The sequence below is a fragment of the Vipera berus genome (assembly GCF_964194415.1).
Source record: "Vipera berus genome assembly, chromosome: 1".
Taxonomy (NCBI): Eukaryota; Metazoa; Chordata; class Lepidosauria; order Squamata; family Viperidae; genus Vipera; species Vipera berus.
Window position 1 is genome coordinate 265,522,110 of NC_138202.1, and position 144,179 is coordinate 265,666,288.

General features: G+C 39.5%; 2 protein-coding genes across 2 annotated transcripts; one reads left to right on the forward strand and one right to left on the reverse strand.

Moving 5' to 3' along the window:
• Positions 1-338: 338 nt before the first annotated feature.
• Positions 339-53,675, forward strand: ENPP1 (ectonucleotide pyrophosphatase/phosphodiesterase 1). The gene is made up of 25 exons (XM_081312876.1): positions 339-618; positions 9,610-9,682; positions 10,694-10,810; positions 15,081-15,206; positions 16,635-16,695; positions 17,827-17,924; positions 20,583-20,662; positions 21,173-21,292; positions 26,382-26,491; positions 28,638-28,703; positions 29,907-29,979; positions 31,663-31,771; positions 32,840-32,971; positions 34,445-34,476; positions 35,931-36,058; positions 37,717-37,786; positions 39,839-39,926; positions 40,332-40,507; positions 41,171-41,207; positions 41,313-41,467; positions 42,794-42,929; positions 44,242-44,322; positions 45,304-45,436; positions 46,776-46,932; positions 53,014-53,675. The coding sequence occupies exons 1-25, from the start codon at positions 427-429 to the stop codon at positions 53,185-53,187; spliced, it is 2,724 nt and encodes a 907-aa protein (XP_081169002.1). The 5' UTR covers positions 339-426; the 3' UTR covers positions 53,188-53,675.
• Positions 53,676-71,134: 17,459 nt separating this feature from the next.
• Positions 71,135-75,677, reverse strand: CCN2 (cellular communication network factor 2). The gene is made up of 5 exons (XM_081312882.1): positions 75,368-75,677; positions 74,998-75,217; positions 73,924-74,181; positions 73,572-73,783; positions 71,135-72,510 (listed from the first exon to the last, which is right to left on the reverse strand). Exons 1-5 carry the CDS (start codon positions 75,416-75,418, stop codon positions 72,214-72,216), a joined length of 1,038 nt encoding a protein of 345 aa, XP_081169008.1. The 5' UTR covers positions 75,419-75,677; the 3' UTR covers positions 71,135-72,213.
• Positions 75,678-144,179: the final 68,502 nt, after the last annotated feature.

The window sequence follows — 144,179 nt, forward strand, 5'->3', positions numbered from 1 at the left end:
TGTAAATAAGGCGGCTGCTCTCCTGACTTTCCCTCCCCTCCTCTCCCTCTCTCTCTCTCTCTCTCTCTCTCTCTCTCCCTCTCCCTCCCCCTCCCCCTCCCTCTCCCTCTCTCTCTCTCTCTCTGAAACGCTGGACCCTCAACCCCGTGCGTAAACAACCCCAATCACCTTCCGGCTCTCTAATATTCCCACTCGGGCGCATGGGAACCCACCCTCGATCCCCCGAGAGCGCGCGCATGGGAACCCACCCTCGATCCCCCGAGAGCGCGGGCGGGGAGCGGGGGAGGCCGAACCAAGAGGGCAAACCAAAGCATCCGGAGTCTGAAGAGAGCCCAAAGCAGAAGAGGTGGGATCACAGCAGCTTATTAACCCGAGGCTGCAGCAGGCGCAGATCCAGTCCAATCGAGGCCAGGCGCGGCGAGGGCAATGGCGAGCGAAGGCGCTTCGAACGGCCAAGGGAAAAGCTTCCGCCCCGACGGGGCAGAGCCGCCGACTTCAGCCGCGGTGCCCATGCTGCCGGCTCTGGAGGTGTCGGAGGAGCCGGAGAAAGCGGCAACGGCGGCGGCGGCGGCGCTCAAAGGGAAAAACAAAGATCCCTCTTACAAAGTCCTCTCCCTGGTAAGGAGGCGCCGGCGCGCTTTCGGAGGGCAGCTCAGCCCCCCGAATGGAGGAATAGCGCTTGGACTCCAAAGGGGGGGGCGTCATAGCCGGGTTCCCAGCGACTCACTTCGCGGGGCGATTGTGAGGATGAGGCTTCTCTGAGGTCAGAGAAGGAAAGATGGGTGTTGTGTTGCAAAGGATGCAGACTTTGCTTAAGGACTTTTGCGCAGTTGGTTGGCAACAGAAAGCTACCCGGGCTTTGCAAGGAAAGGGCTGAAGCGCGTGGAGAAGGTCCAAATCTCTGGGTAGGATTGCCTGGTTCCCTGGACCGCTGTTGGGACTCAGTGGTAATCGCAGTAGTCTGGTTTGTGTAAGACAGCCCCCCCCCCTGTTGCTGTGTGCCTTGATACCTTCCCGTTTATAGGTAATTTAGTGCCAACAGATCTGGAAGATGCCAGGTTAAAGAAAGCTAAACTGTGGCGTGATTATAGACACCTCTACAGACTGCAAAGTTTTCTGTGCCATGGGCAAGTCATTTTCTATCCCTGCAGACAAATACCACAATTGTGATTGATAGAAGGCTTGATTTCATCAGAGGTGGTTTCAGTGCCTTGATTTCTTCCTAAAACATTTGTAACCATAAATAATATATAGAGTCAGGCTTCTAAACGTGTATGGCTGTGTTTCTTAAAGTGCAATTCTAGGAGTGTGGGCTATACTGTTGACTTGGAGATCCCTCAGATGTCTGTCAGGGATCCATGAAAAAAAAATATTTGCCAGCATATGTTGAATCCCATCAAACAATTGCGAGAATGCATCATTTTTAATTTTTCATATGGTAAAATATTGATAAATATAACCCATGCAAACAAAAACTGTTTGGGGGGGTTCATCCATAACTTTAAAAAGAAGGAAGAAAAAGGTTTAAGGAAGACTGATGCACAGAGTGCAATTCCTTCAGTATCAGCTTCTCCAGAAGAACTACACGGGTGACACAAAACAGTAAGGGATCTAGTTAGGGTGGGGTTTAAACTCAATGATTTGGTCTCTCAGGCACAAAGTATTATAGACCATCCTTAATCCTATCCTGAATAATGTCCAAGTGGTAGTATTGCTTGAACTATTTTAAACAGATCCCTTTTTGAGACAAGCAAATTAATCTTCCATGGAGCAGCCCCCTCCAATTAAATGCCCTCTGGAGCCAGAATTCCCAATGAGAATGGCCATTGGGGTGGGGCATCACTTGAAGAAGCCTACACTGTATACACTATGCCCTTTGGAATATTCTTTCTCCAAAAGGTGAGGTGGGCCCCCATTCTCTTGACTTTTCAAAAATATCTGAAGACTTGAATCAAAGAGGAGCATATGGCTCCTATGGGTCTTGTTAGTGCCCTGAAGGCCTTAGTGCCTCCTCTGCCTTTTAATTACCTTTTAAGGTTGAGTTTTTACTATTTTTGCCTCTATTTTAAATTTTTATGTTCAATTTTTAGCATTTTATTTGTACACCACCCAGAGTTCCTCTGTAAGGGAGAGGAGCAATTTCTAAAATACATAAAGAAGAAATACATGCTAGATATTGGGTCCAACAGGGTTATATTTTCCAGTGCCAATTAATATTATTTGCACTTTAATTGCTTTTCCGTACTTGCACTTACCAGTAGGTGTTTCATCTTTCTAATTCACATTTAATTGTGATTATCCTATTGTTGGTTTTATCAACCTCACTACTAGAAGAACATCTGCTTCTAGTACAAAGCTACTTTGCTTTGTACAGCTGCTTCTGACACAAAACTACTTTGTGTTAAGTAATACAGAGGAAGTAGGACAGATTCTGTCTATGTGCCCTTTAACTTCTTTGGTCTGAAGATGAGCTGTTTTGTGGATTTATCACCATCTACCTTTGGGATAAAATAATGTATAAATAACTGACTTAAGAAAATTAGTATGGCCTCATTCAGCAGATGTACTTGCTCCACATCTGTCTTCCTTATATTCACCCTTCTGCAGGACTTTCCTGACCCACCATCATGTTGTGGTTGAGCACTTTTAGTTTGTTATGCTACATACCTGTCTTCTTTGGAACATATGCAAGACCTGGAATCATGGAGGAAAATCCATTTCATTTATCCATTTAGACTTTTTTTTGAGCCAAAAATCCAGCCCAGCTGCAGTCAATATTGTTCTGGAGGACATTCTTTTAAGATCAACTTTCTGCTTAAAGAAAATTTGAGGGAAAGTGTTATCATTCCAGAATCAGGAGACTGGGGCCATAAATCATTTTAGCTCTCCTTAATCTCTTCAGTTTGCAAACAATTCAGAAGCTTTGACCCCAGTATTGTCTAAAAGGTTTAAACTGAATGGGGAGCAACTAGGGAGGTTATCTTTGTGATTTAAGATCTTGTCACAATAAGAAATCGGTTGCTGGCTATGTGCTATAATACTTCTGTGGCTGACTAATAAAAGTGGCTAATCTTCCAGAATGTAACTGCTTGGGGGGTCTTCAGAAGATTGGTTTGGAAAAAGAACTTACTGGTATCCAACAGAGATTTTGATTTCTTTCAAGTAGCGTTCTTCCCAGCTCAAATATCCTGTGTGCTTTTTCAGCTCTAAGCTTGGCAGAATTAAAAGCACACCCACAATTATACCGCAAAAGCAAGCCTAATGAATAGGACTGATACCTGTCAGAGAGAACAATACCCATATGGAAATTAAAAATAATAAGAAAAAAAAGTAAAAGAAGCTCTTTGCTTCCTCTCTTCCATCTGTGAGGGTCTTAATTTGTCATTAGAGTTGTTGCTGGTTTGGCTGTTTCTGTTCCACAAGTACTGTATTGTGATTTCATCCTGTCTGAGCCATTTCTATTAGGCCTCAGGGTTTGCAGCCAGTTCTTGGTAAAATTTCTCTATCTCAATTGGTTTCCTTCTATGTAGTAATGAACAGTTATGGTACATGATTCAATGACTGAGTTGGTCACTAATGTGTCTAAACCCAGGGCTAATTATATTCTCTGTGCAGTATGCCATAGAAATATTATGAAGTATTATGATCTCTATAAAGGCCCTGAATATGGCTATGCAAAGGAAAGAAACATATAAAACTAGTCTATTTTAAAATCTGTTTAAGAAGATGATGCCTTAGAAATAGGCAACTTGATTTATTCAATTAAATGCCTTACCAAGCGCAGCAGCAAGCATTAAAAACAGTTTGGGAAAAAAAAGAGAACATTTTTGTAACTTTAGCAGTACACTCTGCTTCTTAAGAAATTTCATCAATCATTCTAGATCCTCCGTATACATTTGTTATTTTTTCTCGGTTTGCCTTCCAGTCCCATGAACATATACCTAAAACTTTGAACACAGGGGAGTTTATATTGGAGTTTAGGCTTAGAGTGCCTAGATTTGTCTATGGTCTGGAAACCCAACAAAATCACATGTAAGTCTCCCAATTCCTCCCCCCCCCCCACACACACAGACACACTTTTCACTTTTGCAGTTGCATGACCTTTTTTTCTTGAGTTCATTCCCTAATGTCAGCATATCCTTTTGTACATTGACAGCAAGACCACTGGGAGTAATTTAAATTTACCTCAGGACAGAAGTTCTTTTACAGCTGAGTACCAGAGAAACTCAGGGCTCTTCTTTGTGGTACAGAATGCTCTCTTTAGAAGACTGGCTCATATAGGCCAATTTTGAGCCATGCGAAACTCTCTAATTAAGTGCATTTATTTTAAGTTATATGCACTTTTCTACTGAGCTCAGTAACCTTCATCTTGTCGTACATATACAGTTTGCATTCCCCATGTCATCTGGATGTATTTTTCCAAATTCCACTCTTGTTCAGTATAGATCATCCTTTACTTATGAGCATCACTGAGCCCAAAATTTCCATTGCCAAGAAGATAGTTGTTAAGTGACTTTTGCCTCATTTTGTGATTTTTCTTGCCACAGTCGTTAAGTGTATCACTGCAGTTGTTAAGCTAGTAACATGTTTCTTAAGTGAATCTGGCTTCTCTATTGACTTTGCTTGTCAGAAGGTCACAAAAAGTTACCACATGACTCCGAACACAACAACTGTCATAAATACATGCTAGTTGTATCATGATGCTGCAATGGTGCTAAGTGTGAAAACAGTCATATAAGTCACTTTTTGAGTGCCACTGTAACTTTGAATGGTCACTAAATAAATGTTTATAAGTCGAGAACCATTCTATATAGAAGATTATTCAAACATATATAGCACTTCATACAGTTTCCTGACAACTGGGAATGTAGGGGTAGTTGGTGGAAATCATCAATCTCTCATGAACACTTCAGTGAACACAATCATGTCTGAAACCCTGTACAGTGTTAGGCTTCCTTTAGGCTTCATCTGTCCAGCTACTTTGGTTCATGAAACAGGATTTTCTCCTGCACTTGCATGCTTCAAGTTAATTAAACAGTCTTCTAAGATATTTGGATGGTAGTGGAGGAGAAAGAAGAAATGTATTCCATTGACAGATGTTATTTCACCTTTGGATATAAAATATGGGGTAAAGCTAGCTGAAGGCATTCTTATATCATGCTAAGTTGTATTATGACTTAGCTATGAACAAGCACGTTCACACCCATTGATTCATCCTAAAGGTAAGTATGGCTTATAAACTATAGAATAAGCTATCCATGATATCTGTACATCTGAACCAAGCTTGTTGATATATATTTTTAATCCTGCGTGTATGGCATTTTTTAGAAATGAATAATAATTTGGGGAACACATAAAGCTGCAGAAGAAAAGCATAATGACACATAGTTCCAGACCAAAACAGCTTTGAATGAGGGCTGTTGATAAAACTGATATTTTTCCATTTTTGACTCTCATATTCTGCTTGATTTCTATTTTCCTTCACTGTTTTTTTTCTTCCACATTAGCTTGGAGGAAGAGAAAAAAAGGCTATGATGACACTCAGACAGATTACAAGACAGGCTGTAGAAACCACAGCCATTATTCTGAGGAAAATATGTTATATTGTACAATACTGTACAGGTGCTAACATTACGATACAATTTATCTTACCGGTATTTTCATCTAAAAATGCTTGCTTACTTTGCTGTTCAAAGGTTTTACTTCCCTGCTATCATGAAAAAGTTGTTTTCTTTAATTAACCATCAGGTAACAGGGCCCATAATTATCACAACATCACATTTATAGACTGCTGCTTCAACTACCTTCCACACAGGGGAAATCGTAAGGGGCCTAAATACTCATGTTTAGAATTTACCGGTAAAAGTTTGTTACAGTACAAACCCATACAAAAATACATTTAGCAGTAAAAATAGGGTTGTTTCATAGACAGAGTGTGAGAGAATTTATTTTGGTTTTTAAAAACAGCTTAATTGGTTGTCAATTTGATTCCTTCTGTGGTCTTTACTGCCTCAGCAGACAGGAGCACAGCTAAACTTCACTGATAGAAATGATAGTTCTGTGTTGTTTCTAAGAAAATATGGGATTTGAATATAACTTAAAGGCACAATTATCTTTTATATATGTTTTTTATTTTTAAATTTATGTATGTTACATACATTTAAAGTCTAATGCTCTAATATCAGCTGACACAACAGGGCACTAAACTGGGCTTTGCCATCAAGCCTGGGGCCCTGATAATATGGGTAAGCCTGTTTTGTATTGAGTTGATGAGTGTTCTCGGCTGCTGTTTTCTGCTTTTTTTTTTAGAAGGATGCTATTTCTTTTGTTTTTAATTTTGGTTATTTTTATTGTTTTTGCTCTGTTTTAATGGTTGGCTACCGGGAGTCATGTATATGAGATGGATAGGCTATAAATTAATTAAGTAAATCTGCATTTTATAATTCTTCTTTAAAGCAACTCCAGCACTTCCTGGCTAAATCTGAGCACAAAATACTTTTTGTGAAGGTTTGGATTAATGTCTTCTTTTATATACTTTTCCCAATGGGGCTTTTTCAACCACAGACATGTTGCAAGATAGTTTGCTGCACAAAGCAAAGGACTGGATGGGGCCTTTCACCATTCTCTGTATAAAACCCAGTGAAATTTGCAAATGATTCTTTCTTAAGTACTGATAATGATTTGTTATCTTCTATTACAATTAAGAGCAGAATGTTCCCCAGAACATCCCTGTTCTTAAGCACCTGCTGCTTGAAGCATAGCCTCAGTTTTCTTCCTGGCAGGGAAAGAAATATAGACAGACAGAGGATGGCAATGAGCTAAGAAAGAACGTCACTCAAAATTTTGGTCTGTCATAATTAATTAATACCACTTTTACCTGGAATAAAATTCCACAGTTTTCACTGAAATTGAATTTCAAGCGATTTTAGATCTGTAGGTAAGAGTTTCTTTTCCAGAAATCCTTCATCTTATCCAAATGTATTTATTTAATAAAAGATGCATTAGGATTTTTTTATTTTGCAAACATAACTAATTCATATTTGCTTATTGTAATGTAGGGTGTAGTCACAACTCAAAAGTCTTTGTGGAAAATCATGTATTCTGAAGTGGCAATGAAATCCGAATGAAATCTTGGAATGCTTAATATTTGTTTAGACTAGAATAAATCAATAGCACAAAGAGAGGTTTGCATCCATTCAGGTGCATCCAGGATCCTTCCATTGAACACTGTTTTATTTATAGTTGTATACAGAGTCTCAAACAGAAATATAAACCGTCTTTTTTTTAAATCCCATTTATATCCTGCCCTTCTCCGAAGACTCAGGGCGGCTTACAATCTAAAGCACAATGTGATTAGCAATAGCCTTCATTCTATGTATATACCTGCTTATTAGGGCTTTCGCCCCCCCCAAGCGACATTTTTGCCCCCAACAATCTGGGTCCTCATTTTACCTACCTGGGAAGGATGGAAGGCTGAGTCAACCTTGAGCCTGGTGGGATGCGAACCTGCACTAATTGCAGGCAGCTGGTGTTACTTAAGGAGGCATTAGCCCACTGCTCCACCAAGGCTCTTTGTCAGTAGTGTGCTGTTCTTTAGACTTATGGAGATATATGGAAACCAGGGGCCAACTATTTTCATTCAATTCTCCCTTTTCCATCTTTGAATACAGAGAAACTTCCACAATACTATATCCCTATTAAAAATAGTTAAATAGTAAACACTGTTTACAGGAAACATTACTGGTGCTTCTTTATTGTAAGCCTCTGTAGAGTTGGATTTTTGTAAGCGGCTGCTTCTCATGGCGTTTGTTTTAGAAATTTTAGAACATGGTAGTCCTCAACTTACAACCACTTATTTAATGTCCATTCAAAGTTACAACGGCACTGCAAAAAGTGACTTCTGACCATTTTTCACACTTATGACTATTGTTGCCTCCCTAGGGTCATGTGATCAAAATTCAGGCACTTGGCAACTGGCGTGTATTTACTATGGTGGCAGTGTCCTTGGGTCATGTGATCACCATTTATAACCTCCTCAGCTGGCTTCTGACAATCAACATCAATGTGGGAAGCCAGATTTGCTTAATGATCATGTGATTTACTTAACAACTGCAGTGGTTCACTTAACAACTGTGGCCAAAAAGGTCATAAAATGGGAGTAAACTCACTTAACAACTGCCTTGTTTAGCAACAGAAATTTTTGGGCTCAACTATGGTTGTAAGTCCCATATTAAATTGCATATTCCAGAAAACTGGTTACAATTTTTTTAAAAGTAGTCCTGCTCAATCTATTTGCCTTAGCCTTGTCTATTAATTAGATTTCCCCCCCTCTCTTTGGTATTTTGCCATATCATTTAACATTTGCCCTTTACTGGTCAATTTGCTGTAAACATGAGAATATTTTTGAAATGTTCTGAGGTTTGTGGTGCTATGAACTTGCCCCTTTGTGGTTTGCTGTTGAACATAAATCAGTGCAGTTCCACAGGAACAAGGTTTTTTCCACAAGATTTCCTGACTGGAGAAAAAAGATTCATTCTTTTCTTTTTTGATTGCAATGATTCCCTCCATAGTTTTCACTGGGGCAAACAATACATACCCATTTGTAATATGACACTGTCCACATGTGGAAGCCAGTATTTTTATTTTCTGCTCATGCTTTTTGGAAGATTTTATTTCTCTATTCATCACTCTTCCTCCATAGGAAAAAAAATCACCTCATTATTCAGTCAGATAAAGTAGTATTCCCCTTCAGTATTTGGCACTGTTCAGAATAATCTCTTTGTAGCCAATGACACAAAATCTGTTTCTTCTTTTAGTGGAAGGGCAAGCTTTGAATGATAGCTTTTAGAAATTATTATGGGGTAATACCGGATAATCTGTCTTCGTCAACATAAAACATGAAGAAAAAATGTCTTATTTGTAGGACAAGCAACTTGATCACGCTAACAACTTGATCACTCTTTTATTTGGAAAGGAAAGGTTAGAAACAGGATTTCAAAGTGCGAATATTTGGCTGACCTATGCCATTTGGAAGTATAATTGTATTCTCTAGGCTAGCCTTATGCATCACCATGCAACCTTCTAAATCAGTGTTCCTCAACCTTGTCCATTATGTGTGGCCTTCAACTCCCAGAATTCCAAAGCCAGCATGATGACTGCAGAATTCTGGGAGTTGAAGTCCACACATCTTACAAATGAAGAAGAGTTTTGAAAACAGTAGGATAAAAATGGTTATTAGAATATAGCTACTATAACCAATAACAAAATAATGGCTATTTTTTTTTTGTTTAGAATCTCTTACTGAATTACAGAAAGTAAAATAAAGTCAGAGGACTTTAAAACAAAAAGAAACAAAAATGTGAAATGTATTACTGTGCAAATTCTTTTTTGATAGACAGTCTCAAAGAACACCGTACTATGCTGCATGGGCACTATGATGTCATCTTTCCAGAGCTGTAGCAATAAACATTTGGTAAACTTATGTGTGTTACAGTGTCTTTACTTTTAAAAATGTTCTGTCTTTTTACCATTGCTTTACTGAGTTCTGATGAATATAATTAGTGTAGTAGTTTGGTTTTTTTTAAAAGAAAACTTACTTTTCTTTTCTAGGTACTATGCGTCATTGTGCTTACAATTATCTTAGGGTGTATATTTGGACTGAAGCCTAGCTGTACAAGAGATGGTAAGTAAGAAAATTGCTAATAGAAGAATCAATATATGAGTTTTAAAAATATCTCCACTTCCACAGAGAATACATTCATAGTATTCCATGCTGGTCCTCTGTACATATGAGTAACAGCTTATCAGCTGAACCAGATCCAGAATAAGGTCATATTACTTCTTGACACACCTATACAAAAATAAGAAGTTACATATGAAGATATTCCAGGCATAAACAAAGTAATTTAGGCTATCGTTTTTCTCACTGGGCTTCCTCTGGTTTAACCTAAATATGCCAATTGTCAAAGCTTTTCCATTAGGAACTCAGCACAATACAAATTATGAATGCTATTAGTAATATTTTTATCTGAACTACCATTAATTAATAAAAGCCTTCATTAATTAATCAAATGAGTTTCAGATCTCATGCAAATCACTGGTAAGTATGTTAGGATCACAACCGTCATTTTACAATTTTATGCATACTTCCTTGAAAGAAATCCTACAGCACCCAAGCAACGGGCATGGGATTATTTTGCAAATATGACTAAGTATACAGTCTTGAATGGGGCTAAGGAAGAGCTGTTGCTAAACCAGCATCAAAGTTTTCCATGGAAATGGTTTTCCCCTTGTTTTTTTAATCTGGCAAAACTTATTTTAGTTTAGCTTCTTCCTCCCACAGTTCAGAAGGAATGAGAAAATGAAGCTGTACTTAACCCAAGGCTTCATTTAATCCTTTTTGGAAGAATGGGCAAGTTTAGATCTAATAGGTCAACGTGGCCTCCATTTGTTGAAGTTGAAATTTAGACAATGTGCATGCCTCCAATGCTGCTTCCACATCTATATTCAAAGACAGATTCAGTAGCATTTATATTATTTTAGACCGAGAAGGTCTGTTTTTTTGGTCAGGGGTTAACAAAAAGGGAGTTACTAAAAGGGGGATGCACGTGGATGCCAAACCATGTCAGATCCACCCTGAAATACAATGTTGTGTTCAATTTGTAACATTAAGTAAATATTAAAAAAATTTCAGTGAAAACCTGCAAGGGTCGTTGCTATGAAAGAACATTTGGATCATGCCGCTGTGACAAGGAATGTATTGAACTTGGAAACTGCTGTTTAGATTTTCAGGAAGCTTGTACAGAACCTGGTAAGCATATTTTGTTTTATTTTATTGCATTTCATTTGATCGCAGCTCAGTTTTTCAAGGAGTTGTGCTTCTGGACTTCAATCACTAGTTCTATCTGTTTCAGTTGTGTATGTTTCATTTGTATATATTTCTATATGTTCCAATTGAAGAAATTCAGTCAGAACTGATTAATTGACTTGGAAATCCAGAATGGAAAGCCAAATTGAATTAATATTTTAAATCATATTTTGCATGATTTTTATATTCCTATTAGAGAGTATAATGGAAATAAGGGTTATAAGGGGAGAAATGGAGCTTTCTTACCAGTTTCTTTTCTGGTAAATTCAATATTTAATACTTAATTCCTGCAGCACTGTCTCATTTCTCATCTTTTCTCATCCTGTCATCTTTCCTGCTATCTTCTTCTGTTGGTTTCTTATGATTTATCAATTGCTGTTTATTATGATCTATGACCTGTTACTTGCTGTTTGTACAGTATGTACGCTGTGAGCTTATGCACCGGAGACAAATTCCTTGTGTGTCCAATCACACTTGGCCAATAAAGAATTCTATAATTCTATTCTATGATTCTACTTCATGACTGGCCTTACCCACCATGGCCATTATTTTCTGAAGGGGCCACTTCCACTCCACGGCAAACCATTTTGTGCCAGTGCCAGTGATATGCCCTCCAGATTCCAAATGCACTGATCAGTCCCAAATGATTCGAAAGTTCTGTTTTAGATGTTTAGAACCTAAGAGTTCCAGGTCTCTACTGATGTTTAAAATAGTGCATGGATTGGTGAGTAGGAAGAAAAAAACATTAGGTAGGGATATTTAATTTAATTTAATTTAATTTAATAATATTTCTATACCGCCCTTCTCCCTGAGGACTCAGGGCGGTTCACAGGGCAAGAATAAAATACAAAGTTACAAATATTAAAAGAAAATTAAATAATTGCCCGATTTTAAAACAATTGATATATTACAATTATAAAACCCCAAAGATAATATTAAGAATACAAGAATAAAAAACCCCACCAATCCCCCATCAGGCTAGGCCGGCTTGTACAAACAAAAACGTCTTGAGATCGCGACGAAAGGAGCGAAGATCGGGCGCCATCCGGAGCTCTACCGATAACTGATTCCATAGTTCCGGAGCGCCCACAGAGAAGGATCTCCCCCTGGGGGCCACCAATCGACATTCTCTGATCGGTGGCACCCTGAGGAGACCCTCTCTGTGGGAACGCACAGGGCGCAGGGAGATTGATGCCGGCAGCAGGTGTTCCCTGAGGTACTCCGGCCCCCTGCCATGTAGGGCTTTGAACACCATTACTAGTACCTTGAATCTCACCCGGAAGGCAACTGGTAACCAATGCAGCTCACGGAGCAAAGGTGTAACGTGGGAGTATCGGGAGACTCCCAACACAACTCTCGCGGCTGCATTCTGTACCAGTTGGAGCTTCCGGGTGGTCCTCAAGGGCAGCCCCATGTAGAGAGCGTTGCAGTAGTCCAGACGAGAGGTCACGAGCGCATGAGTGACCGTGCATAAATCATCCCGGCTTAGGGCCGCAACTGGCGCACCAGGCGAACCTGGGCGAAAGCCCCCCTAGTCACAGCTCCTATATGGTCTTCCAAGGTGAGCTGTGAATCTAGGAGGACTCCCAAGTTGCGAGCCCTATTTACGGGGGGTAATAGTTCACCCCCCATAGCAAGAGGTGGAATGTCCGAATAAACCCGGGATGAAGGTATGCAAAGCCACTCAGTCTTGTCGGGGTTGAGTTGAAGTCTGTTCCTCCCCATCCAGACCCGAACCGCCTCCAGGCAACGGGACATCACGTTGAGGGCATCACTGGGGTGGTTTGGGGTCGAAAGGAAAAGCTGGGTATCATCAGCATACTGATGATACCCAACTCCAAAACCACGAATGATCTCACCCAGCGGTTTCATATAGATGTTGAACAGGAGAGGCGAGAGGACCGACCCCTGAGGAACTCCACAAACGAGAGACCTCGCGGTCGACCTCTGCCCTCCTGCCAACACCGACTGCGAACGTCCCTGGAGATAGGAGGAGAACCACTGTAAAACCGTGCCTCCCACTCCCAATCCCCTGAGACGCCGCAGCAAGATACCATGGTCGATGGTATCGAAAGCCGCCGAGAGGTCTAATAGGACTAGAACAGAGGAATGTCCCCTGTCCCGAGCCCTCCAGAGATCATTCACCAGTGCGACCAATGCCGTCTCCGTGCTGTGCCCGGGCCTGAAACCCGATTGGTACGGGTCTAGATAATCCGCTTCATCCAGGACCAGAGGGAGCTGATGTGCCACCACACTCTCAACAACCTTCGCAAGAAAGCGAAGGTTGGAGACAGGACGGAAGTTGTTCAATACAGCTGGGTCCAAGGCAGGCTTCTTGAGGAGGGGCCTCACCACCGCCTCTTTCAAGACGGCGGGGAAGCTACCCTCGTTCAAAGAAGCCGATATAACTGCCTGGAACCAGCTGCGTGTCCTCTCCCGGGCTGCATAGACCAGCCAGGAAGGGCACGGGTCCAATAAACATGTGGTGGTGCTCAGCCTCCCCATGATCCTGTCCACTTCCTCCGGAGTCACAGAATCAAACTCCTCCCAGGTGATATCGACAAGACCGCCCGTGTCCTGATCGTCAGACTCTGCCCAGTCAGAGTCCAGACCGGTCCGAATCCGAGCGATTTTGTCCGACAGATGTTGGTTAAACTCCTCGGCACGACCCTGCAAGGGATCCTCCCTCACCTCCTGATTTAGGAGGGAGCGAGTCACCCTAAACAGGGCGGCCGGGCGATTATCTGCGGACGCAATAAGGGTGGCGAAGTGGTTAGACCTCGCCTCCCTTATCGCAGCGAGATAAGACCTAATGTAGGCTCTTAGTCGCAATCGGTCGGATTCGGATCGGCTGGATCTCCAACCGCTCTCTAGGCCCTGTCTCCGACGCTTCATCTCCCGGAGCTCCGCAGAGAACCATGGAGCTCGACGGGATCTGCACCGGGTCAGGGGCCGCAGGGGTACAACTCGGTCAAGAGCCTCAGTGGCCGTCCTTTCCCAGGCTTCCACTAAGGCATCTGCTGAGCTGTGAGCAAGGGAGGCAGGTGGGGACCCCAGCGCCGCCTGGAACCTCTGGGGATCCATTAAGCGTCTGGGGCGGTACCATTTAATTGGTTCCACACACCCATGGCGGGAGGTGGCAAGACGGAAGACCAGCCGCAGGAGATGATGATCGGTCCATGACAGGGGCATAGTAATTGGAGAGCCCCCACCAAGATCATCTAACCACCGTCCAGATAAGAAAACTAAGTCAAGGGTGTGGCCTCCCTCATGAGTCGGTCCCAAAATTACTTGCGTCAGGTCCATGGCCGTCATGGAAGCCATGAACTCCCGAGCCAACTCAGATGATCCTCCCAGTGATGGTAGATTGAAGTCCCCCAAAACTATAAGTTTTGGGAACTCAATCACCAGCCCAGAGAGGACATCGAGCAGCTCAGGCAGGGCCGCTGCTGCGTGACTAGGTGAAAGGTACACCAGCAGCAACGGTGGGGAACGGTGGCCTCCCGCGGACATAAGGTCTCCCTCATAACAACAGCCACACCCCCACCCCTACCCTGAGCCCGAGGCCGGTGTAGCACCTGGAAACCTGGTGGGCAAAGGTCAACCAGAGGAATCCCGCCCTCTGGGCCCAACCAAGTCTCCGTGATGCAAGCCAGGTCCGCCTGCTCACCCTCGACCAAGTCGCGGACAAGAGGAGCCTTATTAACGACAGACCTGGCATTCAGGTACACCAGCCGGAGCTCGGGAGGCTGCACATCCTCACTCCCGGGACCTTGGGGCGGAGCCAGAGGGTCGGAGTGCCCCACCGCTTGTAAGCAGCGGAGAGGCCTTCCCTGAGATCGATATGGCCCTCTGCTCCTACATCTGCTGCCATTCCCTGATGTCGTGGGAATAGGTAATCCCACGACCAGCCCTGAAGCCCCGGAGGCAACCGACCCCCGCTCCTCCCCCCTGCGATCTACATCGGCACTGGCCTGAACAGAGGTTGTTGGGGAATTTAAATTGGTTGCATAACTTAAATGATGGCACTAGGTCTGGTGACTTTACCCATGAGGTCCTTGCTCATTTAATTCCTTGAGTTCACAAGTACAAAAAGAAAAGTTCCCTTTTTTGTTTGTAGTAATTTGTTTGTAACAATTTGACATGCAATTCCATGTACAGTTTTTATCCACCCCAGACATGTTTAATTTCAAATAGTATCTCTTTGTTACAGTTCAGATATGGACCTGCACCAAATTTAGATGTGGTGAGAAGAACCGGCCAGAGTATCATTGTTCTTGCTCTGATGATTGCATGAAAAATAATAATTGTTGCGTCAATTACTACTCTGTTTGCGAAGGTAAAACTTCCTGTTTCCTTCTTTCGTCCAAAAGCAGCAATGCACTGGGCTGTTTATTCTATCTTTTCAAGGATTTTGTGTTAGTTTCTAGGTCAAGAAGTATGATTTAAAAGACTGCTTTAAACATTTTTTTTCTAAAGAAAGCACAGGCCAGGGTCTATTCAAATGCAGAATTTATTGAAATTATTGGGATAGGTTGGTTACAGTGTGACGAAAGACTGGCTGATTTCAGTGGGAGCCTAGTTAACCGGGATCTCATTTTATGTGCTATAGCAAGCATTTGATTTTAAAACTAAAGGATAATGCTTTGCTGCTGATTCCATATATAGTAAGCATCTGCTCTGATAGTTCATATACACTAAGCATCTGACGGTTGCAGGATTTGGGTTTGGTCAGTCCACAAAAAGGAAGGTGACATGATAGCACTATTCCAGTATTTGAGCGGCTGCCACAAAAAAAAGAGGGGATCATTTTATTTTCCAAAGCACCAGAGGGCAGGACAAGAAACAATAGATGAAAACTAATCAAGAAGAGAAGCAACCTGGAATTAAGGAGAAACTTCCTAACAGTGAGAACAATTAGCCAGTGGAACAGCTTGCCTTCAGAACTTGTGGGTGCTTCTCAAGGATGTGTGCATTCTCTGTGGGATAGCAGTTTGTCATTTGACATTCATTCTAAGTCCAGAAATTATCCCAAGTCTTCAGTTCAAAGCTCCTTTAATCGTGGGAACTGTTTAAATCATTCTCTCAGCCTTGACCTTCCTTTCTAAGGACATGGCAAGCTTCAGTGTGGTCAGCCATGCTCCTGTTCTTTCTTAGCAGGGGAGGGGGAAGAAGCATTTGAATAGACATCAGATGTGGAATTTAGGAAACGGCAGCTGAGTCCTTTCTGCTCTCGTGCTTGCTCTCTTGTAGCTCATCCTCCAGTTAGTTTTCGCATGTTCTGTCTCAGATCAGAACTGGACTGAGGAAAAGACAGTAGTTTGGCAGCATTTTTCCATCAGAGGATAGGTGGGTGGAGTAAATTTCAAAGACTACGCCTGTCTAGCTTTTCTGAACTAACAATTAACAGAGACGTCAGGAGCACCAATTTGCGATAACCATTTGAAAAATTATAGCTTTTTTCTTAAAAAAAGAAAAAGAAAATACAAATGGCTACACCCAATGACTTTTTTTTAAGTACAGATGTCATCTGTAACTATAGTGATATCAAAGCTGAGATCCAAGAATTACTTCAGATCTGCAATGCCCACTGAGCTTGTGATTTAAAAAAGAGTCGAAAATCTCATGATATATGTGAATTTAGTAGGTTAAGAAAATTAACGTAATATTTTCCCAACTACACAATTAATAAAGTATCAAATAAGTTTTACTCTTTTGAAGAACAAAATAATGTAATAAACTTCTTTTTTTAAAAAACACACACAAGGAAATACAAGTTGGCTTGAAGAGAAATGTGAAGACATAAGTGAAAACCAGTGTCCAGAAGGGTAAGGAAATTTCAGATGGATTTTGCAACTTTCTAAAAATCAGTGGAGAGAGGTATCAAAATGTCTCTCGCAGTAACCTTGATGAAAAATAGTTCATCCCAAAACTGAATCTTAAAAAATATATTTGTTTAAAAAATATGAATCACTGGTGGTCTTTACTTAATGACCGCTTGTTTGGCAACTGTTTGAACTTATGATGGTGCTGAACAAGTGGCATTTATAATCAGTCCTCAAAGGTTCTGGCTGACACAGCATCATGACACTCATATGATTGTAATCCAGGCACTTGGCAAATCAGCTCACAATTATGACATCACAGAGTCCCTGTCAAGGCTGAATTGCTAAGATGCCTGCTAACTTCTATTGCTATTTAACTTGCCATACATGTGGTCACATGATTGCTCTTTGCTACTTTCATTGCCAGCTTCCCACAAGCAAAGACAATGGGCAAACCAGCAGGGTGTTGCAAACAGTGACCATGTGATCATGTCACACTTAAAAATGTCATATGATCCGCTTAACAATGGCATCCGGAAATGCCAGAATTGCTGTCATAAATGGTGCAGTCGCATGATGTTGGACTTTATGAACATGTTGCTTAGTGATGGAAATTCCAGTCCATGGTTAACAAACTCCCAGTTGCCATTGCCTGATTTACCTCTGTGTACGTATCTATATAAGCCCTATTTGTGTGTGCACAAATTCACATTATAGTTTTCATCCCCATAATTGCTGCTACAGCTTCTTCTTTCCTCACTGTCCACGTTTGTGGGGAAGATCTGGTGAAAGATATTAGCTCTACATAAAGAAACTTACTTCTTCCCTCTCAGGTAGAATTTTGTGTAGGTTGGCAAAGTCTATATTGCAGCTTTCCCAGCTTAGTGCTATACAAAATGTGGCTCTTATCTCCTATAGCTCCCATTGTTATGGCAGCTGAGCTTCAGGTTTTTAAGAGGGCATCAGGCTGAAGGCAGCTGATGTAAATGAATAGTGAGTTTTGATGTGGTTTTCCTTTCTTTTGCCACATGCTTATGGTCACATGGAGGAAGAGGCCTTTAACCTATAGCATGTAGAAAATAAATGAATAATTATAAGATGCTTACCTTAACTGTCCTAATGTTTCCAACTCAGATTTACAAAACCTCCAGTGTTGCTATTTTCTTTGGATGGATTCCGAGCTGAATATTTGCAAAAGTGGGGCAAACTTCTTCCTGTTATTAGCAAATTAAGTGAGTACCTACTCTTTCTGAGCAATACCAAGCAGAGATAATAAGAAAAAAAGGGAATGAAGTGTTGTTTCCTTTCATATGACATGAAGCTCTTCATATTCTTTGTAAACTCCAAATAAGTCTTGGACGTTTCATGGGGCAGCAGTGATTCAAGACCCAAGAATGAGCCTGCTGGAGTCCTGCTTGAATTCAGCAATTCTTTTTAAAACTCTTATAAGTATGTAATGATTACATTTCCAGATATGGAAATTTTAATACTCTAAAGAATGATTACTTATGAAGTGTATGAGCAATGGGATGGTAGAGAAAGAAGACTCTTGAATATATTCGAAACCTTTTTATTTTAGAGGGCTGACAGATGACAGAAGAACAATAAATATTTTCCATCTGTAAGTTAGTGATATGGTAATTCAGTCTAAGTTCCCTATTTGATACTTTTAGCAGTACCTAAAATATGTGAGGACAGTGAGGATGATGGGCATTTTGCATTTCATTTCAAGCAGTGTAATAACATTTATTTTATTTGTGTAATGCGAAGGAACAGAAAATACATACATTAAAAACAAGTGGGTCCCTCTATTTCAGAGGTGTCAAACTGCCGGCCCATGGGCCAGACGCGGCCCACCCAACTCCAGCAAGGGGAAAAAAGTTGCAATACATTATGACATGTCACGTGACACGGCAAGTTTGACACCCCTGCTCTATTTGATTAGGCTCATATATCAGACTAAACTATAATGTAGTTTGATTTATATATATATATATATGTGTATATATATGTGTGTGTATATATATATATATATATATATATATATATATATATATATATATATATATATATATATATATATATATATATATATATATATATATATATAGGTAAAGGTAAAGGTTCCCCCGCACATGCGTGCTAGTCGTTTCCAACTCTAGGGGCCGGTGCTCATCTCCGTTTCAAAGCCGAAGAGCCAGCGCTTGTCCGAGGACGTCTCCGTGGTCATGTGGCCGGCATGACTAGACGCCAAAGGCGCACGGAACGCTGTTACCTTCCCACCGTAGTGGTCCCTATTTTTCTACTTGCATTTTTACGTGCTTTCGAACTGCTAGGTTGGCAGAAGCTGGGACGAGTAACAGGCGCTCTCTCTGTTACGCGGCACTCGGGATTCGACCCGCCAAACTGCCGACCTTCTGATCGACAAGCTCAGCGTCCTAACCCACTGAGCCACCACGTCCCATATATATATATATATATGTGTGTGTGTGTGTGTGTGTGAGAGAGAGAGAGAGAGAGAGAGAGAGAGAGAGAGAGAGAGAGAGAGAGAGAGAGAGAGAGAGAGACCTATATGCAGGTCAAGAAGCAACAGTGAGAACTGGACACGGAACCACTGATTGGTTCAAAATTGGGAAAGGAGTCCGGCAAGGCTGTATACTGTCGCCTTGCCTGTTTAATTTATATGCAGAGAACATCATGAGAAAGGCAGGGCTAGATGAATCAAAAGTTGGAATTAAGATTGCTGGGAGAAATATTAACAACCTAAGGTATGCAGATGATACCACTCTAATGGCAGAAAGTGAAGAACTAAAGAGCCTCTTGTGGGTGAAGAAGGAGAGTGCAAATATATATTAAAGACCTGAGGAAAAAAAGTGAAGTGTCAATATTTCTGCCTTTTATTGAAAATATTTTGTTTGTATGTTCTGATTTTCCTGAGTTAACTGTTTGAAAAGTCCCAGTCAAACATGAAATTCATAGGACCCAATAATACATTTGTTATATATAGACTTTTTATGGTTCATTATTACAATATATCAAGAGTGTTACATGTTGTCAGGTTATTGCAGGAAATGATAAATTAATTCTTTAGAATATACAGTATTACAATACAATAAAAAAGTTTTTTTTTTATTTTTAACTGATAATGAAACAGAAGTCCAAAGAAATCAATATCTTTTTAGCTATTTTAGGCATGCTTTAAGCATTCATATCAAAAATTCAATAATATATGGGAATATGAATCTCTTCAATATTTCTATTATCCTTTTTAATATCTCTGTCTTAACAGTAGCAAAATATTAATGTCAGAATGCCTAATCAAAGCTGACTTTCTTTAAGAGAACCATTGCTTCACAGGAAATCCAAGAAGTCTAATGATTAATTAGCGTATTTATATGTACGTTAGGAAGAAATCCATATAATTCTTCCTACAGGGAATAGCTAAAGCAACTTCCTAGATGAAATTGTGATTTTTCACTAGGCCAACCAAAACTGTCTCCAGCCTATTGAGGAAGGCTGTCTGAACTCTGCATGTGACCTAATTTGTATGAATAGATCCCTTCCTGATTCTTGCTGTATGCCACCATTCCTTAACAAAGACTATATTGATTGAGAATTCTGAATTTTCCAATCAGAGTGATTTATCTAATATGTACCAAGCCTATTTTAAAACTGAGGCAATTGTGTTTATTTCTTTACCCAGATTCAGTGCTGTTGGCATTTGGCAGTTTCAGAGCTGGTAAAAAAGATTCAGGGGTTGCCCGTGTATTATCTATTGCTGCTGCAAAAAACATACGGGAATTGCCATATTATTCTAACTCATTCTGAACATTTGATATGAAAAAGTACATTATTTATAAACATGGAATTGCATTTTTTTCCCTTGACAGGAAAATGTGGGACATATACTCGCAGCCTAAGGCCAGTATATCCATCAAAAACATTTCCTAATCATTACAGCATTGCTACGGTAAGAGTAGGTTGAAGTTCTTGCTTTTCACATTCCATACTCTCTTCAAAGGAGAGTACCAGAGTTTTAAAAATCCCATTTCATTATATTGGGAGAAATAACCAAGGAGTGAGTTCTATAACTTCCTCCCACTCCTTAATTCCATGTTTCCAGTGTAGATACCATAATGTCCCAATATTTGTTTGCCTGATGTGTTCTTTGTGTTCTTTGTGCCTGTTTTCACTCTAAATCCAATATTGTCATTTAGCCTTAACGCTTTAACTTCTTTTGAGTCTTGCACATGAAATAAAGAGTGCCTAGAAACTTTCCAAACTGTGGAATAATGAGAAAGGTTTAGCAAAGACATGTAAAGTTTCTTTTAGCAAACTTTAGTTTGAAATCCACTATTGTAATAATAAGCTGGAGGAATCAAACCTGATGGATCTCCAAGTGTTACTGTCTTCTACAGCTTGGGGTCTCCAACTCTTGATATGTCATCATTGTTGATGCATATTAATTAATTACTTCCAGGGTCTGTACCCAGAATCCCATGGTCTAGTGGATAACAAAATGTATGATCCAGAGAGAAATGCTACTTTCACACTCAAAAATGCTGAGAAGTTTAATCGACAGTGGTACCAAGGACAGCCAGTAAGTATCAATTCTGAGTATAATGTTATTAATTATTAAAAGATACTAAATGCATTCCACATTCTATTATATTGTAACTTCTGTAAGGACCCATCTCATAATAGCTCACCTGATAAAATACCTGGGAAGCACCAATTTCTTTTATGTGCAATTGCTGTTATCGAATCAGTCCAATGTAGTCTCTTTGAATGTTGCTAAATGTTGTTATACTGTCTGCAAAATTAGGCAGACTTTGACCATCCACTGACAACCCACCACCAATTGTTAAATATTATCTCATATTTTTTTATTTTCTTTTCTTCTCCTTCTCCTTCTCCTTTTATCTTTTCTTTTCTTTTTTCTCTTTTAATGCTTCTTATAGTCTCTTTTGAATGGTGTATAACCTATGTGCCTGTTGATGCTGATTTGTCTAAATGCCAAATTTCCAGGAGTTCCCTAACATTTTTGGATTTAGTTTAGTTTATTTAGGATGCTCACAATTTCCCTGTTGATGGGTTAAGTCTGTCAATATGCTGTGAAATTAAGGAGCTTTCATTGTGTTGTCTGATTGGTGTTCATGGGTGCACTCTGCTATCCTTCTGCCTGCTTGTTCTACAAGAGAAAATCATTGTGTAATTTTATTACATGGAGAAGCAATGTGAGCTGCCTAGGACTAACTATGAGAAATGAGAGAAAGAGAGAGTTAAAGATAAAACCAAGGCTATTTGCCTGTTCCACAGAGAAATGGTAACATAATAATGATAAAGATAGCAAGTGCAGAAAAGTGCAGAAAAAGGGAGGTTGAAAGAAAAAAAGAGCTATTCAGTAATTTATACCTCAGGTGGGACTTGCCCTTGATGAAGTTTCACTTTTGCTGGAAGAAAGAAGTCGCAGAATTGTTTCTCTAATTTCTGCTTCTACTGATGCTCCCGCTATGGAAAGTTTGAGATATCTGGAGGGAAAAAGAACTGACTCATTTGGGGACGGAGAGGAATCGAAAAATCATGACAGCCTGTTTTGTCTTGTGGGAAGCATTTGCTGGGCTTAGATTTGTTCTAACCATAGAAAGTAGCACTCCATTTAGTTAAGTCTAGATTTCATTTCAAATCACAATGTTTAATCATGTTAGCATAAATAGCAGTGTTCCGATATCTCAGGGGCTGCCACAAAGAAGAGGGAGTCAAGCTATTCTCCAAAGCACCTGAAGGCAGGACAAAAAGCAACGGATGGAAACTAATCAAGGAGAGAAGCAACCGAGAACTAAGGAGAAACTTCCTGACAGTTACAACAATTAACCAGTGGAACAACTTGCTTCCAGAAGTGGTGAATGGTCCAACACTGGAAGTTTTTAAGAAGAGACTGGACAGCCATTTGCCTGAAATGGTATAGGGTTTCCTGCCTAGATGACCTCCAAGGTCCCTTCCAACTACTACTTCTTCTTCTTCTTCTTCTTCTTCTTCTTCTTCTTCTTCTTCTTCTTCTTCTTCTTCTTCTTCTTCTTCTTCTTCTTCTTCTTCTTCTTCTTCTTCTTCTTCTTCTTCTTATTATTATTATTATTATTATTATTATTATTATTATTATTATTATTATTATTATTATTAAATGTGATCAGAGAAAATGGAGTTGCAGGATTAATGAGCAGAAATTGGTAGAGTGAGTTTCATCCACATTGGACTTAGAATTGAAAAATGGGGACCGGACAAATAACAGATTCATCTGTTGTTCTTCTCTTCCATGGAAACATTGAAAAGAAATTATCAGAAGATATTAGCCTAAGCTGTGATTATTGTGGAGACTTTTCCAGTGCAGCAATGATGCAATAGGCATAAATGCCCTTGGGGATGTAGGGTTGGGACAGTCTTTTTTTGTTTTTCATTTGAAAAATGGAAGACAGTAACGTGTTTGACATACGGTACTTAGATATATGAAAGACACTAGGCAGCACAACCATTTACTGGAGTTCAAATAAACTACATAGTGAAGATCAGAAATTCAGACCATAAAAGGGGGGAAAGCTGCAGTTCATTTTATGGTGTATGCTGCATTGATTCCATAGATCTGTACAAATTTTATCTACAGAATTATAAATACAATAGATGAAATATTTATAACATGATGTCTCACGGTGCCCTATATCAGTGTTTTTCAACCTTTTTTGGGCAAAGGCACACTTGTTTCATGAAAAAAATCACGAGGCACTCCACCATTAGAAAATGTTAAAAAATTTAACTCTGTGCCTATATTGACTATATATAAAGTAATTCTCTTGAATAGGAATCAAATAAACACAAAGAAAGTATTTTATAATTACTTTTCAATTTTTCCCACGGCACACCAGGCAACATCTCGCGGCACACTAGTGTGCCGCGGAACAGTGGTTGAAAAACACTGCCCTATATTATATCTCCAGTAAGGGAAGCTGAGAGAATTTCAGGTAGTGGGTATTTTCCCTTTTTCCTTCTTTTATTGATTTGTGTAATACAAGGCTTTCATAGGCAAAAAGCAGGTTTTCCTTTCAGTGGTGCTGATTGTTTTGATGAAAGGTTTTGAAACATGAAAGTTTTTTCTCTTGCTATCTCATCTGTTCTGCTTGACAAGAGATGAAGAAGTAGCTATTTAAGACTTGTGTATTGCTTTAGTTTAAGGTTAGGAGGGGGGATGAGTAGGATTGCACCTTTCAAGGCCATCTCTCTCTAAGAAGATAAGGCCTTGGCGGGTTTTCTCAGGGAAGGGAAACTGATTCTTTAAATTAATTGGAGAATATGATTAATGACAAAAATAGAAAGGTGGAGAATTGTGTTTTAATATATTGTGCAAGGGGCGGAGATTTCAGATTCCAGCTTCCTTCGAGCAAGCATTTGCCGGTGTATTAGGCTAATAAAGGACTTTTAAGGTAAACAATGCCTCAGAGTCACTTGAAAAGCCCATACGTCAAACTTGACAGCTCTCCCTGCTTTTTACTCCTCAACTGTCTTTGTGTAATAGGCCACACTTGCAGTTTGGTTCATTGTGTCATAGTCCTTTGATGTGTTTTTATTCTCAGGATACTGAAAACATGCACAAATGACTAATTTTAATTTTACTTTTTTTAAAAAAAAAAATATTGTATTTATATCCTGTCTTCATTATTTTTATAAGTAAGCCAAGGAGGAGAATGCACACAATGCTCCTTCCTCCTCCTATTTTCCCCACAACAACCCTTGTCATGGACTAGGAGAGGGTGTCTGGTTCAAAGTCATCCAGCCAGTTTTCATGCCTAAGGCGGGACTAGAATTCACAGGTTTCTAGGCCAACACCACAACCTAGAGCAGGGGTAGGCAACCTTGGCTCTTTTATGACTTGTGGACTTCAACTCCCAGAATTCCTGAGCCAGCCACACTGAGGGGAAAGGAAGAGGTTTCCATGCTGAGCCACGCTGGCTCAGGAATTCTGGGAGTTGAAGTCCACAAGTCATAAAAGAGCCAAGGTTGCCTACCCCTGACCTAGAGCAAACAAAAACTCCCTCTTACACTCTAAGGTAATAATTTATATGGCATAAATTTTTATTTTTTATTTTTACTAATACAAAGGCCTCTTTTTCCTTTCATGCTGTTCCCAGAATCTTAAAAAAAAATCTGATTGCATTATATTGTACTTTCTTCATGTATTCCAATTCCTCCTGATCATTAAAAGAAATGTGATTAGTTATTCTTTATTATTTCTGCAACATGCTAGTATAGCTGTTGTTCTTGGTACAGTTATGACAAGATTGCTGTTATCCTCAAATCTCATTTATGGTTTTCCTGTATTCATGAAGCCTCTCAGGTTTTTCCCCCAAGCTTTTGCAGCTCTTAAGTAGAAAAAGAGATAATGACATAGAGATGAAAACCAGGAAAGGAGAGAAACATTAGACAAAGGGAACAAAATACTGAGGCAAAAAAAGGGGGAGAAGAAGAAATAATTTGTCAGGGGTGTTAATATAGGACAGCTGGAAAATGGAAGGTAAATAGGAAGGAAGAGGAGGAGACAAACGATTGGATGGGAGTAGAGAAATGTGGCAAGGGCATTAAGGATTCTGCAAACTACTGTGGATTGACAGATATATTGGTGATGTCTGGCCAGATAGCTGCTGCAGGAGAAGGAGGCCATCTTAAATTTATAGTGGATTAATTTGCCAAGCTCTTTTGAAACAGAACAAAGAAAGGAGGAAAGAACATTTCCCCCCCAAAGCTTTATTAAATTTCCAAAAATATATAAAATACACAAAAAACCAAAAAAAAGGAGTTGGGAAAAGTGGTAAAAAACAACTAGGGAGTGCATGAAACAGCAACTATAATAAAAAGCTGTAAAAAAAGGAATGTATAACTTTCTTCCATACAGATAAAAACATATAAATTAATCACACTTTGAACTAGAATGCACCCTACTAAACAATACCTCAGTCATCATAAACATATCTAACCATCAAAACCCAAGTTAAAATCTCATTTGTTAAAAAAAAATTCAACAGTGATTACCAAGTAGAAACAAAGCTAGATCTTTCTTTAATCAAAGCAATCAATTTCACCATGTTCTGCCAACTCCATTAATTTCACCATCTATTTACAGTATTCTTGAAAAAGGAATTGTGGCTTTCAAGAGACAAGTCTGAAATGAAACCCTTCTTTGTAAATACAAGATCAAGAGTGCGCAATGCAACACCATGTAGCGTAGAAAAGACTTGATCAGACAAATGTTGAAATATTCAGTTATTCTTGCAGATTATATGAATAAATAAAGCATTTATGTATAGTTAGAAGAAACAGGTTAGCAGATCTCGTGAAAGACTCTGCAGAGGTACTATCATAAATAGAGGCAGCTTCTCATTTACTTATGAATGGCCTTGGAAAATAAGTCACTATAAACATAAGCAATTAATGAAAGATTCTGTAAGAGAAGAATGGCATGAGATTAGGGACGAATATATTCTTTTTGATGACAACATAGAAGTGTAAGGTGAGGGGGTGGAGAATGGCAAGCGAAAATCCATGGAATTCTTTTAAAGCAGCAAATTATTCTCTAAATACTGTTCCGAAAACAACAGAAATAATTCATGAATAACAAGTGGGTTTTTCTTAATCTTTTTATACAGATTTGGCTGACTGCAATGTATCAGGGACTAAAATCTGCTTCGTTTTTCTGGCCTGGTTCAGATGTTGACGTCAACGGAAGTTTTCCAAACTTGTACAAATTATACAATAGGTGAGAACTTGTGAACGGAAGAACATCATGAACAAAGTCCTAAAAAGCTAAAACCTTTTAAGTGTGGCAGGATTTTTTTTTGTTTTGGAATAGTTTTCCTCTTTTAAAAGCTCTTGCTGTGGTGCAACCTCCCTGCCCTTCTGCTGCTGTTTTAAATATTATCAACCACTTAGGTTTAATTGGTTGATAAGGTTGAAAACCTTCTTCAAAGAAAATCTGTGGGTAAATTTTAAGCACATAATAAATCCTCCAGTAGATGCTCTCAGTCATTAGCATATCATTTAATTTTGTATTATCTTATGGATTCCATTTATTTAATTGTTCTGTTGGGAACCCCTACATTCTATGGGATTGCATGTTTAGTTGCTTTGGATATTATGCTGATTGTAAGTTGCTTGTTTATTAAAAATTACTTTGTGATGCATTTGCTGTTTTTTGTATAAAGATTTGAAGATTAGTATTGATGACATTCTGAGAAGTTAATTAGCTTTCAATATTTTTTTTCGTTATACAACTTGCTGAAAGGCTCTGTAAGAATTCTGAATTTGTAATTCTTTCCAAATGTCCTTCTTACATATAGTTTGAGAGGTTTTTTCATAGGTGGTAGGGGAGAGACAGAAGGGATTAGCTTTATAGTGCATTGATTGATTGATTATTTTCAACCACACAGATAAATTTTCTCCTTGATCTGTCCCTAACCTGGTCTTTCAGGTCTTCTGATATTATACCCATTGCCACTGTAACTGAGTCTATCTACATCGCGCAAAAAAGACAAGTTTTATTGATTCCAGATGTTCCATTAAACAAGGACATACTTCTTAGGGCTTATGAAGTTATTTTAACCTCATTAATAGTTTCACTAGAATTAACATTGTATTGGCTTGTAAAGCTACACAGCATCCACACAGGGTTGATGTAATTATAGAATTTCTAGAATTATATCTGTGTGCTTGTTGTCCTAAATATGCATTTCCAAGCACAAGACTCTGAAAATGCTAGGCAGATATTCCTGCACTTAAATAGCCCCAATTGTTTTAGAAAATTTTGATGTTTAAAATATTCTGAATATTTTCATAATAATCCAATTAGTTTTCAAAGATATACATGAAAATATTTCTTATAATAAAAATAGTAGGCAAAAAAGCCTTAATTAGCTAATCATGTTATGGCAAATATCTTTTTACTCTTTTCTGAATGATAGGCTTATTTCAAACCAATCATCACTTATTCTTTTCTGCATCTCTTAGATCAGAGGTCTTCAGATTTGGCCCTTTTATGATTTGTGGACTTCAACTCCCAGAATTCCTCAGCTAGACACGCTGAGTTGAAGTCCACAAGTCATAAAAGGGCCAAGTTTGAAGACCCCTGTCTTAGATAAAATCCTCAGGGTACAATATTATGGATCTGTGGTGGCGCAGTGGTTAGAATGCAGTACTGCAGGCTAACTCACTGCTTCTCCAGGAGTTTGATTCTGAATGGCTCAAGGTTTCCATCCTTCCAAGATCGATAAAATTGAGGACCCAGATTGTTGGGAGCAATATGCTCACTCTGTAAACCACTTAGAGAGGGCTGTAAAGTAGTATGAAGCCAGTGATGAGATTCAGCTGGTTTGCACCAGTTCTGCAGAACCGGTAGCTAAATTTTGCTGCATTTGGAGAACCAGCTGGCTTCCAGAAGTCCATTCTAGGCCTCAGAGGCCTGGAGGAGGCCTCCCAGGCCTAGAACGGCCCACCCGAAGTGCGTGGATGCCACTTCCGGAAGTCCGTTCTAGGCCTCGGAGGCCCAGACCTGCATCGAATAAGAGAACTGGTTGTTTAGGTATTTGAATTCCATCACTGTATAAAGCAGTATATAATCCTAAGTGCTATTGCTATTCAGATGATCAGAGAGTTACTGCCATCTAGTGACTGTCCAGATTTCTGCAGTGCAGATGGGAATTCATAAAACTTGCTTGATTCAAAGTATCTAAGTAATAATTGTTACAATATTCAAATCCTGATCTATAATGACCCATTTTCTGGATTTTTAGAATATGCTGTTATTTTAACCTCATTAATAGTTTCACTAGAATTAACATTGTATTGGCTTGTACAGTTGCCCAAAGCCAAATGCAAGTCTCTGTGTTCTGTTGGTATTTTCTCTTTAGATCAATACCATTTGAAGAAAGAGTAGTAACATTTCTTAGCTGGCTAAAATTACCAGAAGAAGAAAGGTAAGTAAATTGCCATCGCAAAGCAATGTATAAAATAATAGAAAGGCAAATAGTAACTGCTATGTTGAATTGGCTATTTAGCTTATCTTGTGGATGTTGTGAAGTTTGTTTCAATAAATTTTAAAGGGTTCATAAAAGCAGAAGGTCGGCAGTTTGGCGGGTCGAATCCCGAGTGCCGCGTAACAGAGTGAGCGCCTGTTACTCGTCCCAGCTTCTGCCAACCTAGCAGTTTGAAAGCACATAAAAATGCAAGTAGAAAAATAGGGACCACTACGGTGGGAAGGTAACAGCGCTCTGTGCGCCTTTGGCGTCTAGTCATGCCAGCCACATGACCACGGAGCCATCCTCGGAGAAGCGCTGGCTCTTCGGCTTTGAAATGGAGATGAGCACCGGCCCCTAGAGTCGGAAACAACTAGCACACATGTGTGGGGGAACCTTTACCTTTACTTTAAAAGCTTATACTGTAACATAGTACAAATGTGGAGTAGTATAATACATAGTGATTTCTTCACGTTAATGGTTCAGTTTGGTGAAAGGAGTTTCTATTATTCCCATTTATCTGTTAGCCTGGATAGAATGTTATATGCCACAATGTTGTAATTCAACTGTAACTGTAGTGGAAATTTTATCTGTTGAATCTGAATTCTGTTGAATTAAAATCCTTTAAACTGAGGTTTCACTAGAGGTAACATTTACACAGTGCTTTCAATTGTTCAGAATGCTTCATGTGCATACTTTAAATCCTTGTAACATACATGCATACTGTAGTAAGTTGATATTACTACTACTACTACTACTACTACTACTACTACTACTACTCATATCGTGGGCCAAATTTGAGAGAGCATGATTTGCTTAAGGCAGGCGTCTTCAAACTTGGCAACTTTAAGTCTCGTGGACTTCAACCCCCAGAATTCCCAGCCAGCCCTGGAATTCTGGGAGTTGAAATCCACAAGTCTTAAAGTTGCCAAGTTTGAAGACCCCTGGCTTGAGGCCATTTAGTAAGAGGTTGCTTGATTCAGAATCCACCCTCTTGGTCCTCATGCTTTATCCACATATGTTATCTATATACATTTTTATATAAATCACCACAAGATTTGTTTTTAATGCAATTGTTTCTAATGAAGTCTACTGAATTTAAATATTTTCACTCTTCTCTTAATTTATATGTAAAATATTACATTTTAATGCTGTTTGATATAGACCACACTTTTACACTCTGTATTTAGAAGAACCAGATTCCTCAGGACACATTTATGGGCCAATCAGCAGTGAAGTAAGTAAATGGATGTTATAATGGCATTTCTTTTAAATTAAGTTCCATGGTAGATTAAGGATAACAACATTAAAGAAATCTAACTAAAAGGCTATTTGATCCCCTCATTTAAAATAAAACACCCTTTTAATTATTCATATATTATAAAAATGATGCACAGTTCTTTGAGTATAATGTTATGACATATAAAAAGTGAAAACTATGAAAGATCTTGATGCAGAATACATTCAATGGAGACCACGGACAAGATCGCTAATTAAACATAATTATTAAAGAAGATTTCAGATTTACAGTCGTATTAAATAATTTGACTTAGGATTAAAAATTAAGAAGTGTTTAAAAAAATAAGTGACCCAACTAGATAACAGAGAATTATATGTATGTGCATTGGGTTAAAGGATCAGATGGTAGTCTGGAACTTTGAAAAGAGATCACTTTAGTACTTCTTGGATCAAATTTTATGCATTAAACATATAAGTGAAAGTTAATTTTTAAAGGGGGAGGCCAATGCCTATCCCTAGATAGGGAGGAAAAAATTGTTGAACATTCAACCGCATGCAGAATTCTTTACATATTTAAACCCCTGGGTTAGAAAAGGATTATTGAAGACCAGCACTGTGAGGTCTTTTTTCTCATTTCTTCCTCTTGAAATAGACATACACTGTATAAAAATGTGAAAATTGTTCTCTTCTGCTTTGAACCTGCCTGGTTACTTATATTGGCCAGAATCATCCTTTTGAAAATCTCCCTTGCTGCTAGAAGTTTGGCTATCGAGTATGTGAAGATGGTTTTCTCTTAAGTGGTCCCCAGACCAGGGAGTATGTTTGACAATCACTTTTCTAACAGTTAGGAAAAACGTTTAATTGCTAATTGAATTGTTTCTAATGACATTGATTTTAATTTTGGTTTCATTTTAATTTCATTGTTTTTATTCCTATATTTTACCATTTGTATTTTTAATCACTGTAAGCTGCCATTGGCATTTTATAGGTAGAAAAGTGGGACGTACATTTAATAAATTAAAAATAATAACAACATCTTTTTCTTATCATGTGGCTTGGAATAACAACTATTTTGAGGAAGGATGCACATATCAGGATTGGCCTAATTTTTAGATATTTTTGCTTCTTCTCTATCATTTGCTTTTGTGATACTCCTCCTTGGTTAAGTGTTCTGGAAATTTGGAATGTTTTCTACAATATTTGGCTAGTCTGCAAGGCTTTGTTTGCTTAGTTTTATTATGGAAGATTCTTTATCTCTTAACTCAGTTACAGGGGTGACTAAACAGCAGCCTTGCACAGCTCAGCCATGCAGTCAATGAATGATCATTGCTGGAATTGCTAATCTTAGACAGTGGTCTATGTCACAAGTAATTTTACTTGAGTTAGCAGCTATCATGAAGGACATGGAAAAATTATTTGGTGATATCTAACTAATCTTCTGCTGCTGATGGAAAGTATCATCAGTCAGCTGTGGTGCAGCCAAAATGCTCTCCAAACAATATCAATCAGAATTAAAGGTTGATAGCTGTGACAGAGCAAGGGAGGCTAATGAAAAAACAATTCTTACTCTATATTGCTGACAGATGTTTTCTACTGACAGCAGAATATTTATTGGGAACCACCATTTTTTGAAATGTGGGTTAACTTATTTACTTTGCCTCTCTTGGCTTTTGATTTGCAGGTCATTCTTGCATTAGAGAGAGTAGACAAAGTGGTTGGGCTGTTGATGGATGGGCTTAAGCAAATGAACCTTCACAACTGCATTAATATTATTCTTGTTTCTGACCATGGTAAGTCTTGTTAAACCATGTAGATTTTAGAATACATAAAACATTCTTGAAATGACTCATCTGTATCTCACATTAGCACTTTCATTTCCACTAAGCCTTGTTGGTTTGGCACATGGTTTCAGTTAAACTGTGATTATAATTTCTGTAATCAATAAACCAGATAAATAAATAATGAAACAATAAACTATTGTTTTGAAAGAAAAGATAACTTTGCAGTAGTCTGGCAATATTAAAAAACTTCTAAAATGTAGACTAGTTTAGGAGCAAATTTTCATAAGGTCACTACTGGACTTAATTCTAACCCATCTGGTTTATTGATTACAGAAATTATAATCATGGTTTAATTGAAGCCATGTACCAAACCAACAATGTTTAGTGAAAATGAAAGTGCTAATGTAAGATACAGATGACTCATTTTAGTTATATATGAAGTACAGCTTCAGAGGATGTTGTCCATAGAATGAGCACCACTTGGTCGGGAAGTAAATGAATGTTCTAGATTTTCTGATTAGGCTACCCATGTGACACCCTGCCTGCTGGTTGGGCTAACCACTGTATAAACACCAGTTGCTTACATTTCCAGCCATCCGGAGCTCCATGTATAAATGCTGGGCCCAGGCATGTATATATCTTAATTGGATTGAATTGGCATTGATCTAGAACTGAGGTGGGAAAAAATGGCCCCTTTATGACTTGTGGACTTCAGCTCCCAGAATTCCTGAGCCAGCTATGCTGGCTCAGGAATTCTGGGAGTTGAAGTCCACAACTCATAAAAGGGACATAGTTCCCCACCCCTGATCTAGAGCCTTAAATGTTCATTATTTTAAAAGACCGCTAGTTCAAGTGGGTTCTAAACAGGTACGTTTTGTTCAGTCATTGGGACTTGCATATAAAGAAGTTGGAAACAATATGGAAAATGGAAATAATTTATATTCATTTATATGAATAAGCAAGTCTTAGAGCTAATTTCTTGCTAGTAATTATACCTGAGAGCTACTTTTACTCAGTGCATAGTAAAATATGTCCATATTTATAAACAAGCATAAATCTTTATATTTTTCTTGCAAGGAATGGAGGAAGCTAACTGCCAAAAAACAGTCTACCTGGATACATATTTGGGCAATGTTAAAGACCTGTTTGTGGTACCTGGCCCTGCAGCTCGCTTAAGACCCCAAAATTCTCCAGATGAGTATTTCTCTTGTATGTAACTACTAGACCAATCTGAATTACTTGCTTGTTTTGTATTGTTGTTTTAGTGTGTGAATGTTGATCTTATATGAAGCTGTGGGATCAAATTAAATGTTTGCATTTACTGGTTGAACTTTTCCTGATAACCTGACTCGCAGAAGTGAGGCTGGCCAATTCTCTCCTGTTTTGGAGAGCTTCTAGAATAATTTTTTTTGGTGGGGGGGGGACTGCATATGTTCTCTTTCTTCCAGAATATGACCAATACTGGATTCCACCCTTTATTTGCACCTGAAAAAAGTCACAATGTTATATTTTTAAACAACAATGACAAAAATTTAAATACTCCTCTCTATCAGTCTTCTTGTAGGGAGGGCATGGCCTGGGATTCCTACACTGTGGCTCTTGGATGCAAACTCACGGGGATGCCGTGGGATGTTTAAATTTTTGTGACATCCATTCCTGAAGCTGAGTGGTGGGATGCAAATATGTGAACAACCGGTTCTCTGTGTGGATGCTGCTTCTGAAGGTCCATTCTGGGCCTGGGCAACAAAAAATTAGCTACCGGTTCTGTCAAAGTGGTGTCAACTGGCTGAATCCCACCACTGGGTGTTACTATATAAACTTTTGGAAACTTTGACATAGACCTTCCAATAAAAATTGTAATACTGAACTTCTCTTAGGATCACAAATCAAAACAAATAGAAATATTGTAATTATGATTTGCCAATTTAATAGGCATTAAGTTTAAAGCCAAAACTTGAATGTTCAGTATCAGGTACCAGATTCCCACATTTCTTTACTACCAGTAGGCAAAGCTTCACAGAGGATAGGGATTTACAGTGAAGAAGTAGTCTTTCAGTGAACTGAATAATCAACTGATCTTTGAAATCTTTTCAATACATATCTATAGTCATATTTTTTTCAGATAATATCTTAAAGCAAAAAAAATTACAATTGCTGCTTGTTACCTTTATATGGACATTTTTTGGGGAAATTACGTATTTTCTGTAGACATTTGTATGTAATTTGAAACATGCAGTTACTCGCACTATTTGTTTTTATCTAGTGCAAGTTTGGACCTGGGATCATTATGTGTAGGCAAGCCAGTCTGGAAGAGGCCGTCAGCATTTAATACTTTAGCAAAAACATTATGCCCTTTAATTCCACATTATAATATAGTTTGCCTTGTTATTATTTTAACAATTATATTGACCATTCAGAAATCTCCTAGAGCGTATGAATGTTGAATATTAATTCAATATGGGGCAGTTTTCAGAAAACTGTTTTAGCATTATCTATACTGACGTGTTACATACTTGTGTTCTGCTGTACAATAAAGAGTTACTTTTAATGGCTGTGGCAGAGAACAACATTTTGATTAGCTTATGAACAAGATGAAATGTGATGCAGATATTTAGTTGGACATTATTTATTTTTCTTTTTTTAAAACTATAGGTAACTAATTATCTCATCTAACTCTTCTAGTTGATTATGAAGGCCTTGTCAAAAACCTTACAGTAAGTACTGACATCTTCTTCAAGTTACGACTCTTATTTTATTGATTAGATTTAATATAGTTGCCCAACTCAGCAAACTACATTAGCTACATTTTTCCCATCATTGATAGAATTAAATCAACTCATCCAGATCTAATATACCTTTCCTCCTTCAGACATATCAAGATATGGGGGTTCCATGCCCTTGGTATATTATTATATTGCTGTTATCGTATTCCTTTCTTCTGAGAGGGAAAGAAAAAAATTAAACAAGAATCAGTATTTGGTATAAAAAGTAATCCTGGAAGACGTTTTTCCCCCCCAAATAGCCTGACTATGCTTTGACCCATCATTTTAAGTGATTAGGTGGTTTGGTTTGTCTTAGTGTTATTTCTAAATCTAGAAATTGTGGTTGGTAAACCATGATTTTGAATATTATTTTTGAATACAAAAATACTTGTGGATTCTGCAATAGCTACAGCACAGCAATCGAAATAGCATTTGCAGAAATACTTTAAAAATATTACATGCCCAAAATCTTGCAAGATACCGAAACCCTGTAGTGTTTTTTTTAATTATTATTATTCTCATGTGAGATTTTGAATTGGAATGTCCAATTCAATGAGATCTTGGGAAATACCAGATGTGTTTTCAGTTTTCTTGCATAACATTACAGAAAGTCTCAGAGAAAAATCACCGAAAAGTTTTGAGATGGAAAGTAGGAAGATCAGGTTCATATCCCATTGCACAGAATGTTACAATATTAGCAATACCTTAAGAGTTCAGATCATAATAAACTGTGCTTCAAATCAAGTTAAAACAAGCCATGAGCTTTGTGCTTTAATGCTTCATTTGACTTAAAATATTTTCCTATAAGAGTACAGGCCCAGATGATGTAACCTTAAAGAGAGAGAGAGAGAGAGGGTAAAATATAAATGCATTTATAAACACCTGCCCAAAAAAATTGAAGGATGCTTCTTTAATATTTTTTATTTCTTTCTTAGTTATTCATAACTCTTCCTAATTTTCTTTCTTTTCTTTCTAATATTTGTATTGTTTTTAATCTTGTTAAAAATCTCTTCAATAAAAATTATATTTTTTAAAAAAGTACAGGCCCAACATGTTTACTTAGGCAAGCCTTTGATGTGCAAGCAGGTTTTAGATGCTTAATATGGAAAGAGAAATTGGTTATTTATTATGGCTGTCATGTTATATTTTATTAAATGTTTGCTTATGGTTAATTGTGCTTTAACAACATCAATTATGCATTATACACATAGGTAAAATTATCTGTAATCAGAGGAGGAATGTCATTGCTGATTTCTCTACCTCTTAAATCTCCATACATCTCTAAGTACTGTCCAGTGTAGATTTCTGAGGGCGATTACAATCAAGGTCAAGAGAAAAAAACAAACTCTGTAAGATATTTTGCATCATGTTGGATATGACCATCTACTGTGATTTCTCCATTGCAGTGTTTGCTCCCAGAGCAGCATTTCAAGGCATACCTGAAGCAGATGCTTCCCAAGCGATTTCACTATGCCAGTAATAACCGGATTGAACCTGTACATTTTTATATGGACCAGCAGTGGCAGCTTGCCCGGTAAGCTCTTGGTTTTTGTTTTACCGTAATTCCCATTTATTTCACTTAAATGTGAGCAAATTGTTTATCATAATCATAATAGTAAAGTTGGAAGGGACCCTAGAGATCATCTAGTCCAACCCCGTGCTCAGGCAGGAAACCCTATACCATTTCAGACAAATGGCTGCCCAGTCTCTTCTTAAAAACTTCCAGTGTTGGAGCATTCACCACTTCTGGAGGCAGGTTGTTCCACTGGTTAATTGTTCTAACTGTCAGGAAGTTTCTGCTTAGTTCTAGGTTGCTTCTCTCCTTGATTAGTTTCCATCCATTGCTTCTTGTCCTGCTTTCAGGTGCTTTGGAGAATAGCTTGGCTCCCTCTTCTTTGTGGCAGCCCCTGAGATATTGGAACACTGCTATCATGTCACCCCTCACCCTTCTCTTCATTAAACTAGACATACCCAATTCCAGCAGCCGTTCCTTATATGTTTTAGCCTCCAGTCCCCTAGTCATCTTTGTTGCTCTTCTCTGTACTCTTTCCAGAGTCTCAGTATCTTTTTTACATCGTGGTGACCAAAACTGGATGCAGTATTCCAAGTGTGGCCTTACCAAGGCATTGTAAAGTGGTATTAGTACTTCACGTGATCTTGATTCTATCCCTCTGTTAATGCAGCCTAGCACTGTGTTGGCTTTTTTGGCAGCTGCAGTACACTGCTGGCTCATATTTACAGTAAGTGATTGTCCACTAGGACTCCGAGATTCCTCTCACAGTTACTACTATTGAGCAAGGTACTCCTTATTCTATACCTATACATTTGGTTTTTCTTGCCTAAATGTAGAACTTTACTTTTTTCACCATTGAATTTCATTTTGTTAGATAGCGCCCAGTGTTCAAGTCTGTCTAGATCCTCCTGTATTTTAAGCCTGTCTTCTGGAGTGTTGGCTATTCCTGCCATTTCTGTTGCTGCCTTATCTTACACTTCTATCTTGCATTTCATTCCACAAGAGCAAGAGTGGCATATGCTAACATTATGCCAGGGGCCATATGTCCTCAACCTTCCACCTTTATCAAGCTTCTGCTCATTGAGAATTGCAACGTTTGGAACAGTTGTTCTCTCCTTAGTCATGGGAATCAGATTCTCCTTCATCTTGTTATCTGTGAACAACAGAGGCCCCAATGTGGAAGAACTAGTTATTTATCTTAACTGAAGTTATTTGAGTGGTCATCTGTGAATTCAGACAATCAGTTCTCCTACCTTCTCTAACTTCAGGTGACTTTAGTTCATTTGCAATGTCGGTCTTAGGAACTGAAGAGGTGTAATAAAAGTTCTACCTAGGAGCATGGGGGGTAGATATGTTGGGTGGGACAGAGCACCTGCCAAACAATTATGTAAGCTCCAAAATCTTCCAACTAGGAGCTACCCATATTGTACATGTGGTTTGATAGACAACCACTCAAAGAAATATACAGGTGCTTTGGTTCTTGAAGGAGTTTGGCATAAATCTCATCAAGGATAGTAAACTAGTAAACAGACAAAGAGCATTCTATAATCAGAGCCACCAAAGGAGAGAATGGGCTTACATTGTGTCAAGAAGACTCAATATGGAAAAGAAAGGCCAAGAAGAGATTTTATTTCAATTGATCCTGGCAGTCTTATTTGTTGTTATTATGTGTTTTGCAGGACACGGTCTGAGCTCAAATATTGCACTGGTGGATTTCATGGGTCAGACAATGTATTTGCAAACATGCAGGTAAATAGCAATATTTGTTGGTGCCTTCCAAACTTTTTAATGAACCTAGGCTGCTTTTGGGTTCTTTAACCAGGGATTCTATTTTCAGATTTCCATACTCCAGAGGTCTTCAAATTTGGTCCTTTTATGACTGGTGGACTTCAACTCTCAGAATTCCTCAGCCAGCGTGCCTGGCTGAGGAATTCTGGAAGTTGAAGTCCACCAGTCATAAAAGGGCCAAGTTTGAAGACCCCTGCCATACTCTCTTTCCTCTTCTTTCCTTCAACCTTTCAAGGGACTTTCCTCCCTCAGGAAAGAAAAACCAAGCCCCTTTCAATAGATCTTTGCTTGGGAGCAGCCTATGAACTTACAGTAACTTCATACTATAGAAAACAGTAACTTCATACTATAGGTGGAAATATAATACTGATGTTGAGTTGAAATGGGTCTTATAATCCATCCAATTCAACCCCCTGCTCTGTGGAGAAATTTACTAAATTGTTCCTGACAGTGGCTATTCTGCCAGTGTTTAAAACCTTCACTCTTACTATCAGGAAATTATTTCTAATATTCAGCCTGATTTTCTTTGCTGAAGTATAAAATGTGAATTAAGTTCTTCAGACCTTTGTATAACAGAGAATATTATAGAGAGCCACTTTTGTCTAGTGGTTAAGGTAACCAGGCTAGGAAGTGGGAGACTCTGAGTTCTAGTCCCACCTTAGCCTGAAAGCCAGCTCACCACCTCACAGTGTTGTTGTTATTATTCTGGGGAAAATAAGAGGAAAAAGGTGTGTTGGATGTGTAAAAATAATAAAGGCAAGATACAACTAAATGAATAAAAAATTATAGCCTTCTTTGAGTCTAATACTATTTCTTGACAGTTTAGTAGTCCTCGAAGCTTTAATTCAGACTTAGTCAGGAAGAGCTCAAAACATACATTATTTTTATCTGCTTCGTAATTTTATATCTGTTCGTTTTAATGTTTTTTTTAATGTTTTTATGCTGTAAGCTGCCCCAAGTTGTTTGACATGAGATGTGTGGCAAATTTCAAAATAAATAAATAAATAAAATTAGTATTAATTACTAATACTAATTTTGGTGTGATAATCTCAAGACTATTTTGGTGTGATAATCTCAAGACTATTAGTACCTTCTCAGTTGCAATATTTAATTTCCATTAAATTGCAAAAACTTCTCCTTCTGTGAGCAGCCAATCAGATATTGTGGGATGAAAGTAATTCAGTAGTGGATACTAAATTTGTGAGTTTCATAATCTATATTTGTTTAAGTTAGAAACAGTGATTGTGTTGCTGAATGAATCAGCTTGTAGCCAGATGGTAGCCTCTTCATTTTGCATTGATATTATCTTTTGAGCAGCTGTGATGAAATGCAAAGGCATAATGTTTTTTGGGGAAAAAGAGTAGCTAAATAGCTTTGCTGGGAGAACTTTGCTGTTTTATATTACTGAAAGAGAAAATATGTAAATCTTTGCAGTAGAATATTCACAATAGTGGGGGGGGGGGAGCCAGATGTTTTTAGGAGAAAATAAGAAAAAAAATACCAAAAGAATTGATGAACCTCATTGCCTGGAATAAAGCTTTCAGCTCGCTGTCATTTATCTTAACACAGATGTATTCTAAATACTTACAGAAAATGGAAGCAGTTAACCTATGAATCTACTAACATTTGTACAGAAATATGTGTGATTTGGTACATATTCCAATTGTTCAGAGAAATAAAAGTAGTTCTAGTGGATTATTGACCATTGTGGAAATCTATTGTGATTTCTGCTGTCAGCTATGCTATATCAAATTTTGCTTTTATCTGGATTTCCTGTGTGAGTTTTCTATTTGTATATATCTATTAAGAGGGGAGCCAGCTGTCTTTTAAATATAGATTTAACTCTTCTCTTCTTCTGAAGGCAAGTTTTTAGTAAACTGCTTTGGGGAATTCAGCAATTTTTACAGATGAAGACCAGCTGGATATTCCAATTACAACCAGAGTCACTTAGTTGAGTTGGGCAGCTATAGAAATTGAATAAATAAGTAAATAGATTTGTGGTTTTTGTTATAGGCACTCTTTATTGGATTTGGGCCTGGATTCAAGTTTCAAACAGAAGTTGATCCATTTGAAAATATTGAAATCTACAACTTAATGTGTGGTACGATAAATTGGCTTGACCCCTTTATCTCATCAACTCAAAACATTTCTAGAAAATATTTACCATTCATCTAGAATTATATTACTTACTTTAATTATGTTTATTATATTGAAAAGCTGAAAAATTATTTCTGATATCTGTGCTGGTGCCAGTTTCCAGTAATGTTAGAAGTGGAATTTGGTCCCTATCTAACTCCCTTTCTTTTCCTTTAAAAATTTTGATTCTTTAAAACTTGCCATATGGGGTATCTCTCTAGTTTTCATCCATACATTGAACTCTTCCTGATTATTATTTTTATTAATAACAGTTATTTGTACTTAGGATTTTTTAAAATAGAATTACGTTTAAACTATGATGTAAAGCATATCTTCAATATCTTTGACACAGTTTTCTCAATCATTTTAGATCTTCTTGATTTAACACCAGCCCCTAACAATGGAACTCATGGAAGCCTCACCCACCTTCTAAAGAGAGTCACTTATATTCCCAAGCATCCTAAAGAAGAAAGCAGTCCTTCTTCATGCCCTTTGGTGAGGCCGAGGACCTCCACTGATGGCCATATCTGCTCATGTAAATCTTTGGTAAGGACTTAGAGACTGGCTGAGGAATTCTGGGAGTTGAAGTCCACAAGTCATAAAAGGGCCAAGTTTGAAGACCCCTGACTTAGAGAAACAATTGTTCTTCAGGAATAGCAATCAGAATTTTTGGTGATTTTTAATTAAAAATGGCTCCTATTTTCATGGTTGTATATGACAAATTTGGATACAATTCATTTAAGGTTATCTCTCTCTCTCTCTTTCTTTATCTATCTATCTATCTATCTATCTATCTATCTATCTATCTATCTATCTATCTATCTATCTATTATCTATCATCTTATTTTTACAAATAACCCAAGATGTCCCGCAAAAACAACAAACTTGTGATGTGGGTTGAGCTGAGAGAGAGTGACTAACCCAAGGATACCCAGCTGGCTTTCATGGCTATGGCATGACTAGAACACACTCTCTCTCATGTGTGTATGTGTGTGTATTCTCATCTCATCTCATCTCATCTATCTTTATATCTCTACACTCATTTCATTTATATGCCTCCCATTTCACTATTCAATGCTACTCAGTATCATCATTCTAGCAATTTATGAATCGTTTACTGTAGATCGTTTTTTTCATAGCTTTTTATTTGTTTCTTCTGTCTGATGCTGCATAAAAATGACTTCATCTTCTGCTTTCCTTTACATATAGCCCCTGCCACCACAGGTAGATCTTACTATTTCAGAAAGTAAGTATTATAACTGCTTCTGGAAATGGGTAAATTAAGCAGAAAACACTGACTGGGAAGTTGCTGTATAGTGGCAGACCTTGTTTGCCTTTTTACCTTCTGTAGTAAAGAAGATAGAAAAATACAACTTGCCTTTTGGGAGGCCCCATGTACTCCAAAAGAAGCAGAAGTTTTGCCTCCTTCACAACCATCATTATGTCAGTGGATTTAGCCAGAACATCAAGATGCCTTTGTGGAGTAGCTATTCTGTTAACAAGCGTGTAAGTATGTGGGTAATTCAAAAGATATAAAGCAATGAGTGGCAGGAAAAGAACAATGTGGCAAGCCAGATGTGGGCTCATTTAAGTGGGGAACAAAGACTATGGAGATAAATCATTTTTAAATAGTGCATGTTTTCAGCAATGGTTTAAGTAAACACATGAAACATATGCAGCTTGGCTGATGGATTTTTTTTTCCTGATTTCTTTGCCAGCTGTGACCACATGTTTGCATGTATTTCTGCAGTGAAAATACATGATAAGTATATAGCATATTCTTCTTTCTTAGTCACAGAACCAGAAATTAAAAACTGGTTGCTTCTTTACAGATGTATTGTGGATTTTTTCCCCTGAATTTTCATCATCCTCCAGCCAAATCAGGACCATTATTTATTTTGATCTGTCCTTTGCTAGTTTCTCTTCATACAAGAAAATTGGCCTTAGTTCTGGAGAGTTATTATGTTGCTGGCAGATTAAATCACTACCTCTATATATAATTTCTCAGTGTGTGCTGCGCAACGTATGAATGCATGCATGTTGTGCAGGGATACTTGATTAATGATACTTGCGTAATGTACACTTCCAATGTACAGTAATTGGAAGTATGTGTGACTACACAGGTAGCCCACCTTAGCAGCACTTTAAAAGCAGCTGCATCATTTCCTGGTCAGGAAAAAAAGGATAATCCTGGCAAAAGACATGCTTAATTAAGATGGTCTTGACTGATACTTTCTGAACCCTTATATGAGTTTGAAGTCCATTTTCTTCTTTGCATTCAGATAACTGCACAGCCTATACCAATGTACGCACAGACATAAACAATCTCTGAATAGATTAGAAATAGAATTTGTTAATTCTGTCCTGTTGCATCCTAAAACCATACATATTGCCACCCAGTTCTTTTGACAAGTAAAGGCCTATGTGCACAGCAGTTTGAACATTTGCATTTCATAACTCCTGTGGGCCAATTGTCTTACATAAGCTCTACCTGATAATGAGAGCCTAATATGAACCAGAAAAAAAAAATAACTGTAGGAAGCTGGAAAGTGAAATAGATCAAAATGAGGACTACATCAGTATACTCTTGATAGGGGAAAATATAATGGATTTATAAAATGATAAATGCTGTGAATAGAGTGTGAATAGAGTTTTTAGAAATCCTCTTTGCAAGCATGTAAACTTAGCCAGAGGTACATTCTGTATAGACTTAATAGAGCTAAAACAAAACACTCTTTCATAATATAGCTGGATTATTGTATATTTATCTTGTCTTATTCTTTATACACAATAAATATACATAACCACTGGTATTTTTGTTTTGTTAATTAGGACAGATGGAACGCCTCTGCAGGTGCCAGCAGAAGCTGCTTCTACACGGATCATCGTATTTCTTTAAACAGCAGTCAAACTTGTTCACTTTACAAAAATCACCCTCAGCTTAACTATGGATTTCTTTTTCCTCCAAGTAATTTGCATTTTCTCTTTTATTTCTAAGCAGAGTGATACAATATTTAGATAAATTTTCTCCTGATAAATTTGACTCCTGGTTCTATAGGCATATCCATGGCTTTTTCTTGGCAACAATATGCAAATCGCTCACTGTTGCCTTCTTCTAAATATTGTTTTACTAGTTAATTTAGCTTATAGTCCTGGGATTTCGTGCTGGGTTCCCATTAAGGTAATAACCAGGTTTAATCCTAGTTAGATTATTTGAGATCAGCCAAAGCAGAGATTAAATTAATAGCCAAAATAAAACTTAAAATCTGTGGACAATCTTCTTTTATATATAAGAATTAAATATTGGATGTAAGCCAAACCCAACCAAGAAAATCTTTAATTGATATTTATAGAAAATGTTACTAAGTAAGAAAAATGTAGCATTATGGTTGGCAGACAGAAGATACTATCAAAGCACCTTTTATCTTTTAAATTCAAACTACAAAAGAACCAACATTTTAATGTTAAAATAAATATACAGCTGCGAGTGGTACATAAACATTAAAATGCTTGATTTCTCACTGAATAAGCATCGATAAGGTATATGGTGTAGCAGTGGCCAGATGGCTTTAGAAACCACTAATTCAGAAAGGCTTAATGTGGAAAAATAGTTCTGAAATTTTCATATTTGCTTTTGGAAACTCAGTCATCTTAATACATACATTTATTTTAATATTTAAATGGGTTTTTTGTATTCTGCAAGTAATTTATGAATTAGGTGTTTCCTTTTCATAAACACAACCCCCAAATTAGGTGGAATCCTGTTGTTTGAAGCTGAGGTTAACTTTTAAGTAGGAATTGCCTTTTGATCCTTTGGAAGGTCAGTGTGCTTGTCAACATTCCTGGGAAATTTTGGAATGTTCTCTTTGGTGAACGCAGTGCTTCACACAATTTGGTATCCTTTAAATATGTTGGGACTACAAGATTTCTATTGTCTAGTTAGCAGGCCAATAGCCATGTCAGTTAGTCATTCTGGGAGATGTAGCTCACCTATCTTGGGAATGCCTTTTGGGGAGGATTGCAATAGAATGGTGTACTGGCTTAAGAATATTTAGTAATAATAGATCTTAAGCCACCCAGAGTTGTTTAGGTATTGGGTGGCCTATACATTAAAATAAATACAGTACATAAATAAACCGATAAGCAAACCCATCTCTTTGAGCCTTGAACATTGTATTTGGACTTAAATGTTTAGTATCATGTATTTATTTCAGAAACTCATTTGATATATTGATACATATGAGTTTTAAATGCTTGCTTATATATTTTAATGTTTCTAGATCTGATTGAAGAAGATAAGAAAAATTATTATGAAGGACTGCTCTCAAGCAACATAGCACCAATGTATTCTGCTTTTCAAGGTAAGAGCTAATTATTATGGGTATTTGCTTCTTTTTATGGGAACAATATAAGCTAATACAATATAATTATTTAATTATATTATTAAAGCATAATTGTTATGCTCTTGTGATTGTGTCTGCAATAATATACATGTAGTAATGTCCAATGAAGGGTGGTGCTGTGCTGCGTTGTACTATAATTCTTCAGTCTCATAACAATTTCCTGAATGCCTGCAGTCTACTTCAAATGATCATACCATGGCTTAACAAGTTAAAACATGAATGGAACTTCTGTTCCTTTATATGGCTTCTGTACCCATGTAAGCAAGATACTTCTAAAATGGGAAGGCTAAAATAGTCTATTTACTTGGGAGCTCAAAGAGACTTCTAAATAAAATCTATCAAGAATTTTTTTCAGTTCTCTAATCCAGAGATAGATAATCCTATGGCTGTAGATTGAACACTGCTTCCTTGGTTGCCTAGTCTCCAAGGGTGATTCTCAAACTAGCCAAGATAGTCTTTATGTAAAACCATGATGGAAAATGTTTATAGTGAGAGAAATATTTTCTACTGATTATCTATTTCTAAAGATTAGGAGGATTTCTGGATTGTAGATCACCTCTGCAAAGAATGTCAGTCCATTCAAGAACTATATATAAAAAAAGATGGTCAAAGCAAATGCCATTGTTTGCTTTATATTTGGAAGTCCGGACAATGCGCATCAGAGTTAAATTCATTCATAAATATCTCTTGGATTTGGAAGCTCATACCCGAAGCTCCAGCCCTCCAGTATGCCAAGCACAAAATATTAGGTAGGACTGTGTAGTTCCAAAATACTTGGAAATAATTATGAAATTCATACTGTTTTGATAAATAAATAAAATAAAGGCAGTCTATCGTCATAGAACAAAAAAATAGACCTTCAATCAGCAATATCACTGATGGGCTTGGTTCTCTTCAGTCATGATATTTTCTTAGTGATATTCTCCCTTGTTCCTTCAGTGATTTGGGAATATTTTAATGCTGTCCTACTACCATCATATGCTGCAGCCAGAAATGGTGTAAATGTGATCACAGGTCCTATATTTGATTACGACTACAATGGCGTATATGATACACCAGAGGAAATAAGAAGGTTAGCAGATATCTGTTTTAGCTTTTGTGTGTGTGACTGTGTGTTGAAATAACTGCTTTGATTTAATTTATGGGAACCTCAGTTAAAATATATTTTTCTGACTTAACAGAATCCTGTATGTCCTGAAGAAGAAAGACAATTAGCAATTTATTCTGAGCCTATCAATCCCTTTGTGGCTTCTTCCATATGTATCAATGCATTATATTTGATTTTAACATGTGTAAATTATGGCTTTTCTTTTTAAAACAAAACTGCATCCAAATAAGTATTTTAATACATATTTGATTTCAGACAGTATGAAAGATATTTTGATATGGTATTTAAAAGCTGGTGGGTGAAACCATTTCAGTGTTCACTATAATCTAAGAGTATGGTTCAAGTTGGTATCAAGGAATATAGATTAACATTCTAGCTGTGTTGGGGGCAGCCCTTATCAGAGGCATCCATGGGGAAGCAGGGGAGGGATATCAGGGGAGCAGCGTCTTGTCATCATTTTTACACGTCCATCATGATATCCACACATAACTATGAATCTAGTAGAGCTTGTGTTGCAAAAGTGCAATGTTGCTTCTATCATTTGGATGAATGCCTCAGATCAGGTGGATGTATTTATTCATTGCTGCATGAAAAGTATACTTTCCATAAAGAAATGTCCATCACTATTTTAATAATAATTATAAGATTTAGAAAAGGGAAATACATTTCAAGTACATTTTAAAAACATAATTTGCACATCGTTAAAATGAAAGTTACTTGAGAAGCCCATGGTTTCTGCTTCTATCAAATCTAATTTCAGAGGTGTGATTTAAGCAAATAAATTCTCTTGGAGACTGAGAAGCCCAGGCTGACTGAAAGGAAGGAAATTCTCACACAAATAGTCTGGCTCCATTACGTATGGTTTAAAGGTTTATAACCAGTTCTTTGAGTGTGCCTAATAGCTTGTGGAATTGGTTTAGCAAGGGAGATCTGTATATCTGTATATATCTGTATTGCTAAGCACATTGATTTGTGCCTCTTATATTGTAAGCCGCCCTGAGTCTTCGGAGAAGGGCGGGATATAAATGGGATTTATATATATATATATATATATATATATATATATATATATATATATATATATATATATATATATATATATATATATATATATATATATATATATATATATATATATATATATATATATATATATATATATATATATATATATATATATATATATATATATATATATATATATATATATATATATTGTGTATTTCTTTGGTGTATGGAGTATGTTCAGTACAACTAACACAAAAATGTTGTTGCTTTTTTTCCTTTTAAAATTAAATTTCAGGCACTTGACTAATTTAGCGGTCCTCATTCCAACTCACTACTTCATTACATTGACAAGTTGTAAAAATGTTTCCCAAACGCCTTTGCAATGCGAAGGATCCCTTGATGTTGTATCTTACATTATACCCCACAGAGAAGACAACAGTGAAAGTTGCACAGTGAGTACGATCTTTTAATATATAAAGCATAAAAATGCACAAAAAGTGCTATTATTTTTTTAGTGCAAGTTTCTAGTTTTTATAATAGGTGTGGGCAGAGACTTGAAAATGTGAGAAATATCTGAGAAAAGCTTTGAAAGAGGAAGTATGCTTTGCATAGCATTTAATATAAAAAGCCTCATTTCTAGCTCTGGAATAAACTTTAGCACAACATCAACACAGTCCTAATCAGGGCTTTTTTTGTCATAGAACGCTCAGAACGGAGTTCCGGCACCTTTTTTTAGATGGAACCTTGTAGGGGTAAGCAAGGCGGGTTGTATGACATGTGTGAGTTCCGGCACCTTTTTCTTTTACAAAAAAAGCACTGGTCCTAATTATATGGCTGATGTGAGCATTTGTGTCACAGAGGCCTTACAAGTATTTAGTATATAAATAATTGTGATATTACCATCAAAATTATTTTTTTGCCCTTAGATAATCATTGGGGGTTTTTTTCCTAATGGATTTCATAAAGAGATTTCTGTCATGATCTTTCTGAAGCTTGATATTCAGGCTGCTAGTAGCAATCATGGAAATAGGGGTAAAGCAAATACAGATCAAATATGAAATTGATAATAGAGGTGGATAGTTAATACTCTAGGACAAATAAAGAATATTCAAAATCTTGGATCTTGGAGAAATCTTGGCAAGAAAAATGAGTTGAAAATAATAAAATCAAATTTAAAAGAAACACGGTGCAGATATTTGGGGGGGGCAGGGTGTTCTCTTCGAATCGATCTTGATTTCTGGCAACTGCTGGGAAAAGTTTTGTTGGCAAGATTTTTTTCCCCACAGTTCCTTTAATATACCACAAACCAAACAATGAAATATAAACATTTTTTCAAGTATTTAACATTTGTTATATCAGTAATGCTGTAGGTATTATATATCGCCATACATAAATACATACACGTAAGTTTGGGTGCTGCTCGTCCATTTCCCCTTTCACTGTGTCCACCCTCCTTCTCTCTCTTCCCTCTTCTCTACTTTCTTTCTCCCATTCTCCTTTCTTTCCTACTTCCCTCTTCTTCCTCTCCTCTCCTCTTTCCCTCACCACTCCCCTCCCGTTTCTCCCCACTTCTCCTCCTCTTTCCCTCCAACCTTCCTACTTCATTCCCCCTCCTCTACTCTCTTCCCTCTCTCCTCTCCTTTCTTCCCTCCCATTCCTCTTCTGATACAATTCAGGGGTGATGTCCGAGCAGCTCCTCTCCTTGGATTTTCAATATCTATATTAGGTATGATAATATCCTTATCTCCTCATTTTAACTCCATGTAAATTAGTGTTAGCTGTCTTTTAAGCATATTCTTTTTCACCCACTCATAAAATTTTCCCCAAATTTCATAATACTCTGACTCTGTCCTATCTTTAATTATCATTGTTAATCTATTCATTTCTGCACATTCCATTATTTTCCTGATCACCTCTTCTTCTGGAGGAATTTTCAGTGCCTTCCAGTTTTGTGCAAACACAATCCTAGCTGCAGTGGTTATATGAATAATCAAATATGTGTTCTCTTTACTATATTTCTCTGGTAAAATACCCAACAGGAATATTTCTGGTCTTAATTCTATACGTTGTTGTATCATCTTTTCTAACCATGATTTGATTATGTTCCAATAGGTTTTAGCTTCTGCACACATCCACCACATATGATAGAAAGAGCCTGGTATTTGATGGCATTTCCAACATTTCATAGATCTGTCCTTAAACATTTTAGCTAGTTTTTCTGGAGACATATGCCATCTATAGAACATCTTGTACATATTTTCTTTATACGCTGTTGCCATTGTCAGTTTATAGTTTCTTTCCCACAATTGCTGCCATCTATCTAATTCAATCGTATATCCAAAATTTCTTGACCATTTTATCATTGACTCCTTAACTTGCTCTTCCTCTAATTCCCTATATAATAAGTAGCTATACATTTTTAATCCATTTTTCTTCAGTTCCTATAAGTATTTCATCTAACTCTGTTCTCCCCAAATTAAAACCATCTATTTTAGCATCTTTTTCATATCTAGATTGTATTTACGTTCTCATGTACCAATCCATCTTTATTCCTTGTTCCTCTAATTGTTGTTTGGTTTTCAGCTTCCCTGTATCTGTTAGTACAGTAAGTCTTTATATCTTATAATGTTTCCCATGTTAAACATATTGGGGTGTATTAACACTTCCATTGTTGAGAGCCAATCTGGAATCCTCAAGTAATGCTTCCTCTTTATTTTCTCCCAAACCATCAATAAAGAATTCCTGATATAATGTCTCTGGAAATAGCTGTGTATTCTATTTTTCCCATACCATATGAACGAATGCCATCCCAACTGTAAATCATGTCCCTCTGTCAATAATCTAGTATTCCTCAGTAAAATCCATTCTCTCATCCATGACATTACTGCAGCCTGGTAATATAATTCCCAATTAGGTAAGCGAGACATGTCAAACACAAGGCCTGGGGGCCGGATCCGGCCTGCGAAGTGGTTTCATGTGGCCCGCGAAGCCATCCTGGAAAAAGTGAGGGAACGGCTCCCACTGCTTGGCCCTGGCCCAGAGACCCTCCTTCTGCCAGAGACCCTCAGATCTTTCCCACTCCTGCCCAGGCCCCCATAGGCACCCTTGATGCGAACAATGTAGAGCTGGCCACGCCCACCCAGTAGGCCATGCCCACCCAGGCCATACCCACCCGGCCCCCTGAGGGCAACAGCAATGCTGATGCGGCCCTCAATGAAATTGAGTTTGACACCCCTGAGGTAAGCAAAACCCACCTCTGAGTCTTGCATCCTGTAACATTTTCAAATTAATCCTTGCCTTTTTCCTCTGCCAAATATATTTCAAAATTATTTTATTTAGCCCCTCAAAATATTTCTTTTCCAATCTTATTGGTATTGTTGAAAACAAAAACAACAATCGTGGTAGTATATTCATTTTGATTATTGCAATCCTGCCCATTAATGATAGTTGTACCTTTTTCCATTTATCCAAATCTACTTTGATTTGTCTTTTCAATTTGTAATAGTTATCTTCTTTAATTGTTGTACATCTTGCTGTCAGGTGAATCCCCAGATATTTTACCTTCTTTACAATCTGTATCTCTAACTTTCCCATCAATTCTTTTTTTGTTTTTCAGTAATATTTTTCACTAACACTTTTGTTTTATCTTTATTAATCTTCAAACCTGCTATCTCGCCATATTTTTCTATTTGTTCTATTAATACAGGTCCTGTCTCTAGTGGCTCCTCCAAGATAAATACTAAATCATCTGCGAAAGCTTGTAGCTTATATTCTTCTCTCTTAACTTTCATACCTTTTATATCCTTATTCTGTCTTATAGTTCTGTTTAGTATCTCTAGTGTCAATATGAACAATAATGGGGATAAAGGGCATCCCTGCCTTGTTCCCTTCATAATGTTAATCTTTTCAGTCATATCTCCATTAATCATTATTTTGGCTATTTGCTTATTGTAAATTGCTTTAATTACATTTATAAATTTCTCCCCAAAATCTATAATCTGTAATTGTCTTATCATGAATTGCCAATTCACATTGTTGAATGCTTTCTGCGCATCCAAAAACATCAATGCCATCTGTTTTTCGGGATGTGTTTCATAATATTCTAATATGTTTAATATAATTCGCATATTGTCTCTAATCTGTCTTTTGGGCAGGAACCCATTTTGATCCATATGTATAAATTAGTTTAGGAACTTTTTAAGCCTTTCGGCCATGATTGATGCAAATATTTTATAGTCCACATTCAGCAAGGAAATCAGTCTATAGTTCTTTATTTTCTGTATCTCTGTTTCTTCCTTTGGTATCAGGGTAATAAGTGCTTCTTGATTTCTGGCAACTGCTGGGAAAAGTTTTGTTGGCAAGATTTTTGGAAGTGGTTTTCCTGCTTCTTAGGACTGAAAGAGCCCAAGGTCCCCAGCTGGCTTTGGGTCTAAAGTGGGACCAGAATTCACAATCTCCCAGTTTCAAGACTGGTGCCTTAATCACTACACAAAGTGACTGACTTAATTGATTTTATTATCCAGTAATTAAATAGGTGAGTACAGGTAGTCCTCTTCTTACCACAGTTCATTTAGTGACCATTCAAAGTTACAATGGCACTGAAAAAAAAGATTTATGACTGTTTTTGACACACTGTTGCGGCATCCCCGCGGTCATGTGATCAAAATTCAGATGCTTGGCTTATGATGGTTGCAGTGTGCCAAGGTCATGTGATCACCTTTTTGCAAAGTCAGTGGGGAATCCAGATTCACTTAACAACCATGTTACTAACTTAGCAACCGCAAATATTCAGTTAACAATTGTGGCAAGAAATGTCGTAAAATGGGGCAAAACTCACGTGTAACAACTGTCATGGAATTATATATTCCAAGATATTGGAATTATAATTGTTGATAAATGGAATATGAATCAACAATGTGACAGAGCTCCTAAAATATAGGAGAAGATGAGACTTTAAAAATCAGGTATGTTTATTCCTGAGAAGAAAGATTAGATGGTGGCACATGATGGTAGTAGGTAGCATATAGTAACAGTTTTAAAGCATCTAAGGACACGTCAGACAGGTGTAGTTTTGCTTTCTGTTTTCACAGAGTGCGGCACACAGAATAATTGCTTTAAGCAAGTAATTTACAGCTGATCATCAGCAACTGTTTCCAAATAGCATTAACTGTTTAAGAGTGGAAGCAATTACAAGAAAAATGCCAAGCTTCCTTCCACTGACTGTTTTCAAAGAATAGCAGGATAGCCATCTGTCCTGCTGCTTTAATTTGGACTCCCACACTGAACAGGGATTGGATCAATGAATTAAACTGGCCTCTTTCAACATTATAATTCTGCGACTGTTCTGTTCACACTGTTATGGGAAAGAAGGCTAAATTGTTGTTCCTGTTAGGTGTGAAGTCGTGTCCGACCCATCGCGACCCCATGGACAACGTTCCTCCAGGCTTTCCTGTCCTCTACCATCTTCTGGAGTCAATTTAAGCTCATGCCTACTGCTTCAGTGACTCCATCCACCCACCTCATTCTCTGTCGTCCCATTCTTCTCTTGCCCTCAAACTTTCCCAGCATCAGGCTCTTCTCCAGTGAGTCCTTCCTTCTTATTAGGTGGCCAAAGTATTTGAGCTTCAACTTCAGGATCTGGCCTTCTAAAGAGCAGTCAGGGTTGATCTCCTCCAGGACTGACCGGTTTGATCGCCTTGCAGTCCAAGGGACTCGCAGGAGTCTTCTCCAGCACCATAGTTCAAAGGCCTCAATTCTTTGGCGCTCAGCCTTTCTTATGGTCCAACTTTCACAGCCATACATTGCAACTGGGAAGACCATAGCCATGACTATATACACTTTTGTTGGCAGGGTGATGTCTCTGCTTTTTTAGTGTGGTATCTAAAACCCCATGGACAGTACCAAAAGGCTAAATTGCATGCACTATTAGAACCGTTTATGATATACAGTTGACACACTTATAAAAAGTAGACATATTTCTACAGCGAGAAGGTAAATCCTTTGTTGGAGGCTGACGTTTCTTTGTGTGCATTTGATCATTCCTGAGAATGGGAATATGACCTGAATAATGATCAATAAAGTGAGCTTTATATAACTGCAGCAGAAAAGAGTTTAATTCATTAGGAAATACCTTATAGGAATAGGCAAATTTTAGTACCCTGCAAATTATGTTCTCAGAAACAAGAGAGTTCTGAGCCATGTTCTGTTTGCATAAATTCCTGGGAATACAGGCAAGTGGAATACAGGCCCTGAATCATTGATCTATTTTTTAAAAAGAAAAAACAAAAGAGGCAGAATGATAGACAAAGAAATGATACAGAACAGGCCTTTAATTCTCTAGCTATACTCTACTGCCCCCTTATGGTCAGTAGGTCAAGTAAGGACTATTAGATTCACCTTTCCAGTGATACACCTTGCTCTGGAGAACGTTCTCAGATCATCTTCAAAGCAATTTATCAATTTAGCACTGATTTTTTAAATATCTCAGAATGTCTGCAACATGAACTGGAATACTTGTTTCTTTCTTCCAATAGGTTGGCAAGCCCAAATCCTTATGGATCGAAGAGAGAATGAGATTTCATGTCGCTCGAGTTAGAGATGTGGAACTTCTTACAGGACTTAGTTTTTATCATGAAGGAAAGCAGCCTGTGGCTAATATTCTACAGTTGAAAACCTATTTACCAAGTTTTGACAAAGCCAGAATTTAACTTTGTTATGTTTCTGTACCAAAAAAGAGAGACTAGCTCAGAGCTACGTAAGCATGCTGGAAGATTTTCAGAAGGTACTGCAGCAAAATGGAAACAAGAGAGAAACTGTGCCACATTTTGTATCTCAGGGACATTTAATGGACCACCTATATCGGAGACAAATAGCTTTCAGCCTTATTATTCTCTTCAATGTGATAGAAATGTCTATACTGTTATAAAAGACTATCTGCAACATCAACACAACAGATCAAATGGGATAAAAACCAACAGTTCTACATTGATTTCAACTGTATAAAAGTGTTCAGGAATTACTTTATTCTGCCTAAGTTTGTTTGTTTGTTTGTTTTACAAAGAGGCAAAAGCAAATTAACTACAAGTGAACCCAACTGGCAGGTATATTTCAAAAGTTATAAGTAATACACAAAGGTTTTTTATTGTCATTTTCTGAACTTTGCTTCACTCTGTTTAATAAATAGAATATAAATTGATGGATATTCTTAATTTGGGGGGAAATATCACACACACCTATGAATATCATTTCAGAAGCTCTTTTAAGATTAATGGGATTTACGTTCAGTTGTGTGGTTATAGGATTACAGCTCTAATATATAGTGGACTGCATGTTCCTGAAAACATAGAAGATAGTTGCATCGTGTTCGTGTAACTATATAATGTTCATGTTATGTTTTTGATACTGCCACCATAACCCCATGTACTGTATTTGACTAACCATTCATACATCTGAACAGGCATAAGCAAGTTTTGTGAATACTTAGTGTTTATGTATGTTCTGTGGTTGAATGTTAAGTGAATGCAAATTGATTGATTGATTTGAGAGACATTTCACATTTTATAACTTCCAAGACATAAATGTAAAACTCAAAGGTACCTTTTCAATAGGCAATTGAACTTTCTTGGTTTTTCTTTGAGGACACTCTGCTTGTCATCCAAGAAGTTTCTTCAGCTCTGACTGGATGGTGGGAAATGGAAGGATTTATATTTGTTGCAGAAAGCTGGTCATTTGCATTCTTTTAGAGAGTTGTTGAGGCCACTTGGAAGTTTATCTATGTCCTCAGGGTCACCTGAGTGGTGCAAATGGGTGTGGAGCCCTCTTGGAACTGCAGTAAATACTATGCTGTAGACTACAGATAGATGATGTCGTATCTTCCCCCTATGTTGAGAGAGAGCTGTACAATTTTGACATAAATGACCTCTTTGACCCCTCTTTCAAACCAGCACTCCTCTGTCCAAAATGTGGACTTTGCTATCTTTGAAAGAGAGGCCTTTGTCTTTTAAATGCAGATGGACTGCTGAATCTTGCCTTGATGGGTTTGTTCTCCTATGTTGTTCCATGCATTTATAAAGGAGTTGTATTGTTTCCCCAATGTTTCAGCAGTTCCAAGAAGGCTCCACACCCATTTGCACCACTCAGGTGACCCTGAGGACATAGATAAATTCCAAGTGGCCTCAATGACTCTCTAAAAGAATGCAAATGACCAGTTTTCTGCAACGAATATAAATCCTTCCATTCCCCACCATCCAGTCAGAGTTGAGGGAGCTTCTTAGATAAGAAGTGAAATGTCTTCAAAGAAAAACAAGAAAGTCCAGTTGCCTCTTGAAAAGGCACATTTGGGACAACCATGACCTGGATGACTGAGAATCTCCATAGATATAAATATATAATGTACATTGTACAATAAAACAGGATAGTATAATAAACGAAACATAATACAAACAGTGGAATAATAAATGATGTTGGTTCATATAGCTAAGGCTTTCTTAAAAACCTCCATTTTTAATAGCTTATAGAAAAAACACAACATAGGGACAGATTGAATGCCAAGTAGAGGCATTACTACTAAATGCCAAGTAGAGGCATCACCACTGAAACACACTCTTTCCAGTCCACATTTTGCAGAAGTGGGGATTAACAGACATTCCTATTGGGGCATATTGGAGCATAGGATAAATTATATAAATAAGTGTCCTGTAGAATAAAACTCATTTACACAGTTATTCAATTTATAAACTCTCTCAATTGTCATGCCAAGCTGGATGACAAAGAACATATAAAAAACCAGTAATTGAAAACCAGTAATTGAAATACAAACTTTATATACAAGAGTGTTTTATTCAGTAAGGTTATTTTTTTTCCTCCAGTTCCACTAGCTTAAAAAAAGTTCTTGAGTACAAAATACCCTTCATTAAGCAGTACAAATCACAGGGAGGCCATTAAACAGGTCTCTCCCTAAAGTAGGGCTTTTCAACCTTTTCACCCATTGTACCACTTTTAGGATATGGCAACATCCGAGTACCAGTAGCAAGGTGTCAAAAACATGATGACCAAAAAAAAAGGAAAAAAAAAAGAAAAAAAGTGATGAAGTACAGGTAGTCCCCAACTTATAACAGTTCACTCAGTGACTGTTTGAAGTTACAATGGCACTGAAAGAAGTGCCCCCCAAGCCACAGCCGAGCAAGACACCTGCCTGCCCGCCGATGGCGCTCTTTCTCCTGTCCAAGGTTTTCATTGTGAGCATTTCTGTTGAGGATTGGCAGCGGGGGTGTGGTGTGGGTTTTGGTTTTTATTCCCCCCCCCTTCTGCTGGGTGGTTGCAGCAGTTTTTGGTCACTTCACATGACCTTGGGACACTGTGACCATCATAAATATGAATCAGTTGCCAAGTATTTGAATGTAAATTACAAGACCCTTGAGATGCTGCAACATTCGAGCTGATCGGCACTTCTTCTGGGCTCAGAAGTGCCAGGGCCAGCGCCGAGCTCCATCTGGAGCCTGGTGCTGATCCTGGCGCTTTTGCTAAGCCCCGATAGCCCCGAAGAAGCACTGATCCTGGCACTTCCGCTGAGCCCTGACAGCCCTGCAGCTCCAGCCATCTCTTGCTCAGGCTTGTGCGGTGCTGCCACCGGTTCAGCTCATTCCCCTCCCCTGCTACCACTTTTCTAGGAAGGTCATGTACCACCTGCCAGGTGCCAATGTACCACAGGTGGTACCTGTACCACTGGTTGAAAAGCCCTGCCCTAAAGCATTTCCATGCAACCCAAGGACTGTGATGGTAGACTAAAGAATGATTTCTCTAAGGTTATGTGGAAGATAATATCTAGATGACGTTTATACTGTAGCAGGATTCATGGAATTATATTGTGTCAATAGGAACTAAACATGTAATAAACACTTTTATGTTTATACCCAACATCTTCTTTTCTGGGACTGACTAAAGGCTGACTAACTAGATCCATTTATCAGAAAATAAAATACCTTGTTACTAAAAAGACCAGAAAAACACTTATGTTAAGTAACAATAAAGTGTCATACCTATTTTGAGGGGGGTGGGTGGGATTATGATTACCGGTACTTAAAGAATAATTGTCTGCAATACAAACAACTCCCATCTTTAAATACTGTATGAAGAAAGATTATCCTTGAAAAATATTTTCAGATAAATTTTACTTTGTTGAATTTTGAACTCTGACAATTTTCCCCGAGGCAACTGTCTGTTGAAGTAGTAGGATACGACTTTCAGAATGGATTTTTGTATGTGTGACGAACTTGGTGCCTTCTGAGCTTTGTTATCTGCTTCCAAACGTTTCATTACCCAACTAGGTAATATCATCAGTGCTAGAGAGTGCCAAGGGCTCAACCCTGAGTTACAGGGGTTCTAATTCTTTTCTTCTTTTTTTTCTTTTTTCTTTTATTGAAAAGTTTCACAAAATTTTAATAATAAACCCCCCCTCCCCATCAACCCTCCCTCCTTCCCTCCCCCCCGGACTTCCCAAAGCAGGATACAGGGTATTACATATAGCAATCTTATGCAAACATATGCTAAATATCTTATTACAACATTAACAAACCTTCCACCCTTTAACTCCCTTATAACAAAACTAAAGTAATTATAATTTATTTATTTATTTATTTTTAATTTTAATTCCATTTATATCCCGCCCTTCTCCGAAGACTCAGGGCGGCTTACAAGCTTAGCAGTAGCCTTCATTCAATGTATAAGCCTGCTTATTAGGGCTTTCACACACACCCCAGCGGCATTATTACAAAGTCAGCTTAATTGCCCCCAACAATCTGGGTCCTCATTTTACCTACCTCGGAAGGATGGAAGGCTGAGTCAACCTTGAGCCTGGTGGGATGCGAACCTGCACTAATTGCAGGCAGCTGGTGTTACTTAAGGAGGCATTAGCCCACTGCTCCACCAAGGCTCTACATAATAACACTTCTATAATTGTTAAGAATTATTCATATGCTATTTGAAACTTTTTAGTCCCATATTTGTTCTGAATATAATCAATCCATCTTTTCCATTCCAAAATATATTTTTCTTGTGACTGTTCTTTCAAATATGCTGAAACTTTTGCCATTTCAGCTATGTCCATTACTTTAAGTATCCATTGTTCTATTGTAGGTAAATCTTCTTTCTTCCAATGTTGCGCCACCAACAGTCTGGCTGCCCTTATTAAGTGTAACATTAATTTAGTTTCTATAACAGTACAATCCGAAATAATCCCCAATAAGAATAGCTGCGGAGTAAATCTTATTTTTTTCTTTAAAACTTTCTGAAAAATCCACCATATTTTTATCCAAAAGGCTTTAACATTTTTACATGTCCACCATATACAGTATGATAATAAGTTGCCTCTTCACTACCGGTTCTAATTCTTTTCTATTGCAATTCTTTTTTTGTCACATAAGATTAAGTCTAGTAGGAAGATAGTGGCACCTTCTTTCTTCAAATCTATATAATTGAAATCACAAAATGCCTTTTTGAGAGAGTAGGAGTATTGTAAATAAATACTGTCTAACTGATTGGTTTTCCTCTTTTCTTTTTTACTGATAACAGTGACTAAGGCCAATCTTTTGGAAGTTTGAGAATGTTTTTATTTGAATTCACCAATGATGTATGGTACAGCGAAAGGAATAACAGTTTCATGCTGTTATCTATTGTAAAAAAGAAAGAAAGAAAGAATAAGGGAGGAAAACAAGCAAGCAGTTACTGTAATAGCGTCTTCTTTCAAGGACAATCTCTGTAACAATTAACCATAAGTAGATATCTAAGATAACAAGCAAGTGAGTCTATTCTTCTGGAATAAAATGCATTTCATGCGAGTCTAAAGAAATTGTGGTAGCCAGAAATTGTCCTACCTCACACTGTGTTTAGCTTGAATGAATTATAGTTCAATGCTTACACCTACTTATTTCTGGTTCCCAATATTAGGAAAAGGACAATAGAATTGGATTGATTAAAAAAAATAAAAGAAGAATGGCTGTTGATGGTATCATGTTCAAGTATTCTACATAGTTTTTACAAGAATTGAGATATATTGAGACAAGATGGACCCTGTCAGGTTCTCAGAGGAAAAATCCAGGGGAGATAGTATTTGCTTACCATTGTGACAAACACTTAATAACTTAAAGGAAAATAGAATAATATTAATTATTTGAACACAAAGCTGAAAAAATATAATCAAATGCAGACAGATGGTTACATGCAAAACTCTCCTTGCTTCACCATTTGTTGTCTCCGTTACAGTTTCTTTGGAAAGCCTAAGGATTGTTTTAAAGCCTGACTTACTTTTGAGTCATTGCTCTGTGAGAGAAATTGAAGTATTCAGCCCAGCCAGAGCAGGTGGTGTTGGTGGAACATGCTATGTTGATCTCTGAAGTTCTGGTTGATGATAATGATGATCTTATTTCCTTCTTTTGCTCAAAGGTTTTTGGATACATGAACCAATGACTTTCTGAAACTAAGATCTCATTTTATATGTTTTATCAACAGCTTGTAAACATTCTTCAACTCTACCACATGGGGTCAGACTGCCCTAATCATTTAGATTTTTTTTATTTTTTATGATAAGCTACCTGGAAGAAGGAACATGAATAGAAAGGCAGTTTTTGAATTACCAACACTGAAAGTGACAGCATGGTATGAACTAAAACATGGACTCTGCACCCATACCTGAGAGTTTTCATGTTTTATTCCAGAATATGGACCTAAAACATGGCAGCACATGGTATGTACCTCTCAGAATCAAGCCAGCTGGCCAGTCTTGCCCGCTTTCAGGGCACTCTGTTATAGTTCCCTTCCTACCATGTTTCCCTGAAATTAAGACCTGGTCTTATATTTCTTTTGCCTCCAAAAGAGGCACTAGGTCTTAATTTCAGAGAATGTCTTACCTTAGGACCACCCCAGACAAGGCTCCCACACCACAACACCTGTCGTGCTGCTGCTTGACTTCTTCTGTGGCCGCTTGTTACCACCTGTGGCCAAACGCCATGTGGCGCATTGTGCCATTGCCATTCCTCCCAGCAGGATGCCACATGGCACTTTGGGCCATTTCCGTTCCTTCTGGCAGGACGTCGCATGGCGCTTCGGGCCGCTTCCACTGCTCGCACGCTTCAGGCTGCGTCCATGGCTTGCGCAGCACTTTGGGCTACTTCCGCTGCTTGCACAGTGCTTTGGGCCACTTCCACTGCTTGCGCAGCGCTTTGGGCCATTTCTGCTGCTTGCGGGAGGATGCTGCGTGGCTCTTTGGGCCTATTCTGCAGTGGAAATGGCCCGAAGTGCCACATGACCTCCTGCCGCAAGCAACAGAAACGGCCCAAAGCGCTGCGCAAGGAGCAGAAGTGACCTGAAGCGTGCGAGCAGAAGCGACCCAAGGCATGCGAGGAGTGCAAGTGGCCCAAAGCGCCGTAATGTGTCCTGCTGGGAGGAGCGGCAATGGCGCAATGTGCCACATAGCATCTGGCCACAAGGGGCGGCAAGCGGCTGCAGAAGAAGTCAAGCAGCACGACAGGTGTCAAGGCGTGGGAGGCCTGGCTGAGGTGGTCCTACTGGTAAGGTAAGCGGGTGTGGGGCGTATGGGGCAGTTTCATTTCCCCTACCCCTGCTCTAGCTTGATATTTAGGGGTGCACCTCACCCCAAAACTAGGGCTTAGTTTTGGAGAAGGAAGGGCTTATATTAGGTCCACTGCCAAAATCAAGCTTACTATCGGGCTGGGTGTAACTTTTGGGGAAACCTGGTAACTTCAGCCTGTCCCTATAAGAATAAATGAGCATTCCATGATCGCTCAACAGGCTTGGTACTCATTACCTGAGAGCTGTCAGCTGCTGATCCCAAAATATTACTTCCTTTGAGCTCTTGAATCACTGAGCTAGAAATCTGAGTTTTTACCATGGGGTGTGCAAATGGGTCTTATAGAACCAGGCTTTTCAACCTTTTCACCCATTGTACCACTTTTAGGATATGGCAACATCCGAGTACCACCAGTCACCTAGCAGGGTATCAAAAACTTGATGACCCCCCCCAAAAGGAAAAAATTGATGAAGTACAGGTAGTCCTCGACTTACAACAGTTTGCTTAGTGACTGTTCGAAGTTACAATGGCACTGAAAAAAGTGCCCCCCCCCGAAGCCACAACCGAGCAAGACACCTGCCTGCCCGCCCGGCGGCGCTCTTCCTCCTGTCTGAGGTTTTCATTGTTGTGAGAATTTCTGTTGAGGATTGGCAGCAGGGGTGGGGTGGGGTGGTGTTTGGTTTTTATTTCCCCCCCCCCATCTGCTGGGTGGTTGCAGCAGGTTTTGGTCACTTCACATGACCCTGGGACACTGTGACCATCATAAATATGAATCAGTTGCCAAGCATCTGAATGTAAATCACAAGACCCTGGAGATGCTGCAACATTCCAGCTGATTGGCGCTTCTTCTGGGCTCAGCAGAAGCGCCGGGATCAGTGCCGAGCTCCAGCTGGAGCCTGGTGCTGATCCTGGTGCTTCCGCTGAGCTCTGACAGCCCCAAAGAAGCACCAATCAGCTCGAAAGCGGCACTGATCCTCGTGCTTCCGCTGAGCCTTGACAGCCCTGTGGCTCCAGCCATCTCTCGCTCAGGCTTGTGCAGTGCTGCCACCAATTCAGCTCATTCCCCTCCCCTGCTACAACTTTTCTTGGATGGTCGTGTACCACCTGCCAGGTGCCAATGTACCACAGGTGGTACCCGTACCACTGGTTGAAAAGCCCTGTTATAGAAAACAAAGACTAGTCTATTTGACTTGGAGGAATAAGTGACTGATGTATGTCTATAACCACCATTTTCCACTGGAAACAAGCACAAATAGTCATAAGAATTGAATAATAATTTGAAATCTAAGGAAAAAGGTGATTTTTTTTTATTGACTGCTTTCCTGAAGTTATTTTATATGCTTCCAGATTGCTGGTTGAAAAAGCTGGGCAGACGCCAAACATTTGGACAGATGTTACGGGAGAAAAAGATTCAGGGGGAAGGACGATCTATGGAAGAATTTCAAGCCCGTTAATAGGACCAAAGTAGGAATCCTGGGCTGAAAATCATGTATGACCAAACCCTTTTCCTTCCTCAGGGCTGGCCTACTATTAGATAAAGTGAAAGTTTTGTGGTTATGAAAGAATGACAAAGTGAGGGCTCTAAAATGTATTGCTGCACTTTACTATCAGAAAGGGAGAACAGTTACAAGTCAGAATAAGATAAACTTGATTTGAGCAAGGGTTGCAGCTCTGACCCAGGTGTCGAAATGTAAAGGGTCAGGTGTGAAAATCCACACGCATCTCTGCTTACCTAACCATGTTTTCACTTATTCATTTATTGAGTGTTGCATCATTCAAATGATTCCTCCTAACCCAATTTGTAATATTCCAACTCAATAAAATCATAACAAAATCTAAAATAGCATTATTTGTTTCATATATATATATATATTTAAATATATATATATATATATATTTAAAAAATGAACAATTCTTTTCCTGCCCACCAGGCCCCCTCATTAAAAATTAAACAGGTTATACAGGAAGGTGTAGGACGATTCTATGCTTTCTTCTGTGCCGTAATGGTGAAATGAGGCTAGTACAGATTTCTCTAATAGCGGCAGGGGAAACCCATGCTCTGTTGTTTCTGTGTGTCCAGAATTGCAAGGGTGTTGTATCTCTGGATAATGAGTCTTCCTGTATCGTCCTTCTAGACAGCTGAGGAGAAGACATGACAATGTGCCACAGTAAAGGCCTGCCAGTTTTTAGGTACCTCAAGATTAATTAACTATGCTGTTTGGGAAGCAGAATTCCTGTTGACTTCACTGGCAGTAAAGGCTGGGGTCCTGGCTAGATCCAACTGACACTCTGTGCCTACTACACATTACTTAATTAGTGCTTTGGCCTGATCATTGCCTATGTGTTTAATGGAAGACCTGGTGAGAAGCTCAAGGATGATATTTTAGTTGCCATTCTCTGTCTCCATGTAGACTGAAAATCATCCCTCATAATTAATGAGGCATGTCCGGGGGAGGGGGAAGGATAATCTGAGCAAACCAATAATTGAGTATGGTCACCCACACTCTAGCCCCCACTTTCATGAAGTCTGTCAGGGTGGCATAAGAGACACATTTGGGGACTTGAAGGGCCAGTCTTAAACATTTGGATTATACAAGTTCAAATTGGAGAAGGGGCCTAACCAGGCACCCTAGAGAAACTCTGTTAATGGCTGGACTTCAAAGAATTTGAGTGCTGCACCTGAGAGTCTCGACAAGTGAAATGTTCACAATTCATGGTATCTTAATCAATTCCAAATACTGGGTAGGTAGCCAAGCAGAACATATGCATCTGTGTCATGCAATGATTGCTTCAAAGTCATGTTAATAATTAATAATAATAATAATAATAATAATAATAATAATAATAATAATAATAATAATAATAATAATAATAATAATAATTTGGAAGGGACCTTGGAGGTCATCTAGTCCAACCCCCTGCTAAGGCAGGAAACCCTATACCATTTCAGACAAATGGCTGTTCCCGTTCTCAAAATTAAAAGGTTTCCATGCCCATCTAAAAACATGGCACTAGAAGGAATCTCTCATTCTGAACATGGTGATCTTTTATCATAAGATTTTAGACAGTTTTTTAGACAGGGGGTTATTAATTATCTGCTTTGGAAAGGGTTAGATTAGATGACTACTGAAGTTATTTCCAGCTTTATGATTCTACAATTCTCTGCTTCAGATTTAAGACAGGCAGATTTAATACATTGTTTTGTTCTGTTTCCTGGAGACCTGAAAACTACCAATTAAAGCCAGATGTAAAAGACAGAATAAAAGAAGTCTGAGCCAACCAAACATTTTGAGTTTTAGAAAAGAACACAGCTTTCACTGTCCATGGAATTTTCTTTTGCTATTATCATGTAGGTTATAAAATTGAATTTGCTGTACTTACACAGCTTTGGTATAATGTTGATATAATCTTAACACAGTTAAGTTGTTGGTCTAGGTCGTTCTATCATATACGGACCATCCTCTGCTGCTGATGTCACCCCTGTATTGGGTAACAAAAAATGGTGATGTGTCATGGAATGGAGGAGCCTCTGCCTTCTGACCTATCCTGACAAATCAGCATTTGTTTTGTATCTCTGCTTTGCAGCTGGACGTTGTGTCCGAGCTTCTATGCTTTTCCTATCCTTTGTTCTCCAACTGGAGGAAAGCTTTTTGCTATGTTCTTGCCATCTCACCAAGTAAGGTGCAAAGCTGCTCTACTTTTTTGGGTGCATTTGAGGTTTACTGGCAGTGAGGGCATATGATAGGAAAGGAGCTTGGTCAGTGGTGGGATTCAAATACCTGAACAACCAGTTCTCTGCGTGGATGCAGGACTGGGTGTACAAGGCCTAGAATGGAGTTCCAGAAATGGCATCCTCTAGGCCTCCCAGGCCTAGAACGGACTTCTGGAAGCAATGTGCATTCAGCTGGTTCTCTGAACTCAACAAAATTTAGCTACTGAACTGATGCAAACTGGCTGAATCCCACCACTGAGCTTGGTGCTTGGTGAAGACCCTTAAAAGATGGGATGTGTTGTGTACTGGTTCTTTTCTAGAAGCAGGAGATGAGGTGAGAGAGTTCAGGCAGGAACATGCTTTATTGAATTGCAGGAACTGAACTTAGAACCAGGGCTGCAATGCAGCTATTTATACTCTGGCCACTAGGCGGCGGCCAATAGGTTAAAGCAACCTATTGCCGCCCTAGAGCCAACCAATGGTAGTCCTGGAGACTGACTGTCTGAGGAGCTGGCAACCATTACCAGCTTCCTGCTTAAGCAATCTCACAGCATTCAAACCCCACATGGTACAGCTCAAGTTAACTAGGCCTAATACATTACAGGATGTGTAGCAGAAAACAGGAGTAGAGACACCCATTTTTCAAACCTACCAAAGCTCATTGGGTAACTTTGGCCTGTGGTTGCCTCTTATCCCAACTTGTTTCAGACAATTATGATAGGGCAAAATCTGAAGCGGGGTGGAGGGGACACCTATATATGCTGTTTTTGTTCCTGGAGAAAAGGTATTATATCAATCTAACAAATAAGACTGTGTACACTTTGATGCATTTTTTGCAGATTTTTTGCAGCCTAGATCTGGTAGCCCTAGCACAGAGATTTATATGTTCCAGATTGATTAGGACAGCTGTTTTTGGTCCAGATAACTGGTTTACTTTAAAGACCCAATGGAAATTTAGGATCAGAGTCCTGCGATAATCACCCTGAATCAGACCATGCTATAATAACTCAGAAGAGAGAGTTTATTTAGGATTACCAGATCAGGCCTCCGCAATTCTGGGCAACCACTAGACAGTATGAAAAAGAAGGTGATCTGTATCTCTTTGCTGCCAACTAGTCTTTAGAGATGGAAAGGAAGTTTGAACAGCTCTGTCATTTACAGGAAGAGAAGAACTACTTACTGTGACATATATTTTCTCACCTTAGGTCTGGGAGTATAATGGCATGTGAGAATAACCTTGAGAAATGGGGTGAAGAGATGCTGCCTAGAGAATGGTCAGATAAGAGAGAGAATAGCCCACAGCTTCATCGTGGGCAAAGCAAGAGGCTCATTCTAATTTCTTGGGCTGTAAAGGTGACTGCAGGAGAATTGTATTTTCAGAATTTCAAGATTCTGTTAATCTAGTTTTTACAATATTTTCAGAATTGCAAGATTCTGTTAATCTAGTTTTTACAATAAAGCAGAATTAACTTATCCGGACATGTTAACTGTCTAGTCTACCTGGTAAGGCTGACAGGTGGCCCTTCTCTCTCTTCTGGCTTTGGATAAAGAGATGGCGGATTAAACTCTACTGAAATGAAGCTGTTCATTTTTTCTATTCTGTTCTGTTCTGTTCTGTTCTGTTCTGCTCTGTTCTGCTCTGAAGGGATTTCATTATGCTTAAGGCTGATGTTAGTAATATTGATATTAGTAGTGATACTTTGTAATCATCTTTGTTTATGTGCAAGCAGCTTTGTAGGTGCTTTATATTGGGAAATTAGTTATATAAAAGCAAATGTTTCATGCTTTAGGTACAGGTGATTGCTTACATGAAAAGAGCATGGTGAGGGGAGGGGGGAAAAGGAGTTATGGTGGAGCCTGGGTTGTTGTGTATGAGTCATTATCTAGGAATTATTTTTCTGTACCTTTTGGTTCCTAGTAACCAAGACCAGATCTCTTTGCTCTGAAGGGGTATAAAAGGTGGAAGACATCTTTCCTGGTTGTTGCCTTCATCTGTCTACCAGCCACAAAGAGAGATGTGGCCACCCAACTCTATTCTGATCAAAATAAAAGTTGTTTGCTTGCTGAAACCTCGGCTCAAGAGTTTCTTTTGGCTCTTTTAAATTCCTGAGTAATGCTGGGGCAATTGTGAGGCTAAGTGTAAAACCTTACAATTCCATTCCATTCCATTCCATTCCATTCCATTCCATTCCATTCCATTCTATTCTATTCTATTCTATTCTATTCTATTCTATTCTATTCTATTCTATTCTATTCTATTCTATTCTATTTTTTACCCCAGGTATATGGTGGGGAGATGAAATGGGAGCTTTTCCCATATTATCCCTGAAGGCTCCACTTCCAACTTTACTCTCTTCCTCTTTTCTTCAGCTGAAAAAAGGAAGAAAGAGTATGCGACTGTAGGCCAACCTCTGCAAGGAAGTTGGGATCCAGGCCAAAATGGCTGCTTCGCATACAACTGGAGCCGTTTCAGATATCTTTGTTTATTTTGCACTGATTCACTGGGCAAACTATTTGCCCGGCAATAGTGGCAGGTTCAATGAGCTGCACTGAGGAAACAAAACTCTACTGTTCAGCATGTGTATTGATAGAATTTAACTTTTGCAAAAGCATGCCCATATTAAAAGCAATGCTGCGCAATCCTAAATGTGTTTCCTCAATAGCAAGGCTCTTTTCTTTAACAAACATATTCCCAAACAGACATGTCTTGGATTGTCTTGGTTTCAGGGTGAATGCAGAAGAGGATCGCTTAAAGAAATCCCCGGCATTTCCTGGTTCGTGTCAGGCTGAACACTCTGTTTGCAGGTGGCATTTGGGGAACTTCCATTTAAGGGCATATGAAGAAATGCAGAGATCAGGAGAAAAAGAATGGAAAAAGGAAGCTCTAAAAAATTAAATAAACTCTTTCTGTTCTCAAATTCCTCTTGTTCTTTGGCAAAGCCTATTTTGTTTTCTGAGTGGCTGGACAGCCTTATTAGTAATTTTTTCCATTCATGTAGAACATAAAACATAGGACAATTTAAAGAAAACCACACCCAAGCCTTTCCCCAGTGAAAGCAAAGCCTGTGTATTGGATGGGATAGAAAAATGTGGTTCCCCCCTTTATTATGCCTTCTGAATTATAGATAATAGCTGAAGTGATTTCTAACGTTGTGTTTAGGGAAAGTCTTAGACAAGAAGGAATGCTTATTACTTAACTGGGGTTGGTTATTTCTAGAACCTGCATTCAAGTCATCTTTCTTTCTTTCTTTCTTTCTTTCTTTCTTTCTTTCTTTCTTTCTTTCTTTCTTTCTTTCTTTCTTTCTTTCTTTCTTTCTTTCTTTCTTTCTTTCCTTTCCTTTCCTTTCCTTTCCTTTTGTAGATGTTCTTTTGCTGTTAAAGATTCTGTACTGTACATCTGCACTGTAATTAAACTGAAAGTAACTGGGGGAAACTGATTGAGCATGACAGAGTTTTAGGCAGATGATTCTGCAACAAGAGATAGGGAAGCAGCATCTCTCCAACAGTATTTTTTTGGACCCTTTTATATCTGGCCAGAAAACATGGGTACCTACATGAATCACTATGTCAAGTTTGCTGTTAAACAGTCACAGTAGATTTGAATGACAGTGTTATAATGCTTGCAACTTTGTTTGAACTGAATTAAAATGCCTGTTCCTTCAGTGTCCCAGCTTCTATTCCAGGAAAATGGAGTGTAACTGTATTGAGCTCAGTGTTTTGTAAACTAACACAAGGCAAAACATTTTTCCAGTCTTGAAATTGTGTGTTTAGACTGTGGACAGCTGCCTGGCTGATACCTGGGAATAATAGACAATAAGAGTGATATAAGAGATAGTGATTCAACATGTACTATCAAGGGTCAAAAGGTATCTCAGCTCTAATATACCTGGGTTGCCTTGTACCAGCCATTCTAAAATAAAAGGAAGTTGGTATCTTACTTGCATTCTGTCAATTTCCTATAAATGCTGCTCAACTATCATTTCTCTCTCTCTCCCTCCCCCCTCTCTCTATCATCTATCAATTATCCATCTAGACCAGGGGTCTTCAAACTTGGCCCTTTTATGACTTGTGGACTTCAACTCCCAGAATTCCTCAGCCAGTGTGCCTGGATAAGGAATTCTGGGAGTTGTAGTCCACAAGTCATAAAAGGGCCAAGTTTGAAGACCACTGATCTAGACCAACAGTAAAACTGGCTTAATAGATCAATTACATTATAGAAAACAGTGCAAACCCCCCCCCACACACAAATTTTAAAAGATATAGAGTATTGTAATATTTCTAAAGTTCAAAAGAAAGGAGACCAAGCATGAATCCAAAAGGAACAAGGAAATCCAAGGAGCCACAAAAGGAAAACATTTTCCTGTCAAATGGGCCTTCAACAATGGCACCATACCTTCAACAATGGCCCACCATACTGGGCATTTTAGTCATTAAAGAGGTTCATTCCAGAACAGGTAGGCTTAGAGATTTAAAATGAATGCCTTGCATCAAGTTAAAAAGAATAGCAACTGGCATCTCTTTGAAGCAAGCAGGAACTACCTCTCTCGTAAAAAGCAAAATAATTACATTTCTTAACCAATGCATTAATTCTGCCTTGGCTGATTTGATCAGAAGAAGCAAGAGTCAAAGGAAAAGGAGGGCAGCTTTCATAGCTCCAGGCAGCTTGTCCACCTTCTCAGAAGGTTTTGCTGAAAGGATTCCCAAACTATGAGAAGAGGAGTTGTCAACTTTTCAGCAACTCGCTCTGTGCTAATAACACAGTCTAAACCAGTGATGGTGAACCTTTTGAAAAAATCCAGAAAGGCCTAACTTGACTGCTGGCATCTCTCACTGACACAAAATTGAAGAGAAAATGAAGAGAGTCAAGGAAATAGTTACCTCTTTGCACAGAAGTGTTATTTATATACCGCATATACTTGAGGATAAGCTGAGAATTGTACACGGCATAATACATCCCCCAAAATTGGGCTGTGCTTATCTGTGAGTATATGCGGTAGCTCATTCCAAGTGCCTGCGTGGAAGGCTGAAGCAAAGATGACAAGATACAATAAATGCAGACATTAAAAAATGTCAAATTGTTTGATCACGCAAGATGGTGCTTGTGGGAAAACCGCTACGATGCTGCTGTTGCTGCTGCTAATAGGCGGCAGCTGATTTATTTCTTTGCATCAATTCATTAATGATGTAATATTATTGGTGCAGAATCACGTGATGTCCTCAGTGATTTAGCAAAAGAAACAATGTCCACATAAAGTATTAAACTATTTTGATTTCCATGATTTTTCTCTGACAATCACTTGCTGCAAGTTCATGCAAAGTGGCCTATATCCGTGGAAGATTTTTGTTTCAACTAACTTGGCAACAATTATATCATTTTCAAAATTACATCTATAAAAATGTCGATATGTTATTTTACTTTGATGCCCTATGAAGCGCATACATTTAAAATGGTATTAATTTGATCAATGTACATTGATTCTCTTCATTTAAAAAAAAACTTTTGTGGAAATTTTGAGAGGACAGTAAAATCTTGGTACTGTATGAAAAGAAGCAGAGAGCTCAGAGGTATGGCCTTTGTTTCATGTGCACTGGATTCATTCTTTGATAGTATATGCTCTCTACAGACCATCTTCCATGAAAATATTCCAACTATTTTTACTCCAGACTGGAAAAATTATAGGGTCAATGCATACTCTGTAGTCAACAGGTGATGACAATGTACTCTTTATTTTTTATTGGAACTAATGAGACATTTCCTTCCTTAAAAATTGCAGGCATTTCCCATGTAAATATGACCCATGTCATTTACTTCAACCACAATGACGTACAAATCAGACTTTGGATAAATAATGTACTGATGGTCTGAAAATTTAGCAATTTATAGACCACATCTTCCTATTCACGATTTCATCCACTAGTGGCCGTCTGAAAGATACAGTCTTTGGGCTCATAAAAGAATTTCTTCAGCAGTTTTAGTGAGATGCAGCTCCTTTTAATAAGTCTCTTTCTTGGGACCACATCAAAATAGCAATGGGATTTCACCACAGACAGTGATCTATGAATTGTCCCTGAATATTGCTTTTCCAGGAAAACTTAATTATCAAGGAATAGAAAATTGAGCACAACTCATCTAAAGATCCTGGTGGGCTAAATATAGGACCTTTCTCCAAGAAAGTGATGCTCCATAGCCTGACATGAGTGGTATGAAGGAACAGAAGCTATTTATTATGATGTGGCATCTATTTCTTGAATGCTGTACAAAATACATGAGTATTGCTGCAGCAAATTAAGCCATATGATACATTTTCTTTAAAGACTATGGGGCTCCAGTGCACTTGACTGAGAGTTTGATCTACCTGACTTTCTTTGGTAGTTCTTCACCAGCCAATGTTGATTCTTCTAATACTTCTAGTACTCCTGGATGCTCTTGAATTCCATCAGCTAGGACACAAGGCACTGCAAACTGAAAGTTATAAAGTTTAGTCCGTTGTAGGGAATAAAGAGCCATCTCTTTCTGTTAACATGTTCACTTAGAGACAGAGGGAAATATTGCAAAAAATCTGTCTGCAAAGAATTGCAATTTATTCAGCTTTGACTATGCCAATATTAATTCTAGCAAAGTAAATATGAGAAGCAGTACAGTTTATTCATGGCTATTTAGAAATAAGCTCTACTAAATGCAAAAAGGTTTACACTCGGGTAAAGTGAAATTGCCATTTAAATTGGCTTCAATTAAAGTAACATCTGTAAGGAATCCCAGATGAAGGTGATAACTAGTTTATAAGTATTGTTTACTACCGTCCGAAAACAGAGAAAGTTGAAATACCTCTACTGTGCATCTGCATTTGTATTCTAAAGCACAAACTCATCACTAGGCAAGATGACTTCATCCATGGAAATTAAGGAATATTTTATGGAGATAAAGAGTGCGTGAATTTTGTCACCCAGACAAGTTTCAGAATGATTTTTTTTTAGGGAATAGGACAGAAAAGCAGCTCCACTTTCAATTCAATTAGATTTGCAAGTTGTGAACTACAACTCCTACAACTGAGGAACTGCATAATATGCTGAGTGTTGTGTTGAAAAAGCATCTGTGAGGCTACCGTTTCCTCATCCTTTTGACAGGCAGGTTGGTGAAGTGATGCTTATTTTTAGTATCGTGTTCTGATTGCAAGTTTGTATGGGGAGTCATTCTATCAAAACATTCTCCTGCTCGCATGACTCAGTCATGCCAGGATACAGAAATATCTCACTGGAGCACCAGCTGAGAAGTAGTGATGTGTAAACATACACCGTATCCCAAAACTGTTAAGACTCAACAAAATGAAAGTGAATACAATCCAGTTTATATAAAAAATAAAATACTTTATTTTTTTTCTTCTAAAAAGGTGCAAACATGTAACTTTTGGTCACATTTCTCAATAAGTAACACACTGTTCCCAGGTGGAAAAATTTGAGAGCACTCAATTTTGTTTCAGGGAATACTAATTCAGACAGAGAGAAGTGTTCTTTTCCCCCTTTGTCATTAGTTTGATGAAATGGTTGGATAGCACACTGGTATATCTTCTTCATCAAAGCACCAGTTCAGTTGATTTTTCCCCCTACTAATTCAACAAAACTACCATTACAGACTCTATTTTATGAGCTGAATGAATGCAGTGGATCAGACAAGCTTTGAATCATAAAAAAAAGAGGCTAACACTGATGTATCAAAGCATTAACAAAAAAGGCAACACAACTTTAAATTAAGTTAGATAACTGTACAATATATATATACATATACACACATACAAACACACATAAACACACACATATAAACACACACAGTATTTACACTATTACACTAGCATTTTTTTGTAAAAAAATGTTGCCTGTGACAAGCAAACGATTGCCACAAGCTGTCCAGTCTAATTCAGATTCTTTTTGAACAAATCCTCTGAATCAGAGTTTTAAAGGCAGAATTATTGCCATTTTTCAAATAACATAATTACTTAGCACCTGCTGGATAAAAATGTCCAGTCCAGCAGTTACTGTCACAAAAACCCGTGCCAATAACTTTGCTAAGGGGTCTTTTTTTGATTGCACAATTAAATAGGACACATGCTACCACATTTTGAAAATGTTTCTCAAGACTGCCTATGTCCCTTAATTTCTATTCATCCTTCTCCTCTGTATATTCTGAAATATGACTTATGTATCATCTCTCACTATTCTTCATCATCATTATCAACATTATATTCATATTATTATTCTTCCTTCAAACCAACGTTTGGGGTCAGTAGGTAATTTAACCTTAAGGTCAAATGGAACAATTTTGTTTTGTTTTAAAAAATAACTTCAGACATTTAAATCACTTGTGCTATAGAATCATGTTTAACAAAATGAGATGCCATTATCAGTTCAAGTTGAGGGCCAAGTTCAAAAATCTCTCGTGGGGTTTTATGCCATGTCTCCATACATCTTCCGGTAGTAGACTGATTCAAAGATATCATTGTCTCCAGGACAGTTATAGTGGCAGGCACAAGTCTTGATAAACATCATGCTCTTCTTGATGACTTCACCATCAGGACATTTGAATTGCACAGGGAGAGTGGCTGTCCTGTGGGGGGTGCAACAACGCCCATCGGTGCAGACACCACAAAATTTGGCTCGGTAGGTCTTTACACTGGTACAGCCAGACAGCTCAAATTGGATAGGCTTAGAGATCTTGGGTGTGCGGATACATTTTTTACCTTTCTGTTGGAAAAAAATAAATAAATCTTATATTGATACATCAGATAACCAAGGCTCCCATTGAGATCACCAGCATATGCAATATTTCCAACATTCACATTTTTCCCAATTTCTTAACTTTTTAGGGTAAATCCTGGATTAGAGGAGATCAACCTCCAGATGTTTTGGACTTCAATTCCAATAAGCACAGGCTAATGACCAAGAAGTTATGGAAAACACAGCCTGAAAGTCTTGAAACACATTAGCTGTCTGTCCTGATCCAGACATAGTTGAAGTCCCCTAGAGTTGGACACAACTGGACAGGGGAAACTATTATCTTTATCTTTAATATAGGTTATCAATGGGTTCTATGTTTGGTTAAACTGAGCACCCAATCTATAGGATATATTTTTGCCAGTCTTATATAGGTCTTATGGTCAAACAAATTCGTATTTTTCCCACAGTCTAAAGATACTTAAATTTGCCTTGTTTGTAGCCTTTATTTATAAGTCTAATTTTCCTCAGTGGACTTTTAAAAGATCATTCATGCCTGGTTTCCTTGAAACTTTTATTACTATTCATAGAAACCCAATTTTTCATCTTGCAATTTTTAAGGGCAACCATAGAAATAGAGTTAAGGCTGCAATTCCATTTTTCTTTTCTTGGGAACAAGACATCTTGCATTTTATAAATGGACCAGTAGATATCTAAAGCTGCACTATAAGTAATTTTGTTCATTATTTACATTTACACTTTACATCATTACCAATACAAAAGAGAAATTATAGTATTAACAAGGCTTAGAGAACATAATTTGGAAAATTACACATATTGATATGCTTTAAGAGGAAGTTTGCAGATCAACCCAATATGGGCTATGATACAGGGAACAGGTGAGCAGAAAGAAGAGGAATTCAGCGCTCTGAGGAAAAGCAACTTTTTTTTTTTGCAGACGTACTTGCTGAACAATTTTTACAACTTGCTGAAAATTAGATCATATTAGAGATTTTCCAAAGTAGGTTAAATGCAATGGTTATGAAACATTTTTTTACAGAAGTAAGCAGCAGAAATGGAGAATTATTTACCTTGATACTCTCCTCAAGATCTGCTTCGCATGGTCTCACCATGCAAAGCCTGCTTTGCTTCTCCAGCCTGCAGTGGGCATTGTCATTGGTGACTCTAGTCGAGATTCCCATTCCACAAGTTTTTGAGCAGGCACTCCATTCAGTGGTCTGGACCAAACAGTTTGCACGCATCAGTGATGGGTCAGGTCCATAGGTATCTTCTAGTCTGTAAGCTAAAAAGCAAAGGGAAACAGTAAGCATTAAGAATCAAACCGAGCAAGTGTGGTTATGAGAACAGAATGACAAAAGTAGTCCGTGCAGTTCAAATCAGAACAGCAACACTCCAAAGAAATATGATGGAAAGTAGACTCACCAGCAAGAGCAGGTCCAACTGCTGTGCGTTCTTTGTCCTTGGGCTCATCACACACCCATTCCTCGCAGCATTTTCCTGGGAGTTTCACTCTGCGTGGGTATGGGCAGTCAGGACTGGGCAGACGAACATCCATGCTGCAGAGAGGCACACAGCCTACAGCTCCATCCAGGCAAGTGCACTGGTATTTGCAGCTACTCTGGAAGGACTGGCCACTCCGATACACCATGCCTCCAAATATACATGGAGCACCGTCCTTTGCTGCCAATAGAAAACAGGATTCACTCATAAATACTCAGTAGTAGTAATGGAGCTATCAAGAATCTAGAACTGTACAAGAGAAGGGCTACACAGGACTGACTTCCAGTTTTGTTTATATATTCAGCTCCTCTGCCTTTCATAACAGGCAAGTGTTAGAAGTGTAAAATTTTGGGTAAACTTTTCCCCGCTGAACAAAACCTCCTAAACTATGGCAAGACATTCTATTCCACTTTTTTTTATATAGTACTTCTACTATTCTAATAATAGGTTGGAGACCTCCTTAAGACTTACTTGTGGACTTCAACTCCCAGAATTCCTCTTGCTGGCTGAGGAATTCTGGGAGTTGAAGTCCACAAGTCTTAAAGTTGCCAAGGTTGGAGAAGCCTGGTCTAATTAATGGGTGTCACCAGATTACCTCTGGCTGATTCTCAAAGCATAACTAGAATTTCTGGGAGTTGTAATCCTGAATATTCCTAGAAGCCTTTGGGAGAAAACTGTCCAATCAGACTCACTTTTTAAAACGAAATATACTTAAGCCATAAAAGGAAAGCTCCCAGAACAGCATGGCTTTGCGGAGCCCTAGAACAGCGTTTGTCGACTTCAGCAACTTTTAAGACAGGCAGTAGGCTTCCCTACCAGAGAATTCTGGGAGTTGAAGTCCACACTCATCGTAAAACCGATGAGATCGAGATTTCCCCCCCCCCTCCCCCGCCCTAGAAAAAGTCAGCCCTTTCGGCATTTCCCACTCGATTCCAATCGCTCCCGTCCCAAAGGTAAGAAAGCCACGGCAGCAGAACAAAAAAGGCCGCTACTCACCAGTGCACACGCCGATCTTGCGGTTGGCCGGGGAGCCGAAGTCGCAGAAGAGGCCTTTGTGAGGATCGCAGGGATCCCGCTCGGTGCAAAGGTCGCCTAGCTGCTTGGCGCAGACGCGGCAGCATCCGCAGCCGTCCAGGACCAGGCTTACCCCGGGAGGGCACTCGGGGGGCGCGGTGGAGCACTGGCACTTGGCGCTGCACTCTTGGCCGGCCGCTTCCTGGGGGAGACAGAGGAGGGAGGTCGAGACGGTGGGTCAAACAACGCCCCAGCAGGTGGGCCCGATGAGTAAGGAAATAGGAGAGAGAGAGAGAGAGAGAGAGGCAGACAGACAGACAACCTGTCTCCAAAAAAAAAAAAGATCACTTACCCAGCTAAGTAGAGCGGCGAGGAAAAGCCAGACGAGGGTGCGGGATGCCATCCTCCTTTTTCCTCGCAACTTTTCGGCGCAAGGGAGATCGGCAAAAGTCGCTGGCTGGTTTGGGAGCCGGGCGGATCTCTTTGGTCAGTTGAGGTCCTTTTTTTGGTTTTAAATCTCGCTGGCCGGCGAGAGGGCAGGTTTTCCCTTCGGTCGGCTCGGCTTTTGGGGTAAGGGCCGCTTTCTCTTCCCCCTTTCTCTCTCTCTCTCTGCTTTTCGAAGGAGAGCGGTGTTTGGTCTGAGTCTCGAGCAGGCAGCGGGGCTGCTTTTATACTCTTGAGGCGTCCGGGACGCGCCAATCGGCTGAATGGAGTCCCACACAAACAGCGACATTCCTCGCATTCCTCTCCACCTTCCTGCCTCGTCAAGTCACACCGGATTGATCCTGACCCCTTGACACTCCGCATTCCTCCTGTCTGAAAAAGCTGGCGCACTTCAGCGCACAAAAAAAGGCGCTGTATTTTCACTGGGGTGGAGGGGAGGGGTGGGGAAGAAGAGAGAGCTTTCCCTCCGGCTTCCAGTTTAGATTCTTCCTATCACCGCAGTCTTGATTTATAGAAGTTAAAAATATGTCTCCTTTGGAATCATTACTCTCTCTTTTCCCTCTTCCAAAGGCTGAACCAGCATTCCTCAGAAACTCAGCCTGTCCACAACTGGCATCTATCAATCTAACTTAACTTTCAAGAGGCATACAATCCACTAAAATCACACTTCAGGTAGAAAGTGAAAGGAGGTAAATGATTTCTTGAAAAGTATTATGAACTTTGTTATTAGACCAGAGATTTCATTTGAGCAATTATCCATTCTGAAAAGGCATTTCTCTGTTAAACCCAGATTTTTTTAAAAAAAAAAAAGTCTGTGAAATCTGTTGTGAAATTGGAGTTCTTTTCCAGGTTAATGGAAAAATGTAAAATAATATATTCCAAAAATCACATTCATTTTCCCCCCACCAGATTATAATACAAGACCAACTACAAGATTTCCTGCTCCCTAAAAGATTTTTAATATGCTAAAATCACATTTTTTAAAAAACAACAAGAAGAAGATCCCCCCATATGGTAAAATGATTAATTATCCAATCTTGGACCTAATAATCCTATATATTGTCCTGTTCAATTTGAAGGTAATTGCCTCTGTAAAAGCTCTCAGAACAAACTATCTGGAGGAAGAGCTTCCCAGTGGAGAGATGAGATCCATATGTATCCACAATTTTATATAGCAATAGCAATAACACTTAGACTTATATACTGCTTCATAGTGCTTTACATGCATGCATGCATACATACATATATATATATATGTGTGTGTGTATACATAAACAAAAGATATATAGATATATATTCCAAATAGGCACCCCTTTTCATATATATAAATAGGCACCCCTTTTCATACACACACACACACACACTGACACACACATATACACCTACGTATGTATGTTTATAGACCAAAGTGGTCCCAGTGTGGTAAGAACATGCAGGGCTGCGATTTCTAAGCTGGGAGAGTGGCTCCAATAGATCCCAGGAACCATATTGGAGTTCTATGTCCCGAAGGTGCTATGCTAGGAACAGCTAAGATCCTCCAGAAAAACTTCCAGGCCTCTGGCAGACTCGAGATTGAGGAAGACACATACCACCCATAAGGATGAGAACAGATTTTTTTAAATATTTATGTGCAGTGTTTTATTATACACATACCTCTCTCACACACACATAAACACAAACAGAAGAGAGAAAGACAGACTTGGAAATTGAATCATTGGAAAGTATTGCAAACTAAAGTTGGGCAGTGCACTTAGGAGACTGTCCTCTACAATGCATGATGAGTTTATGTTCACTATTTCTTGTGCATACTCTAACATTCATTAAACTTTTTAAAGAATAGTTACATCAGTTGGACGGCAGAAATCTAATCATATCCCACAGGCTCTTAACAATACTACTTGGGAGATAATAAGTGGGGTTTAGAATCACTGCTTGTATTCTTCCTTCCTAGTGGAGTAAATGATGGTGCTCCATTTGCTTTAATCGGTGGATTGTTGTTCTTTGTGATCACCACCCTCAGTGTCTAGTGCTACTTGATTCCTCTCTTGCCATGAGTGAGAACAGAGAATTCAAGAGGCGGAAGGGGAGAAGAGGGGGTGGGTAGTTGGTAGCCCACTTGGTTGCTAGGAGCAAAGCTGGGAACTCTTTATTTCCTTTTTCTTATTAAGACTAAAAGACCCAAGGCATAAGGTTCTAGAAATAACAGTGGTGGAAAGCTTTCTGCTAATTTCTTTGCAGACTCCTGATAGTTAACTACTTCCCTCCCCCCAGCCCACCCTGGACACCTAGGTACTTTTCTGTAGAAAGAAGTTTATTTGTGGCATTTCTTATTATATGATCACCCAGAATTGTGTATTGTACAATGCCTAGCTTGCAGGATTAGGCCACTGAATCATACTGGAATATTTTCCCTAATAACTACTTTCTGTTAAGAGAGAGAGAGAGAGAGAGAGAGAGAGAGAGAGAGAGAGAGAGAAGGAGGGAGGGAGGGAGGGAGAGGGAAAGAAGCTACATGCTCTAAAATACTTGGCACGTTACAGCGAGACAGAAGCACGGAAGATGTGCTCTGCTTTTCCCACTGGGTATGAACTCATCCTTCGTAAGCAACACACCCTACCATTTTTTTTTCTCCTTAAACACGTTGTCTTTCCTCAATAGTTCCACAGCTTTTTTTTTTTAAAAAAAGATGATACTATTTATTGAAATGAGGTATTATGTCTCTGCCTGCCTTTATTTTTACATAATAATCTTCCTTCCTCAGAAGAGTTTTATCAGGCGTGATCTGCAACCCGCCAAGGAGGCGGGGTAACCTGAGCAAAAATGACCCGTTTCCCTGAAGCAGCTCAGAGCTGGGGCTTCAGCTAAGTCCAGAAAGCTGTATCCATAGCCTCTAATCTAAGAGTTGCAGTGAGTGGACAACTTGGAAGTGAATTCTGCCTTTAAATTGGTAGTCCTCAACTTATGACAACAACTGAGACTAGGATTTCAGTTCCCAAACAATGCGGTGGTTAAGTGAGTTGTGTCCAACTTTACGACCTGTGTTGTCATGGTTGTTAAATGAATCGCTGCATTTGTTTTCAAATTCAAGAGCATGTAGTGAATTCCATCCCTGCCATAAGTGAATCATGCAACCATTGAGCAAATCCAGCTTCCCAAATTGACTTTGCCTGTCAGAAGCTGTCACAAATGGCAATCCATGCCAGTTGCCAAGTGCCCAAATTTTGATCACATGACTTTGAGAATGCAGCAATGATTGTAAGTGCAAGGAATAGTTGTTAAGTCACTTTTTCCAGAACAGTAACTAAACAAATGATTGCAAGACGAGAGCTATCTGTACACTTTATCTCAGTTTAACCTATATAAGGTTGTTTGTTTTTAACTTTTGGAAGGCACCCAGGGATGTTTTGGTGTTGGGTAGTCAATTAGCAAACTACCCTTTGCTACATGTGGTGGTAGGTATAAGCACATATGTAAAATGCCCTGGTAAAAGAAATTGAATGACAGTCTGGGTAATGAACCCATTATTCCTTTTTTGAGAAGTTACTATAATGAATTGTTTCTGTTGTTTATTACTGCTTTTCTCCTTGTCTTATTGTTTTAACATTATGCACTGCCTAGAGTCACTTAAGCTATTAAGGTGGCTTATACATTGAAAAAATAGAGAGAAATACTCTTCACAGTTCATTTATTCATTTGTTTATTTTTTTTCTGTGCCCTTGGACCTAGAAATAAACTTACAGTGGTTTAATAAAAATGCATAACACATTGTTAAAAAATAACTAAAGTCAAGATAAAACAAAAATATGCCACGGTGGTTGCCATTCACTCCACTCCGGAATAACTTCGTTTTATCAACTTCTGAAAAGCCAGCCATGAGGGAACCCGAGAGATTCCATAATATGGGGGACTGCTACTAAAAGCATTCCTCAGAGACTCCTTCATCTCATCCATTTGGGAGACCATTAAAGGATGCCGGCAGTATATATGTACAGTGGACACTTCTATTTCAATGCCAAGCCTCATAGGGCTTTATAGGTAAAAAAAACCCTGATCTTTACATTCCACCCAGAAATGAATAAGCCTCTTAATTTAGTTATCATTTCGACTTGAATCAGGTGAAAACATGTCCCCAGGGCCTTTAAGGACAATGACATTTTTTTTCCAGGGAAAAAGTCTGCAATTAGTTTTTACATAGAAAACTTGGAACATCCTTGAAAAATTGGGAAGAGATGCAACTAGGTCTAGACAGTCCCACATTCGATTTGAGTTATATTTCATTTCAATATAGCTAATTAAATGCAGTTCATTTGCCTATTTTCCCATATATGTGGTAATATTTTCCTTTCTCCCTTAGTAAAAAACAACAATTAAGTAGATAATTGGGGAGGGGTCTGGGAAGTGGATATTAAGTGCACCTGCTGTAAGGCAATGCTTTTGCATCAGAGCATTTGCATGCCAGACCTCTGGGTACATCCTTTGTCCTGGTGTGGCCTGAACGTCTGAAGATGTCATTTGCCTGGGGCCAAACAGAGAGATTGTCTTCTGTTTAAATAAGGCAGGACTCTTCTATGTACTCTTTGAGTTTGAAAACAATGTTCCCTACCACTCTACCCTGGTTTTGCTTTCTCTTCTCCAAATCGGACAGCCGAGTTGCCCAGGGGAAGAGCAGTTTGCTTGCAAGATCCTGGGTCCAGCTCTGAATTTCTTGGTAGAAGAAAAGGCAGAATTATAACAACACAGGTCCATTTTTTTAAAAAAAAAATATGGCCGATGATCAAATTGGCCTACAAAACCAGCCCCGTCCACAATTTGGGAAATATAGTTCCACCGAAAGCCAGCCAAGTTATTTTGGCAAATGAGGCAGAAAATCCCACAACTGCATTTCCCCATACCTGGCAGTAAAAACATAGTAATAATAAATGCAATAACTAACAATGAGTTGCCCTTTAATGACATTCAAATCTGCTGCCAAAGGCTGCCACCCTTTTTTCCCCCCTCAGATTTGGGCTGGCCCTGCAATTTGATCCAATACCCAGGAAAGCTGCTTTTTTTCTTCTGAGCTTAGAAATGTGGCTTTCATGAGAAGGCTGTTCCAAAGAATTAATGGGGAGGGTGCTTGCTCCAATTAGCTCTTGGCTCTTTCGCATGAAATTGGGTCTGGATCCAATTAGTAAGCATGATTTTCTGAAGCAGTTGATGGGAGTGCTGGACAGGTTGAGCTCAGAGAGCTTCTACATTAAAGACAAGAGACTGTGGCATTTTTATTGAGAAAGGTGACTTGCAAATGCATACCTTAGTAGTCCTCGATTTACAACAGTTTCTTTAGTGACCAAAGTTACAACGGCACTGAAAAAAGCGACCTATGGCTGTTTTTCACACAAGGTCAGGTGATCAAAAAGTTGGATGCTTGACAACTGTCTCACATTTATGACAGTTGTAGTGTCTCGGGTTGATGGGATCGCCTTTTGCACCCTGACAAGCAAAGTCAATGGGGAAGCCAGATTCACATAACAACTGCGTTACTAAGTTATTAACTGTAGTGATTCACTTAGCAACTTTGGCAAGAAAGATTGTGAAATGGAGCAAAACTCACTTAACAACTGTCTCGCTTAGCAACAAAAACTTTGGGCTCAATTGTTGTAATACGTTTAGGCTCAATAGAGAATTTTGAGGTACAGAATATATGGTTACTAGTCAGGCTTTTTAATATATGCTGCCCTGTAATATCGGGCCTGTTTGCCATTATTTCCATTCAAATTCCCCATCATAGGAGAAGTTTGCAATGAATTAAACTTGCCACTTGCCACCTCTTTTCCCATTGAAACATAACATGGGCATAGCCCCTTTCCGACACCACACTGATTTTTTTTCTAAGAACTCTCCTTAATGGGGAAAAAAATCCTCTTGTAAAAATCCAGTAAAAAGCTGCTATGGTAGCCTATACACATTTCTAAATTCACGAGTCTTTCCAAAACCTCTGTTTACTTGGATGCCTGCAAGAAAAGGCTGCATTTACCCAATTCTGAGTCAATAATGGACACACCAAACTATGTACAACATGCTTACGAAAATGAAAACGCAACCAGGTAAATAGAATGATTCTTTAAAATGCCCAAATATGGTAGAAAATAGTTGGAGAGAGAAGGATAGTTTGTATTATACATGTCATCGGATCAGAAATGACTGAGTTGAGGAGACTGAAAGCAAAGCAATTTAAAATGGCCTGTGACCATTATCCAAACCTGAAGGGGAAGACAAAATTAGCTTTGACAAATGATAAAGTAATTTTAAAGCTTTGACCGCTTGCCTTGAAGCAGATGGATGAAATCATTAAACACTGATTAAATAACTGCTGTATGGATTTATGTAGATTTTATATAGATTTGCTTCTTTTTACTGTACATTTAATAGCATATTTTAGTGGCTGAAGGAAGAATGAAAAATAATTTAAAATTTCATAAATAAAAACTAGCGCAATAGTTTTATATTTATGCTGGCTGAGGAATTCTGGGAGTTGAAGTCCACAGATTTTAAAGTTGCCAGATTTGGACCCTCCTGAGTTAGATAACTGAAATGTTGGATTAAATACTGCACACCATCTTCCTACCCTCCCTATATATTGGTCCATTTCCTATCAGGTCCAGCTATCACTCACAATGGCAAAAGATTGTCGGGATCAAAAGGTCTAGAGCAGGGGTAGGCAACCTTGGCTCTTTTATGACTCGTGGACTTCAACTCCCAGAATTCCTGAGGCAGCATGGCTGGCTCAGGAATTCTGGGAGTTGAAGTCCACGAGTCATAAAAGAGCCAAGGTTGCCTACCCCTGGTCTAGAGGTTATCAGGTTGCCCTTTGCTATAGAAGGCTTTAATGAACTCTGTGAGACTTTCTCCTGAGTACAGGATAACATTACATGTGAATTGACCCATTTTGCTAGAGAACACCAACAACCCATAGTTCACGTTTCCCTGTATGATTACTGGGAACTCTTCCATTTAAAATCAAATTAATCCTGAGCGTGACAAATACAACTCTTCATCCTAAATTATTCCAAAATAAGTCTAATAGGAGCATATGTCCTGAGAACTTAGCGTCCTGAGGCTGCTCTGGATCATTTGAGTGCAACAAACAATCCAACATTTCTTTGAAAGGGAAGAGGAAGGCGAGAAATTTTGGGTGAATTATGTTAGATTGTACACAGAGAAGAAGGAATAGAAATTGAGAAAAGAAGAAAAAGAGGGTGTGTTCCATCACTGGACGTATTCAAGAAGAGACTGGGCAGGCATTTGGTATAGGGCAGGGGTAGGCAACCTTGGCTCTTTTATGACTCATGGACTTCAACTCCCAGAATTCCTGAGCCAGCCATTGGCTCAGGAATTCTGGGAGTTGAAGTCCACGAGTCATAAAAGAGCCAAGGTTGCCTACCCCTGGTATAGGGACTCCGTTTTGAGCAGGGGGTTGGACTCAAAGGTGTCTTCCAACTCTATAATTCTCTACTCTGTATATATTTCTTTTTCAGTTTGATTCTCATTCTTTCTCTGAATAACCAAAGTATCTTGTTCATATTGATTATTTACTTTTGTCTTCAGTTTACATTCATTTTGTCTATTCTTGTTTTACCAGTCACACGGCTTAAATGAGCCTTGGTGGAGCAGTGGGCTAATGCCTCCTTAAGTAACACCAGCTGCCTGCAATCAGTGCAGGTTCGCATCCCACCAGGCTCAAGGTTGACTCAGCCTTCCATCCTTCCGAGGTAGGTAAAATGAGGACCCAGATTGTTGGGGGCAATTAAGCTGACTTTGTAAAAATGCCGCTTGGGGTGTGTGTGTGAAAGCCCTAATAAGCAGGCATATACTTAGAATGAAGGCTATTGCTAAGCACATTGATTGTGCTTAGATTGTAAGCTGTCCTGAGTCTTCGGAGAAGGGCAGGATATAAATGGGATTTAAAAAATAAATAAAAAAATGTCCCATTCCCACCACAATCAACATATTTTTATGTTTTTCCTGACTAAACCAACTCCCATTTCCATATATGAAGTGAACAGAAACATGTTTTTATGTACAAGTTTTTGCATACATATTGACAAATCTTCATTCCATGGAACAGTTCATATACCCAGCTGTCTATCTAAAGTCACATGGAATACTGTATGGTACTATCACATATCCAAATTTTCCTGCATCATTCATGGACCACAGTGCTGCTGATCAATGAGTCAAGTTGCTAGATGGCTTATATCTCTCAAGTGACCTGACTTTGTGTCCTCTATCTAAGGATAGCTACTTATTCTTCAGAAAGAAAGCCAATTTCAATTTGGTTTTGGGAACAATTTTGGACTTAATTCTCTTTGTGTTTCACGAATTGCACAACGTATTGAGTATTTTAATGCTGTGGGTTAGTAATTTTGTTGCTGTGTACACCCTTGAGGAATGACTCATCAAATACGTGTTGTGCTGATGTGGTCATGCTAAAATTAAACGTGCGGTATTGTCACTAGCTTTTATTTGCCAGGACTTATGAACAAAAGGTATTCCATCATTTTAAGGACGATGGGCTGTCATGAATAGCTGACTGTTCGTATGGACTCCTTGACTTTCGTGCAGGTGTTGGTACAGCAGCTCTTTTTCAGACAGCATATTTTTTTCTGATCAAATTAGGAATTCACTACAACAGCAACACAGTTTTATTTACACAGCTATATGTGGAATGTGTGTGCCGACATTAGCTTCAACTGGTGGTAAGACTTTAAAAAAAACACAACAACCCACAGGTGTGGATCTGTGGCATTCTTTCTTTTATGTTTATCCTTCTCCTTTTTTGAACTCGTACCTTCTTCCCTGAAAAAAAAACTTGCTTGATCAAGTAGCAGACATACGGGAAAGGGGGAAAAAAAAACACCCAACCCTGGCAGGGCTGCAGGAAAATGGCTAGACTCGGAGTGTTTGTGTACTTAAAGAAAGAATCTTGCACACTTTCAAGCTTCAGTCATGGCTATTTTCTTATGAGAGCCACTGGAGGTCTGAGCCAGCCCTCAAAGCGGAAATCAAACGCTGGCTCCTAGAGGAACACGCCCGAAGAATGTGAAGCTGATCCAAATACTGTACGCAATGCTCTTACAAGGCTGTCAGCTCATAGGAAGTGTGTAGCCCTATATGGACATCGCTGGCCTGAGCCGTTTGTCATCCTGAAGGGCTCATAAGCTGCACTGCAGATATGTCTGGTGTACCTCAGGTGTTATAATGGACATGCATTTCCTTCTGTAAAGGCGCGCCAGATTGTTTTCCCCAAATATTTAATAAATATTATCTTGCATTTCTGTGGAAGCCTGTTTAATCAGATATTAAACAAGTATTTATTTAAAGGGCCTAAATCAAGCACAGCTCTCTGTTCTGCTTCTGAGCTAGAAGTGAAGCATAAATAAAACAGCCTTAATTTGGGCCTGAAATTTGCTTGTATCTGTAGTTGTGTTTACTTCTAAAACTTAATTTACTAGTGTATTTAATGCTTTTTGGGGGGTCCCTTTTACAAGTAGTCTTCAACTTATCACCACAACAGAGCCAAAAATGTCAGTTGCTGAGGAAGACAGTTAAGTGACTTTTGTTCCGTTTTATGACCTTTTTGCCACAGTTGTTAAGTGAATTACCTCAGTTGTTAAGTTAGTAACAGTTGCTAAGTGAATCTGGCTTCCCCATTGACTTTGCTTATCAGAAGATTGCAAAACGTGATCACATGACCCTGGGGAACTGCAACTGCCATAAATACATGCCAGTTGCCAAGCGTCTGAAGTGTGATCATGTGACCATGCAGATGCTGCAATGGTCATGTGAAAAACAGTCATAAGTCACTTTTTTCAGTGTCGCTGTAATTTCAAATGGTCCCCCCAAAATGGTTGTAAGTCGAGGACTCCCTATAGTCTCTTGGTGATTGATTTCATAGACAAGTATACCATGGCTGCCATTTTTTTTTAGAAATGACTTGCCCTTGCCTGCTTCCTAGAGTGACTGGCCCAAGGTCACCCAGCTGGCTTTGTGCCTAAGGTAGGACTAGAACACACAGTCTCCCATTTTCTAGCTTGGTGCCTTAACCGCTATACCCTACTGGCTCTCATTGAACTTCTAAATCAGGGGTATCAAACTTGATTTCATTAAGGGTCACATCAGCATTGTGGTTGCCCTCGGGGTGTGTGTGGCTGGGTGGGCATGGTCATCTGGGTGGGCGTGGCTGGGTGGGCATGGCTGACTTGACGTCACTCCAGAGGTCACCTGTGGGAGGCTGGGGGGAATCCGGGGGTCTCCGTAAGAGGGGGTGGGACCCGAGTGGGTGCCTCGCTGTCCCTCTTGGGCCAGATCGCATGCCTCCCCCCATGCGTCTGCCTTCACCTGGTGATTGGAAGGCTGGCCCTGCGGCCCCAGTGTTCAGACCCACTTGTGCTGTGCAGGCTGCATACGTGTGTGTGTGTGTGTGTGTGTGTGTGTGTGTGTGTGTACATATGTTTATATATTGCCCAAGGCAAACTCGAGTATAAAGAAATGTATCTGTATTTGTTTTTGTCCTCTCTCTGTCTCTGTCTCTCTCTGTGTGTCTCTCTCTCTGAAGCAGGCTGTAGTTTGACCTTCTGATGTCACTGGACAACCAACCAAGGATCTCCAGTTACCTAAAACTCTGTGCAAATAAATATAGGGCTTCTGTTCTTTTTCTTTTTTATTTAAAAGTGGATCGTGGTTTTCATTTTACTCCTATTTATACTCAGGTGGTTTATACTGCTTGTTCATCTGTTTAGTTTCTTTTCTCTCCCCTCAAATAAATCCTACCTCTTTTTTAAAAAAAAAATGCTTTTAAAATAGAGATGATTAAGAAATGAAAAAAAAACCCAAACATTGGCAAAGACTAAAAAATAAATAAAAAAGAAAGTTAAAAAAATACCACAAACAGAAAAAAGTAACATACATGTAATTCTCGGCTTATGACCACAATTGAGATTAGCATTTCTGTTTTGGTTTGTGCCCAATTTTATGACCTATATTGTCACAGTTATAAAACAAATCATTACAGCTGTTTAAGTGAGTCATGTGGTCATTAAGCAAATGCAGCTTTCCCATTCACTTTGCTTGTCAGAAGTTGGTTGTGAAGGTCACAAATGCTGGTTTGGCCAAGCATCCACATTTTAATCACATGACCAGGGAGATGCTGAAACACTCATAAGCAGGAGATTGTTTATAAATCACTTTTTCCCAGCGCCTTCGTAACTTCAAATGCTGAACAGTTGTAAGTGTAGGATTGCCTGTGTATCATTTCAGAATTACAATTCTATATATAGTTACCTAATTTGAATACGTATTCAATTACATATGTATTTTGAATACATTTATAGAACTATTATGTTTTCTTTAAGTTAACCTACTGTATTTTGTATAAATGAATTCTGTATTTCAATGTATTTCTCCATACAAAGTCTGCGTCTACAGGCAATCTCAGGGGAGGCAAGTACAATCAGGTCAGTGGTGGGATTCCAATATGTGAACAACCGGTTCTCTGTGTGGATGCCGCTTCTGGAAGTCCATTCTGGGCCTGGGCAACAAAAAATTAGCTACCAGTTCTGCCGAAGTGGTGCGAACCAGCTGAATCCCACCACTGAATAAAGTCCTCAATCCATTGAGTGAAAGGGACCAAATAAGTCCTACATCTTGTGTAGCACACCCCAATATTATTTCTCCTCTGGCCCCCGTTCTGAGTCAGAACTCATGATCAACTAAGTGTTTAACTTTCCTTTCAAGTTTAAGGAACCACTCACCTCCCCCCAGCCCACACAGACATATATTCAAGGACTAGAATATACGTGCATCATATTTCCATTATATTACTACAACAGGATGCTTGGGAATCAGAATCATTAATGAAACTCTAAACACATTTCAGAAGCTCAGTCTGAACACCATCCTCCAGTCTGAACATCTGGCTGACTGTGCAATGATCAACAACAACAACGATGATTATGATGATGTTGGAAGGGACCTTGGAGCTCATCTAGTCCAACCCCTGCTCAGGGAGGAAACCCTATACCAGGAGTAGGCAACCTTGGCTCTTTTATGACTTGTGGACTTCAACTCCCAGAATTTCTGAGCCAGCTAATTTCTGCCTCAGGAATTCTGGGAGTTGAAGTCCACGAGTCATAAAAGAGCCAAGGTTGCCTACCCCTGCCCTATACCATTTCAGACAAATGGCTGTCCAATCTCTTCTTAAATACTTACAGTGTTGGAGCATTCATAGCTTCTGGAGGCAGGTTGTTCCACTGATTAATTGTTCTATCTGTCAGGAAGTTTCTCCTTAGTTCTAGGTTGCTTCTATCTTTGGTCAGTTTCCATCTGTTGCTTCTTGTCCTGCCTTCAGGTGCTTTGGAGAATAGCTTGACTCCTTCTTCTTTGTGGCAGCCCCTGAAATATTGGAACATTGCTATCATGTCACCCCTCTTCATTAAACTAGACATACCCAATTCCAACAATCGTTCCTTATATGTTTTAGCCTCCAGCCCCCTAATCAGCTTTGTTGCTCTTCTCTGTACTTTTTCTAGAGTCTCAACATCTTTTTTACATTGTGGTGACCAAAACTGGATGCAGTATTCCAAGCGTGGCCTTACCAGGACACAGTAAAGTGGTATTAAAACTTCATGTGATCTTGATTCTATCCCTCTGTTAATGCAGCCTAGCACTGTGTTGGCTTTTTTGGCAGCTGCAGCCCACTGCTGGTTGTATGTATCATGACTGATATGTATCAATCTGATTGAGATCTCAGATTAAGCTGCAAAACCCTTCGAATTATGCACATTTTGCAACGTCACTTAAAAATCCCTACTATCTGAGCAATGTAAAAAATAACAAACTCCTGTTTTTATTTTCAGTGGACTTATTGTTTTTCAGAATAATGTGTGTATTGAATGGCACTAATAAACTTGCATTATCTGACATGAGGTTGAAACCACAGGCAGGAACGAAGTTCTTGCACATTCTTTGACATGATTTAAAGACTATATATATTTTTCTGAGTGATACGTGACATTTTTCATTGACAGTTGCCAATGTAGGTACATTTTTGCTTTGGCCACTCCAGTTGACAAGCAAACAGTAGAATTTCTTTGTCTGCAATGCTTACTAATGATGGAAGATCTGTGGCTTGGTGGTACATTTATTTTTCCTATAAGGTCTCAAATTTGATCCTTAATGTTATTTATTTGTTAAAGTTACATAAGAAACATGGTGGTGCAGTGGTTAGTGTGTGTTCTGTTCCAGCCTACAACTGGCTCTGTTTGTGTGTCAGGGAGAACCCCCTTTTCCTTTTAACAATCAATAGGCTGGGGAAAAAACCCAACCCAAATTTATTTAGTTCCAAATAATAAAGTCTTTCAAACAAAAAAGCAGCAGAATATTTTCTCCAACCAAAAATACATGATTCAAAACATCCAACAAGAGTCAAACAAGAGTTAAACAGATTAGCAAGAAAGGACCAGGATTGTCTTTGAATGTCTCCAAACGGTTGCCTTCAGCAACCAGCACCGCCCACACTGTCCCCTTTTATTATCTGTCCCAAGGCGTGGCTTCTCAATGCCTTCTCCTCCTTTCACTGAGTTGCCTCATAGATTGTCTCTGCTCTGCTCTGCTGGATTGCCTTCTGCTTCTAGCGTATCTGAACAGATTCAGCTGTGACTCCTCTGAGTACGACACCTCCTCCTCACACAGCTGAGCCTCATGAGGAACACGATTGGAGAGGCCAGGCTGAGAGTCCTGCAGAGCATCAGAGCCATCCTCCAACACTGAAGGCTCCCCAAACCCCTCCTCCTCCTCAGATTCCTCAGACTCAACTGCTGGGAGCACAGGCTGACACTGAATCACAACAGCATGCAGCACTGCAGGCTAATTCTGCCGACTACCAGCAGTTCAATTCTTACCAGCTCAAGGTTGACTCAGCCTTCCATCCTTCTGAGGTCAATAAACTGAGGACTCAGATTGTTGGGGGAAATATACTGAGTCTGTAAACCACTTAGAGAGGGCTGTAAAGCACAGTGAAGCCGTATGTAAGTGCTGTTACTAATGCTATCTCTAAAAATTTCATCCTGCATTTTTTCCACAAAAATGCGGGAGAGAGGGGTATGGGCTTGGTGTCACCCAGTGAGTTCCTGTGGCAGAGGGTAGAACTGAACCGGGATATATTTAATAGCGGTCCAACATCTTAATCATTACACTATCCTAGTACAACCCATGTTTACAAATATTCATTAGCAGGGATCTCACAATTAAGCACTACGAGCCGCTGATGCTTTTCCCCCTATTTTTTGTCAATTGACACCTGGTCATCATGCAGGGAAAGGCTATCTGAATGTCATAAACCAGAAAAAGGAGGAACAGTTGTGTCTTGTTTCATTTGTCCCAAGAAGCAATGGGTGTAGTGCTCACAGTCAGAGGGAGTGATAGTGGGGAGGAAAATGTAACAGACTGAGACACATCTTTACTTTAAAATGGCTTGGCAAAGCTACCCTCTTGGGGATTTTAAATACTCTGATGAATTTGTAATACTGCAATAGAAAACTGTGCCTTACAGATACTTTAGAAGGTCATAGCTACCTTTAGATGAGGCTTTCTGAAAGCCTTATAAAGAAAAATTATGAGAGAGCTGTAAAAGCATTGGAGGCTTTCCTTTTTTATAACAAGCAGTAATATGTAATGGTGTGTTTATAGCTAAAAAACCCCTCTTCTTTAAGACCACAAGAGGGAGCATGTATTAGGCTGCATGTTTTTGCTGGTAGAAGATGATTTTGGGCAAGCAAGTTTTGAGGTAACTGCTTCATGGATTCTCTGGGTATGTTCACATGATATGCTATTTTGCCCCTGCATGGAAGGAATCCATTCCCCTCACAGTTCTACATCCATTAAATGTTGAGTGCAAGTAATTTTGCATAATCACAGTGTTTGTCAAACATGGCCACTTGAAGACAAGTGAACTTCAATTCCCAGATTTCCCCAGCCAGCATGACTGGCTGGGGAATTCTGGGAACTGAAGTCCACCTATCTTCAAGAGACCAATGGAATGAAAACTCCAAGTCAAAATATTTCAGATGGTCATTTTCTATGGTAGCATTACTTACTATGGCATTTTGTTATTTGGGATAAGCCAGCCTCCTTTATTTTATTTCCTAAAGTTTGTAAAGTACTGAATGTTACGTATTATTTATTTATTTATTAGGTTTTTATCCCACCTTTATTACTTTACATAAGTAACTCACAACATACCTTGTCCTCCTGTTTTCCCCATAATAACAATCCTGTGAGGTGAGTTGGGTTGAGAGAGTGACAGGCCAAAAGTCACTCATCCAGCTTTCATAACTAACACAGGCCTAGAACTCACCATCTCCTAGTTCCTAGGCTAGCACCTTAGCTACTATACCAAACTGGGTCTCAAAGACTGACAATCTAGGAAAATTATTTATTTTATTTTATTTTATTTATATTGCCACCCATCTCATAATGGCAATGCTGGGCAGCTTACAACATTTAAAAAACAATAAGGCAGGACTAGAACTCACAGTCTCCCAGTTTCTATCCTGATGCCTTAACCACTACACCAATCTAGCTGTCTGTGTGAGATATATACTGTGTGAGATATGTGTGTGTGTGTGTGTGTGTGTTAAAGTGTAATAAGAATTCTACTTCTTGCTTCTCTGCTTTTTAAAAATGTAAAGCAAACCAAAATATAAATTTTTACAAAACTGCCCCCCCCCCCAAAAAAGTTGAAACCCTTGCTGAAGTCCAAGATCCTAATTCCCCAGTGCACCAGAATAGAAAGGTGTGCCTGGACTTCCAATGAAAGCCTTCCATCAAAGGAAAATCTCACATCTCATTTTAAATGCTCAGTATCCTACAGACAATCAAATTTTCAAAGCCTTCAACTCCCAGTGAAAAAGTAAAATTATCAAGAGATTATAAAAAGTGCCAAATATCCAGAATTTGTCAGTGAAAGTTTTATGGACAGGAATGCTAAGCAGTCGGGATTTATAGGCATACATTTTTACAAAATTGTTTTTTAGTAATGCCAATTAAAATTCTGCTTAATGTTTTGCAAAGTTTCCAGTTGTGTCTGATGGGATGGAAATGTATATTTTATTACTTTAAGGGTGTAAAATCTATAATTATATATACAGTATAGAATAATAAGAAAAAGGAACATTCTGGAATGGTCTAAAAGCAATAATGATTTGGTATTTGCATCTGATCCAAGAATAAGAGTCTTATCATGATTGTGTTATGAATCTGATTTTTCCCCAGGTTACAATAGATCAGGAAATGCACTACGTGCCAAGACAAATGTGTCAAAGAAATAATTTTCTGTGATTGTTTTTTTGCTTTCATTTTTATTCTGAGGACATCAGCAAATGAAAAGGTCAAAAGAAAAGAAATATTTGAATTAGGGAAAAAATGCTTAATCACTGCAGTACAGAAATCTAGATATAATTTTAAAATTAACTTCAAGCTGGATAATTGTTGGATTTAAAAAATATGATTTCTAAGCTATTTTTTCTACAATAGAAGTCTCCTGTTTAGAGGAATGTCCAGAAATGTTAGGAGGTATCTGATACTTTATTTATTTTATTTTTTTATTTTATTTTATTGGATTTATATACCACCCTTTCCTGAAGGACTCAGGGCAGTAAACAGTGATACAAAATTAAAAACAATTAAAAACAATTAAATTTAATCCCTGAGAATAAAACCCCAATTAAAACTAAAAACTCTCAGCCTGGGCCGGGGAGCTTGAAGAGCCAGGTCTTCAGGTCCCAGCGAAATGAACAAAGGTCGGGGGCAGTCCTAAGTTCCACGGGCAGCTGGTTCCAGAGGGCAGGTGCACCCACAGAGAAGGCCCTCCCCCTGGGTGTTACCCGCCGGCAATCTTTAACTGGTGGCACCCTGAGAAGGCCCTCCCTGTGAGAGCACGCTGGACGAAGGGAACTTGATGCTGGCAGCAGGTGTTCCCTCAGATATCCCGGACCCAAGCCATTAAGGGCTTTATAGGTCATCACCAACACCTTGAATCTCACTCGGAGGGCAACCGGAAGCCAATGCAGCTCGCGGAGTAGAGGTGTTACATGGGAGTGTCGGGAAACCCCCATCACAACTCACGCGGCCGCATTCTGCACCAGCTGAAGCCTCCGAGTGGTCCTCAAGGGCAGCCCCATGTAGAGAGCGTTGCAGTAGTCTAAGCGGGAGGTCACGAGCGCATGCGTGATTGTGCGTAGAGCATCTCGGTCCAGGTAGGGTTGCAACTGGCGCACCAGGCGAACCTGGGCAAAAGCCCCCCTGGTCACGGCTCCTATGTGATCTTCAAAATTGAGCCGTGAATCCAGGAGGACGCCCAAGTTGCGAGCCCTATCAATGGGGGGTAACACCTCACCCCCCATCGTTAAAGATGGAATAGTCTGGTTAACCCGAGATGCCGATATGCGCAGCCACTCAGTCTTGGCAGGATTGAGATGAAGCCTGTTTCTCCCCATCCAGACCCGGACCGCCTCCAGGCAATGGGACATCACGGCGAGGGCATCACTGGGTTGGTTCGGGGTAGAGAAAAAAAGTTGGGTATCATCAGCGTACTGATGATACCCCACCCCGAAACCACGAATGATCTCACCCAGCGGCTTCATGTAGATGTTGAACAGGAGGGGAGAGAGAACCGACCCCTGAGGGACTCCACAAACAAGAGGCCTCGGGGCGGATCTCTGCCCTCCCGTCAACACCGACTGCGAGCGGCCCAGGAGATAGGAGGAGAACCACTGTAAAACAGTGCTTCCCACTCCCAACCCCCTGAGGCGCCGCAGCAAGGTACCATGGTCGATGGTATCAAAAGCCCCTGAGAGGTCTAACAGGACTAGGACAGAGGAACAACTCCTGTCCCGAGCCCACCAGAGATCATTCACCAGTGTGACCAATGCCGTCTCCGTGCTGTGCCCGGGCCTGAAGCCCGATTGGTACGGGTCCAGATAATCAGTTTCCTCCAGGAACAGAATACTTGCCACATATTTAATCAAATTCAATAAACATTATGCTATGAGAACAAGTTATACTGTCCATGGGTGTGACATTGTGAGATGGTCTCACGAGGTCGATGGATCGTTAAGTGCTTCCAAGTGAAAAGGCATCACGCAGAGATGCAATCATATGAAGCTTTATTTAACGATAGATTAGAGAGAAAGAATTACTTGGCATGAAGGCATTCATGCCTGCATGTGAGAGAGAACAAAAGAACAGAAAGCAAGCTAGCATAGCATAACTGGAACAGAACAAGAAGTAGAAGTAGAACTGAACTGAACTGAAACAAAGAGCAGCCCCTTGAGCAGAGGTATTTATGGGGGGTCTCAGCCCCTCCCTAACCATAAAACTCTCTCGCCAATGGGGCTGCAGGGTCTGGGACCCCTGACTCATCAGTGGAAGCAAAGAAGCCTTTTTGCTCCCATCTGATGACCTTTTTGGGGAACTGCCAATGGCTGGCACAAAGCATCTAACAATTCCCCTTCTTGCCAGCCAATGACAGGGACCAGTGAATGTGTGTGAGGGGGCGAGCAGGTGTCATAGACATGCATAAACACGTTCAGAAGACCAAACACAAACGCTTACACAGAAGGTTGTTCCGGTCAATGGGAACAGGTTTGGTGAACAGATCAGCTATCTGGTCAGTTGTGTTACAATGCTCAACATGTATAAAACCCTCTTTGGCAACCTGCCTGACATTTTTATAGCGTATGTCTATGTGGCGGGACCTAGAGCCCACAGCATACGCCCCCGAGATTGCAATTGCGGCTGTGTTATCCTCTTGAATTTGGATGGGCAGAGGAGGAGATGCCCAGATGCTCGTTATCAGATCATTGAACCAAATCAAATCATTGGCCGTGTCTGACCGGCTGGCATATTCAGCCTCGGCCGTGGAGCAAGAAACAAATTTTTGCTGCCTAACATGCCAATGTATTGGACAGCCATTTAGCAATATGAGGAAACCAGAGGTGCTCCATCTACTCTTGGTGTCACCAGCCCAGTCTGCGTCTGAGTAAGCGGAGAGCTGGGCCGTCTTCCCTTTCTCTGGTTCTAGCACAAGGAGAGCATCGGTCGTGCCCCTGAGGTACCTAAGTACCCTCTTAACAGCAGTCCAGTGGAATTCCTTTGGGTGTTCCACGTGCCTGGACAATAGATTCACAGCTAAAGCTATGTCAGGCCTGCTCCAATTGCTGATATATAGCAAGGAGCCAATCACAGATCTGTAAAGCTTATTATCTGTGAACTCAGGACCGTCCTTCTGAGTGTGATTGTAATAGTCACTTTGCATCGGGCTATGCGTTGGGTTAGATTCTATCATTTTGCATTTGGCCAATAACTCCTCTATCTTTTCTTTTTGAGATAGAGCGAACCCCCCCTTAGTGGCCAAGATGTGCACACCCAAGTACTTGTCAACCCGCCCCAAAGACTTCAGAGTAAACTTTTCTTCCAGGGCCTTGGCAAATTCATCACACCCTTCCTTGTCAGGCCCTGCATATAGTAGGTCGTCCACATAAACTAACACCCGTTCTGTGGTACCCTTGGAGTTGCGTGTGAAGACACATTCATCTGCATGGGATGCAGTGAAACCAACTCGTTCTAAACTTTTTCTAAGGCAGTCATACCATAATTTCCCCGACTGCTTAAGGCCATATAACCCTTTGTGGAGCAACCATGTATTTCCCCTTTCCTGCTGGTAGCCAGGAGGGGCCCTCACGTAGATCTGCCGGTCCAAGTTGGCGTGGAGGTAAGCTGTCTGGATGTCGAATTGGAAGACTTCCTCCCCCAGAGCGGCTGCAGTTACGAGGGCGGCCTTGACGCTCGCTGCCCGGACGGTTGGAGAGTAGGTCTCTGCGTAGTCCTCCATGTAGCATTGAGCGAATCCCTGAGCTACCAAACGGGCCTTATACAGGTAGAGGCCATTGGCAAGTGGTTTGGCCTTGTAAACCCACCTTGTGCCAATGACTTTTCTCTCCTTTGGTGGTTGCTGGGGGGTGAAGACCTTGAGTTTCCTTAGGCTCTGCATTTCCTTCTCCATCGTGAGCTGCCATTTCTCCTGTTTTTCGATGGGCAGCTCCTGGATGTCTGAGAAGGATTTTGGGGTGACCACAACGCTGTTGACAGACGCGATGTGCCCAATGTCAATTCTCTTTGGCGGGATCCCTTTGTTGGACCGCTTTGACCTCCTTACCTTCTGCCACTCACCGCCCTTTTCTTCCGCGGGTCTTTGAGGCGTCCCTGGGGGTGAAGACGGCGTGTCTTCCTCCATGGGACTGGACGCATCTTCGTCTTGTTCCTCACTTTCGTCGGTGGCAGGGTATGTGGTCGTCTCAGGTGATGTCGTGGTCGGTGTGTCCTTGCTGGGTCGGTTGACATATGGGCTCAGATCATTCGAGTGGATCTGGGTCCAATTGGAGTCCTCTTTGAAAGAGGCAGATTGGGAAGTCACAGGCCTGCCCCCTTCTCCCAGGAAACGATAGGCCTTGGAGCCAGGAGCATAGCCCAAGAACCTCAGTCTCTGGGAGACAGATCTCCCCTTCTTCCGCAGCTTCTTGGGGATGTGGACCCATGCGTAAGAGCCAAAAACACGCAAATGTCCCAGATTTGGTTTCCTACCGTGAACCAGGAAATATGGGGTCTGGTTCACAACACTGCTCCAGGTGCGGTTTAAGGTGTAATTGGCGTAGTGCACCGCCTCTGCCCAGTATGATTCTGCGACCCCAGCGTCTGCAATCAGACTACGCATCATAGTTTGCAGGATTCCATTTCTTTTCTCAGCCATGCCATTCTGAGCAGGGGTGAACGGCGCAGTAAGAAAATGGCAGATGCCCTTACGCCTTACCCAGTCCTGGAATTTTCGGGACATGAACTCAGCCCCGCGATCGCTCTGCAGTTGTGCAATCTTGGTCTTGTACTGGGTCTCTACAAAGTTGTACAGTGACTTTATGGCGTCAAAGTCTTCGGATTTTTCTTTGAGGGTATACATGTGGCCGTATCGTGAAAAATCATCAACGGCAGTGAGAAAATACTGTCTTTTCCCTAGGGATGGTGTGAAAGGCCCAACCAAATCAACATGTACTAGTTGGTACGGGTATTGGGCCTTATGCAGTGACATCTTAGGGATTGGGGCAGCCTTCCTCTTTGTCGTTTTGCAAATGGCACAGTCCAGGAACACGTCACAATCCTTGAGCTGGACTCCCTCAGCAATTTCTCCCATCTTTTTAACTACAGGGAAGCTCGCGTGACCTAATCTTCTGTGTAAGAGATGGGCACACTTATCGTGGAGCAGCTTCCCCACTGACACCCTCTTGGCTCTAGTTGCTTTGAGTGGTGCTGTAGGTGCCTGCTGAGATTCAGGTTTCTTGCGCTCCTTAAACAGCCTTGGGGCTGGCTGTGGGGCCCCTTCTGAGGTGGGTGGGTTCTCAGGGGAGAGGTATGGCAAACCATTTATGATGGCAATATTTCCAATGACCCTCTGGTTCCGGGTGACATGACCTCCCCCCTTGCGAAATAAAACTTCCACCTTGTCATCGTCACATAATTTGATAATGCTTAATAGGTTGTTGGCAATGGAGGGAGCATGTAATACCCCTTCAACTTTTCCAAGCCCGGGTACAGAGACAGTGCCCTCCCCAACAACTAAAGCTTTATCACCGTTGGCCACTTTGACAGATGAGTTAATTTTCTTTAACCTTTTAAACCCTTGACTCATATTGGTAATGTGAGAAGAAGCTCCAGAGTCCAGTAACCATAAATCAGTGGGGCTATCAGCCTTTGTTATGGGGGTGAGGGAACAAGTATGCAGAAAATTGCCCTTGGTATTTCCTTTGCCCCCGCCACGCCCCCTTCCTTGCCCCTTGCCCCTTACTTCATTGGGACCACGTTTGGGGGCTTGTTGTTGATGGGGACAGTCTTTCTTGAGGTGCTCCTCAGAGCGACAGATGAAACACTTAAGTAGAGCATTAATTTGCTCTGAGTTGTGGCGCCCCCTTCTGGCTTGCTGAGTGGTGACTCTGGCGTATTCTCCTGCATCTCTTCTCCTCCTATCTTCTTCGATGAATCTCCCTTCCAGTGAAACAATGAAGCTGCTCCAAGTTCTGTCCAGGGAAGCCAGAATGACAGCGACCATGTTCGCATCAGTTACGGGGTGGTCTCTGGACACCAGTTCTGCCCTGAGTGCCTTCAATTTTCCAAGATGTTCAGGCATGCTGGCCCCAAACCTCAGTCTGGTAGTGTAAAACTCAGTTGTAAGTCTGGTGATCGAACCGACGCTGTCGCTGTTGAATAAATTGTATAATAACTGCCAAACTTCACCAGCTGTGAGTCCACCTGGAATGCTGGAGAAAAAGTTGCCATCCAATGAGCTCAGCAGAGTGGTATATGCTTGCCTATGACACCACTCTTCTCAGGGTCCCCAGGGGAGAGGAGGTGGGTTCTGAACCATCTCTAGAGTCCCATCCTTTAATAAACATACCTGCACATCTCTATTCCAACTGTTGTAATTCTCCCCCCCCAAGTTGTAGTTTTTTAAAGTCTTTCGGGAGATTAGAGGCAGGTGGAAAAGAATTTTTGTCAGTCCCATTCTCAAACATCTGAGAGCTGTCCATTGAGGTAAAAGGTAGAGGAATCCCTCTGGTGGGTGGAGCTATTTTTCTCTGATTATTGGGTAGCTCCGTCTGGGCATGCTCGGGATTCTTCTCTTCCCATGAGGCATAGGGGGGGCGGAGCCCAGATTTGCCAGCCGGCATTTGAGTTTTTGTTTGAGAAGGCCCCATATGCTGCAAAGATTCCTCCTGAAATCCCCCCGGTACTGGATTGCCTGAATTGCCTTGAGAAGTGGATTTGGAGGGGGGGCCTCTTCCGGGGCCCCCCCAAGACCATCTGGCAAGCAGGGCGACTGGGCGGTGGCAAAAAGTAGGCTGGGGGCGCTGGGGGTTCATTGGGGGCCTTCTGGGATTGCAGGATATAGTTGGGAGGCTCCAGGCTGGACCCCTCCTGGCAGTTAGGCCCTGGGGAGAGGGTAGGAGGCCTTGGAGGGGGGCTGGCTACCCCCGATGTTGGAGCTGCTGTCCTTTTGGCTTCCAGGGCTGCAACCAGGACCTGGATGGCTGCTTCAAGCCCTGCTGTAGCAGTTTTGGGTGGACAGGCTTTATTGCCATCATAGGACTTTAGGCTTTCTGGTGGGGAGGACCCAGGGGTTTGCATGCTGCTTCGGCTGGATGCCAGGGATTGCTGGGCCTCCAGGCTTAGTTGAGGCCTATCTTTATTAGACCATGTGGGGTTACTGGAGGCCACCATCTTGTTTCCGGTGCCAGGCCATGTGGACGCTCTGGGGGCCACCATCTTGCTTCCGGTTGCCCCAGGAAGCTGTAGGTCACAGTTTGGTGGGAAATTTCGCGCCAAAAGCCCTGGGGTCCCGGGGTCACTCAGGGTGGCGGGCGCCATATTAGGGGGCCTCGTAGTCGCTTGGGAAAGACTCACCAGGTGTTCAGAGGCTTCCTGCGCTGGGGTCCCCCGTGGAGAGGCTTGTGGCGTCTTTTGTGTTGTAAGGAACTTTAGAAGCAGCTCTTCGCGTTCCTGTTCAGTCATCTGGCTCACGCGGCGTTTGGCTTGAGCCAGGTCCGTTTCTGCTGCATCTGGGCAGTCTTGGGCAGACCGCAAGCCTTCCATGCTTCCCTCTGTGGCGTGCAGTTGTAGGGAGGCATGCGAAGGGGTCCCAGATGCTCCGCTGGATCCTCTGAGGGAATGGAGGTCATCTGTGCTCTCACCTGGAGCGGAGTTTGCTTCAGGGGCTGTAGGCAGGGCTGCTGATCTTGATTGAAGACTCCTGGTCACAATCTGGGATCTCCTGCCATCCATTTTAAATGGATTTGTGCTCATCTTGCAATAGCCTCTGGCTTGGAAGCGTTCCCTTAAACCATCCTCTTGCTTCCAACTTGTGAGATGGTCTCACGAGGTCGATGGATCGTTAAGGTGCTTCCAAGTGAAAAGGCATCACGCAGAGATGCAATCATATGAAGCTGTATTTAACGATAGATTAGAGAGAAAGAATTACTTGGCATGAAGGCATTCATGCCTGCATGTGAGAGAGAACAAAAGAACAGAAAGCAAGCTAGCATAGCATAACTGGAACAGAACAAGAAGTAGAAGTAGAACTGAACTGAACTGAAACAAAGAGCAGCCCCTTGAGCAGAGGTATTTATGGGGGGGTTTCAGCCCCTCCCTAACCATAAAACTCTCTCGCCAATGGGGATGCAGGGGTCTGGGACCCCTGACTCATCAGTGGAAGCAAAGAAGCCTCTTTGCTCCCATCTGATGACCTTTTTGGGGAACTGCCAATGGCTGGCACAAAGCATCTAACAGACATTGTCACACATGAATGTATTTTCTCTTAATTTTCACCTTTATATACGGATTTCATTATTTGTATATACTGTGCACATGTTCATGGTTTGGTCCCAGCACTAAAATAGACAATTCAGTTATCTGCAATAATTCTATGATTACATTCATTTCTCCATGGTTTTCTTCATCCACATTGTATTTGTTTCATAAGTCAAGGCAAAATCTTTGTACATGGAAGGCATTATAATGCTGCTAGGACATAGATTATGGAAATGATAACTCTCTCTCTCTCTCTCTCTCTCTCTCTCTCTGTGTGTGTGTGTGTGTGTGTGTGTGTGTGTGTGAGAGAGAGAGAGAGAGAGAGAGAGAGAGAGAGAGAGAGAGAGAGAGAGAGAGAGAGAGAGAGAGAGAGAGAGAGAGAGAGAGAGAGAGATCTGATTAAATGGAGGAAATTATCTGTGTTCCAGTTGGACTGGAAAATATAGGTAAATTGGTGTAGTTGGTATTTGAATAAGGATCATTCCCAAAAATGGATGGAGCTGTAAGTAAACTAAATTGGCTTGTTGAAAAATTCAAAAGGTGGCAAAAGTTTCCCAAAGAAAACTACATGGATGTCTGATTAAACATGAGACTTTGAATATGATAATGAAACAATGCTAAAATCATAGTGTTATATTATCTTTGAGTACACTGGAGGGAAAAATGTTGTCCCTATCATCTAACTGGAAAAAACAAAATCATCACTAGATCTAGTTATGAAAAGAGGTGGTGGGCTTCCCTTTCATGGGAAGAGTTTTAAGCAGAGGCTGTACATGTATCTTTCTGGGTTTTAGCGGGTTTGAATTTGTATTCTTGAATCTATCAAAGGGTTGAAATAGCCCCTTTCAACTTCATCATTTGAATTACCTTACTTACTGTGAAGATTTTTTTTTAAGAGGAGGAGATCTTAGTGAGACAAAAGATGTATACCAAGAATATTTGAGAAGCACAGCATAGTTCTGAAATGAATTCTGCTCCTTGTAAGTTGTATAAGAATATCAGGCATCATTGGTAATTATTTTAACTGTGTTATTATCAGAGCCATTAATATGTTCTGCAAAATAAAACTTACAAGAGAGGAATGGCAGTAAAATGAATAGACATATTTGCATAATACTACATATTGCTCTCAGAACTGGAAAAATTAATTCTAATAACCCGCTGGTTTTTATATTGATATATCAGAATTGCATAATATTTAAGAACAAAAAGATAGCAGAGATAAGTTACCATTTGGTTTGCAGATTAAAGTTTCAAAATGTTTTTTTTGTTAATAGATATAGTTCTTTTTATTCCTTGAAAAAAATGTCCAGAGACCTAAAAAGACAGCTGTAGTAAGAGCAACCTTTTCAAAGGTCTTGTAAATTTTAATCATTGCAAATATTTCCCCTTCCAGAGAGTATTAAATACAGACGCAAAATAAATAAGATGGGTTATAAATAAGCTCCATGTGTAATGCTTTGCTTTACTGTAATCATAGTAACTGTTAGTGTTCTCTCTTTTTAAATATAATTAATAAATACAGTTTTATTAAAAAAACAAGAGTAAAAATTACTACAAACTAAAATAAAGTAAGAAGAAAAAAGGAAGAAATAAAAGAGAAGGCTAAATTGCACAAAGAAAATGAAAATAAAACCTGTAAGAAAATAGAAATGAAAGAAAAAGTTATAAAGAAGTGAATTTTGATCTTTTACCGCATTAAGAGAACAATTATGGATTTACCTTTCTCTAAAATTACACCATGCCTCTCTTCTAATCTATTTAATTATCCAATAAGTTCATTTTTTAAATATTGTACACAAAGAGTCCATAATGACTTTCCTGTCAGCAATAAAAGTACCTATTATCTTTTCTCTAATCAAATAGGTTCCTTCATGTTCACCAAACATTTTTCCATTGCAGATGTTGCTAAATCTTTTCATCTTTGTGCATAAAAATAATCTCATGGCAGTTATCATGGATAGTACCTATAAAAATACAAAAATCTATGTCTTTTTTCCAAATATTCATCCAACAGTACAGGAGGAAGTAATTATTAATATTCTCCAGCACTTTTTCAACATTTGCCTGGTGACAGCTGATATTATAGCTTGGATAAAGTCATGCAATGAAGTTATCTTCAAGGGTCATTTATGGGGGTTGTTGTGTAATAACTACCTTTTAAAGTCACAAGTCTTTGTGCTTCTTTTCTCCGAATTCTTACCTTAATCCTTTCCTAAGAAATGGACATTTCTATTCAAAGAAGTTATATGGTAGCTCGTACAATTTAGAGACTGAAAAAAAGCACTAAACCATGTCTTAATATAATCTCACTAACAACTCTATGGGGATTAAAAAGATGTGCAGGCAATATGAATCATGTCAAACTCGCGACGTCACGTGACGTCACGCAACGTTATCGGGAGAGTTTTACCCAGTGCTTTTTTTGTGAAAGAAAAAGGTGCCGGAACTCACACATGTCATACAACCTGCCTTGCCTACCCTACAAGGCTCCATCCAAAAAAGGTACCGGAACTCCGTTCTGAGCGTTCTATGAGGAAAAAAGCCCTGGTTTTACCATTGCTGGCAATGGGGTGGGGACGGCTTCTGGATGACACGTCCAGCCCACGGGACGGCAGTTTGATACTCTGATTCTAGAAGATGAACACAGGCTTGTAATATATTGCTTATGAGTTTAGGACTAGGATGCTATATACTCACATCACTTTTTCCCCTCTCCCATATTTTTTATTGTACCTGAAACATAATGATATGGGAAGGCTTTTCCTGTTCTTCATGTGATCACAGGAGAGAAGAAAGGGAGTAATTTATCTAAAACAATATTATTCTTCCAATAATATCTTAAATAGATCTGGTCACGTACAAGAGGAGTTATAAAACCTTCAGCACAACTTGTTTCTATTTATCCAGGAATTCAGGACATCTAGAAATCATTGCTGGTTTATGAATTCTATAATGCACATTTATCTGCATTTTACATAATGTTCTTTACACTGCAAAGAAAAGGATGCTGTACATATTTACTGTATATATTTTCTGATTTAAACTCTTTATGTCCTTTGCTTAAACACATACATTTGGAGATAGCCTACCTAACATCAAACTTTGATCTCTCTAGGTTTCAGCTATAGAAGTGGGAATCCCACCATACCTGTTACTTAATTCTATGTAATCACATGCATCTTCAGGGGACAAAGAGGAGAAAGGATGAAACAAGCACTAAATATTAAATGACACAAAAGAAGAATAATCTCCTGTGATACCAGGGACTTGGAAAACAGAAATGGATCAACATATTTTGGAAAACTTGAACAAGAAGCTTTTTTCTACAATAATAATAAAACTCCACCTTTTGGGTACCTGATATTGCATGTGCATACAAAACAGGGAAAGCTTAACACTCTTGCAACACTCTTTTTTCATTTTGATGACGTTTTTGGATTCTGTGGACATGTCTTCATGTAATACAGAGGTGTCAAACTCGCAACATCACGCGATGTGTTGTGATGTATCGCGACTCTTTCCCCATTGTCGGCAATGGGGTGGGCATGGTTTTGTCATCCAGCCCACTGGCCGGCAATTTGACACCCCTGATAGCTCTAAGTTACCATCATTTCCACCTGCTTTAAGAACTTCTTACAAGCACTGATGATGTTATGTAATTTGGGTAATGAAACAACTGCAAGAAAATAACGAAGCTCAGGGAACACCAAGGACCCTAAATGGCTTGGGTCCGGGATATTTGAGGGAACACCTGCTGCCGGCATCAAGCTCCCTTCATCCTGTGCGCTCCCACAGGGAGGGCCTTCTCAGGGTACCACCGGCAAAAGATTGCCGGCGGGTAACACCCAGGGGGAGGGCCTTCTCTGTGGGTGCGCCTGCCCTTTGGAACCAGCTGCCTGTAGAGCTCAGGACTGCCCCTGACCTTCGTTCATTCCGCCAGGACCTGAACACCTGGCTCTTTGAGCTTTCCGGCCAGGACTGAGAATTTTAATTGTAATTTTATTTAATTGGATTTTAATTGGAGTTTAATAGGGGTTTTATTTTATTCAAGGACTAAATTTAATTATTTTAATTGTTCTTAACTTTTGTAATGTGTATTGTTATTTTAATTCCTTGTGAACCGCCCTGAGTCCTATGGGAGAAGGGCGGTATATAAGTCCAATAAACATAAACATAAACATCACTTCTTACAAGGCTTAGCCACTCACAGGTTGATAGATTTTTTCCTACAGGGGAAAAGCTCCATGTGAACAAGCACCTCAAACAATCACAGATTAAATCAAGTAGCATGTAAGAAATGACATTCATATTGCTAAGTTCTTTTCTCTCTTCAACCTGTTTCAAATTACAAAAAAGTTGCCTAGGGTAGATAAGTTTACACAATCAAATTGCTGTGTTATTTATTGTTCCAAAATGGAAACAATTTAGGTCTTATTCAACAGTTGTAACATCTGGAAAAAATTACTATGGCTATTTTTGGGGAGTTTTAATCCTTTATATCTTGAAACACATCTGTCTCTGCTGTGCTTAGATGGAAAAGCAAAACTTCCTTGCAAATCTGATATGGGTAAAATGTAACAACGGTGAAGATCTCATTATTTCATTGAGCAGGCAGTCTTCTAAATCTGAACAGGGGAAAAATAAAACAAGCCAGCCATGGTTTGTTGCATAAGAGGAGAGAGCCAGGAGCCTTTCTAAGTATGTTTTCAAGTTCTGAAGGAAAGTACATTATTCATATCCTAGTCATTCTAAATGTTACATTCAAGGAGAAAAATCTTGGATGAACTCATGGAATCAAGCACAATTGGCAATACCTTTTGACAAAAAAACCCTCTTCTGTTCTGTTACTAAGTAACTCCTCGACTTATGACCATAATTGAGTCTGGAATTATGGTCATAATTCATGTGAGTCATGAAGTTGGTCACCACATGACAGCATCCAATGTTACTTTTTTGTGGTGTTCAAGTGAATGTGGTGGTTGTAAAGCAAATGCTGCAGTCATTAGGTGAATGCCACAGTTAATTGCTGGCAATGGGTGGTTTTGGTTGTTTTTTTTTGACAAAAACCTTATTTCTTATTTGTGTTCTAAGTGACCAGACCTTCATATGCATTCCAATATGCCCATAAATTGAGAGCTTTCACATTGAACTTGTTATAGATAATAAATTTATTTTGGGATATAAGACAATCCCAAGGTATTATGTGGAATAATTCTGTCTGAATAATGAGATTTCAGATTTATATTTTTACAAGATCAGAATAGGCAGTAGAGAGACAGAGTTACGTAAGGATTTACATCACGTCCTCCCTGTGTCCTGCTAATTTCAGGTTACTCTCTTTTGCCTTTGTTCCTGAGTAGGAATGCATGGAGCTCTGATTCTCCACCATTCAGTTAGCCAGATACTTGCCTTTTCTGGTTCCTATTTTGATTTTTTAAAATGAAGCTTCTTTCTGTTACCGACATCAAACCTGCTTCACTTATCAGTGTTCAGGCCAAATTCCTGCTTTCAGGAATGCTCATCTGCACCCACAAAAACTTTCCCTTCAGTATTTTGAAGCTCCTAGAAACTATTTCTTTGTTTACATATAGCTTTCATTTCTGTTGGATCACTTTCACGCAATCCTAATTAAATTTTAGGGGATGCAGAAATATTTGAATATTAAATGACACAAAATAAAAATCATCTCCTATGATACCAGAGACATGACAAACCAAATTGGACCAACATATTTTGGAAAACTTGATCAAGAAGCTTTTTTTCTACAACAACAATAGTTTCTTTTCCATCTTTTTACCACAACTAACAATAGGTAAAGAATGATTATTGGCCATTGGCATGCTTTATTCCTCTTTTGTCCCCCTACACAAAGTATGATGGAACTTAAATTGTGTTTTGGCATACAAATGCAATGGAAAATTATAATATTTATGTATTTATTTATTTATTTTATTAGATTTATATACCGCCCTTTCCTAAAGGACTCAGGGCGGTTTACAGGGTATTTAAAACAACCAGTACAAAAGTTAAAAACAAATTTAAAAAGATTAAATCATCCCTAAAATTAAAAACCCCAGTTAAAAATTCTCAGCCTGGGCCGGAGAGCTCAAAGAGCCAGGTCTTCAGGTCCCGGCGAAATGTGTGAAGGTCGGGGGCAGTCCTAAGCTCCACGGGCAGCTGGTTCCAGAGGGCAGGCGCACCCACAGAGAAGGCCCTTCCCCTGGGTGTTATCCGCCGACAGTCTTTTATCGGCGGCACCCTGAGAAGACCCTCCTTGTGGGAGCGCACTGGACGAAGGGAGCTTGATGCTGGCAGCAGGTGTTCCCTCAGATATGCAATCCTTCTGAGGGTATAGTCAAAATCACATTAAATTAAGTAAACAAAAATGTTTCTAATGTGTCTCATGAAAGTCACAGGATTAATCTATTCACACAAATTCTGTTATCGTCATTTTTCTTTTTTAAAAAAAAAGTTTCCTAAAAGAAAAACATTATTTTCAACATGGCATGAGGCCAGGTTATTTGTGGAAACACCTATCTCTCGTAATTTCTGTCTGTCTGATATCAATTGGCAGAATTGGCATACTCCAGATCCCTTTGATTGATTCTATTGTTGGAAGTCAGCACCCACCCATACTCCTAGAGAAGGAAATATTTTGGGGGATAGCAAAAAAAGGCAGCTCTCTTTATGCAGTTTACAGAGTCACAGTATTGCCCCAAACAATATAGAGTAGAGTAGAGTAGAGTAGAGTAGAGTAGAGTAGAGTAGAGTAGGAAGGGACCTTCTAGTCCAGCCCCCTGCTCAAGCAGCAGAATCTATACTGTCTTAGACAGATGAATGTCTAGTCTCTTCTTAAAAATCTCCAGTGATGGAGCGCCGATGATTTCTGGGGGTAAGCTTTTCCACTGGTTGATTGTCCTCACTGTTAGGAAGTTTCTCCTTAATTCCAAGCTGCTTCTCTCTTTGATCAGTTTCCCACCATTGTTTCTCGTCCTTCTCTCTGGTGCTTTGGTGAACAACCTGGTCCTTGTGGCAGCTCCTCAGATACTGGAACACTTCTATCATGTTTCCCCTATTTCTTCTTTTCTTTAGACTAGCCAAACCCAAGTCCTGTAGCCGTTCTTCATATGTTTTAGCCTCCAGGCCTTTGATCATCTTTGTTGCTCTTTGAATTTTTTCCAAACTCTCAACATCTTTTTTCTGATATAGTGACCAAAATTGGCTGCAATATTCCAGGTGTGGTCTTACTAGCGTTTTATAAAGCAGTAATAATACTTTGCATGATCTTGATTCTATTCTTCTGTTTATACAACCCAGGATTGTATTAGCTTTTTTGGTTGCTGCTGGATGTTTTTTCTTTGACAGCTGGCTCATAGTCAAGTGATCGTCCACTAAGACTCCAAGGTCCCTCTTACAGTTACTGTTTTTGAGCCAGGTCTGGCCCAGTCTGTACTTGTACCTTTGATTTTTCCTGCCCAGATGTAAGACTTTGCTACATAAGTATTCAATTTTTAGGGGTAAAGCTATTTTCCTCTTAGAAAAATGGATCTATTAAAAAACAAATAAAGAAATGCCTTTATTTTGGAGCAATTAGCAAAAATCTCCATATATGGAGATGGGACTATTCTGAATTTCCCACAGAGCTGTGTCAAATAGGACTTCAGATAATAGTGCCCTGTTTTCATATACTGCACAGGCCATTCATTGTTACATCTTCTGTTAAATAGCGGGTTCTTTGACGCAGGAATGAAGACGCGAACACAGTACAGGGTAACTCATTGTTTATTTCGTGCTGTGACTGTACTGAGGGAAATGGTTGCAACCAGCCGCAATATATAATCTAGCCCCTAGGCAGCAGCCAATAGGTTTGAATCAACCATTGCCGCCTGGAGATAGCCAATTGCAGCACAGGAGACTTGTAGTCTGGGTTGCTGGAAAGCCGTTAGCTGCTTCAGCGACCCACGTGGTATTCCCTCAAAAAGCCCAGTACATAACATCTTCCAACGAGAAGTCTGCTAGAGTCATTATGCAAAAATGCAATAAAAATAAAATAACATAAGAGAAACCTCAAAGAATAGTTAAAATTATTAGACTACTTGTTCATTACAGATCAGGTTATTTTCCATGGTTGATTCCCAGCATGGGGCGTTTGGTCATCAGCCCTTTTCAAGTTCTAAAAATGGCACAAGAGGCCTCTTAACTATCAGGCTGCCCTGTATGCTTGGCATCAAATTCAGACGACTTGGAGGAGTTCATCTTAAGTTGCCTGTTTTTGCTCTTCAACTTGTATACCTTTCCATAAGAAAGCAGGCCTATTTTTAGCCGTTGGCTGATGAAACTGAATCCACTGATGGGATTTTCATAGTTGTTTCTCCTTCAAGTCAAAAGACATTAAAAAAGTGACTTGAACATGCCTGGAAATCCTCTTTGCCTTTTGTGAAAACCAGCTGGTGCTTTGTTACTGGTCACTAGGCCCTTTGGTTTTTTGTCTTGACCTGTTACCTTCTCTTACATGACCAACTGATGTAATTTGGACTATTTATTTCCTATAGAAGAAAAAAAATACTTTTCTGCAGCATTGCGGTAATTAAAACCAGCACCTAGTTCAGATTTTTGGGCTAAGGCAAATGGAGGCAAACAGCTGAGGCAGGCGAAAGATGGATAATGATAACACAAATGTAATTATGTCTTCTTGAAAATGATCCAACATGTATGCTTGTGTCAAATATTATGACATCGTTATGTAAGTTGATATTGCTCATGTTGTCATTTGACATCATCTCGTCTTGTTACATTTGCTACTGACACATGGTTGTGCCTATGAACCATTATGCAGTAAACTGGATACCATATAATTTAAATTTCATTATGTTGCACCACACTATTTAACCATCTGCTTGCTAATAATAATGTTCATGGCTATTAAAGGGATCTTTTCACCTAGATAGAAGGAGAGCATGAGAGCATGTTTCATACTTGTCCAGTTTGTTGTTCTTGCCAATTTATTATGGTTTGTCACATAGATTAGACTAGATCTGGCATTTTTAATCCAACTATCCAGTCTTCCCAAGGACCAGGGATAGGAAGATGGTGGGTATGTTATTGACCATGGTGGGTCAAGATGGTGGGTATGTTATGCCAACCATGAGACATTCCATTTCTTTAGGCCTGATGTGAGAAAATCAATAGTATCTATCTCAGGGGTCTTCAAACTTGGTCCTTTTATGACTTGTGGACTTCAACTCCCAGAATTCCTCAGCCAGCATGCCTGCCTGAGGAATTCTGGGAGTTGAAGTCCACAAGTCATAAAAGGACCAAGTTTGAAGACCCCTGATCTATGTGATAGTCCTTTCACCAGAGGAAAGATGGTCAGAACAAAAGTGTGGTAAAAAAGATTTATTGTACTTCTTTAGTATGGTATCCTGTATGCTGGCGAACTCAGAACTGGTTGAGAAGGAGATGAAAGAGGAACATCTGTGCAGGAAATGAAGGTCAAATCCCAACCTTCATACCTGTTCTGTGAACTGAAGCAGTTGTCGCAGCAGAAACAACAATAATGAATTATTAGGTAAGGATTCAATATCATCATCTGTTCCTAGCTGTGAGCTTTGCTTAAATAACATCCAGCCATTTTCAGAGAAAATGCTAATTTGTTAAGCATTGTCTGAGTTGACATGCTGGTGTAGATTTGAAATACACAAAAGTAGACACTCTGTTGTGAGAAGGTGTCTGTGGAAGTAGTCAGTATGTGTGTGTGTGTGTGTGTGTGTGTGAGAGAGAGAGAGAGAGAGAGAGAGAGAGAGAGAGAGAGAGAGAGAGAGAGAGAGAGAGAGAGAGAGAGAGAGAGAGAGAGAGAGAGATGGGGGGGTTGGGGGGGGGGAATATTCAATTATAGAGATGCAATTTAGCCAGTTCAGTGCCAACAAGAAAATCCAACAGACACCAGTTGCACAGGTGTCTCCAGCAGACAGTGATTGAAACCATTCATTTCCTGGAAGGAAGTTTTATGGAGTAGGAAACCTTAGGAAAGAAAAGTAAATTTGATTTATTGAGTTTAACTTACACCTTTAATAGCTTTTATTGAAAAGCCACCTGCTGCTCTTTTCAGATGTTTGTTTTTCTTGTCTTATTTGTTGTCTAGGAAAAGAGGTTAGCAATCCTTTATTTTCTCCAAACAAATTCTTAAAGGCTCAAATTTTCTATTGGTTTATTAATGGCTGAGTTGATATAAGAGAATTAACTGAATATTTAAACATCTGTTCCTTTTCATGGATTATACTTTAAAATAACCACAAATCAGTTCCCCAGTCAGTTCTGTTATTATTGGAAGATATTGCTTTAAAATCAAGTATACTTTCTGGAAAATAAAAACAAAACTCTAATATTATGAGATGTTTAAACACCATTGAATAGCTTCCATAGCCTTTATTTTGAAACAAAAGATTATAAGTCTGAATATTAAACAATTACCTCAAATAATATTGCTTACATATCTATCCTGAGCTTTTTAATAGCCAGATGCTCTTAAGGTGGCAAAAACACTTCAGTATAACTACATACAAATCACTACATTATTAGACAAATAAACAATAAAACTATGAATGAACAAACTGAAAGTGCTTATTGGTCCTGAAAAGATGGATAGAGTATAAGGTATTGCAGAAAAACTTACATTTTTTATTTACCCCCTTTATTATTTTTATAAATAACTCAGGGAAGCAAACATATCTAACACATTTTTTCCCTTCTATTTCCCCACAACAACAACTCGGTAAGGTCGGTTGAGTTGACAGAAAGTGTGACTCCTCCAAAGTCACCCAGCTGACTTTCATGCCTAAGGCAGCACTAGAATTCAGTCTCCTGATTTCTAATCTGGTGCTTTAATACACCTCTTCCCTATTAGCATCTGAGGTAATAATGTGATCTAATTTTAGCTATCATTGGGATTGAACAGCTACAATCTCAGCTCTCTTGTTATAGTATTTATTTACATTCTCAGTATAAATTTTTAGTGTACACTTCCTCCTATAATACCTTATTTCTGGCTGAACTAAGAGTTACTTCATGGTAAACACATATGTGACTGAGCAGTTAAATTATTTCTTAGGAGTAAGAAATGCATGTCTTGCCATGAATACTTTAATTAATTTCATTAGCCACATTTTATCAAATAAATTAATATTGGAACTAGGGGATTTGAATCTTCCAATAGTAAGAAAATAAAACAAATTCTAAATGTTTGGAAACCTATTTTTTAAAAAACCATGGAAGAGAAAAAAGATTAAAAAAACAGTAAAGAGGAAAATGGAAAAAAATCTTACTGTATGTATTGAACTTAGAAAAATGTGAACACCACAAATTATTATAACTAATAAAAGTATAATTGCAAAATATCATATATTCTAGCCATTGTAGTAAATATTGCTTCATTCTTTGAATAGTAGAAAACATTGTCTTTTCCAAAATAGGTAAGTCAAACACATTTCTGAAAGCCATTCTTTAATATCTAGAATAATATAACTTTTCCAGTTTCTGAGTGTAATTATTTTAGACACACATACTCACACACAAATATACACATACACCCATATATCATGCTCAATGCAACAATGATTCCTGATGAACACTCAGTTTGCAAACTATGGTATATAATTCAACATCACATTAACATATTTAACATTTAAAGATTTTCACACAAAACTGTGTACATTAGAACATTATTCCAAAAAGATACCACATAATCCATGACTATATCATATGGGTCAAGGAGCCCTCAATTTTTTTACACCTCCATCAAAGAAAATCTGATGCTTATCCTTTCAAATACATACTTTGGGGAGTCTGGAAAAACTGTAAATACAATGTTTTGGTGAATCGACTTTAATCTCAAAACTGTAGATACCATTTTAACATTTTAAGGACACGAATCCATTGATAGGACATAATCAGAGACTCCAACTCTTTAGTCCATGTTTGAGATATCCCAGAAGTATCTACTTTAAAAGAAATCTTGAGTTTTGATTATAGGCTTTACTTCTATCATGGATACCATCAAATAAGAAGGCATCTTGGGTTTCTTTGAAATGGCCAAAGTGTTTTGTCTATGTTAATATAAGTTAATACCACTGTCATAAACTTCTCAGCCTTTTAGCTAAGATTAGTATAGCATCAATATAATAAAAATTATAAAGGGACTAGAACATATTCAAAATTGAAAAGTTTAAGGTACTAGAATCTTCCATCCCGTTAACCTTGATATAAAAGATTATTACATTTCTGCCTTGATTTCCTCCCCCCCCCAGTAAGGATGAGGATGGTAAGTGGAAAGATGAGAACTACCACTCACTTACTTGACCTTCGATCCTCTTGGGTGATTAAATTGGCCAGGTTTGGACTGGACAATGGTTACATTTGGAGGGGAATCAATGCCTCCTTGAGTGTGGGATGTATTCCCACCTGGTTCAGGCTTTCCTGAAAAAGCCCCCTGTATTTATAAACCTCCCTCAAGAATTTCATTTTTGGGTTGGGCTAGTGAGAACATGGCAGCCTCACACAACTCCAAATGGATTTGGATGCAACTGGTTATCTGGATGAGTGAAGTTTAATCTAGGAGATGGCACTAAGTTTGGCTTGGTCATGGTGGTGAATGACCTATGTTGGTAACTAGATGGGACCGGTATGAACTTAATAGTTTTCCTGAACCCTTTCAGTACTATAAAAGCATGGTATCCTTCTGTTCTGTGTGACAGAGTTGGAATCATTGCTCCTTACCATCTATCTCTACAAAAGCAATTATTACCATATCATTATGTCTAGTGATCCAGTTGTGATCCCTCCTGCACTGACAACAGCTATCCATGTCTTAATTGCAACTATTTTGACTATTGTAAAATACACTACAGTATTATCATTCTTAAAATGTATACAAAAACTGCAATTGGTGCCAAAAGAGGTGGCTAGGATGCTAACCAATGTAAGGACAGGAATTGCTGGCTTTCTGTCACAATTTAAGGTATTGATGTTGACCATTAAAGTCCTACATATGAGTATCTACCTCTCCCCACTATAAAACTGTCCAATTGTTCAACAGGAGAGACACTTTTGAAGATTCCCCACTATAAGATACTCAGCTATGTGGTCTAATGTAAAGGACTTTCTTTTATGTGAAAGTCTAAGGCTCTTCCCAAATGGTGTATTTGATTCTCACTCTCCCAATGCTTTGGAAAATGACAAAACCAGAGTTTTCCCTCCTAAATGTTTACTGGTAGGAAGTGATACAGATTCTTCTGGGGAATTTATAAGCACAAGAGCAAGGGAAGTACGCTCTTAATAACCAGCTTTCTTTCTTTTTTTTAAAGAAAAAACTGCTAGGCAATGTTGAAAACTGTGGGTGTGATGGATATACTGTAGATAGGCCTTCACTTTACTTCAGTATGGACTTTCTTCTGTTCTTTTGGATTGACTTCAAACTGTAGCATACAGTAAGCCACTGATAAACTTCTACTTATAGAAGTCTATTAGGGTCAGTATTTCCTAAACACAGTCCATTAGGACCATTATGCTTTGAGTTTTATAGAACTTCAGTTCCATCCATATTTGTGTTCCACAGAGATTTTCATGCTTGTAAAAGTAGGAAAAATGCACACCCCATCTTTACAAGCATTTTGCTTGTAAATATTTTGTCCCAATAATTTCTGATGTGCAGTGTGGATGTATTCGCACTTGGAAAAGTAAAGCAAAAATTGTAGCATTTTGGTTTTTGTACTTTTCTTGTTTTGTAATTTTATCCGTCCCACCCAAATGAACTATTGTGACATTATAGGAATGGCTGAATCATTTAGAAACCAAATGATTGATATAGCATGGATCAAATCTAGTTTGTTAAAGAAAAGAAAAAATAAATAAAATCTACTTCTGCAAATACTTCATTTACAGGGAGAAAAGAACAATAACAGCATTTTGATAAATATTTTGAGAATTCTGCCTGTAGGATTTACCTAATGAAACTTAAAAAAATCCCCATCAGTCTAGAAAAGTTGTGGAGGCAGCATTATTTATTTATACCTTTTCTGCACTCTATCCTTTCTACAATAACTCCTGTACTGAAGAAAATTTCCTTGGGATTATTTGTCTCAGCCCTTCAAGTTAGGGCATGTCAGGAAACAGACTTCACTGTGTTATGTCGCAGGTTCTTCGCGCAGGAAAGAATATGAGGCAAGTGAGTGCAGGAAAACTCATGGTTTATTGCTTGCAGAATCTGAACTGAGAATTGGGCTGCAACTAGCAGCAATTTATAGCCTAGCCCCTAGGCGGCAGCCAATAGGTTTAAAGCAACTATTGCCGCCTAGGGACAGCCAATAGCAGCACTGGAGAACTGGAGTCTGGGTTGCTGGAGAGCCGTTAGCTGCTCCAGCTAACCACGTGGTATTACAAGTGAGCCCAATACATAACACACTGGATTACTGGAACTCTGAAAACAGAATTTCTCTTTGCCCATTTTTATAGCAAAGTAGAATAATCTTTCTGCCCACCTAGCAGTTCGAAAGCACGTAAAAATGCAAGTAGAAAAATAGGGACCACTACGGTGGGAAGGTAACAGAGTTCCGTGCGCCTTTGGCATCTAGTCATGCCGGCCACATGACCACGGAGACATCCTCGGACAAGTGCTGGCTCTTCGGCTTTGAAACGGAGATGAGCACCGGCCCCTAGAGTCGGAAACGACTAGCACACATGTGCGGGGGAACCTTTACCTTTACCTTTTAGAATAATCTTGAGCTTCTTTCTCAATCCCTTTTTTTCAGGTTGTTACATAACTACTTCCTAACCCTGGTATTTACATAACCACACTCTCATTCCTGCTTCAACTTTATCTCTATGCTCATCCATGGTTCCTTTAATCACCATCTCCAATAAATATTCTCTGTACCTACTTTTCTATACAAGCAAACAAACAAAACAATAAAGGAGAATATTTGTAGCTCAGGGTTGAAATGAGACATTTCATTACCCAAACTAAGTAACTTCATCAGTGCTGGATTAGCACTGATGAGGTTACCTAGTATGGGTAATGAAACGTCTGCAAGAAAACAACTAAGCTTAGAGAGCACCAAGAACCGCTCAAAACAAAACAAATGAACACAATAGATTCCAGCTTCCTTCTGTCCCTCTCTGCTGGTCCACAGCTTATACAACTGCTATCTACAGTTAGTGGAACTAGAAATTTAATCACATTCTGCTGCAGGACAAAAACCTCTTCATAGAAGTTCATGGCCCTAATTTACCACACTAGTCCAGAACACATTGGTAGATAGATATTTTTTTTGTACTCTCCAGCCTAGTGCTGAGAGAGGGTGATAGGCCCAAAGCCACCCAGCTGGTTTCTATGCCTAGGGGAGGATTAGAAGCTGGTCCAGCACCTTTACCACTACACCCTGCAGATATATATATACTAAGTTGGTTTTTATGGGACTATCATATTGTATAATATGCTTTAGATTCTAATACTTTTCAAAATCTGTGCAGCAAGCCCCCCTCCCCTTTTAATTTTTTTCCCAAAGGAATGTTTATTCCTGCAGGCCAGGCCTAATGGCCCTGAAAAGTCTGCATTCATCAGACTAGTGTTTAACTGTTCATGGCTGCCAAGTTAAACAGCCTCTCACCTACTCTGGTGCTTCAGAAGGAAACAACCTCCAAGGTAACAGGCTAATTTCCTTGGAGACCAAAAATGCAGAGCAAAATCCTATAGAAGAAGCATTCCCCCCAACAAAAAGAAGAAGAAGAAGCTCAATATGTTTCATTTTTATTTTTTTCACCAGAATTTAATTCAGATATTGCTCCAGGCTTTTGTATAGTTTCAGGGGTATATGATTCATGGCATAATTCCAATTAGGCAGTGGAGTTTCTCACATTTGCAAGTATTCTGAAAGTGAAGCAATATGAGAGGTACTCTTGGACAGAATAATTTGCTTCACCAAATTATAGCATGGCTTCCATTACCCCCTCAGCAAGAATCACCCCTCCCCCCCAAAAAAAAAATCCCTTGAGTTTTGTTTTGAATAATCATTTAACCTTGAAATTCTCATTCCATTCAGACCAAATCATACCAAAGAAGTCAGTTCTCTACAAAATTCTGCTTTATCAGGGAACAAATAGCATGCCCATAATGTAGAGAGCTCTGTCCATAACTTAATTACTATGTGGTCTTGATTCAAAGACTTGATTCCTTTCAGCCAGGATAGCAATATGATACCTCTTTAGTAATGGGACTACAACCATCTCGAGTCCTATTTACCACCTTTATCTTTCACCTTCTGCATGGCCCACTCCTTTAGTCCTGGATTTATTAGCAATAGCAGTAGCACTTAGACTTATATACCACTTCACAGTGCTTTACAGCCCTCTCTAAGTAGCTTACCGAGTCAACATATTGCCCCCAACAATGTGGGTCCTCATTTTACCGAGATCGGAAAGATGGAAGGCTGAGTTAACCTTGAGCTTGTGGGACTCAAACTGCCAAACTGCTGGCAGACAGCAGTCAGAAGAATTAGCCTGCAATACTGCATTCTAACTACTGCGCCACCACAGCTCTTAGCAATAGCACTTAGCAACTTTGAGCCGGTCAGGATCAAACTCCTGGCTGGGGGCAGAGTTACCTTGCAATACTCCATTCTAACCACTGTGTCACCACAGCTCCTAGGTGGCCTGAAAGGTGTACTAAAAAAAATCCTTGTTAAATTGTAGGAAGGGTATTGGGGATAGGGTGATGGAGATGCCACAATTATGCCCTGAAACAAGAATTGCTCAGTATTTTGCTAGTGACCTGGACAAAGTGGTGGAGGAAATGCTTATCAAATTTTCAGATGAAGCAAAACTAGGTGGGATAGCTAGACAACAGGGGAAAAAAAGTTGAAAACGATCTTAGAGGAAACCACGGAAAATAAAATAATTTATTCTCTTTTATTATTTTCATTTATTTATTTATTTACCTCCTTTATTATTTTTATAAATAATGCAAAGCAGTGAACATATTAATACTCCTTCCTCCTCCCCTTTTCCTTATTACAACAATCCTATGAGTTGGGTTGGGCTGAAAGAGTGACTGGCCCAAAGTGATTCAGCTGGCTTTCATACATTATTGTATTATTGGTGGATTTTCTCCACTGTGGATCTAAGACAGTATGCTTGCAGTTAGACTTTAGGTTATAATTTGTTTTTATAATTCTATATTATAACAATGGATAATATACACACTTCTTAAACTTCTCAGATAAAAACTGCTGCATAAGCAGTATATAAATAACATGCAAGACAGCAATCTTAATGTCCTTTTAAGCAGAATTTTCAAACTAGGTTCTTCAGAACCACAGGGTTATGTGAGAACTTGGGGTTCCCTGAGAGATGGGAAGATTTTCTCAAATACAGCCAGTTTTCTATCACTAGAGCACTTCCTCTTGATCAGAGCTTCCAATTATTTTTAAGCAGGTTTCACTGCCTAAAAAAGCTTGAAACCCTTTGATTTAAAGGATCTACCATTCTTGCTACTGTATTCTCATCCACTCTGCCAAAGCAGCTGCTTCTCTACAATAGCTACAGTCAAATCTTTTATCAGATTGAATTATGAGTGGAATGTTGTTTTTGCATCTCATCCTGCACATTCATATGGAATCTGTTTGCCTTTAAAACTCAAATATTGATTTCAAATCAACTCTTGGCTGATTCACACACTCCTGATACTCCAGATGGCTTAGAGAAGACTTTATACGATCCAAAAACAGCATTGCAGGAGAAGTGGGATTTCAAGATGTGTTAAAAGAGAAAATAAAATAGAGCTGATGGATAAAGTGTGACTTTTAAAGGACTTTGGTCAGCTGATCTGAAGCCTTGTTACACCTAAAAAAGATGTCCAAACATTTATAAGCCCCATCTTGCTTTATCAGAGGGGAAAGGGTTCAACTCACCTGAAAATATATTTTCTGTGAGGGAATTCTGTTTTGTCTCAATGCATATAATAAACTCAAAGAAGTGGACAGGCCCAGCTAGGTTAATGAAGCCATTATGAAGCCAAACTGCTCAGCACAGAAATCCACTTTAAAGTAATCTAGACAGAGGCTACTCAGCAAATTCCCAGACATATCCAGTGATGGGGGACTAATTACCCCTCTTAGTAATGGTTCCATTGTTGATCAACTCTTACAATTAAGAAGCACATTCTAATGTTCAACTTGGCTCTGCTTTCTTGCAACATAAAATCATTATTCTACATTTTATATTCTGAGATGATAGAAAACAAATCTTCATTGACCCAACTTCAGGTACTTGAAAATTTTTATTCTCCCCACCCCTCACCTTATGCCAAAGACAAAGCCTGTTCATTTCCCCTATCTTTCGTCACAAGAGATTTTAGTCTTTTAATTGTTATAATCACTTTCTCTGCAGTTATTCCACTTTCTTTAGAAGAGTCTTAAAATAAAATACTTAGAACTCGACACAGAACTCAAGATAAGTTATAAAAAATCACACTAGAATAGAAAGTATTCCTTCTGATGATTTGGAAACTGTATTTCTGTTGATGCATCTTAAAATTAGGTAAAGGTAAAGGTTCCCCCACACATGCTTGCTAGTCGTTTCCGACTCTAGGGGCCAGTGCTCATCTCCGTTTCAAAGCTGAAGAGCCAGCGCTTGTCCAAGGACATCTCCGTGGTCATGTGGCCGGCATGACTAGATGCCAAAGGCGCACGGAACGCTGTTACCTTCCCACCGTAGTGGTCCCTATTTTTCTACTTGCATTTTTACATGCTTTCGAACTGCTAGGTTGGCAGAAGCTGGGACGAGTAACAGGCGCTCACTCTGTTACGTGGCACTCAGGATTCGACCCGCCAAACTGCCGACCTTCTGATCAACAAGCTCAGCGTCCTAACCCACTGAGCCACCGTGTCCCTATCTTAAAATTACTCGTGTTTTTTTGGTAGGCATGTCATATTGCTGATCTTAAATAATTTATAATCAATTTGAATAGCAAAAATGCACAGGTGCAGTTACCAAACCAGATATTGCACACCTATCTGTGAATTTACTTCTTTTTCCTAAGTGCCTCTATTATATTTCTATATATTTCTAGCACCTGGCTAGAAGCCAGGAGTCTATGAATTCTAGCCCTTCCTTAGGCATGAAAGCCAGATAGGTGACTTTGCACCCATCTGTTTCTCTCATCCCAATTTACCTCATAGGATTATTGTGGAGAAAATGGAGGAGGAACTCTATTGGGTGTGTTTGCTACGTTGAGATTTATAAAAATAATAAAGGCGAGCCATAAACAAACAAATGAACAAATAAATATGGATAAGATTTAAAGAAACAACAGAAATGTGACATCAATTTCAGAATTAACCATGCATGTATAAAAGGTAAAAGTTAGAGGAAAAACTTGGCTGTTGGAGCAATCGTCTAAATCAAAACAGAAGGAATTCTTTGATTTTCTTATTAAAAACAAACCTTGCATTTTGCTTGAGACAACCCCAGTCAGATCCCTCCCAATAATGCATCAGATCCTAGATATTTGGAGGAAAGCAGAAAAAAATAAAATGATAATCAAAGATATTGTAAAGAAAAACTCTCCATTCCAAGTATATTAATGACAAAATGTCTCTGTGTGTGCCTGTGTGTGTATATGCAGATTCTGGCAGCAGGATAAGGTGATCATTTTACCACAGCTTAGATTTTATTGCAGGAGTCTATAGCCAGACCCCAAAGAGCATCTGCTTTACCATATATCTTGCATTAAATTACTGATTCAAAATGTTTAATCCTAGTGGTTAATTCTTACCCTTTGAATTAGCCCATGATGTGACCTGTTTTTTATATTATCATTTGTAAGGAAAAGGTCATGTTCAAAATTGTTTTGCAAAGATTTTGACAGATCAAAAAGGTCTTTTTTTTCCTTTTCAGTGTGGGAAGGTGGGATGAATTCCCTACAGCAGGGCTTTTCAACCTTTTCACAGATTGTACTACTTTTAGGACTGACAGTATTTGAGTACCACCAGTGCTTAGCAAGTGTCAAAAACTTGATGACTAAAAAAAAGGGTTAGGGATTTTGGGTTTTACTGATTAGATTCATTTGTTGTTATAGAAATGGCTAGTTTATATTATTATGGAAAAGTAAAAAGCTGAGGTTCAATGTTAATGCTTCCTTCTACTGCAACAGAGGAAGTCTGTTCTTTTTCTCTTCTCTCCCTCACTTTCCCCCCCTTTTTCCTCCCCACTGTGTCCTACTATTTGCTTTTATATTTTAGTATTTTATTCTATAATCTAATAAAATATTACAAACTGTAGGAAAAAAGTAAAAAAGTACTAGTGTTAATTTTTTTGGTGGCTGTTCCTTTGCTGAATCACTTTCCCTTTGCATTGGCAAATGTATGATGAATTTATCCATTTTTATTAATATGCATCACTACCAACTAGCTCAGGGGTCTTCAAACTTGGCACTTTTAAGACTTGTGGACTTCAACTCCCAGAATTCCTCAGCCATCATGGCTGGACAAGGAATTCTTGGAGTTGAAATCCACAGGTCTTAAAGTTGCTAAGTTTGTAGACCCCTGAGCTACCTGGTCAGCCTTTCTTCCTCTCTCCCTTCTGAGCTGTTTCCACAGTGTAGTAAGAATGCACACACACCCAATCCCTTCCCTGTACCCTTAAAGACACAGGAATCAAGTGCAAAGCAAGAAAGGCTCAAAAAATAGAGAAACACATAAATTCCGTTTTTTTTTCCTTTAAGCTGCCTCAGGCATGTCACGTGTCACAATGTTGCAATGGAGACTGAAAGGCTCCGGCAATTGCGAAAAGCTTTAGCCTTAAATTAAGCCTGTTTACCTTCAAAGAAAACTTTCCAAAAGCCATAGACAGACTCAAGATAAGGGGGTAAAACTAATTACATTTGTTTAAAGGGATTAAACCTATGGAAGTCAACACTTTGGACTCATTGCTAGCCTAAAATATAGACTAAAATATTCCAATAACTAAAGTACACAAAGGAGCCTCTGAATTTATTTATTTTATTTATTTTTGGGACTTATATGCCGCCCTATCTCCCGAAGGACTCAGGGCGGCTTACAACAATAAAAACAACAATACAAAAATTAAAAAAGAATTAAATAACAGCCCCAAAATAGATTAACTACAGTTAAAAATTAAAACATATTTAAAAACCCATCATCAATCCAGGTCAGCCTGATGGAAGAGAAAAGTTTTGAGGTCACGGCGAAAGGACCGGAGGTCCGGGGCCATCCGAAGCTCAAGGGGAAGTTGGTTCCAAAGGGCTGGTGCTCCCACAGAGAAGGCCCTCCCCCTGGGGGTCGCCAGCCGACATTGTCTGGCCGACGGCACCCTGAGGAGGCCCTCTCTGTGTGAGTGTACTGGGCGATGGGAAGTCGTCCCTGGTAGCAGACGGTCCTGCAAGTATCCCTGGTAGCAGACGGTCCTGCAAGTATTACAAAATGCTGTAAAAACTGTACAAAAATCTTAGGGTAATCAAGCTGCCAGCTGATTTAGAACTAAATAAACCTACCTCCTTTCTGACATGCCGGCTTTTCATTCCATCAGCACTGATTGCATTCTCCTGGCTGGAGAAAATGAACCAGCAACAGCTGCTGCTTCTTCTCTGTCCCTGTTTCCTCCCTGCCTACTGACCTCTCCTTCTCTTTCCCTTTTGTCTTTTTTCCCCCTTTCCTGCCCAAACCACCTCCTTTTATAGCCTCTCCTCTCCTCCCCCCCATTTTTCTTCATTTCACCTCCAGATCTGTGCTGCTTCCAGAAGCACCAATCATCTGGGGACAATCAGCTGGAGGCTTGCTGGCTCCTGGGGTTTCTGCCTAGCCCAGACAGTCCTGCAGCTGCAGCTGCCTCTCCCTCAGGCTTGGGTCACTTGGGCTCATTCCCCTCCCCTGCTACACTTGGCTAGCAGTCGCGTACCACCTGCCATGTGGCAAAGTACCACAGGTGGTACGCGTACCACTGGTTGAAAAGCCCTGCCCTAGAAAGGAAGCAATGGCAAGCCACTTCTATAATCTTGCCAAGAAAATTGTTGGGACTTGTCCAAGCAGGTGCCAGGAGTCAACACTCTCAACATTGCAAATATATATCTATTTGTTAATAAAAATGATGACTCATTATATAATTTGAAAATGCACTGCTCTTAGATTTAAAACAGTTAGTAGTTTAAATTAAAACATTTAATAGTTTAAAAACCTAAGTTTGTCTGTAAGCCACCTAGAGTCTCCTCCAGCAACATGGACAGCATACCATTTAATAAATAAATAATAATAAATAACAGTGACTATAGTTAAGATGTTAAATGTAACATTTAGTATAAAGCATTCCAAATCTAGAAATTTGAAGGTTACTCTTGTTACAGAAGCTTATATTTTAGCTTGGAGGAAGACATTCAATAATGCAGCAAAGAGATATGGCCATTTTTCAAGACTATTTTGGGGCTTTGGGGAAGGTTAGCTGCACCAACAGTCTGAAATTAGCCCGTTTTGGCTGTTTGGGCTCTGAGTCAACTGCTACTATTCCTATCTTACAAAACCCTCTCTAAAACCCAACACAAATTCACTGCCAACATTTGGACATTTTATGGTTTAAAGTACGTGGAAAGCTACATAGAATGCCCACCCCTGTTTTAAGTAGCTGTGAATATTCTGAAAAGGATAAAGTCTATAAAATTTTTTATAGCAATTCCATGGTAACCTCACTTTTGTCCAGATTATTATTTGGCTTAGCAACCATGCAAATGCATCTTGCAACTTTCCTTCATTTTGTTTAGATATAAAGCCAGGTGAGAACAGGAGCTACCAACTGAGGCAAATCTACAGCTGAGTAAATAAAATGAAAGCCGAGCATAAAAGCATGGGAATCTGTTTCCGAACGCAAAATTTGTAAAACAAAACTGGCAGAAAAGGGGCAAAAATCGAAACGAGACAGAAAACAATCTGCTTATGTTTTTTTAATTTGATTTCTTTTTTAGCCCCGGAGTAATAAGAACGGGTGGCTCTTGGACCAGCTAAGCATGAATTCCACCAGCAAATGGCTTCCTGTTTCAAAATGTTCAAAGCCAAAAAAACGGAGTTTGGGTTTTTTTCTCTCTCTCTCTCCTTGTGAGATTAGTTACAAGCGTGTGAGGTATGTGCTTTCATTTCAGGCCAATTCAAATGTTTTTGCATCTCTCCCCCCCCTCCCCCTAATTTCCCAAAAAGGATGGTAACATTTGACCAAAACGTTTTCTTCTTTGACTAGGAAGTTCAATGATTAGCCTTCATTGAATCTGTAAACATTCATGCTTCCCGTTAAAGACAGGAGGAGGAACTACTCAATGTTGGTCTGTTTTGCCATTTGCACCTGCAGGGATCTGCTCTCCAGACTGAGGTGCCCAATCATGAGGGGAGGAGACGTCAGGATGTCTGAAGCTGAAGCCTACTAAACTATTTCCCTCCCTCTCAATACACTTTGAACCTATAATTCATAAGTTACAAACTGGGGGTCCAGTTGTGTTTCTTTAGTCACCTCAACTTCAAATATTATTTTGTACAGCACGTTCTCCATAGAATATCTTTACAAAATAACGAATGCTCTAATTACCTTCCAGAGAGTGAAAAAATAACATACCCACAAGAACGATATGTAATCACCTGTGCTCCAAAAGTCTAAGGGAAAGTTGTTTATTGAAACCACTGGAATGCTTTTATTTTATCCTGTTCACCAATTTAAAAAAAAACAACTATCAAGTTACCCTTTCCAGCCACTTTTATAAAAATGGGTCTGAGTTTATTAAACAGACTGTTTTTTTCTACATACTTTGTATCATTTTTTTTTAACAAGCTCAGAGTTTAAACCCAACATTATAAATGTAGATGTTTCCTATCATTGGAATGGGATGGCTGTCTTGCCTCTAATGACCTTTCAGTAAGTCCAAAATGAGGATGCTGGGTCATATTTCTGGGGTTTTTTATTTAAAGTTATTGCTCTTTATAGCTTTTCCTTCAGCCAGTTGAACAGTTAGGTCATTTTTGAATCTGGCCTTTATTCCATGTGACTCTTTGAGTAAACAAACTGCAATTTCCAGCTTAATATAAACAGTGTACTTTAGTCACATAATTTCAAAGTAGTCACAGGACCCATTGTGCTCTCCTTGCCTTTTTAGCCCTTCATGCTGTCTTAACTCTCTCTCTTTTTCCTTTGTCAAATGTCCCTATTCTTCTACTGCTTCTTTAACCCAGAATGCCATGCCCAGGACGGTTCTGCCACATGCTAAGACACAGCTCATTTAAACATGGCTTATTAAATAAACTACCATAGACTAAAAGTTCAGACATACATTAATGCCAAACCATAAACAGCCCCCTCCATAAATCATGGTTGCTGTTCACAGTTGATGAGTTCATAGAACATTGCAAGCCAAAAGTAAATAAACTACATTATGCTTCATGTGAGATGTGTGCACAATTGCTAGAAAGTAAATCATTTTGTGCTGCCTTTCCCAAATGGCACCACTTTTATAATGCATGATGCCATACCACTGTCTTAACCTAATTGACTTTAACTAACAGTGAGAGAGCCCTAAGGATGACGAAGTGAAAAAGCATTCAGATTGGAAGGATTTTAAAGAGAATTTACCCTGGAAGTTTTGTTGTGAGTGCTTACTGGATTGCAGATCCAGACTTTCAAAAGTTACCCCAGTATGAGCAGGAGCCACCATCATTTCTCCAGAGCAGAAGCTTAGAAAATTGACTTCAACTCACCTCCAGCCAGCAACTAACATAAACTCCACCCATGTTTTTTTTCTGGCTGTTTGTAAAAAGTAAAAAGATTTCCATTCTGCATCAGCTCAAGCTGTATTGCCCAATTTGTGGGTTACACTTCAATTCCTTTGAACCAAACATCTCCACTCTGCTATGGCACCAATAGGGAGAAAGTCCTTTTCTGTTGCTTTCTGCCTTCTACCTACACTTTTTTAAAACCAGGTTATCAGCGTAATGGTGAAAAGCTGGAATATATATATATATATATATATATATATATATATATAAGGGACGCGGTGGCTCAGTGGGTTAGGACGCTGAGCTTGTCGATCAGAAGGTCGGCAGTTTGGCGGGTCGAATCCCGAGTGCCGCGTAACAGAGTGAGCGCCTGTTACTCGTCCCAGCTTCTGCCCACCTAGCAGTTCGAAAGCACGTAAAAATACAAGTAGAAAAATAGGGACCACTACGGTGGGAAGGTAACAGCGTTCCGTGCGCCTTTGGCGTCTAGTCATGCCGGCCACATGACCACGGAGACGTCCTTGGACAAGCGCTGGCTCTTCGGCTTTGAAACGGAGATGAGCACCGGCCCCTAGAGTCGGAAACGACTAGCACGCATGTGCGGGGGAACCTTTACCTTTACCTATATATATATATATATTCCTCACAAATCAGAGGCTGTGGTAATCATGTTTTGTACAGAACATCAAACCATCAAAACCATCACTGTATCCAAACAAATGATGTGGTTGAACTTCAGAAAGGGGTTTGTTGTAAGTCAGCTTCATTTCTAGTTGCTTTCCCTGAGGAGCAGGGGTTTCAAACTGCCAGCCCGTGGGCCGGTTGCATTATATGGAGGCTGTGCCCACCCCAGCTCCAGCAATGCGAAAAGAGTTACGATACATCGCGACACATCATGTGACACAATGAGTTTGACACCCGTGCTGTGGAAGATGAGAAGAGGATTAAAAACCCAAGGTTCTCATTGATCCCAAGATTAATGTTGGAAATCTCTAGGAAAATGGATAAGCCCAAGAAACTGAAGCAGACAACTGACTGCTTCAGGAAGTCATCAGTTTGAGCCAGAGTTGCTGCTGTTTTTAATATGTTACACTATATCTTGTTTTCTTTATCTCTGTGCAAAGGATGAAATTGAATGTTTAATGTCAGCCTTCATATTTTTCTCAGGCTACGTTAATGAACAAATACATAAATCCCTTAGAAATCTCTTGAGATTTGGAATTCTTTCTTTGAAGTCTGTAATATTTTAGGTAGTAGGCTCATTATTTGCAGCAGATCACAGCAACTTTGTACTTTATTTTGCATTTGTAATTTTAACCTAATTTGTAAGGGGCCAGGCTACTGTGACTGGAACAGTTTTGTAAGTATCTGTTCCCCATATAATGTCTGAATTTTAAACCATAAAGAAATACAAGGGTATGATATATGCAATATTCTCTTTCTCTCTCCCCCTCTTTTATAACAAAGTTTAATTTTGTTTATCTCTCATGTTACTGTTGTTACTTTCTAATAATGGAAGGAACTCTATAACCATGTTTCTATACAACCCAACCAGGAAATAGCACTATTTGAATTATTTCAGTTTTTGCATTTTTTTTCATTCTAATCATAAGAAAGACAGCACTTTATGTAAGAATCCTCTCTCTCTCTCTCATTTCCACATTGGATTTAGCAGAACGCAACCTGGTGAAATGCTCTTTGTAGAGCATGTGGCAGTAATTCTGGCTGCTCTGAAGCGGCTAGAGCAGGGGTGTCAAACTGGCAATCCACTGGCCAGCTGCATCATGTGCAGGCCACGCCCACCCCGGCTCCGCAAAGGCAAAAAACATCACGATATGTCATGATACATCATGTGATGCAATCAAGTTTGACAGCCGTGGTCTAGAGCAGACATGTCAAACACAAGGCCTGGGGGCCAGATCCGGCCCGCGAAGTGGTTTCATGCGGCATGCGAAGCCATCCTGGAAACAGTGAGGGAACGGCCCCCACTGCCTTGGCCCTGACCCAGATATTCTCCTTCTGCCAGAGACCCTCAGATCTGTCCCACTCCTGCCCAGGCCCCCATAGGCACCCTTGATGCGAACGATGTAGAGCTGGCCATGCCCACCCAGTAGGTCATACACACTCTGGCCACGCCCACCCATTGGGCCATGCCCACCCAGGCCATATTCACCCGCCCCCCTGAGAGCAACCACAATGCTGATGTGGCCCTCAGTGAAATTGAGTTTGATACCCCTGGTCTAGAGTATTCTGGAAGAAGTAATTTGGAACTTTTAGTTTTTCACCTTGTGAAAATGCACAAGGTTGTATTACCACTTTCAAAACCATATGTAATTGTTAAACATAGATTAGAGATGTAACTATAGTGATTTCAGGATAGGCAGATTATAGGTAAATTGCTGTCTGTACCGCTTTGTAGATTCTATCAACATTTTAAGGCCAAGAAGTAAAATCTACCCTATGAACCTGACAAATGGAGTCCTACAGAGTAACCATTATCTAAATTAGTGTTCAAGGCACCAAGGTTAACTTCAAACTGTTTTGCAAAATATATATGCCATCTCTAGCATTGCTTGTTGATGTCTTTAAATCCATCTAAAATAAAACGTGGATCCTTGTCTGGTCTTGGAAGAAGAACAACTAGCTCATTCCTTCAATTTGCTGAGTCTCCATTCTTATGCTACTAGGTAAGCTACTAAGGCTGAATGTATCAATAGAGGCCTGCTGAGTTTAGAGAACAAAGAATAGAGTACTCTTCCACTTTGCTCTCTGGAACTAATATACTTGGTAGCAAAAAGCCACCCCAATACACTCAGCAAATGTAGTTCCTTTCAGTTTTTCATTCATTTGGTTTCCGGTTAGCAGTTTTTGTGACTGCATTCTACACTAGAAAGGTTTCTTTTGCTCTTACAAAGCAATAAAAATTTTCATCATTACAGTTAGGCAGGATGGGAAGGAAGGATGGATTTAATCTGACTAGCACGTGGTTTACCTCCACAGCATCTAAAATGTTAGAGGAAAATTATGAATTTAAATAATAAATTATGGGAGATTCACTTGTCAAGGAGGAGAAACATTTTAAATCTAAGTCCACATGATTGTGGTGACCAGCTGCGATTACCATTATACGAAGTTACATACTGCTTTAGTATGGAATACAAAGTTGACCAAATCAATAAAAAAAATAAACCCCCTGAGTCAATAGTCAGTCTCACTCAGACACTGGGCACCATGGAGAATTTTGGACGGCTTATGTGAAAATGATCTTCCTGCTGACAAAAGGTACAATAGGATTTACATGGAAAATATAACTTTTAAGGGGAAAAGGCAGCTATGTATTAACATCCTGGAAGTCATTTCAAGCTCAAAATTCTGGCAAAAGAAAATATTCTGCCTGGCTGAAATACTACTTCTATTGTTCAGCCATAGTTGCATAAATACTTTTATGGAGAACTGGTTAAAACCTTTTTTGCTGAAGACTTTCCAACATTAACTTGACTCTTTAGTCCTACTTGGGTATTTTTCATAGAGTAAATGATAACAGGAGGAGGAAACATAGGCCAGGTCTTCTGCAAGGCTTCATCCACACATCTCTGTGATCTACAAGTAGGGCCTAGCAAATCTTCAGCCTGTTCCAGGTCTGCTGCAATATGGCTGCATAATAGTGCCATGTATTTTATTCGCTCATTATTTTGTTCATTATTGTTCCAACCTTTACTGCTGTTCCAGGGTGTTCTTCCAGAGTGACAATGAGCAGGTCTCATTGATGTAACTGTTGAAGAGACTTGCTGGCATTTGGGTTCGTTGGCTTACTAATCTTGAAAAGCAGTTGCGCTGGTAGTTATATTTAATTCATTGTGGGGCTTCCAAGTCACAGATATAAATGAAGTGACAATGCATGTTGCAGTTAGAAACAACATGTTCTCTGGCAGAATGCTTTGTTTTGCATTTCTATGAGCTCGCGGAGCAAAGGTGTAACATGGGAGTACCGGGAAACTCCCAAGACAACTCTCGCGGCTGCATAATGATCTCTGATTTGTGCTTTGGCTCATTGGAGAATGTTAGACTTGTAACCAAGCGTTATCATCTGGAATGCAAGATAATAAAAAACAGAAACCACAATGTGAAACCTATAGTATACTAGGTTAAAATGGCATGTCCCAATGACAAAAAGAAAATACATCAAAAAGTACAGAGCTCACCATGACTTCTACTCCAAATGTCCAGGGAAGCAGCTGATCTTCAGGATTTTGAGGAAGGCTAACATGGTCAGAGCCATCCAGATTCCCAGGGGGATGCTATTCCATAGGGCAGATGCTACTATATCTGGATGTAATATTTTGTTACTATCCTCTGTTGACTCCCTCTTCTTTGTAGCAGCCCCTTAGATATTGAAACACTGCTATCATGTCACCACCTCCTTCCCAATTCCTGCAACTTCACATGTTTTAGCCTCCAGTCCCCTCATCATCTTTGTAGCTCTTCTCTGCACTCTTTCTAGAGTCCTAACATTTTTTAATACTATACCAATCAAAATTGGGTGCAATATTCCATGTATGGTCTTACCAAGGCATCATAAAACAGACGCTGAGCTTGTCAGCTGGAAAGCTGACAGTTTGGGTTTGAGACCTGATCGCCACACAACAGAGTGTGTTCCCATACCTTCCCCTTGATCCTGCCCACCTAATAGTTCAAAAGCATGCAAATGTGAGTAGATTAATAGGTACCACTTTGGTGGGAAGGTAACAGCATTCTGTGTGCTTTGGTGTATAACCACGATTTGCACATGAACACGGAAAATATCTTTGGACAATGCTGGCTCATTTGGCCAACAAACAGAGATGTGCACTGCGCCCTAGCGTCAGACATGACTAGATAGGGAAACCTTTATCTTTTACTTTTACTAACACTTCACATGATCTTGAGTCTATCCCCTTGTTAATGCAGCCTAGAACTGCATTGATCTTTTTGGTGACTGCAGCACACTGCTGGCTCATATTTAAGTGGTTGTTCATTAGTACTTCTAGATCTCTCTTACAGTTACTGCTACTGGGTAGCAGTATTCTGTACCTGGGTAATACCTATTCTATACATATGCATTTGTTTTTTTCTTGCCTAAGGTTAAAACCTTATTTTTCTCACAATTGAATTTCATTTTGTTGAATGGGGCCCCAGGGTTCACATCTGTCAAGATCCTTCTGGTTCTTGAACCTCTCTTCTGGAGTGTTGGCTATTCTCCTCAGCTGGTGTCATTTGCAAATTTGATGGGTTCCCCTTCTATCCTGTCATCTAAACCATTTATGAAGATGTTGAAGAATACTGAGGTATCCCACTACGCACTTTCCTCCCTGTAGGCATAGTTTCATTAATGACTATATGTTGAGTGCAGATAGTCAACCAGTTACGAATACATCTAGTGGTGATGCTGTCTAACCCACATTTTTCTATCTTACAAAGTAACAGGTTGTGATCTACCTTATCAAATACCTTACTGAAGTTCAAGTAAATTATGTCCACACCATTTCAGTGGTCCACTAATTTAATCACTATTAATTATTAATTATTAATTATTAATTACTACATTTCATCAATACAATAAGATTTATGTGGCATGATCTCTTTTTGACATACTCATGTTGGCTTTTGGTTATAACTTTGCTTGCCTCTAGTTGTTCACAGATTCATTGCTTGATTATCATTTCCAGAATTTTCCTAGGTATTGATGTCAGGCTGTTTAGTCTATAGCAGACATGTCAAACACAAAGCCTGGGGGCCAGATCCGGCCCGCAAAGTGGTTTCATGTGGCCCGCGAAGCCATCCTAGAAACAGTGAGGGAACGGCCCCCACTGCCTTGACCCTGGCCCAGAGACCCTCCTTCTGCCAGAGACCCTCAGATCTGTCCCACTCCTGCCCAGGCCCCCATAGGCACCCTTGATGCAAACAATGTAGAGCTGGCCATGCCCACCCAGTAGGCCACACACACTCTAGCCACGCCCACCCAGTAGGCCACGCCCACCCTGGCCATACCCACCCGGCCCCTTGAGGGCAACCACAATGCTGATGCGGCCCTCAATGAAATTGAGTTTGACACCCCTGGTCTATAGTTTCCTGGATCCATTTTGAAGATGGGTACCACATCAGCTGTTTTCCAGTCCTCTGATAATTTCCCAGTTCTCCAGGATCTTTGAAAGATATGGTTCAGTGGTTAATGTACTTTTGCTCCATCCCCCCAACTAGAAGGGAAATGCACACATGTGTATTTGTATTTCTTTCTCTTGCTTAAAAGTAACGTATTACCACTTTGAGCACTTCCAGACAAGGACTGTCAGAACCTGCTCAGGACTACGCAATCACATTCATTTTGGCTGATCCTGAGAGTTGAGTCAATTTTTGTTTCTTTTTAGCTCTCCTGAAGCTTATTTGAAATGGGTGCAAAACTGGTGTCTTCTTTGTAATGCTGTGCTCCTGCAAAGTTTGTGGTCGAACTATTTTTCCATTACAGGTAACTCATGACTCACTCTACTCCTCCTCCCTACCAGCTGGCATGCCATAATTTCACCTTCAGAGGTTTTAAATGCAACAGAGAATTGATGGTTTGGATATTTACAAATATTTTTTCCTTGCATAGGTTTCCATCATACCAGCATCAGTGCATCATGCAGAAGGGAGTGTAGCAATTTGTTTTTATTCCCTTCTTGCCTGGAGTGAGGATGAGGTGATGTTTGTTACTCCAGGAATTTGTGGCTGAAAGGACCAAGGGAACTGACACCACATGACAGACCCAATCATCTAATGTTGTATGCTGACACACACAAAGATGACTTTATTGAGAAGTGGAGGAGATGCCAGAATTATTTATGTTATTAGAACATCATTCAATGAAAAGCTTCTGTATGCAGTTCAGTGGCTCACCACATAGGACTTCCAATAGATCCCAAGGTTCTTGACAACCTATTAAATCTTGACAGTCTAAGCTGGCTTTCATTTCTTTACGTGATGTCAATGTGTAACCAGATCCAACTGGTTATGTAGCACTGTAATTCTGTGCCTTTAATGGTTTGATCCTGATTAGCTATTTGTAAATAATTATATGCTTTGTAGCATGTTACACAGTACTTTGGCACATGGTGCTAATCCACTTTTCCCTCTAATTGGCTTGAGGACCATTAACAATTAGAATTTATGTGAACCCTTGAACACAAATCTATCACTGTAAGAACTGAAAGCTGATTTTTTTTATTAACATGCCAACATAGGACACTTTTTGACATGTAGCTATTACTTTCATACATACGATGATCAGTTGCTAACCATTTGTCTGAAAAAGGAATTCAACAATCAATCCAACAGTCAAGTTAGATAATCTTTGAATGTATTTTTTTTAATTCAAAATGAAGATTTAGTAGGCATTAATCACTCTTCTTAATCAATAAACACAATAAAGTTACTTAATTTCAGAAGAACGTGCAACCATACAGCTAAGCACAAAACAGATTTGCCAACAATCATGAATGCATCTTATTATTATATGCCCCAACATTTTTTAAAATAATATTTAATGACTGAAAATTGTTTAAACTCACATGGATCTGTGCTTAAACATAATGACAGAAAAATTACAAAAGGTTTTGTGATGTCACAATGCAAGGTCTACCTTTTTTGTACTTGCACTGTGATGTTGCACGCAAACGTATCAAGGCCTAAGTCCACATTATGATAGCATGAAGCTCATGTCCTTCCCTGTAGGCTTCTATATTTGAATACTGCTTTACCTCCTTGACTGGTCCATGTAAAGCCATAGATGTGAAGGTAGAATGTTTTTATTCATCATCAGCAATTTATTTAGTCAATGATCCAAGCAATACAAGAATAATTACATTGCAGTAAAATTACATTACAATAATATAGAATAATAAAAACCGATTTAGTACTGCATGTAAAATTCTAATGAGTAATATATAACATGATTCCTCCTGGGCATAATATTTATTCTTTGTTATATCAGATCTACATCTGCAGTGATTTGTTTGCATGCTTTAATAACAGACAAAATATAGCTGATATTAGTGATGCTAGGCTTATTGTCTGATAGGACAAAAGCAAGCTAAAACTTATTATCCTGACATGTGTTCCAACAAAGAAGAAATGAGATATTGACAGTTACCTTGATAATATGAGCTTTACATCAAATCATGATGGATAGTTTCTATGAAATATGAAACACAGGAACAGGTTCTTCTGGAAAAGGGATTTTTGGCTAATGATCTAACTCTGAGAACTGTTGTAAGTAAAATATTGTGCCTAGTTCTTAAAAAAAGGTGCAGTACTGAGCAGGGGATATAAGTGTGATTAAATAGTTACTTGGTCTCCATCCAGAGCATTCTAAAAGTTCCCCGATACGATGTGATATTAAACTAAGTTCATTCTCTTGTTCAGTGGCAAATAATCTGGTTTGAATAATCTGAAAGGTTTGTTTACATTCTAAGGGTAATACAGTAGCTGGTCAAGATGCATGGAGGCAATTTTTTTGAATACTACTAAATACCAGGGATGCAGTGGCTCAGTGGGTTAGGACGCTGAGCTTGTCGATCAGAAGGTTGGCAGTTTGGCAGGTCTAATCCTGAGTGCCGTGTAACAAAGTGAGCACCTGTTACTCGTCCCAGCTTCTGCCAACCTAGCAGTTCAAAAGCACGTAAAAATGCAAGTAGAAAAATAGGGACCACTACGGTGGGAAGGTAACAGCGTTCCGTGCACCTTTGGCATCTAGTCATGCCGGCTACATGACCACGGGGACGTCCTCGGACAAGCGCTGGCTCTTCGGCTTTGAAACAGAGATGAGCACCGGCCCCTAGAGTTGGAAACGACTAGCACTCATCTGCGGGGGAACATTTACCTTTAACTTTTTAAATACCAGGACCCCTTATTGATGTCAAAACTAGAGGGATAAATCCTGATGGGAATAATTAAATGTGGGTAGCCATGCTTTGGCTTCTACTTTTAGTGATCCAGCCCTTACATTCAGTACATATTTAGATACATGGAAAATGGAACTTACTTTAGGCTGTCTCTAGGAATTGATTTAAACCTGCTGGTGATGATCTATAAAGCCCTAAATGGCATGGGTCCAGGTTATCTTAGGGAGCACCTGCTGCCAGCATCAATCTGTGCGCTCCCAGAGGGAGGGCCTCCTTAGGGTTCCGCCAGTCAGTGAGTGCCGGCAGGTGATCCCCAGGGGGTGCGCGTTCTCTGTGGGCGCGTCTGCCCTGTGGAACGACCTTCCTGTGGAACTCCAGACCGCCCCCGACCTTCGTTTGTTTCACCGGGACCTAAAAACTTGGTTGTTTGATTTATCTGGCCTGGACTGAGGGGTTTTAAATTTTAAAATTTTAAATTTAAATTTTAAATTTGGGCTATTGTTATTTAATCCTATTTTAATTTTAACTTTATCTTAACCTTTGTACTGTTTTAACTGTTTTTAACTTTGCCCTGTAAACCGCCCTGAGTCCTTCAGGAATAGGGCGGTATAGAAATCTAATTAATAATAAATAAATAAATAAATAAATAAATAAATAAAGTATATATTTTCTTTACTTCCATTTTTTAGCCAAAATATCCTATCTTTTCACTACTTCCGTGTCTTCTTTTTTTGCCTTCTGCTCCACTGTGAGGGATTGCTACTTGGTTAATGATAGTCAGATTTCAGTGCTGTATCTGAGTTTTCAGAAAGATCAACTTCTGGCTAGCTATGGTATATACCAGGGGTAGGCAACGTTAGCTCTTTTATGACTTGTGGACTTCAACTCCCAGAATTCCTGAGCCAACTGGGAATTCTGGAAGTTGAAGTCCACGAGTCATAAAAGAGCCAAGGTTGCCTACCCCTGGTATATACAGTGTATATTTACAGTTCAGTGAGCTCAGAATGCCTTTGAATACAGAAATGAAATCAATTCTTAGTATAATTGAGGGAGAAGAAGAATTTAATATTACTTATGGAAGAGTAGCAAATAGGGGGACTTTTAAAAAAAATAAAATAAAATCTTGATGACAACCATGGCACCAGTTCTAATGCAGATATCTCCTGTCTACAGAAATATTTGTAATTGTGTGATTGGCTGAATGGTGCAGCAATGTTGGCCATGTAATATTATCTTTGGTTTTGAATATGACACTGCATATTTCTCTGGAATAGAAAGATAAGCTCTGAAGGCCAAATCAAAAGATCCATGAAATGTTCCGATTTTTTTGTAACTATTGTTCCTTCTTTAAAAGACAAAAGCCACAAAATGTCCATGCAGCCAGATGTCCTCATGTATAAAAGTTTATAAAGACACAAATAATTATAACCCTCCCACTTTTTTCTCAATGCCTTCTTTGGAAAAAGAATTAAGCCAGATATAAACACATTAATTTTTCTTTCAAAATTTTCCATATTCAAATGTGCTGAGCAAAGTGTTGAAAAATGAAAGCACTTTTCTGTTTTTTCCTCCAAGTCCTGTACTCTAATTACTGCTTAGTAAGTTTCCTGGGCAAAAGTTCATTGAAGTTTAAGATCTACTCTAGGGGTCTCCAAACCTGGCAACTTTAAGATTTGTGGATGGCTGGCAGAGGAATTCTGGGAATTGAAGTCCACAAGTCTTAAAGTTGCCAAGTTTGGAGACTCATGATCTATTTTGCAGGGGTGTCAAACTGTCGGCCAGGGGCTGGTTCCATCATATGGAGACTGCACCCAGCCCAGCTCCGACAATGCCAAAAAAGTCACAATACGTCGCGACACGTCACATGACACAGCAAGTTTGACACCTGTGATCTATTGGATCAATCCCCCATCTGCTGCATTCTCTTATGAAGTGCCAAAAAATGGCTCTTATAAATTAAAGTAGGATAAGTATTTTCTCTATTGAATCAGCTATTTTTATAAAAAAGATAGAAAAAAGAGAAAGATACCATCTGGGTGGGCCAACAGAGCTTGTATTTTCTTCCTTTCCCCTAACCTACACAGCTTTGTAAGTCTCCCGCCTGCAGAATTATTTCATGTGGGGGAGAGAGATGCCACATGTGAGTGATTTCCTATATATCTGGTAAAATATACTGAGAAGCTCAGGGTCAAATGAGGAGCGCCACAAACATGTGTGACTGTATTGAGCACCATAGCATTGTCCCAGCTCCTGCAGAGATTCTGGAAGGAGGAACCCTTACCCCACGGACTTCCCTGGTATTGTGTTAAAGGACCTGATCACAACAACACTTCCCTCCCCCATGTGAAGAGACAAACAAGCGCTGCTCCTTTTGGTGGAGTTTCCCCCCCCCCTTTTTGCCCACTTCCCATTTTATCTTTCCCAACAGTGGAAACTTAACTTCAGTAAGCATTGCTTTTAGAAGTCATAAAACATGGCCTTGAAGTTGTTATCCAGTGTTCACCATGTACTTTTTTTTTCTTTCCAACAACTTTATCATCTTAAACCATATTCTTCCCAGCCTCCACTACTTGGTCTGATACAGATGTGTGGGAAGGAGAAAAGAATAGCATTATTAAAGTATTCAATTCATAGGGGGAAGGGGAAAGGAAATTAATAATTGAAAAATCTCTGTCATTAAAATTTATCCTACTCCCCCATTGTGAGGTAAAAACATTAAAAGTATCTGTAATCGTGTCAGAGCACAGCTCTGGGTCATATATTCTTGAAAGCTGATGTTATTTTCCTCATGACTGCTGGGTCAAAGAGACCTGGACAAACATGTTTATTAAAAAATTCTCAGATCCCAATTTTCATCATAAATTATTTTTTTAAGCAGCCCTTTATTCTGAGCTATTTATTATCAACACTAAGATGCTTTGGGGAAAGAAGATACAATGTATCAAAAAAATTAGCAAAGCTTGTGAAAATAATTGTAAACACTCACTCATAAACATGTACAAGTACATACAGTATACAGGTACACACTGAAGTCCATATCATTGAACAGATTGGGACAAACTTGTAAATCAATTTGTTGAGTTGCGCTAAGCAGGCTTGTCGTTAATAATTTATTAGAACTGATTTCCTTTTCCTTTGTCCACTTTGTTTAGGAAATCAGTTTTGTAAAAACAGGAGCCTGGAAGTTATGAAGACCAAAACATATCTCCACCAGGTCTGGCATTTCGCATTGATGGTCTACATATAGTATACAGTTAACTGCAGCCCAGAAGAATCTAGTAAAGATTCTGAGACTGACCTAAAGCCTTGCAATTATTGCAATGAAAATATATGCTAATGAGGGCACAAGATATTTGGGCTCATACCCTTCCATGTATAAAATTATGTTCACTATTGCATACTGGAATGCCATGAATATGCATTCGGCCTCCTCAAACAAGATCAATTGACTGAGAAGTCAATAAAAAGAATGACTATTTCACAGCAGTACAGTGCATCTGTGTGAAAGCTTGATATGTATATAAAAAAAGAATGAGTAAGAAATGCTACTTCCACCACCTTCTGTTTCAAATGAACATCTTAACTATTGCTTGTCCTTTGTTATAAAAGAGGATATACATAATTAACTACATATGCTTAATATGTTACATTTATATTTGCAAAGAGATGCTGTGTTAATTTGAACTGGGTGTCAGTCTAAACATGAGAATGTTCGCCAGCAAGGAAAAGCTGCTGGAATAGATAAAGCAAAGCAATGAAATTTGTACCACTTACATGGAAAAGAACAAAAAGCATTCCAAGTAAATATTCTGTGGCATCGGAAAGGAAAAAAAGATAAATGTTGTAAGATATATTGAAGGAAGGGGGTCATACCATTTTAAACTTTTAAACAGGATATATGCCCTTATCTTCTCTGCAAATGGGCTATTTTGTTTGTCACTGTTGCTATGACTCTGGTCAAAATTAGGGGAGACTGAACATGTTTTGGCTTCTGATTGCCAGACTATCAAAACAGAATAAGATAATGGCAAAGAGGAAAAAGGGCACTGGAAATTGAATCATAGTCTCAAGGTCAACATTTTATATTCTGTGTACTCTGTTGTAATAACTGTTCTTTGTCTCATATGGATTTTTCATATTCTGGTAAACATTTAACAGCTAACATGAAGGACTGCATTATATTGGATTTATTTTGGCGTACAATAGGCATTATTGTGGTATTTGATAATTATTTTATGTACATTAATATTCATTGCTTCTTTACCCTTGAAATGTATTTCTATTACATAAATAATCTATCAATATCAATTATTTCACTTATAGCCACCTTTTTCTCCCATGATCTTAAGAAGGCCTTCATGGCTGTCCTCTTTTTTTTTTATTGAAAAGTTTTACAGTGCATTTTAACTTTAACAATCCCCCCCTCCCCCATCCCCTACCTAACCCTCCCTATCCCTCCCACCCATTCCCCCCTCCCCCCCGACTTCCCAGAGCTAAATACAGGGTATAAAAACAAAGAACAATCATAAGCATCCATATTCTAACAACAATAAACTATTAATTCTATCACCCTCTAGCTCATATAAAATGATCACAAGCAATATTAATATCACATATAAAGAGAAAAGAAAACAGAAAAGGAAACTTACTCAAATGCTAAATGTCATATTAATTTCAAAAAAAAAAATCCTTCATCTGCTATTTACATTCTTCCACATTTCTCTCCTTTCTAAACAAGTTCTCATTTACACGCCAAGAGCGCCTATCCCTATAATCCTTATTGATCTCTAACCAAACTGGACTATAGTCAGAAATAATTCTTGCACAGATCTTTACCTTCTTAATCCTAGAAAAAAAAATCATTAGTCAATAAAATAAAGTCAATCCTAGAAAAAGATTGATGTCTATCAGAAAAAAAAGTATAATCCTTTTCATGTAGATGTGTATCACGCCAAATGTTTCGCCATTCCAAATCATCCTTCATTTCAAAAAAAGATTTAGGCAGTCTAGCATGACTCGGGACACGCTTAAAAAAACCAGCTTTGTCCATCTGTACATCTAGGACACCATTCCAATCTCCCATAAAAATAAAAGATTTATAATCCAATTGAGTAACCTTTGTGTGTAGCAAGTTAAAGAAGTCAGCTTGCTGTTAATTAGGAGCATATAATCTAACTAAAAGCGTTTTTTTACCCTCTAGCAGCAAGTCTATCATAACATATCTTCCTTGCTTATCTACTTGAATTAATTCCGCTGTTAAAGTACTTTCAACGTAGACAACCACTCCATTTTTCTTGTTCATCGCAGAGGCGACAAATTGCCTGCCCAACCTTGAATTCAATAAGTACTTTTGGTCCGTAACCCTAATATGCGTTTCTTGCAAGCAAATAACATCAGTCTTAAATTGTTTTAAATATTGAAAAACTTTCTTTCTCTTCTGTGGTGAGTTCCATAACTTCCTGCTGGTCTTGCTATTGCTCCTGTCTCGCTCGTCTTACGGCGGCACGCATCATCCTCTGCTCTCCAGCTACTGCCGATGAGACTGTAACTTGATCCCCTCCAACACCATTCTCCTCTGTCTGTCTACCTTCAACGTCTTGAGGCTTTCCCTCGCCATATCCCTTTGCAGCTTCCAGAAGTGATAGGGGGGTTGCTTTTAACACATTGCTGTAAAAATCACGTGCCTGAGTCACAGTAGCCAGACGATGTCTTTTGCCTTCGTGCATCACCACCATTCCGACTGGAATCTCCCATCTAAACTTGATATCACATTTCTTAAGTTCCTGTGCAAGGAATGCAAAATCTTTCCTTCTCCTTAAAATCTTTGGAGGAATCTCTTTTAAGATCAAGACTTCTTGCTCAGCAACCACAAATTTAGTGTCATAAGCAGCTTGAATAACTTCATCTCTAATTGCTCTCTTTGTAAAATAAACCACCACATCTCTAGGTAGCTTCCTCTGTCTTGCAATCCATGAATTTACGCGAAAGATTTTATCCATATTTCCCTCAATTTCAGATGCTGACTGGCCCAATACCGCTTCCAAAGCCTCAGAGATCAGCTGCTTTAAATCTTCTTTAGGATTCTCTTTTAAGCCCCTGATTCTAATAGCATACTGCATCTGATGGTACTGGACAAGGCTCAATTTTCCGTCCATTTTGTCCCTTATATTTTCATTCTCTAGTACTTTTACTTCTAATATAGAGTTCTTTTGACTAAGATCCTCCACTTTTTCATCCAGACGTTGCACGCATTCAGCCACACTTTCAATTATAGACAAGATGTCTACCCTCATTGCCCTAAACTTCTCTTGCATCTTCTCCTCCAATTTCTCCAATTTCTCCTTCAGCTTTTCCTCCAGCTTTTCCATCTTTTCATCCATCATATCTGACATTAATTGCGATTGCTTTTCAAAAGCATCTTGTAAATCCTTAAGCGTCAATGCCGGAGGAGATGCAGGAGGAAGCAAAGCTTGCAGCGAAGTCTGTTGCACCGGGGAAGCCCCCGCACTCCGAAGAGCTTTAGAAGTTTTAGCCGCCATCTTTCCCCACTTTCACTTGTTGCGCACTTTCACTTTAAAGCTATAAAGTCCATTGAACTAGAGAGTAAAAGTAAAAGTCCACTTCACCTTGACCTCCTGTACCGCTCTGCCTGCACCTTGATACTCAAGAGTCTTTCCTTCTGGCAGGGGTGGTTGCTAACGCCTGGCTCTGCTCCAAAAATCACGGAGCAGAGACGCTGCGCAGCTCGGAGTTAACCCAGGCTTCGGGGGGGCTCAATCCTTCAGCCACCCAAACGTTCAGCTCAGGCGGCCCCGGAGAGCTCAACCCCTACCTGGGGCCTCACCCCCTCCTCTTCTCCCGAGGAGGGGGCTTCAGATCCATCTAAACAGCTGATCGGCGCTGTTTTCAATGGAAAAAACACAGCTGCGGAGCGGACAGCCCGGAGACGGCTGTCTTCGGCGTCGCGTCGCCACCGGAAGTCATGGCTGTCCTCTTCATTTTATTTTCACAACAATGGTGGGAAGTCGAATATGCTGAGACAGAATGACTGGATTGAAGTTTCCCAGTGAGCCAAGCTGGGAATTAAACTCACATATTGGTGAACTGGATAAAAATAGTTAAAGGATAAACCAATAACGTGAAAATTTTGAAATATATTATTTTTAGAGGGATTTTTCTTTTCTTTTCCTTTCCCTTTTTTGTTTTACTCTTTTATGTTGGAACGATTTAAACAGGAATAAAATAAAAAAGTTATGTTTTAAATGAGTTTTAGAGAATTAGATGATTGGAAAGATTAAGGGGAATTTTTAAAGTTCAAATGGATTAAATATATTTTAGTATAAGATGAGAAGAGTGGAAATTGAGGAAATGGATATATTTTGAATTGGAAGAAATCCATATCTCTTCGTATTTGTCTCTCTTTTGTCTTTTTATTAAGAAATATAAAAGTATAGAGGGTTTATATATATATAAAAAACAGAATTAAATTTATAAATGTAAATATAGCTGAATGTTGAAATGATTGTAAGAACATTTAGAAGGTAAAGGGAGAAATAAGTTGTTTTTGTTCTTTGGTTTTTTTATATTGATTGGGAAATACAAAAGTATGAGAAGGTTTGCATGAAGGGAAAAAAAAAGATGAAATCTATCAACGTGAATATAGTCGAATGTTAGAAAAAGACTGTTATTTGTAAAAAAAATTTGAGGGGGGAAAACAAACTGAAATAAATATAGTGACAGGATCTATGATAAGGCAACTAAAACGATATATAGGATCATTGAGATTATATATTTAACTGTTGTTAAACAAACAAAATTGCTTTAATTTGATGTTTTGCAAGGAATGATATGTTAGGGATAGGGGAAATCAAATGAAATTAACAGATGGAATATAGTTTTTAGAAATTAATTGTTAAGGAGTGTTTTATAAATGTCACCCAGACAACATTCTGTTTTATAATGATTTTGGTTATGTTAAAGAAAAAAAAATTATAATAAAATATATACAAAAAAAAATAGTTAAAGGATAAACCTGCTTTCTTCTTGAAAAAAGAATAACAGAATAATAGAGTTGGAAGGGACCTTGTAGGTCTTCTAGTTCAATCCCCTGCTCAAGCAGAAGATCCTATACCATTTCTATCAAGCGGTTGTCCAATCTTCTTAAAAGCCTCCAGTGATGAAGCACCCACTTCTTCTGAAGGCAAGCCATTCCGTTGGTTGATTGTTTTCACTGTCAGCAATTTTCTCCTTAGTGCTAGGCTGGATCTCTCCTTGATTAGTTTCCATCCATTGTTTCTTCTCTTTTCTTCTGGTGCTTTGGAAAATAGGTTGACTCCACCCTTCTGTTTGGGGTTCATAAGAGAAAGCCCATTCTGAACTTTTGGAGATAGCTATCCACAAAGCTGGAATGTTATTTGATTTATTGTACCCAATTACAGGTTACAATTAATTGTAATTGTTGTTGCCTGGAAGCGGTACAGATTTGGATGGGAAAGAACAGGCTCCGGCTTAACCCGGCCAAGACTGAGTGGCTTTACGTACCGGCATCTCGTTTAGTCCAAGAGGTTCCATCTTTGGTTATAGGAGAAGAGATGTTACCTCCCGTTGATAGAGCACGCAATCTAGGCATCCTCCTGGATTCACGACTCAGTTTTGAAGATCATATTGGAGTCGTGGCTAGGGGGGCATTTGCCCAGGTTCGCCTGGTACACCAGTTGCGCCCCTTTCTGGACCGAGATGCCCTACGTACAGTCACCCACGCACTCGTTACCTCCCGTATAGATTACTGCAATGCTCTCTACATGGGGCTGCCCTTGAAGACCACCTGGAGGCTTCAGCTGGTTCAGAGTGCAGCCGCGTGGGTAGTGATGGGAGCACCCCGATACTCCCATATTACACCCCTCCTGCGTGATCTGCATTGGTTACCGGTTGTCTTCCGGGTGAGATTTAAGGTGCTGGTACTTACCTTTAAAGCCCTACATGGCTTAGGCCCGGGATACTTGCAGGACCATCTGCTGCCAAGAACGAATTCCCATCGCCCAGTACGCTCACACAGAGAAGGCCTCCTCAGGGTACCGTCAGCTAGACAATGTTGGCTGGCAACCCCCAGGGGGAGAGCCTTCTCTGTGGGAGCGTCAACCCTATGGAACCAGCTCCCCCCTGAGCTTCGGATGGCCCCAGATCTCCAGTCCTTTCGCCGCAGCCTCAAAACACTCCTTTTCCACCTGGCTGACCTGGACTGACAGGGATTTTAATTATGTTTTTAATTTTTAACTCTATTTTTTTAAATTTATTTTAATTTTAATTTTAATTTATTCTACAGGGGCCATTAATTTAATTTTTATTTTAACTTCTGTATTATTGTATGTTATTGTTAGCCACCCTGAGTCCTTCGGGAGATAGGGCGGCATATAAGTCCCAATAATAAATAAATAAGTAAATAATAAATAATTATATTAAAGCATCTCATCCCCAGAGCTGCTCTTTCATCCTTTGTCATTGTTTTCAATACTATGAATAAACACCTATACTAATAAACATGCCTGTGCCACTTCCTCTAATTTTATAAAGGAGTGTATTTGGAGCATAAATAAGGATGCCAGATATAAAGTAAATCTCTCATGCAGACCTCTAGCCTGATGGTACAAGTTAAGGAATTGTTGTTGTTGTTAGCTGTGAAGTCATGTCCGACCCATCGCGACCCTATGGACAACGTTCCTCCAGGCCTTCCTGTCTTCTACCATCTTCTGGAGTCCATTTAAGCTCACGCCTACTGCTTCAGTGACTCCATCCAGTATTAAGGAATACTGAATTGCTAAATATTCTATTTTTTACTATGTGCTCTGAAGGCCATGGTGCATTAATACTGGACTAAGTCATATTCCTTGCTGGACAGTATTATTTCGCTCAACATTTTCCTTCAGCCTCTGTTTTTTTTTTGAACCCAGGGAAAAGGAAGGAAACGAAAAGGGCAACCCAAGAAAGTTCATTTTTCTTTTGGCAGCTCTTCCCCCTCTTTTCCTGGCCTGCAGTCTGCCCAGGTGCAAGGGGAGGATGAGAACTTGCTGACATTGGTTCTGAGGCATTTAAAATGTGAGGAAAGAGAAATTGGAGCCTGCCTGTGGCTTAAATTATAACCAGAGATCAAAGGCAAGTCGTTTCTAATTCAAAGGGTGGGTACCTGTTTGGAGAGTTACTGAAAATCTTTGAGGTAGGGCCGTCTGGTCCCACAAGAATCCTGGGTCCTTGCCTCAAGATACTGGTCTAGTGTTACATTTATTTAACATTATATTGCAAGGCGTCCCTGTCTGAGAGGTTAAGTGACATTTTTGGATAAATATAACAAAGGTAGGGGAAGCATACATCTTTGGGCCCTCAGGCAGAAGGAACCCAGTCCCAGATCTTGTCCTTGCTTCAACCAATCTCAGGGCTACCAGATCTGGGTTGCACAGCAGCAGAGAGCAGGAAAGCATTTTCAGTATCTGAAGGAGGGAGGGAAGGAAGAGTCACTATCATTACTGCTGATATAACCTCCTCTACGGTGGGTTGT

Coding starts and splice junctions, on each gene's coding strand:
- ENPP1 (XM_081312876.1), top strand. CDS start 427: ATGGCGAGCGAAGGCGCTTCGAACGGCCAAGGGAAAAGCTTCCGCCCC. Junction 20,663..21,172: donor ATCATTACAGCATTGCTACG/GTAAGAGTAGGT, acceptor AATTACTTCCAG/GGTCTGTACCCAGAATCCCA. Junction 26,492..28,637: donor TTGTACAAATTATACAATAG/GTGAGAACTTGT, acceptor TTTTCTCTTTAG/ATCAATACCATTTGAAGAAA.
- CCN2 (XM_081312882.1), bottom strand. CDS start 75,418: ATGGCATCCCGCACCCTCGTCTGGCTTTTCCTCGCCGCTCTACTTAGC. Junction 75,218..75,367: donor TCGCCGCTCTACTTAGCTGG/GTAAGTGATCTT, acceptor TGTCTCCCCCAG/GAAGCGGCCGGCCAAGAGTG. Junction 73,784..73,923: donor AGTTGGACCTGCTCTTGCTG/GTGAGTCTACTT, acceptor TTTGCTTTTTAG/CTTACAGACTAGAAGATACC.